The sequence below is a fragment of the Equus asinus genome, chromosome 12 (genome assembly GCF_041296235.1).
Source record: "Equus asinus isolate D_3611 breed Donkey chromosome 12, EquAss-T2T_v2, whole genome shotgun sequence".
In the NCBI taxonomy this organism is placed as follows: domain Eukaryota; kingdom Metazoa; phylum Chordata; class Mammalia; order Perissodactyla; family Equidae; genus Equus; species Equus asinus.
Genome location: NC_091801.1, coordinates 65038987 through 65157795, shown reverse-complemented (window position 1 = coordinate 65157795; position 118809 = coordinate 65038987). Strand labels below are relative to the sequence as shown.

General features: G+C 39.6%; 1 protein-coding gene across 19 annotated transcripts; it reads left to right on the top strand.

Moving 5' to 3' along the window:
- Positions 1 to 12547: 12547 nt before the first annotated feature.
- Positions 12548 to 116378, top strand: ENPP2 (ectonucleotide pyrophosphatase/phosphodiesterase 2). Of its 19 annotated transcripts, none has more exons than XM_070481515.1 (27): positions 12548 to 12696; positions 42877 to 42979; positions 52439 to 52594; positions 57128 to 57253; positions 59546 to 59606; positions 61439 to 61536; positions 61764 to 61843; positions 62619 to 62738; positions 69558 to 69613; positions 74862 to 74927; positions 75614 to 75686; positions 80159 to 80314; positions 82372 to 82480; positions 85295 to 85420; positions 88606 to 88637; positions 89318 to 89445; positions 91451 to 91538; positions 91703 to 91790; positions 92899 to 93083; positions 95623 to 95674; positions 102269 to 102343; positions 103677 to 103813; positions 104854 to 104989; positions 105915 to 105992; positions 109199 to 109331; positions 110779 to 110935; positions 115779 to 116378. In XM_070481515.1, the coding sequence occupies exons 1-27, from the start codon at positions 12643 to 12645 to the stop codon at positions 115947 to 115949; spliced, it is 2844 nt and encodes a 947-aa protein (XP_070337616.1). In that variant the 5' UTR covers positions 12548 to 12642; the 3' UTR covers positions 115950 to 116378. The 19 variants fall into 19 exon arrangements, with proteins under 19 accessions (XP_070337616.1, XP_070337619.1, XP_070337621.1 ...); XM_014867683.3 differs by lacking the exon at positions 12548 to 12696 and adding an exon at positions 13757 to 14041 and having other exon boundaries at positions 92899 to 93071; XM_014867682.3 differs by lacking the exon at positions 12548 to 12696 and adding an exon at positions 13757 to 14041.
- The last annotated feature ends 2431 nt before the right edge of the window (positions 116379 to 118809 follow it).

The following is a 118809-nucleotide window of genomic DNA, read 5'->3' as shown; positions in this document are numbered from 1 at the left end:
GAGACAGAATCCAAGGATGAGGTGATTCTCTCAGAAAGAATTATCATGTCAGCTCTCAGGTCAAGAAAGTTTATATATTCATCTCTCTACAGTATATTTAGAGATGAATATACAGAACTTGGGATGGAGAAATTTCTATTAAAGAATGCGAGGGAAAATATAAAGATATTTGCATTGTCGCCTTTCTTTTGCCACTAATTTTGTGACCTCTGTTAGTCCAGTTCCCATTTACCACTAGTAACCATTTAGCTCTGACTTACCATTGCCAGGAATGAAACCAATGCAGTCTGGCTGATTTATAAGAGAGAGGCTGATAAGCTAACAGTGTACCAACACAGTCCTGGGTACAATGATCATGTTTTATGTGACAGCCAGAATTTGTAAAAGGAATCCAGCAACAATTTTCTAATAGGAGTTGCTAGGAAACTATGATCTGAAATGTAGTACATTTTTTAGGTTCCTGGCGTTGTTAATTTGCTATAATCTGACTTGAAAGTTAACATGGTGGAAACGGGATGGTGCTTTGAATGCAGGACAGGCTTGTATGTAAATCCAGCTCCTCCTTGGTTTCTGTGTGATGGTACAAGGGTTACTTCACGTCTGTGAGCCTCTGCTTCCTCTTCTGGGGGATTTTTCAGAAGATTAACCGGGATGATATATGCAAAACAGTAGTGTATTGCCTGGTGTGTATTAGGTACTTGGTTTGTCATATTCATCATCTTCCCCTCCACTCTCCTTCCTTCCTCCCAAATTGCTCTTACCAATTGCCAAATTCAGCAATTTTCAGTGCTTGTTTTATAACCCTTTCAACACCTAACACTGCTGACTATACATCCTTTCTTTTACTCTCTCCTATTGTTTTTCACAATGCCACTGTCTCTTGTGTCCTTTCTATCTTTACAATTCTATCCTTCACAGGCTCAGCTTTCCCCACTGGCCCCTTAAAGACTGGTGTTCCTCAGGCTCCGTCTTCACTCTTTTAATTTATATTGCCTTTCTTGGCAAATTAAACTATTTCATGGCTCCAGCCACCACAAGTTTCGATCCGCTGGAGACTTCCAAATCTACACGTCCTGCTCTGACTCTTTCCTGAATCTCGGTTCTGTGTTTCCAACAGCCTGCTTTATATCTTCCCCCGAACGTCCCAGGAACTTCTCCACATTAAAAAAATGAAATTTTCCCTCTGCTATATTTCCTCTCTCAGCGAATGCATGGCCATCCACCAAGTTACCGCTTCCTTTTCTACTTATCCTATCCTTTCCTTTAAATCAGTTACAAAGTCCTGTCAGTTTGGCCTGCAGAATTTCTCCCAGACTTGCCTTCCTCTCCATTACTGCGACCATCACCCTAGTCCAGATTTGCTTCACCTCTCTTCTATATTCGATGACCACACCAGCTTCCTAATTGGTTTCTCTGTCTCCATTCTCTTTCCCCCTCCAGTCTGTTTGTCAAAATCATGGTTAGTTTTATATCAATATATTCTCTCCTGCTAAACTATCTTCAATGGAGAAATTCTGGCTAAAACAGGGGAATCAAGCCATTTCTACCCCAACTCTCTCTTTTAAATCCAACTGAAAAAAAGAAAAGAAAATTTTTATCTTCAAAATACTTAGAAAAGCCAGCCTGATGGTGTAGTGGTTAAGTTTGCATGCTCTGCTTCGGTGGCCCAGGGTTTGTGGGTTCGGCTCCTGGGTTTGGGCCTATGCACCACTCATCAAGCCATGCTGAGATGGCATCCCACATACAAAATAGAGGAAGATTGGCACAGATGTTAGCTCAGGGCCAGTCTTCCTCATCAAAAAGAGGAAGATTGGCAACAGATGTTAGTTCAGGGCCAATCTTCCTCATCAAAAAAAAAAAAAAATCCAAAACCCCCACAAACTTATAAAACAACTACAATCCCAAACTTTAAAGAATAATTGTTGAACACAGTAAGATCTGTATCTAATTAGGGGAAGACACTTAGAGTAAATCCACATTTCCATAGTGGTCTCCAAAAAGAGGCAGCGTATTGCTAAAGAGCCAGTTGTGCCTGAAACGGCAGTGTGTGGGGTTGTGGGTAGACTACGAAATTGTCCAAGTCCCTGTTCCACACCGTGAAGTGTCATGGGACATGGAGCCAAAAGAGAATCCTGCAGATGTGCCACTTCACAAGCAGTCTTGGAGTGAGAGGGTACAGTGGAGATGGAAGGTGGTGATCATATCAGAGTCAACTTATATATATAGGCAGATGCATACACAGAGAACACCTCTGACACATGAGGCTTCACTGAGTGCCAGGCAGACCTCTTTGTTCTTCCATCAAATAGTTCTCCGTAAAAAAAGAAAAAAAATCTGCATATATATCAAAGAAGATAAGAACAGATCATGTAGCAAAAAATGGAAAACAGAAGCAGCATTAAAAATAGAAAACACAGGGGTGGGTCCCATGGCCAAGTGGTTAAGTTTGTGCACTCCTCTTCAGTGGCCCAGGGTTTTGCCGGTTCGGATCCTGGGCATGGACACGGCACCGCTCATCAGGCCATGCTGAGGTGGCATCTCACATGCCACAACTAGAAGGACCTACAACTAGAATATACAACTATATACTAGGGGGCCTTGGGGAGAAGAAGCAGGAAAAAAAAAAAAAAGAAGATTGGCAACAGATGTTAGCTCAATCTTTAAAAAAAAAATAGAAAATATAACTAAGAGAAGGGAACTAAGAACAAACACATCTATCCTGTCAATAAATTTAAATGGGGGGAAATCATCTATTAAAAGAAAGACACAAAGAATGAGTAATAAAATAAAATCCATATCTGATACCTGATAGCAAAATAAACTCTTGATTAATCAAAAATGTAAACACAAAATAAGAAGTAATAGAAGTATAAAGAAAACATGGGTGGATTTTAAAATAATATTGGAGTGGAAGAGAGATTTCTAAGAACTGGATAGAGCCCAGAAGCCATAAATGACATCATGGTCAATTTGCCTATTTTCTTAATATATAAAGAGCTCTTATAAATCAGCAAGGAAAAACCACAAACTAATAGAAAAATTGGCAAGGAAAATAAAAAAGCTGTTCCCAGAGAAAGAAGTACAAATGGTTTATAAACATATGAGCAGTTGCTCATCTTCACTCAGTTAAAGAAATGTAAGTCCAAACAAGCCAATTAAAAAAGGTTAACTTATCAGATTGGCTGAGATTTAAAAGTTTGATAACAAAGTAATGTCAAGGGTGTGTGGATACGGATACTGTCATACTCTGGTGGTGGGAGTATAAATAGGTACTTTTTTAATGGGCAAGTTGAAAATAGCTCTCAGATTTTAAAAGCATTTACCCTTTGATCCAGCAATTCGGCTTTTAGTAGTTTTTTCTACAGGAATATGCTCATATATTTGCAAAGATTTAAGTACAAGGCTGGACTGCAGCATTGTTTGTAATGAACAATGGGGAACAACTTAAATATCTGTCAACTAAGAATTAGTTAAATAAAAGGTGGTGCAACAATCTCATGTGTGGAATACCACAGGGCTACTTAAAATAATGAGGTGAAATTGTGCATGCTGAAATGCAAAGATCTCCATGACACATTGTAAAGCAGGAAAGAAGCACGCACAGTCCACTGTATAAATATTCATTCACAGGAAGACTTATAAGAGTATTTATATGGAAAATTTCTGGAAGAAGAGAGAATGAAGATTTAATACTGAGGAGTAGACCCAGTAGTCTGGGATAAAGAGAGGGATTCATTTTTTATTACATCCTTTTGTGCTGTTTGAATATTTTTTAAATATGTGTATGGTTTTCATAACGAGAGTAGAAAACGCTAGAAACAAAATACAATAAAAAGCAAAAGAGAGATCTTCAAATCTCTTTAACGAGCCTGAGTTATTTATAGGATTATGCTCAGAAGCTCCCCCTAGTGGGGTAAATTACCCAGGTGACTTTGCCAACCTTGTCTCCGAGCACCTCTCTCCTTTACTTCTCCTCTAGCCATACCTAACCAGTTATTGTTTCTTGAGCATATCATGGCCTTAGTTTCCTTATTCATTTACCCCTTTTGCATGAAATGTCTCTGATTCCCTCCCAGAAAATGTTACTCATTCATTAAGGCCCAGTTTGAATGATGCCTCATGTATGAGGTCTAACCAGACTATTCTATGCAAAATTAGCTTTCCCATAGCTCCTTGCTTTTGTAGCACTTTAATCTGAGGGAGCCCAGATTTGTTGTCATCTCACCTGCTCTGTGAATCCCAGGAGGACCAGATGAAGTGAGCGCTCTACAGAGCACCCTGATCAGGTCTCCAGCTGCTGTGTAAATTGGACTCACTCCCTTGGGACTTCCATGAGTAGGGACTGTGCTCAGTGACACTTTGGGCTCCACACTTACTTGAGCAGGTTGCCATACAGAAGGAAGGGGGCAAGAAGGGTCCCAACATATTTGCTAACATCACACACGTATGTGTTTTACATAAATTAACCTCCTTTGGTCTTCACCCTTCAAAGTAGGTCTTATTATCCTTGTTTCGTAAATAAAGAAATCTGAGGCTCAAACAGGTTAAGTAAAGTACTCAGAGTAAATGGTGGAGTTTGGTTTCAAATTTGAGACTTTCTGTCTTGAAAGCCTGTGCCTGTTCCATTCTGGAATCTTTGTTCTAGGGAGGGAGGGAGGGAGGTTCAGGATGAAGCAACAATGTTCTCACTTGAGGGACTATCTCCCCAAACTCCCTCTTCTCTTATAATATGGAGGTGAGCATGGACTGAGCTGAGGGCAAGGGCATGGAAGATAACATAAGGAGTGGGGTTGGGGAAGATGGAGAAAGTTGGGTGTGGCAACCTCCCCTCTACATGGCATTTATTTGCTAATTCTCTGTCTATGGAAGTCCTGGATTTGTGGATGCTCTTCTGACCAGGTCCTGTCCTTCCAAGAGGCCAGCTGGGGTGATTCTGTTTTCTGGAATATCATAAGGAGGATGATGATTAATACTTGGCAAACTTCGGAGTAGGAAATGTGAAACACGTGCCTGTTTGGGTTTCCTTCGCATGTTTCTAATCAGCCAACCAGATTTCACTAGAATCTTTTATGGCTTCTCTGAAATCTGCAGTGAAATTGAAAGCCAAGTGTAGCCCTGGACCAATTTGTGGTTGCTATAATAACTATCCCCTTTCCTGACTCCTTCTACCACTTAGTGAAAATTATTATTGCTGTAAAATGTCTTAGTCATACTTTCCAGGGGGTTGAAATTTCTTAGCTTGTCATGTGGATGAATATTCTATTAATATTAGAGCAATACAGTTGGATGGGTCTTTGCATGGAATTTGACAAAAGACACAGTTGAAATTAGATATTGAAAATTCTATAAGTAGTATGTACTCCACCTTCAATTTAATTCAAGAAACATTTTGAGCACCTACCATGTATAAAGTATGTCAGAAACTGGGTACACAGAGATGGTTCCTACTTTGATTTCTTACAAAAGTCCGTACGTTAAACTGAACACATCTTAAAATGAGCTCACTATCTTCACAGTCCCGAGCTCAGATGATGGCACTACCAGTGACCCAGTTGTTAAAGCTAGAAACCCTGGAATCTTCCCTGATTCTTCTCCCCCCTTTACAACCATATTTAAGCAAGTCCAAGAGATTTTTCCTCCTAATTTTTCTTGATTTTGCATCCTCATCTTCACTGCCATGATACCTTTCCTGGTCTCGGCCTTCATCATCTCTTGCCTGGACTATTCCAGTGGCTTCCTCTCTCACTTCCCTACCCCAGGCTTTCATCTTCTTTACCCCTGCTAGAGCAATTACTAAAAACACAAATATGAATATGTCATTCCCCTGCTTAAAACCCTTCAGGAACTCCCTGTCACCCACAAGATGAATGCCAAACTCCTCAGCAAGATACTCAAGGCCTTCTACTCTGTTGCCTTGGGGTCCTGTTGGGGGAGCGTGGACAGATCCATGAGTGAAGACACCTTAGAAAGACCAGCATCTTTTCATTTGGAAACAAGACTAAAAAGAAAGAAGTCTGATATTTTTAGTCTATAAAATGGGAAAGCTATGGTTTTAGATGAGCTAAGATGAGTTCCCAATTCCTGGAACTCTACCCTTTCAAGTGCATTCTGTGAAGGCAGAAAAAACATACGTTTAAGACAAATACAGGACAGTAGTTAATAAGCTTTTGGAGCTCTTTTAGTCAAAATGTGATATTCATTGGAAACATGAGTTCAAGTTTTTTAACATATTTATACATCCATCCATTTATTCATTGCTTTCTTTATCAACAGATATCTATTGAATACCTAGGCAAGGAGGTTACAAAGTACCATGGTACAGTCTCTCCTCTCAGGAAAGACAGATAAACAGGCAATTAGAAAATTGTAGAATGAGCACTCTGTTATGAAAAACACATGGCGCTTTGAGAACACATATTAGGAGCACCTAACCCAGTCCAATAGGGTCAGGGAAGGTGATGTTTAAGTGGGGAATGGAAAGAAGAATGTGACTTACCCAGGAAAGAGAAGAATGAAGAGAAGTTCAATTGGAGAACATGGGCAAAGGATCAGATGCAAGACAGAGGGGAATTTTGAGATGTTGATATGGCAGAATTATAGTGCTGAAGTTTGGATGGAAGCAGGTGTAGAGGCGACTAGATATTAGCCTACAGCAGGAAGTAAGAGCCCCTCCAGAGGGCACCTCTAGCCCCTCCTGGGTCTTAAGCAGAAGTGGGCCAGTGCCAGAGCTCATGGCTTGATGTATGTGACATGGACTGGGTTTTAGCTCATTCAACTCCTTAGCTAGAGACCTTTGTCTATAGGCAACAACCTTGACCAGATTATTGCTAAACTATGTTAAGGAGTTGACCCTTTATCTTTAGGACAATGGGAAACCCTGCAGGTATTAAGCAGAGGAATTAGGTGGTCAGCTTAGAATTTTAGGAAGATCTCTCTGCCGCAGCATGGAAGGAATGTTAGAAGACTTCAAATTGGAGTCAATGAGAATGGTCAGAAGACTTTCTCAGTGGTCCAGATGAGAGATGATAGTGGCCTGGCCTAAAGTAGTGGCATTCATTGAAATTAGTACCATTATAAGTAATTAGGAGACGCTCAGCAGCAGCCTTCAAGGAGCTGGGCAGGAATTATAGTCTGGCTCTTTCTTACCAAAAGCCTGCCTTAGTGAGAGACACAGAACTGGGTTTGCTGGACCATGATTTCAGTTCAATGAGGAAATAAGTTCTTTTTTTAAAACAACTTTATTGAGGTATTGATATACAAAAACTGCACATATTTAATGTACATAATTTGATGAGTTTGGACGTACATGCATGCCAATCAAAGTAATAAACACATCCATTGCCTCCAAAAGGAAAATGGGTTCTTTACAATAGAAGTTCAACAAAGGAGTAGGAAGAGAAACAGAACAAGATTCTGTTTATCCCCTAAGCTGACCCAAATAGCGTACCCTACTTCCTTTAGTTGTATAATAACCTAACCTAAGCCTGTGGGGACATTTATGTTGTGACACTGTGTTCTGTCTTCCCTCCCACTGGAAACATTTTCATGAGGCTATTAAAGAATCTCATTCATTACCCCAAAAAGTGACTTGAGCTTTCATGGTTGTGCAATCGCACCAAGTTAAATTTTTACAGGCCCTTGGTTGGCCTGGTGTGGGTGAGATGTGAGCCACTAGGGCGGGCGTGTGAGAAGTACAGAGAGTCAGACAAGAGTGAAATTAGCCACACTGCAGATTTGGGTTGGTCTGTGTTAATATTCTCAGTCATCAACTCAGAGGTGCTTTGAGGACCTCTGCTTGAGCTGGAAAACCCATTAATGAACAAAATAATCATTCATATTTTCTCACTACATTGAAAATCTGTTATTTTAACCAGAAGAAAAATCCCTGTCATAAAAGAACGAGGTCTCAGGAGAGTCGAATTCTATGCCCAATATGTTCCCTACTCAGGCATTGGGACACTTGATAAGACACAGCCTTCTCTGGGCCTCATTTGCTTGTCTCAACATTCCTTTCAGAGTTGAAATCCCATGCTTCTATGAAATGTTTGCATTTTGAAGTATGAGCACACAGTAAGCTCTCAATATATATCTGTAAAATTGGAGGAATGAGCTCTGAGTGCTAGGCCCAGGGGTGTTAACGGGAGACACAGAGATAAATGAAAATGTCCTTGTGTTTTAGTTGTTCACAGTCACACATACAGGTGATAATGGACCCTATCTACACGCTATCCCATAGGCACGCACGGGGAACAGTGGAATCACAGAGCAGAGGAAGCAAGAAAAGAGAGACAGTCAAGCTGAGTCTGCACAGAGGTTTGCCAGATGTGCAGGAAAGACCATTCAAAGCAGTAGAAGTCAGATGAAGGTCCACCAATTACCCTCAGGAGCTCAAAATAGATGCTTGATGCTTACATGAAAGGACAGCTCCCCTGGAGCTGGCAGGATGATCGTCAGACCAGTTGGTACCAAAATCGGTGTATCCTGTGGCCACTTGCTGCACATGGTTGTGTCTGACCTCTGGATTCCTACCAAGGGTCAGCCACACAAGTGCTGATTTCGGATGGACTTAAGAGACACCCCAAGAAGGCTTAGCAGAGGCTACCACAGGCAAGTCTGGCACATGAGAATAATAGAAGGAAAATGAAGAAATTGCTGAAGAGGAGTGCAGATGAGCAGACAAGACCTAAGGTCCACGGAGCCAATATCCTCCGCCTGCTAGTGGCCATGATGGACATTTGGTGAAAGAACTAGGTTCTTTCCATCAGCTTTTTATGCCAGGAGTGCACCCAACCCTCCTCCTCCCGCCACTTTCCTTTGACAATCACTCTTCAGCTTCAGCTAGATCTTGCCACTCTCCCTATTCTTATCAAGCAGAACACAGATGACCATCTGGCAGTGGATGTCTGCGTGTATTTGTATTATTTTTAAAGCACCAGAACCCTCTTTCCATATTAAATTATACTTAGGAGAACAACATATAAACAGCCGTGGCCAAACTTCAACAACCACAGCAGCAGGAATATTTATCAGGCTCTGAGAATGTCCCAGGTGCTGTGCTGTGCACCTGATGTGCGTCTCCTCATTTCATCTTTATAACAATTCTATGATGTGGTCCTCATACGATAGGGTTTATTTTTGTCCTCTTTTCTGAGATGAGGAAGCAGGGAATGAACAGCTACAGCTAATACGTGGCAAAGCTAGAGTCTGACCTGGCGCTCTGCCCTCAATGTGGAGACCGTATGGTACAGAAGGTTCTGCCCAGTGGTGCAGTTCGGACAGGGCTGGTGAGGCATTGCCGAGCCGTCCTGGAATCCATCCCCTTTCCCTTTCTTCTGTGCTAGCAGCTGGAGCTAAGCTTCTCCATCCTCCTTCCCCTAGCTCAGGAATTTGGATAATTTACTAAGTTGCTGTGTGACATGGCCTAAGAAATGCTTGTTTGGTTTGTCCCCTAAGACCAGAGTCCGTATTCTGTCACATGGACTCAATGTGAAAGGGGTGCTTGTGGACAAATAGGTCTGCAAAAGAGGAAGTGGATGCTAATCACAAAAAACAGTTATTCTATGATTCCATTTATATGAAATGGCCAGAATAGGCAAATCTATAGAGACAGAAAGTAGATTAGTGGTTAGACAGGGGTTGGAAAGCTGGGGAGACATGGGAAGTAACTGTTAACCGATACAGGATTTCTTTTTGGAGTGATGAAAATGTCCTAGAATCGATTGTGGTGATGGTTATATAATTCTGTGAATATCCTAAAAAGTATTGAATTGTACACTTTAAATTGAAGAATTGTGTGTTATGTGATTTATAGCTCAATTAAGCTGTTAAAAAAACAAAAAATTGGGCTGGCCTGGTGGCGCAGTGGTTAAGTTCGCATCTTCCGATTCGGCGGCCCGGGGTTCACTGGTTCGGATCCTAGGTGTGGACATGGCATCGCTTGGCATGCCATGCTGTGGTAGGCATCCCACATATAAAGTAGAAGAAAACGGGCATGGATGTTAGCTCAGGGCCAGTCTTCCTCAGCAAAAAGAGGAGGATTAGCAGCAGATGTTAGCTCAGGGCTAATCTTCCTCAAATAAATAAATAAATAAATAAACAATAAACAGAGAGCATCTCTTCAAAAATACAGTCAATGTGTTAATCCATTAATTTATGAATTCATTCCGCAATGCCTGCGGAGTGCCATCTCTGACTGGGCAGTCTTCTACATGTGGGGATACAAGGAGAAAAGAGCTCCCGATCAAGGACAATCATGACACAACAGCAGTGACAGCATGACTGCTCTAACAGGGACAAGTGCAAGGTGAGAGGAGGGCCAGAGCCTTTTGGGGACATCGGGAAAGACCTATTAGAGGAGGTGGTATTGAGCCCAAACCCGGACGTTACCAGGGTGTCCAGCAGTCGGGAAACTCCTTAGGTAGCTAAGAGGGTGCATAGCTGGCAGCATGCAGAAGCTTGGAGAAATGAGAGCACAGGGCTTGCCTGGGGGTCTGTATGCCTGGATAACAGGTCACATGTGGAACGACCAAGGAGAAGAGGATTGAAAGATAAGCAGGAGCTAAATGACTTCCTTCCGTGAATCATTCATTCATCCATTCATTTCTTCCCTGAGCATCACCTGTGTGTCAAGCAGAGGTTAGGTCAGTGGTCTCAGGCCTGGCTTTTAGAATTGCCTAGAAAGCTTACAAAAACTGATCCTTGGGTCTCATCCCAAAGATAACTGGTTTGATGGTACTCTGGGCAACAGGATTTTTCAAAGATCCTCAGGGAATTCTGATTGTAGTCAATGTCGAAAAACAGTAGACTGTATGATGGAGATTAAAAAAAAATGAAGGCAAAGATGGTCCTGGCACTTGGGGATTTACAGTCAACAACTGTTTTCTGAGTGCCTACTAAGTATACCCGGGGTACTGGGGTACAGCAGGAGCAAAAGACAAGAGTCTCGACCCCATGAAGGTTCAGATTAGTGGAAGAAATACCCAAGGAAGCAAAGAGAGGGGTCTCTCATTACAACGTGGGATAAACGATGTCAAGGAAATAAAGAAGGTTAACAGAGAGCCAGTAAGGAGGGAGAGAATGGCTCCCTAGATTGGCTAGTCGGGGAAGGTCTCTTTGAGGTGGCTTTAAGCAAGGTTCTGAAGGGAGGAACCGGCCTTGGAAGACCCATGGGAAGCAGTTTCCAGGCAGTGGGCACATGTAGCAGTGGGGGTGGGGGGTGGGGGGGGGTGTTGTTATTGTTATTGTTGTTGTTGTTACAAGGAACAGGCATGTATTCAGGACACACTAGGAAAAATGGAGTTCATTTTATGGGAGAGACTTGAATGTGTTTATAGGTTGTGGTGTTTTGTTTATCCTCATATGCCCAGAATCAAGGATGCTGACTGTCATGTAATAGTTGTTTTATAAATATCTGCTGAATAAATGAACTGATGAAATCAGTAGAGAAAAAACTGAAAGGAAGGGGGATGGTTGATGAAAGAATATTCCAGAGGAAATGGGAAGAGAGGGATTCTAGAACACGCAGAAGGAGGGGGACCTCTGAAGTGGGAGGGAAGGAGTTGAGACTGGAGACAATTTTTCTGGTGCAGGGGTAGGAAGCAGATACCCCTCCTGATAGCCACTGTACTCTTTGCTAGGGGAGAGGAGGTCATTTGCTGAAAGCAAGCCAGCTGGGAGTGGGCTCAAGGTTCTAAAGAGGTGGGAATAGTGACTCTGTATAATGGGAGACCTGGGCTGACCAGGGACACTTGTAAGGAAGACAGTGGTGCTGGGTCCGCAGCTGAGGCTGCAGACCACACACAAATGGTGGTGTCAATGGACACGGTTGTGTGATGATGTGTACCTCTAGCAGATAACTCCATCTTGGGTGGGGGGTTTGCGGAGAGATGGGGGTGGCAGTGGTCGGACAAGGAAACGAAGAAACTGAGGTGGAAGGAGAGAAAGATGGAAACTGATATTAAAGTCTAGACTGGGACATAAAGGAAGGAGCTGAAAGATAACAAGCGGAAGGAATAAAGGACAATCCCTAATGAGTCAAAAGCCAGAAGTATGGTGGGAAGAAGGGAGTGAGGGACCTGGAAGGAAAGGGAGTTCCTTGTTACTCCACCGTAGGCACCGCACACATTAAAGTACTTTAAAATATAACAATAGCTACCTTTTATTGAGTACCACTGTAGGTCAGGAGAAAAGCAAAAGGTTTTACCTACATAATTTCATTTAATCCTCATAGCATAGACTATGATCCCCATTTTACTGATGAGAAAACTGAGGCTTAATGAGGTTAAATATACTGCTCACATTTTTGTAGCTAGGAACAAGAAGAAGAAATTGCATCTGTCTGACGAAGCTAATGCCCATTACTACCAAGCTAGGTTGATATATATTTTTTTCTTGTTATAAAACAACATATGACTCCTGCATCCTTTTCTTGTGAGCTGATCACCAGGGCTAGTTATATGAACCCATTCGGGACTGCAGGATGAAGTCCATATAAAGTGACACAGGAGGCTGGTCAGAGTCCAAACTCACACCTTCCTCTCGAGACACAGCCTCCTACACCCTCTGCTCCTGCCTGCAGGGACTATTTTCAGTTTGCCAAAGGCAACAGGACAGCTTTTGTACTTGGTGTTGTCTGGGTCAGCGATGTCCTCCCTCTCCTCCTCCTGGCTGACTCCTTCCAGTCCTTCCAAACTGAGCGTGAGTATCACCCGCTTTCCCCTTCTCTAAGCTGAAAAGATGAGAAGGATGCCACCTGACAGCCCAGGCGGCTCTGGAGCATCTCTGCAGACCTCCATCATAGCACGCCTCTTTGCACTAAGATTCTGGGACGCTGGCTCCTTGTTCCGGGCTCTCTTCACCATCCCACGGCCCCATCCCCTTTCATCACCTGGAAGGACCCAGAAAAATGAGGGAAAAAGGCTCTGATCATGGCTAGTGATGGAGCCTCAGGAATCCCTGGCTTGTACCCACCACCTCAGAGTGGCCAGTCTGGTTCCCATAGCATCCTCTTAGCAGCTGGTAGGGAGAGAAAATTAGACCAAAAAAAAAAAAAAGAAAAGAAAAGTAGTTGATAAATTCAAGTTATCTGTGGATATCATTACCAAAACAGCTATTCTATTAAAACAATTACTAACACTTTTATAATTCAAAATTAAAACAGTTATAGCTACTGTTACTTTATATGACTCGTTATCACTATGTGTTATAATGGGTTTATGTGTTATAATTTAGTTAGTGTGGTGGGTCAGCGGGCAGGGAGATGGGTGGTTTGTGGATGCGTACTGCATGCCGATTGCAAGGACCCAGATTTCACTTTCTGGTTGGGTGATTGGGCAAATATCTTATTTTTCTGGATCTTCTTTATGTGTAAAATGGCAGTAACAGGAGAGCCTCCAGGCTTTGTTCTGGAGGCCAAATGACAGCATGATTGTGAAAAGCCCTTTGTAAACTGCAGCATGCTGTAGGAAAAAAAAAATGGTGGTATTATTCCCCAGAGTGTCAGAGGAACTTAGACAATGTACCCTGCCCACGTTTAACCTGGAAATGCTAATTCAGGGAACTCATCAACAACACAGCAGGAAACTTCGGCACCAAATGCCTTTTGGAAACCGGGAAAGAATCCTACAGAATGAGGGAGAAATGGCAAATCAAACCTCACAGAGACTCTCCTTGAAAGATTACGGGATGAAAAATTAACTTGGCACTGTTGGGGGTGGGAATGTGGACGGCTGCCCCGGGTGCCCCGTCTTCAGCCTCCAGTCACTTTCCTTCCCCAAAGCCGTTTTAGTCAAAGGTCATGTGTGAGTCTTGTCAAAGGCCAGCTTCCAATGGAATCATTGTCCCCCGGGACAGCGGCCCCCTGACTACATCTGCATTGGAGAAATCCCAAAAGCAAACGGCCCAGAGCAAACAAGAGCAGCCGGGGCCGCCGTCCCGGGGCAGAGCTCACAGGTCCGCGGGCCCGCAGCAGAGGCCGTGTCTGCAGCGCCCGGCCCGGACCAGGCACCCAGACGCCCGCAGCATGACCCGCCGCGCCGATCGGGTACGGTAGGCGCCTCTCTCTTCCCGTCCTCCATTGCTTGGGCTCCCGGGTCCAAGCGGCTGTTCCGTCAGCCGAGAAACCTTGCAAAGGGCCTCCAGATTTGCCGGAAAACGGTCCTTGTTGGGCTGCGTTCCCGTGCACTCAGCTGGAGCAATTTCCAGGCGCGCAAGATGCAGAGCTTAACTCATTTCGAGTTTTCGTTGCCAGGGAATGTTTGGTTTGTAAATACGTATCTCGTTTCTGGAAAACGAGCCGGGAGAACTTGCAGAGAGGGGCCGTGGACGAGTCCACCACGGCTCGAAACTGTGCCAAGTGGGAGCCCGCTTGGGCACGGCCAGTAGTCGCAGGGTACTGTGAGCTGTGTCTTCCTGGGGCCGCGAGATGGCTCGGCGTTTTGTTTATTACCTGTTGGACAAGGGCTTTGCAAGAAGGATGGGGATTTTTAAAGCCATCTGTTTCCGTACTGCTCTCTGGGATCCTACACTTGTCTCCAAAGGAAATAGAATCATCAGGCAGATGGAGGGAGCCCCTTCCACACGGCCGGGTCACCCCTCGCCAACTCCACAAAGGAGAGATGTTGATTGGCGTGCACAGACCGGCGCAGCCAGTCTCTCGGCCCTTTGTACTTAACTATTTGAACAAGCCTTTCAAATGGATCTGGCTAATTTTGGATAAGCGTCGAGGGAACCTGGAGTCTCAGTTGAGTAGGAGTGCTTTGGATCTGGATTTAGAAAGCTCCCAGGGCAGGGTCAGAAGGGGCAGTGGGCACAGCCCGTGTTCAGGTGCGAGCGGTGGGTCAAAGGGTTCCCATTGCTGCGCTGCCACACTCTGGTTTCATTTTAACAGGTTAAGTCCAGAGCCGTTTCTCACTGATAAAGACCATGAAAACAAAAGCCTTGCTAGCGCTCAGCAGGACGGAGAGGGAAGCCGGTTCTGGCTTCTGGCGTTGTTTATGTGTTTATCACACACCCAGTTCCACAGAGGGTAGGAGGTTTTCCACACTTCAGTTCATTAGATGTTTGTAGAGCTTCTGTTCTTCTGCTCCAGCTCCCATCTTGATTTTCTCCTCCTCTTTCCCACCAAACTTCTTGAAAGAGTGGGTGACATTCGCTCTCTCCGTGTCCACACTACCCAGTTATCTTTCACACTCAGTCGATTGGCATCTGCCCTCACTTTTGAGGACACACCTTGGTCACGGCCACCAAAGACTTCTTGGTCCCTAACCCAGAGAGCATGTTCAACCTTTCCCACGGTCTTCTCTGTTTCATTTTGAACTGTTGGTCATTCCTGCTCTATTTTGTTTTACTCTGTCCTGGGTTCTGTGACACCACACTTCCCTGGTTCCCTCTGACCTTTGGAGTTACTATTTAATACCTTTAAAGGTCTCTCTTTTATCAGTGTCACTGTGTCCCTCTATTCCTTGACTCTCCTTTTCATCTTGTCGTCTCCCCAGAAAACCTCATCCACTCCCATGGCATCAACCATTACATACAAATCTGGAGCCTCTCCTGATCTTTCTCCTAAATACTAACCTTTTATATAGAATGTCTCCACTTTGATGTCCCATGGAGCAACTGAAAATTAACACATTTGAATTTGTCTTCTCTCAGGCCTGCTCCTCCTCGTCTATTCTCCACTGCTCAAATCGCATCCCAGTGGTCCAAGCCAGACACAACTGAACCATCCTAGGTGGTGACTTCCTCTCTTTCGTTCATGACACCTAGTCAGTCACCAAGTCCTATCTGCTCTACGTGCTTAATACAATTCATGCACATACCCGTTTCTCCATCTCACCTGACCCTGTTTTAGTTTTAGTCAGTACCATTCCAAATTCGATTCTGGTCACAATTTCCCGTTAGTCTCATTCGAGGCCAGTACTACCCATCCCCATTTCTTTCTAAAATGAAATATGATCATGCAGATCTTTTTTTGAAAAGTCTTCAATGGACTCCTATTTTTTTCCTTTTGAGAATAATGTTGATGTATACAGGTTCTCTGTGACTTCCCTTTTACCTTTGGCTTCAGTCTCATCTCTTATCACTCCCTCTCCATATTTTATGCACATTTTAATGCACACTTTATGCACATTGTGTGCAAATTTAGGCACAGTAAACTATTGATTGACTAAACATGACTTTCCTCCTCGTCCTTCTCTTAGCTCGGTGTCTAACTTCTAGTTTTCCTTAAAGACTAGCTGGGAGCCACTTTCTGTTGGAAATGACCTAGACTATCTGCCCCTCATCCTCCAGGATGAGTTAGGTGGTTCTTCCATTATCCCAGAGTTTCCTTTATTCCTTATATCAGAGCATTTACTGTCCTTTATTGCAAATATCTATTTACCTGTCTGTCCATCACTGGTCTGTAAACTCCTCAAGGACAGGGATCAACTCTTTTTGTCTTAGCATCCCTAGGGCCTTTAGCCTGGACCCAATTGGGATGCTCAATGAATTTGTTTGAACTCTCGTGCAGTTCTCTCTTTTTTTTTAATTTAATTTAATTTTTTTATTTTTATTTTTTTTTAAGATTTTAGTTTTTTCCTTTTTCTCCCCAAAGCCCTCCGGTACATAGTTGTATATTCTTCGTTGTGGGTCCTTCTAGTTGTGGCATGTGGGACGCTGCCTCAGCGTGGTTTGATGAGCAGTGCCATGTCCGCGACCAGGATTCGAACCAACGAAACACTGGGCCGCCTGCAGCGGAGCGCGCGAACTTAACCACTTGGCCACGGGGCCAGCCCCCATGTTCTTTTTTTATGATATCTTTTTTTAATGCTTTTTTTTTTTTTTTTGGTGAGGAAGATTGGCCCTGAGCTAATGTCTGTTGCCAGTCTTCCTCTTTTTTTCCTCTTTTGTTCTTCCTAAAGCCCCAGTACATAGTTGCATATTCTAGTTGTAAGTCATTGTAGTTCTTCTGTGTGGGATGCTGCTACAGCATGGCTTGATGAGTGGTGTGTAGGTCCACGCCCAGGATCTGAACCAGTGAACACCAGTCCACTGAAGTGGAGCATGCGAACTTAACCACTCAGCCACAGGGCTGACCCCTTGTGCAGTTCTTTATCAGTGACTATTATGTTCAGGGATTGAATAAGATGACAGAGAGACAATTGATAATACAATATGGTAAAGAATGAAGAATGAAAGTCAACCATGATTATCAGGAAAAGGCACAGTCTTTCACTTATTTAACAAAGGGAGGGTTTAGACTTTCTGGGTATTTGAGATAATCCCCCTGTCTCCAGATTTACCAGCTCCCTCTCCAATCCTCATCTCAACTAATGGGTTTCTCCTATTTCTACCCACATCCATCCTAACTTTGCCCAAGGCCAGGAAAAGCTGCATGAAAAGCTTTTTGCAAATTTGCCTTAACTTTGCGAAGGTGAAGGAATCCTTTTCAGGCTAGAACCTGGCATGAGAAAAGGGTACTGAAGGCCACAATAGGTGGACTTCTAAGAGAGCCTTTTGATAAGCTGGTATTAAAGGCACAAGCTGGTGTCTTTTGATACCAGAAAAGGTATGCAGGGCCTCAAAGGGACCAGGAGCTAAGATCTCTAAGGGCTGCTAAAAGTGACGGAGTCTTTGGGAGACTAGCAATGAGAAAATGCAGCTTTGATATTCTAAAGAGAGAAATATGTGCATCTGAAACTCTAGACAGAGAAGTGAACAATGAGAATGTTCTATAGGGAGTTATTTAAACCACAAGTCGCTCTTGTTTGGAGCTATGGTCCTTTTGAGATTCAGATGTACATTACTCTTCTCAGAATAAATGCACAACACATGGCGCTGTTCACAAGCTTCAGGACGTTTGTTCTAGTCTACTCTTGGACCTCCTTGAGTTGTCATGAAGCCCAGGTTAAGAATCTCTAATCAAAGGATTAATTCATTCAATACATATTTGGGAGAGTAGGTGGTGATTAGTAGGAGCCAGCATGAGTCCAATTATGCATATTTTCTCTTTTGAGAGGCTCCCAGAGTAGTGTGTGGGATTGACCATGAACTTGGAGTCACGGGACCAGGGCTCATGTCCCCGCTCTGGCACTCACCAGTTGTGTGACTTTCTCTCTGAGTGATAGTTTTATTATCTATTTAAAAAGGGTAACAGATGTTGGAAATTTTAACTAAAATAAAGTATGTGAAAGCACCTGGAACATGGTTATACTCAATTATCATTAATCAATTTGAAACCTTGATTTCAGGAAGGGCCCAGAACTTGTGATATTCTTCTAGATTAGAGGGGTCCATGTGGGCTGGATTAATGTCTGGTTGAATGCATTTATTAAAGGAGAGCTGATTAACAGATGGGTTAGCAGACGGATGTCTTTGGCGGTCTGCCGCTGGGCTCTGTCTTCATTCCTCTTTTAGTCAATATCATTGACATCCACAAAGGCATAACACACTGATCACATTTGCTAGAGAAAAGGCATAAGAATTAGGAGTCTGAAAGCTATCAATCAGTTGTAGTCTATTTTGACTTTTCATTTTTGGGAGGAGTGTACAAAGATAGATATAAAATATATCATGCATGGGTCCTAAAAGCCAATTGCAAATTATTGTGTATGTGTGTGTGAGAGGCAGAGAGAGAGAGAAAGTGGCAGGGGGAGTGAGAGGTAGAGGGAGGGCGAGGAAGAGGAAGAGAGGAGGAGGAGAGAGAAAGAGGGAGAGACAGAGAGGGAAAGTTAAAGATAGAAGTCGTGGCCTCATCTAGTTAAGGTTTAGGGATTTAGACTGACAGTAAAATCAGTAATGAGATGTTTCTTTTAGAATAATGTAGGTTTTATTAAAAGAGGTATAGAGTATGGAACATGGAAGGCAATAGTCATTCTACTCTGTATTGTGCAAACCACATTTAGAACAATTGTATCCAGTTCTGGGTGCTACACATTAACTCATTAGCATTTTTTGAGCATATGCAGTGTGCCATCACTGTGCTAGATGCTGATGATAACAGTGCTGAAAAAGACCTGCTTTCATGCAGTTCACAATATAGCTAAGGTGCTAGAGGAAAAAGCAGGTGATTTTAATTGAATGTTATACTTGCTTTAATAGGGGAAGCTTAGGTCTCTGTGGAACCACCTAAGAAGGGGTATTTAATCCATACTTAATGGGACTAGGGTAGACTTTCTAGGAGAAGTGATGTTTAAATTAAGAATCAGAGGCTGAGTAGGGGTTATCAAGGTGCAGGTGGCGGAGGGAAGAGGGTTCCAGTCATAGGTGACAATCCCTTCAATAGGCTGAGGGCAAGAGGCTTGTTCAAGGAACTGAAAGCAGGCACCTAGAGAGAGAAGTGAGGGGATGAGAGAGTTGAGACCAGGGTGGTGGCAGGGGCTGGAACTTCGTCTTGTGGAGCTGTAATTGATCCTTAGGAGAATAGGGAACCACTGGAGATTGTAAGCAGGGCATTGTCACACTCAGTTGTGTTTTGGAAAGGTCATCCTGGCTGCAGAATGGACAACTGGAGGGATGGTCAATGAGAGAGAACCACTTAGAAGGCATTGTGGTAATAGAAGCAAGAAAGGATAGTGGCCCCAACCAAGATGGTAGCAGGAAGTTAGAAAGAGTGGAACAATTCAAAAGCTAATTAGGAGATATAAAGCACATAGTGACAAACTGCAGGAAGGCTATAGGAAGGCTGGCTGCCGATCTCAAGGGCTATGATATCTGTCTACATCTTTCCCTCTCCTGCGGAAGGGAGATTAGCATGTGTTTGTCTCTGCAGATGGCAGAGCTGGGCCAAATGGGTGGGAGATGGAGGGAGGTAAATTTCAAGTCAACACAATGAAGAATTTTCTAACAGAGCTGTTCCAAGGCAATGAGTTCTTTGTCACAGAGATATTTAAACAAAAACAAAGGCTTGTTAACTGTTCTTGGAAAAGTTGAAAAGGCAGGGATAGGGGTGGCCAGACTGGAGGGCATTGACATTTCCTTTCAACCCCAAGATTCTAGGATTCTGTGTATGAAGTTCAAATATCAGCCTGGCATTTAAGGCCCACTGTGAGCCGGCCCTTTCTAGGGTGGCCATATGCCATAGTTTCCCTGTACAGTCCCAGTGCATGGCTATTGTCTCTTAGTAGCTCTTTTTTTTGTTTGTTTGTTTGAGGAAGATTAGCCCTGAGCTAACTGCTGCCAATCCTCCTCTTTTTGCTGAGGAAGACTGGCCCTGAGCTAACGTCCATGCCCATCTTCCTCTACTTTATATGTGGGACGCCTACCACAGCATGGCAGGCCAAGAGGTACCATGTCTGCACCTGGGATCTGAACTGGTGAACCCCGGGCCACTGAAGCAGAACATGTGCACTTAACCACTGTGCCACCGGGCCGGCCCCTCCTAGTAGCTCTTAAGAGCACCCGCTTTCACTCTCAAAAGGGCCTTAGTTGGGACAATAAATGTTATGATCATCTATCCACCTGACTTGATATTCCCACCTTGTCCCCTGGCATCTTGTTAGAAACCCTACGAACTACTCATACTGAACTATTTGTTGCTCTCAGAGCAGACCAGCATTTTGCTGCGTGTTTGTTTACTCATGTCACGTCCAATATCAGGAGTACCCTCCTCTGCACGTTCTATATACTTCATTGAGAATATACTTTTTCATCAAGGCCTAACTTAAATCAAATGCTGATATAAGCCTTTATCAAGCCTTCTTATAGCATCAGAGGTTACATCTTAGTGTTGAGTATACAATATTTTTATACTTATTTGATTTCCTTCTGTTATCTCTTAGAAGTCTAATGCTAAGATCTGTGAAAAATACAGTAACCCATATCAAACTCCTCTTGGTGGACATCAGGCTGTTTCCACTTTTTTGATATTACAAATCGTGCTATGATGACTCCCTGAGACGTATGTTGATGTACCCAAATATCCATTCTGTGTGGGACATTTATAGTTTTTTAAATGGCAAGACAGTTAATGACTAAAAAAGCATATTGAGTTGTTAAGAAGCATGAGTAACAAAAAAAGTCTAATTTTACTTTTAAAAACTTCATTCCTGTTCTACATTGGACAGTCTATTATATATAAGATTGTTTATTTACATGTGTGTTTATTCTTATTAGTCCTATAACTTAATGAAGTTATTTGACTTGGGAACGTGTTAACAATCTGTAGGCCCAATGCAGAAGTGAGAGAGAACCAATAAATACATTTCTTGAACAAAGAATTTAGTTTGAAATCTAAAAACTTCAGTCTCTGTGAGTATCAGTGTGAAAAGTGTTTATTCCTAAGCTAAATATAAGGAAAAGTGGTGTCACGTATGTTATAAGATAAAGATAATTCTCTGAAAAGAGGGACACTGCTTAATGTTTTGGCGTCTGGAGAAGATACATGACCATGGCCTTAGATCCTTATTCTAAAGTAAATAATTCATCATCTGCGACACTCAACAAGCATTGTAGAGTGAAATGTTTTCATCTGAGAAGCAGGTTGTTTTTGAGAAACACTGTGAATCGGTTGGTGATTTTTTAACAAAATAAATAAAAGATGTTGTCATGGGTTGAATTGCAACCCCCCCGCCCTCCAATTGAAGTTCTAACCCCTAGTACTTCAGAATGTGACCTTATCTGGAGATAAGATCTGTATTGACCAGGGTTCTCCAGAGAAACAGAATTGAGAGAGAGAGAGATTTATTATAGGAATTGGCTCAGGTGATTATGGACGCCGAGAAGTTCCATAGTCTGTTATCTGCAAGCTGGAGAACCGGGACAACTGGTGGCATAAGTCAGTTCAAGTCCAAAGAGTTGGGGCAACTCACCGCTGATGATGTAAGTCACGGTCTGAATCCACAGGCCTGGGAACTAGCAGCGCCGATGTATGAGGGCAGAAGTTGGATGTCCCGGCACAGGCAAAAAGAGCGGATTCTCCCTTCCTCCACCTTTGTGTTCGGTTCAGGCCCTCAGTGGATTGGATGATGCTCACTAGCATTGGTGAGGGTGGTCTTTACTCAACAGATTCAAATGCTAATCTCTTCCAGAAACACCCTCACAGACACAGTCAGAAATGTTTTACCAGCCGTTGGGGCATCCCTTAGCCCAATCAAATCGACACATAAAATTAACCATCACAGGGTCTTTACGAGGTATTCAAAACAAGGTGAGGTCATCAGGGTGGGCCCTAATCCAATATGACCTGTGTCCTTATGAAAAGGGGAAATTTGACACAGAGACACACACACGGAGGGAAGATGATGGGAAGGGACACAGGGAGAAGATGGCCATCTGTAAAGCCGAGAAGAGAGGCCTGGAACAAAGCCTTCTCTCACAGCCCTCAGGGAACCAACTCTGCTGACCCCTTGATTTTGGACTTCAAGCCTCCAGCACTGTGAGACAACAAATTTCTGTTTTTAAGCCATCCAGTCTGTGCTACTTTGTCATGGCTTAATGCAGATTGAAATTAACACAGATTTCATGAGAATGTAATTCCCTTAGCACGGTTTCACTCAATACAATATTATTTTGCTCCCAGTCACCAGAGATTCTGCTATTGTTCCTAGGAATGATAGATGGCAGTGTATTGCTGTTTCACAGTCAGCAAAGCATTTTTGTATGCATTGTCTCCTTTGACCCTGACCAAAGCATGAGATGGGATTTTTATATCTCTGTTTTAGGGATAGGAAACAGAGGTTTAGAGAGACAAAGTGAATTATACAAGATTGCACAGCTTGGAAATGGTAGAGCTGAAACTCAAGCCTGGGCCTTTTGATACTAAATACTGTATTACTTAAATTCATAAGAACATGATGCCTTTCACCTTCATGAACATGGCAAATATCGTCTTCCTTCTTTAAAGTTTGAAAAGACATGAGTTGTGGCGTGCTGAGCCAGACTTCTCTTTTTTCTCTAAATCCCCTGAGAATGATTTTATAATCCTACTTGTTGGAGGATATCTGATGCCTGAAGGCACCTAGTCCACCCACATCTTCATTATCAAATATTTATCAAGAATTTAGGCGCCTGTGTTTACGTGCACAGAATATTTCTTCTCCACTCAGAAGCTTTGTTTACTGGCAAAATGGGCTTTCTCAGTACACAGTTTGGATCCTGACAAATGCAACTGTAAAACTTTGGATGTGCTGGATATAATTGAGTTTTTCCATCATTAATACAACTCAGGTATTAATTCAACAGAGTGATGCGAGGGGTGCCTAACATTTTCCAGGAAGCTGCTTGACTTAAATCAGCAGGAACAAATGCAAGATTATTCCACGTTTTCCTTGGGTGACCTAAGCTTGTTCTTGGCACCAGTGAGCGCAGAGCACTGGTTGTCTCATAGCGTTTCAGTGGCTTCTACCCAGGGGACTTATTAGTTTTGAACCTTGGGGATAATTCCATAAGAATGCAATTTTGTTCCTCCCTGAAAGAACAAAATGTTGCTTGTGTTGGGTTATTCCTGTTATGCGATAAAACCAATGGTTCCCAAATTGTGGAATCGGGGGTCTACAGGTAGGGTTGTCAGATTTAGGAAAAAACAAATAAAACAAAACAAAACAGATGACAACAGCAACAACAAAAACCCAGGATGCCCCAGTTAAATTTCAATTTCAAATAAATAACTACTTTTTTAGTATAAATATGTCCCAAATATTGAAAATACTAAAAAAGTATTGTCTCTGGTAACCCTACCTATCAGGTAATATTGGGGGTAGAGTGTTGATAATTTTTCAATATTTCAAGTCTATGAAAATAATGCACTTACCCAAATAAGGCTTCAGAGATTCCTGACAATGTTAAATTTCCTTGGTTGTGGTTGCTATTTTTTTGACCCAACTTGAAAGCACTGGTCATCTCATGCTGAAACCATAATTATACTACCATTTTTGATGACTTGTATTCTAGGGAGCCTGCAGAGAACATACATTATCTCATGTAGTCCTCAAAACCAGGGGTTGGCAAACTACAGCCTCCAGGCCAAATCTGGTTGTCGTCTGTTCTTGTAAATAACATTTTATTGGAACACAGCTACCCCCATTTTTTTCCATATAGTCTGTGGCTGCTTTTACGCTACAACAGCAAGTTGAGTAGTTGTGGTGATGGGGATCATTGTGTGGCCTGTGAGACCTAAAATATTTATTTTCTGGTCCCTTACAGAAAAAGCTTGCCTATATCTGCTCAAAGCTACCCTTTGAAGGAGTTACTGTTATTCCCATTTTTAGGATGAAAAAATGAAGGCCTGAAGAGGTAAAGTAATTTGGGCAAGGTCTCGCAGCTCTTGGAATTCAAACCAAGGTCTGTTGAATTCCAGCTTCTGTTCCTATCACACCTGATCTGATGGCTGACTGTCAATTACATTTGTCCTAAATGGGTTTAACAATGACGAAAGTGATTTGTTAGTCCTTATTAAATATCATCCATCTCAAAGACAAGGCAGACGGGATGGTACAAGGGTTAAGCGCCCAGGCTCTGGAGCCACAGTTTAAGCCTTTACCTTAAGCCTTAAAGCTTTACCACTTAATTTCTCTGCACTTCTGTTTCTACCTCCATAAATTACAGATGACAACAGTACCTATATGCATGATTGTTACTGGGGTTAAGTGAGATGGTGTCTAAAAAGACATTAGAAGAACACCTGACGTGTGGTCCACAAGACATTTGTTATTTTTATTTCAAATAAGTATTATTTCTTAGCAGAGATAAGATAAAAGAGTTTGGAAAGGTTGGGAGCATCTCCCCTGGTTGATTGACAGGCCACCTAACTGGGAAGCTCACAGAGCACAGTGGCCCCTGCCTGTCAGAGAACAGGAGAGACACTTCTCCAGCTTCTTTATAAGAGATGTCTCTGGCTTCAGCACATCTTTTAGTCCTTCGCTGGACACGTTTACCTTCGGAAGGCATGTTGTGAGATGTTACAGATGTTCATCCAATGCTTGCTGAACCCTAAACCCTTATTACTATTACCCCTGATGTGTACAGTCCTAATATCCCCTCCCAGTGGCTCCAAATTGACTAAAAGTGTAGTCAGGCTGCCAGAGAATGACCTTCCTAAATAACACAAGACAAACAATTTTCCTCAGAAACACCTCAATCTATAATTTGATCTTTAGGCAAAAATGAGAAAAAAAAATCAGTTTTTACCAGTCCTCTTCATCCTCCAAAGCATATTTTGTGTATGGAATCACTAGGAATAAAATCTGTATGGAGAGCATATTAAGCATATTAGAATAGCCTTGGTCTTTTGAGGAGATCAAGAGATAAAGTCGTTCCCTGAGAGGGATGGGAGTGGAAGGCTTGAAAAGACTGGAAAAATTTTCGACATTGTATACAAACAATTCAATGGCTAGTCAACATAAAGTAATCAAGGACACAGCTGAGACTCCTGCTGGCTTTGCTAAAGTGAAGCAGGATGAATGTGTGTGGACATCATCAGCAGGGTTTTGTAATTTTCCCAGCATGCCTCAGGTGCATGGGAACAGAAACAAGAAAGTGACATTATTTTCCTAGGGTTGAGGCTTAGCCCTCCCCTAGGATCTAGAGAATTTTTGAGAACTCTGGCCTTGGGGGCCAGGCTGGGGAGGGATGGAGGGAGAAGGTCGCAGCAACCCTGCTGCCATTTTACAGAGTAAAGCTGCATGACAGTTGCTTGGTCCCTTTTCTCCTCTGTCTCAATCCACCACACTCTGCTTACGTTTTCCTTCCTCTGTCTTCACCACCCTCTTCCTTCATTAATTTATTCAACAACATTGAATGTCTCTGTGTGCCAGGCACTGTGCTGGGCTCTGGGGATCAAAGGGAAGGGCCATGGACTTGGTCTCTAACCCCATGGAGCTTTCAGTCCAGTGGGAGAGACATACATGCCAGGAGTTAGAGTAAGATTGCAAGGCGTAAAGGTGGGGGGAGAAGGAGAACAATGAGCTGGAGGGGGCAGTGTGGTCAGGGACGGCCTCTCTCTGAGCTGAGAACCAAAGGCTCAATGCCAGCAGAGAAGTCTGATGAGTTCGTTTCCAAACTCAGCCAGATAGTAAGTGGGAGCACTGAAATTTGAACCTAGGTTTGCCTGACTCTAAGAACTGTCTACTTTTCACTAAATCTTAAGCAAAAAAGAATTATACTTGCTCTCAGAATGTTTACATTTAGCTGTGTTGTACTCCCTGAAACAACTTGAACAACAATAAGGAGGAAAAAACCATTCGTTCATTCACCCATTTGAGTCATTTGCTAGGGGTTAGCTGCAATGTGCTCTAAGTGCGAAGCGCAGCTGTGAGCACCAGTGCTGAGGAAGGCTGAGAAAAGCATTGTTAGACTGGAGTCGGGGCAGTGAAGCAAGAGTCCGCACGCTCTTCCAGTCCGTCACAATGCCCCCTTTACTCCATAGGATTATGGCCCTCATTAAAATGCAGGGCGTGTGCATCTCACTTGTTTATTCCTTTCATTCCTAGACAAACACAAGTCTAATAAAGAGGCAAACAAATTTGTCCAGGTCACAAGTCCACTTGGGAATGTGGGTCTTTTGGGGAGGTTAGGCGGATGCTAGCAGGTTGCCACTGCATCACGAACTCTGAATGTCATTCGGCACTCTGGCGTTCAAGAGTAATATGGGCCGCAATGCTAATTACACACTGCAACCCACTGCCAAGGGAGGTTGGGAAGGTCTGAAAATTGGTAGTTTGGTAGCCATCGTTCTTGAGTGTTGAGATTTCTATCTGTCTGGGGAATGCAGCCGGTCCAGATGCAGAAAGTTCAACACTTTCTATGCCAGATGTTGTAAAACTCTCAGGAGATGGTGAACATGCAATTCCTGTCCCCAAGGAACTTTCAGTCTAGTAAGAAGAATCTCCAATGGAACAAACTCAACAGAGGAGGCAAAGTATGTTGGAAAGATCAGGGACTTTGAATCACTCACATGGATTTAAATCCTTTCCCCACTGCTTGCCGTGTAGCCTTGAGCAAATTATTTCATCTTTCTGAGTCTTGGTTTCTTCACTCATAAAATGGGATTATATAACTGCTTCATGCAATTATATAACTATCTTAATAGATGCTAACTATTATGATCATTGGTACTGTATTTATTATTGTTATTATCAGAATATGGAAAATTCCTGTTCTAACACTGATGGGTGACTTTGGGCAAATTACTCAAACTCATCATCTGTAAAATAGGCTATTCCTAACTGCCTTATTTGTGTTCAAGAGCTTGGTTCAAGAGCTAATTGCATTCTCTTATCACTCTCATCACCCTGTTTTATTCTTTACTTATAGTTCTTATCACTAATGATATATTTGTATATTTTATGTCTTTTTCTGTCCAATAAAATGTAAGCTCCACGAGCAGGCATTTGGATTCATTTGTTAGTTGCTGGTGTCTTTTGTGCCTAAAACAGTGCCTGAAACACAATGAGTTCTCAATAAAATATTTGCTACATAAATGGAGGAATGAGCAAGTGAATGAATGCTAAATCTTATGTTAAATGTTTAGCAAGTGGTAGGCTCCCAGCACACGCTAGCTGTTACTGTGCTTACTGTTGTTGTTATGTTGAAAATATGGTGCATGCTGTGAGAGGAACCAATATAGAAAGATTGCTCCTGGCTCCATCAGGCGGTGATCTTTGTTCTTAGCACTGACATCGCATCAACTATGTTAGAGTTGGATGAAACAACTGGGTCATTGTTAATAGTAAGGTCACATGAGATTAATTGCAAAAATGAGTTTCAGAATTTTTATCAATTCTCAGGCAGAAGTGGAAACAGCTGCAGAAAGGAAGGGAAGACTGGGAAAAGGAGAAAATAGCATCTTTTGCAAAATATTTTGTCACACGAGGCCATAGGCTACAAGTTTGTGACTGAGACTTACCTAGCCCCCAACCTAGAGGCATACAAATTGGCTGCATTGGTCAGATGACATAAAATAAGTACCTTGGTACAATGGCTCTAATTTCCAGTTGGTGCCAAAGTGAAAAACTGTCCTTTACAGAATCTGTTCTGTTTCTGGACTGTTAAAGGCACTAGGAAAAAAACCTCGACTGCCCTCGAAATGTGAGATTGGAGGAATTTCTTTCAAAAATAGTAACATTAAATGTACCATAGTATGGTGGACTATAGCAAGAAATACTTAGAAGATGGACTCTGGCTAGACAGATCTAGTTTGAATTTGTGTGAACTTGAGCAAGTTACTTAAACTTCCATAAGCCCCCGTCAAAAAGAGAAACAATATGTACTTTGCAAGATAGTGGAGAGAATTCAGTGAGATAGTTTCTATGCAATGTCTGGCATATTCGAAGTGATCAATACATGTTAGCTGTTGTTATTAACAATTAACACTGCATGAATTATTTTACTTAATCCCCACCACTCTTTGAGGAAGACAGTGGGATTATTCCCATTTTACATATGAGGAAATGGGAGTTTAGAGCAGTTTCCTGACTCAGTCAAGGCCACATAGCTGGTGAGCATCCGAGCTGTGACTCTAAGCCAAGCCCGAAAGCCCAGGATTTTTGCTAATTAACAAGTTGTATAACATCTCTCATAAGAGCAACAGAAGCTTAATGGGACAACATAAGGTCCAGAACTTCTGCATTCTCTTGCATAACACTCTACTGGCAAGCTGAAGTCATTAGTTTTCCACTTTGCAGTGGCCCTCTGTTTGCGAAGGATTACCGTTCTCTACCTATAGGGCTGAGAGAGGCCATATAAGGTCAGCTCGTCTTATGCCTGTCTTCTAGATCTGCCCAGAGGTATATTGCTTCCTCTCTAGGTTAAGTCCATCAAATGATTTTGTGGAAGGTGTTTCTTTCTCCTTTTCTTAGCCTAGCCCTGACAAGTATTCCCTTTCATTGGCATAAATTAAATCACACGTCCAATTATATCTCTATCTGTACCTATCTATATCTGTGTTTCCTTCAGGACATGAAATAGTAAGAAGAAGGTGTGTATAAGGTTCCTTACAATTCCTTTAGATTTATTTAGGAAAAAAAATTCTGGTTATTTAATTTAATCTGAGTAACTCTTTGCTGGTCATTACAGAGAGAGAACTCAGCTCTCTAAGAGAGTTTTAAGAAGAGAGAAAAACAATAAATACTTAGAGTTAGAAAGGACCTTAGACGTTGGATAGGCAATCTTCCTCTGAATTTAGATACTTTATAAGAATTTCTGACTAACATCACCCAGCCTTTTCTTGAATGGTGACTGTGAGTTCATTTTTTGTGAGAGAATTCTGGCAGCACTGATTGCTGGAAGTTCTTATGAGATGCAACATGCTTCTCTGTAATTTCTAGTTTGGCCGGAGGAAGTACACAAAATAAAACTCGTATGCCTCATATTGCCCTTTGAATATTTAAGGAAGACAACCCACATCCACTTTCTCCCATCACGCACGCAGAGCACCCAGGCTGCACACTCACAGCTTCCTTAACCATTGGCCATAAGGGAGCTCATTAAATATCCGTTCTCTAAACACCAGTCAGAGTGAGCCTTTTGAAACGTAAATTGGATCATGCCACTGCCTGGCTCAAATCCCTCCAGTAGCTTCTCATCACACCCAAAATGAAACACAGAGGCTGTACTATGATCTTGGAGGTCTTACATGAACCAGCGCCCAGTTGCCTCTTTGACATCATTTGCTGTTGTGCCCCTCCACCTCTCGCTCCACTCCAGCCACACTGGCCTTCCTGAGCACACCGGGCTAGTCCTACCTCAGGGCCTTCCCACTTGTTTTTCTTTCTGAGAAACACCTGGTTCTTCCCTCTTTCCATCCAGATTTTTGTTCAGATGTCGTCTCTCCTACAAGAACTTCATTGTCATCCAATCGAAAATAGCTCCTCCCATTGCTCTCTGTTCTCTTGCTCTCCTTTTGTTTTCCTTATCATTTCTCAACTACCAGACTTTATATTTCTTCTCCCACTAGAATGTAGGGTCCCTGGGGCAGAGGCTTTGTTCTGGTCATTTTGCATCTCCAATGCTTGCTACATATTAGATGCTCAGTAGAAGCTGGTTGAATAAATAAACAAATGACTGAGTGAATTAATGAATAGACTGGATAATATGGACTCCTCATTATCCTGGTCATGCCTCTCTCAATGGCATCTAGTATTATAGTGACCTCCTAAAGTGAGACATCCAGAAGTGAACACAGTCCAGATGGAGTCCAGGCAGTGCCAGGCTCAGGTGAACTTTTCTCTCCCAGACCTGGGCAGTAGTCATTTATTAAAGGAGCCCAAGATAAAATGAGGTCATTTAGAATTGTGGTCTAGCATGGGCTCCTATGAATTTGCAAGTAACAAAAACTCTCAGGTTTCTTTTTAAAAAATTGTCAATTCTGGTCTCTCCTAGTGTGAAATTGTATAAGTCAATTTTGTATTCTATTTAAAGAGTGTTATCCCAGATAGATTGATCTGGCTCTCTCTCTATTTTTTTAAAACTCTTGATTTCAACTTGTCAAGATATTTTTGAGTTTTGATTCAGGCCATGGTACATAGTACATGGCAGATGACTGTCACTAGAATGTTGGGTTCAAGAACATATCCCATATCTATGATTCAAGAATCAGGAAGCTACCATCTCTGTCACTCCCACAGATGTCTTCTAGTGCTTAAGATGTTGGAGAATGGACACTGAAATAATGTGCAGAAGACCTCCCATTTCCAAATTTGTTAGCACAGAGAAACAATGAAAAGGGACAGGAAGATGAATCCTGTCTCAATTTTGCTGTCCACATCTCATGTACATAATCTCAGGAGCATAATTGGCAGAGTCTATAAACTGTACCTATAACTCATCCCACAAAAAATCTGCAAGACAGGAGGGCTCCCTGGAAGTGGGGTGGAATAGAGATTGAGTGAGCCAATTCTCAGTATCCTCCACACATAGCCATTGTATATTTTTGTTCTAACTCATCACAGTGTGTTAATAAACTGTTGACTTCCACATCTCCCAATTAAAGCATGCTTGTTATCTCAATATCGCTGATATTAAGTAGGACTTGGCACAGAGTAAGCTTTCAACAAGCATTAGCTTATATTGTAGTTAATGCTTACTAAATCTGCATTGAACTAGTATTATATGAATTTGTAAAACTCTGGTGTTCCAAAGTTTAGGGTAATTGTCTCACAATGACCAGCATTCTCTTTGATCTCTTAGGAACTTTGAAATGACGTGGTAATGACGCCCACGGGTTCTGGTCACTTCCTCATTGCCAACCAATTCATCTTTTTTTGAGTTAGAACAAGGTCAGCCTAAAATAGAAGTTAATATGTGGCTTCTGATATGTTCTGGATTGGGAAACATTGTCAAGTATCAAGACTTATCAGATTCTCTGCTTTTAATAGACTCAGGTTTCTTCCAGCAAATAGTTGAAATTCTGATTCCTTTTAGATCCTGCCAGTTTTTTAACCCTCATTGGGAAATCATGGGGAAAAGAAGACTCCCACTTAACAAGTACTTGAACTTGGGCAAGTTGCCTGACATATTTGAGCTTGTTTTCTCATATATCGACAATGATAATACTGTAAAGCGTTTTATGAAGATTAAATAAGACAATACATGTAAATGTCTGTAGTATGTTACCTGGTGAAGAGCAGGCACTTACTAAATATTAGCTACCACTTATGTAATGTCTGCTGCGTGCCAGGTATGGCACCACTCACATATACTGGCTTTTCCCTTTCCTTTCACCCTGCCTGTCACATGAGCTGTCTGGATCTCCCAGTCAGAGGTACTTTAGCTCTGTGACCCTGCTTGTGAGCAGCCCTTAAGTGTTATTGATTGCAAAATGGGAAGAGTGAGCGAAACTTGATTCTTCTAATGCATAGGGCTGTTTTTTTTTTTTTTTTTAAGAAGTTTTCTTCAAATGTAAGGCATTGTTCTTTTTTTAAATTGAGGTATAATGGACATATAACATTATATTAGTCTCAGGTGTACAACAGTGATTCAATATTTGTGTATGTTGCGAAATGATCACCACAATAAGTCTTGTTAACATCTGTTACCATACATAGTTACAGAATTTTTTTTCTTGTGATGAGAACTTTTGAGATCTACTCTCCCAGCAACTTTCTGATGTGCAACACAGTATTATTAACTATAGTCACCATGCTGTACATTACATCCCCACGACTTATTTATTTTATATCTGGAAGTTTGTACCTTTTGACCACCTTCACCTATTTCATGCACCCCCCCCCCCCCACCCCCCGCCTCTGACAACCACCCATCTGTTCTCTGTATCTATGAGCTCAGGGATTTTTTCTTCTTTTAAATTCCATGGATAAGTGAGATCATAGGGTCTTTGTCTTTCTCTGTCTGACTTATTTCACTTAGCATAATGCCCTCAGGGGCCATCCTTGCTGTTCCAGGGTATTGTTCTTAAATTCCCACAACTGTCCCACAAACTCTGACTACAGTTTGTTGCCATTAAGATTCAAACCCCTTGTGATCTGTAGGCGAGAACTGGCTTCTCTTCTTAGGCTATTTGATTTGAAAGTAAAATGAAACAGGAAACCCGATGAAAGTGGTATGGCAGAGGGCCTGAAACGCTCTGAGAGAGTCCCAGGAAATCCTCCTATTTTTAGGAATGTGGAGGGCTTCATCACCCACAGGGGCTGGTTAAAATAGGTCCACACCACCGCTCAAACACTTCAGTCCTCCTGTTAATTATCAGGTTTGGAGGGTAACTGAGGTGACTCTGGAGACAGCTCTGAGGGCCCAGAACTGAGAGTTGAAGATGAAGGTTAATATTCCTTTTCTCTGGATCCAGATACTTTGGAATTTCTCCACAGCAGGGATAATCTCACTAGCTCTTTTTTTCAGCAGCGTTTTTTGATATATAATTCACAAACCGTAAAATCCACCCTGTACACTGTACCTTTCAGTGGTTTTGAATACATTCACAGAGACATGCAAACATCACCACTATGTAATTTTAGAACATTTTCGTTACCCCAGAACAAACTTCATAGCCAGAAGCAGTCACTCCCCCATCACCTGACAACCACTAATCTACTTCCTTTCTCAATGGATTTGCCTATTTCAGATGTTTCCTATAAATGGAATCACACAATATGTGGCCTTTGTGCCTGGCTTTTTTTCACTTAGCATGATGTTTTCAAGGTTCATTCAAGTTATAGCATTTATCAGGACTTCATTCCTTTTTATTGCTGAATAATATTTCATTGTATGAATATACTTCATTTTGTTTATCCATCCATCAGTTGATAATTTTGCTGTGAACATTTGTGTACAGGGTTTTGTGTGGATGTATGGTTTCAGTTCGCCTGGGTATATACCTAGAAGTGGAATTGCTGGGTCATATAGCAACTCTATGTTTAACACTTTGAGGAACTGCCAAACTGTTTTCCAAAGTAGTTGCAACATTTTACAATCCTACCAATAATATAAGAGGGTTCCAGTTTTTCCACGTCCTTTTCTAACACGCATTATTGTCTGTCTTTTTAATTTTAGCCATCCTAGTGGATGTGAAGTAGTATCTCATTGTAGTTTTGATTTGCATTTCCCTGATGACTAATGATGTTGAGCATCTTTTCATGTACTTATTGCCATTTATATATCTTCTTTCAAGAAATGTCTATTCCAATCCTTTGATCATCTAAAAAATTGGATTATATGTCTTTTTGTTGTTGAGTTGTAAGAGTTCTTTATATATTCTAGATACTAGACCCGTATCAGATATATGATTTGCAAATATTTTCTCCCATTCTATGCATCATCTTTTCACTTTCTTGCCATCTTAGCAATAATGTCTTCCAATCCATGAACATGAATGTCTTCTCACTTATTTTGGTCCTCTATAATATATTTCAATGATGCTGTTTAGTTTTCAGTGTACAAGTCTCACACTTCTTTTGTTAAATCTATTCCTAAGTATTTCAGACTTTTTGATACTATTGTAAATGCAACTGTTTTCCTAATTTCATTTTAGGTTGTCCTTGCTATTGTATAGAAATATAACTGATTTTTTATGTTTATCTTTTATCATGCAAACTTCTGGAACTCATTTATTAGTTCTAATAGTTTTTATAGATTCGTTAGGATTTTCTATATACAAGATCATGTCATCTGTGAATAGAGGTAGTTTTATTTGTTTCTTTATAATTTGAAGGCCTTTTATTTGTTTTTCTTGTCTAATTGCCCTGGCTAGAAGTGCAATGTTAAGTGGAAGTGGTAAGAGAAACATCTTTGTCTTGTTCCTGATCTTCGGAGGAAAGCATTCAATCTTCCAGCATTAAACATGATGTTAGCTGTTAGTTTTTTGTAGAAGTCTTTTATCAGGAAGAGGAAGTTCCCTCCTAGTCCTTATTTGTTGAGTGTCACTAGCTGTTGTTTGATCGCGAGGGGAACCACAGGGATAGCAGTTTTGCTTCCTCCCTGAGAGGGTGTGACAGTGCTGCAAAGCATGTGATAATGCCGTTCCAGTAGCAAGCATACACTTCCTTTTAGGTTTGAGTTCAAACAAATTTCTCAAGTTGAAGCTCAAATTCTTGGGGCTTTCCAATTCAAATAGAGGGTCTTTATTATGGTAGTTGAAACTTGTGCCTTCAAAGCTGTCTCCAGAGTCATCCCACCCTTCACCAAATCAGTACTGCTCGTTTTTGCTTGGGGTTAGAGAGAATGTGCAAAGGGTGGTTCATAACATTTCTACCTTCAATCTACATATAATCTCTCCATAAATAAAGAGAAATTTCCTAGAACCTATGTCACTACTAATCATCTATGATGGGCCCACGACATTGCTAAATGCTGAGAACATGATAGCAGATAATGCAGTTTTTATCCTTCTGTATATACTAATGGCTAATATTTGTTTTCTATGTCTCAGGCACTGAGCTACTTGCTTAACACATTGTATCATTTAGTCTTCATATCAACCCTCTGTGATAAGAACTGTTATTATTTTTCTTAAAAGATATCTGAGTTTTAGAGAATTTAAGTCATGTCTCACGCTTGAAAGTGGGAGACCCAGATTGGTTGGACTCCAGAATCCAGACTCTTAGTCTCTATATCATGTCGTTTATTTCTTCTGCTCTCTGGGAATTTATGCTCTTATTGCTGAGACAAGAGATTCTCAAATAAAACAGGGAACACTGGAGAGACAAGAGATAAATGTCTTGGGTAGAATTTATAGGTTCTTTTTTTTTTTTAAAGATTTTATTTTTTCCTTTTTTTCCCCAAAGCCCCCCAGTACATAGTTGTATATTCTTAGTTGTGGGTCCTTCTAGTTGTGGCATGTGAGACACCACCTCAGCGTGGCTTGATGAGTGGTGCCACGTCCACGTCCAGGATTCGAACCGACGAAACACTGGGCCGCCTGCAGCAGAGCACGCAAACTTAACCACTCAGCCACAGGGCCAGCCCGTATAGGTTCTTGAAATGAGGATGGTGCAGTGGGGCCTGTAGTTGTGATGGAGATTCCTATGATGATGCTGACCTTGGGGAAGGCCATGGATTAAAATTTGGAGCGCAATGGAAAGAGGAGGACTTCAGGGCTGAGAAACAGCATGAGGAGAAGTGTGGACATAGAGATGAGCTTGGACTCCTTTAAGAAGGAGTTTCTGTCATGCATCAGCAGCCCAGCCTGGGGGCATTTGAGTCAGAGTTTGGTGTGTGTGTAGGTATCTGAATACTACAATGAAGGGTCTGGATTTAGAACAGAATTTAAATAATGGAATTCATTTACTTATTGATTGTTTTTGTTTGTTTGTTTTCACAAATTGTACTCCTTGAATTTCCAGGTTTCTGAGAAGAGGCCGTAAGGAGAAGGGAGGTGGCTTGTTAGATAGGATCCCGGTTCCCCACCCCTGCTTAAAGTAGAGCAGCTCCAAACTTAGATATTGGTATTCATTTTGAGATAAGCTTTTTTTTTTTTTTTTAAAAAGGGTTACAAACCATAAAGTTAGCCCAATAATCCTGCTGTACAGAGAAAGAAACATGAGCTTGAAGTGACACAACTAGTTAGAGAGCAAGAATTCACATTCCATTTAAGCTCCAGTTCAAGTTTCTTGATGCCAAGTACTTCATTCAACAAACATTTGTGGTCTACCTATTATATCTCAGGAAAGATGCAGAGCTCTGTGGAGTGCAAGGATGACTGGGCGCTGCATTCGAAGAGATCACAAGAGATAGAGATGCCTCAAAAGAGATTACAGACGATGTGGGAGCAGAGCAGAGTTGCCCATCGCTCTGCACGAGAAGGGCAAAGTCGGGGGTCGGGGGAGGGCTTCATGGAAGAGTGAGCCCTCACCTGAATCTTCACAAATGCATTGGTGTTTGCAAGGGGAGATTAGGTGGAGAAGGGCATTCTAGGCCAAAGCAAAAACATACGTTAAAGAATGGAGGTGTGAGAGAGCACAAATTAATAAAAGGACAGCAGATATTTCTCTAATTAAGAAAACTTACTGTTTGTTAAGCATTCTTCCGTGCCAGTCATTGTGCTAGGCAAATTACATGGATTATTTCATGTAATACTCTTAAGAATCCTATGAGCTGGATACAGATGAGAAAACTGAGTCTTAGGATGGAATATTAATTCACCTAAGAGTCGTGTGAGGTCTCACAGTTAAACAGTGGCAGAACTGGGATCTGAATCCAGAAGCTTAATTTAGAATCCCATGTGTCTTGCTAAGCTGTTTGGATTGTATCCTCTAGGTCAGTGCTTCTGAAACTTGCAGCAGAATCATCTGGTGGGCTTGTTAAAACATAGATTCTGGGCTCTACCTCCTCAAGTTTCTGATTCAGTAGGTCTGAGGTAGGACCCAAGGATATGCATTTCTCACAAGCTTCCAGTGATTCTAACCTTGCTGGTCCAGGGATCACACTGTGAGACCTGCTGTGATAGGGATCCACTAGAAGGTTTTAAGTTTGGGAGAAAAAGAATCAGATTTGCATTTTGTGCAGGGTCCTCTGGGCAATGAATGAGAATGAATTACAGGTTGAATAAGAGAAGATTCAATGATACGGTGTTTGAAGGGGGCCGAGAGTGCAAACAGGAAGAGCAGTTAGGAGACAAACTTCTAATGTGTCCAGGAGAATGACGATGAAGGGATGAATCTAAAAGTGATCACATAGGAAGATAATTTAAGTACTAACCACACTCACCAAACTCTGATAAATGATGGTATTTGTTGTAATTAATAACTAGAATCTATAGACATGGTGTCTGATTAGAAGCAAGAGATGAAAAGATTGTAGAAGAGCAAAAACTGTTTTTCAGTTTTCCATAAAAAGAGATAAAGTTGGGAGGGTGAACTTGTTTCTGTAGCTGCGGTGTAGATGTGTTGAGTTGAGGCCCTCATGTGGTATAGTAGAGAGACATCATGCTGGAGTGGAAAGAAGACTAAGCCGGCTTAGGAGGCTTGGTTTCCAGTCCTGGCTCATCACTTATTTGACCATTTTGGAGATGTCACATACTCTTTGAACCTACATTTCTTCATCTATGAGTGGAGTTGACAATAACTTCTCAGCCTAGCCATGTGGGACTAGAAGGTAAAGGATGCGAGTCTTCAACCCTGTGATGAAACTTTTGGTAAAACAATTCTCTAGTCATATACCCACCCATTCGTGCTCAGATACCACACAGTCCACATTATAAAGCAGACTCAGTGATGAAAGCCTTGATGAGGCTCACACACATGCTGGTGAGCCATTTTACCAAACTGTTACACCCTTTCTCCATCCACCGAACGTTCAGCACGAAGGTTTCAGAGTAGCTGAAAAGCAATAGACTTAAATTGAGTTTTGAGTTTTAAAATGTTTCATTAGAAACAAGAGTTAGGAACAAAGTTGAGTTATTTCCTGGGAGTAATTCTTTTTAAACTTCAATTATGAATAAGTGTATTTTCAGTGTTTAAAGTCCACTATGACTTTACTTCAAATCAACTGCCTTACAGGATTTTTAAAATCACTGACGAATGTTTTAAAGCTATTACCCAAATCCCTTATTTTAACTATTTAATTCTAGAGTGTTAGCAAATGAATACGTATCTCTTTGTCTTTCTTATAATTCAATGAAAACTTAAGAATTGACTTTACTGCATATGTATTTGGCCATCATAAGTGTTAAGCAATTCATTAGCTCAGGAGTCGCACTTAACACCTTCCTGCCCTCAACCCCAAACCCAATTCATGAACAAGTCTTTTTCCTAACTCTCCAGTCTTCTCCTTCTCCACCACTACCATAACCTTTTTTGGTGCAAGGTGTCAGTATTTTTCGTCAGGTTTACTGCCGTAGTCTCCCAACTGATTTACAGTATCCCTTCTTGACTCCCTCCAATGCGTATCCACACTGTACAGAAATTAATACTTCAAAATCCGATTAGAATTCAACTTGCTTAACCCCTTTTAAGGCTTTCTATTGCTTTTGGGATAAAGACAATAGCACCTAACATGACCAGCGAGGCCTCACATGAACTGGCCTTTGCTAACCGCCTTCTCCACTCTCATCTCACTCCATGCTCACTTTTGTTCTTTCTGCACAAGTCAAACTGACTGTCTTTTCATCTCGTGGATGTGCTGTGCCTCCACCCCACACAGAACCTTTGTACATCCTGTTCTGTCTAGAATCGTTTCCTCCTCTCTTATCTAGCTACTCCCACCTACCTTTCACATCACAGCTCCACTGATACTCTATGAAGACTTCCATGACCCTTCTGCCTAGATCAATCCCGAATTATATGTTTTCATAGCACCATTAACCTCTACACTTACCACAGTTGCAATTTTATGTTTATTTCTAGGTCTATTTGACTAACATGGAGGGCAGGGGACTATGTTTGGTTCAGACACCCATATAGTACAAGTGCCCAGAACAGTGCTTGGTACACAGTAGGAGTTAATGAATGAATATTCTTAGACGGCAGAGATTGTTCTGGTGTAAGGGCTTATGCTTAGATTCCATTGGAAGTAAACATAATGCATAGAAGTTTACAATATAAACTGAAGTCATTGAAAGATGTGACAGTGTTGGTTTTAGCTTTGCATTGTGTAAAACTAATAGCACAAGTCCTGTTTGTATTTGAAGAGCATATGCTATTTCTCCACTGGAGAATGCCCTGGGACAAGAGGTTACCCATAAATCTTTGCTTCTGTGGTTTAGAATCTTAAGTGGTGTCTACTTTATACACATCTGCAGTCCTAGATTGTGGGAGCAATTGAGCCAGCTTGTTCCTCTATTAGCCGTCATAAATTTTTGCTCAATTTAGATTGGTAAATCCCTTTTGCAAAGAATGTTGTCCAGTATTTGTTCTGAATTTCCTATAGCCTGCAAGCATAGTAGAATTTAAAAATAAGACTTAGTTCAAAGAGTTGGAAAATAGAATAGGAAGAATATGTGTGGGAGCTCTTTTCTTACTTTCATAGTGCATGTGCTGTAGTTACTAGTAAGTGATGCCACCGAAAATCAGGTGGTTGGGAATTGTCTAACATTAAAGTCTTAGAAGTGTTCTGGGAATAGTGTTAAGTCAAGGCAGCCTTACCCAGTTAATTCTGCATAATGACAAACTGGATATAGGTAGTTTGAATCAGTTCATGAAAATTTCATACTTACTGCAGGAGGCAAGAATGACAACCCTCAATTACATATCTTTCAAATCTCAGTGTTAACCTCAAGCCCTCTTACCTTAATCAGAGCTTGGGAACAAGGATTCACAGAACCATTTCATGAAAAGATAGACTGTGCATTTGTATAAATGCAACTACTGTATTGCAATTAAGCAATACCCACAGTGCTGCTTTGTGCCATCAGCAAAGTAAATAAAATACTGTTCTGCTGCTTACAATTTGGAGATGATTCCCATGGAGGAACAGCCATGGTTTGTCATTAAGACATCTAAACTTTAATGTCCAATTAATAGTGATGTTATTAATAATATATTAAAATTATATTATGAATTAGTCCAAGCAATTCAACTTTCAGGGCGTGAACAGATTAACTCAGAGCAATTTATTCTAACGCTCTGTTTCTCTAACTGTGGTCCTTACATTGCTTGCATCAGAATACCCTATTGTGCCAGTTCTTCTCTGGCCCCTGAACTCCCCCTGTCTTCTCCCCATCCTCTACACCTAATGAGTCAGAATCTTGGGGAGTAGGCCATAAGCATCAGTACTTCAAAAAGGTCCCCATGGTGAGTCTTATGCCCGAGAAAGCTTTAGAACCACAGAGTGATTTCTAGGGCCTACGTCTGTCAAAAAATTTGTTTATAGTTGTGGGTTTTCTTCTGCCAGGGGGCAGTGTTCTCTGAAATATGGCTGGATTAATAAACCATGCTGGGAGTTAATTTTAGTCTTTCTCTTTACTTTCTTGTTTACCGACCCATCCACCGGTGACCTTATACCCAAATCTTAAACATGATAGCAGGTGAATTTTCTTAATTTGGTTTTGTTATAGAAGGTTTTGGACTACATTCCAGTCATTTTAGTTGAGTTTCTAGACCTGCATTATGCATTATCAGACGTTTTGGTTTTCTCAGTTCTAGATAATGAGTGGTAATTGTATTTTGTAGTTATTTGATGCCTGAGTTAGAGACTTTGGTTATCCTCCTGACAGTTAATTTATAGGCATGTCTTGTAGTAAAATTGACTTTAGCTATGATTAGATGGTGTCTCTGTGTGTGTATGTGTACGCATGTGTGCACTTGTGTGTGTGTGTGTGTTAATGAGCTCCTTATGCACAATGACCTGGTAGAAGATATAGTTCTTTGGCAGAATGGTTAACAGAAATAGTGGCTGGGCTCAATCCTCTTAGATAATTGGTAACAAGTGCTGTACAGAAGCCAATTATAGATCAACTTGGCTTTTACGCTTAAGGCTTTTCCCCCCTGCACAGCTACTCTGCATGTCAAAAAAATTAATGGATGATGTTCAGTTCTTGAGTCTAATTTTTTTTCAAGAGGAGCCTTCATTGTCCTCAAGCTGGGTTTCTAACAATCAAATGTCAGACAGAATCTAAAGTTGTTGGACTCCGGTAAGGGCTGGGGAGGTTGACGAGAAGGGGAGGCTGGTTTTCCAGAACATTTGGAACAGTGTGGCATTACAATGCAATCACAGGATTGCCTTGATATTTTCCTTTTTGGTTTATAGTTTTCCTCTTAAAAGCAAGTCTACATCTTGAAATTTAACATAAATAGTAGAAAAATCTGACATGGAGTTAACATCTTTCATAAGCCATGCTAAACACCCAACTCCAAATCATTTCACTATGGCACACAGACTAAAGCAAGAGACTCCTGTAGAAAAATTCATAAGCCTACTATGGCTGCAAGAGTGCAAAATTAGAAGGATTTTAGACAGGCGACATAAAGTTTGGCAGTGTGTTTTCTTTTCCTCAACTAGCTGTTCCTAAATTCTAGAATATATAATGAAACCCAGGCCTACTGTGCAATCCACCACAAACAAGATCTTGCTTTTGTGCTCTCAAGGTTTATTTGAGCCGAGCCACTGAGCCGTCAGTAATGTTGCGTGATAAGTGCCGTGTTTGTTTACGTACACACATATGCTCTGTGCCAGAATGATGGTCCCCGGGCCTGGAGAGAGAAAAATCAAAGACAAGCCTTCTTCCCTCATTTGAATCCTAAAAGTGCACAACCTTTAAATAACTTTCAGGTTTAGAGACTTGATTTCCTTGAGAAGTCGCCTGGTTGCCGTATAACCTGGTCAAGAGATTTTAACGCTCACAATAGCCTCACAGGACGCAGTGTTTGGTGGCTAGATGACAGTTGAAGTGAGAAATAACTAGGGAAACAATTCCTTAAAACTAAATTCTTGCTGCCATTGAGATTTCCTTCCTAAATTCAATCACTAATAAAGCTTCCCCATCCACCCCTTCCCCCCACCAAAAAACCCCAAGCTGTCAGTTTTTTCGGGAAGAAGAGGCAGAGACGGGAGTTATTTTGTCCCTCCTCAGAGGGCAGGACTTTTTGCTGCTTAGCTGGCATTTCCAGTATTTTGATAAAACTTACTTCTCTAAACTCTAACAACGACATGGGGAAATATAATGCTATCTCTTGTGTTAGTTACAATCTTGAGAGAGTTCATCGTGAGAAATATTTGAGAAGTCAGGAGTTGCTGAGAATGTGGCAATGGGGACAGGGTCGTTTAAACTGCCAGAAAAGTAAATAAATGGGAAAGACAGGGAAAGTTATTAGGTTTATAAATTATAAAACTTTCCTTGCTTAAAGAAAATAAAGTCGTGAGGTTGACTACATTGAATAACTACATTGTAAAGCTTAAAAACTTAAAGCTGGTGGAAACCCTTTTATGGCTCTGTTTCATTTTTATCGGATAAAATACATTTGGTTTCTTTTTTAAAAACCATGTTTTTGTGAGGGAAGGAAAATGAACATGCACTGTTATTGGCCACAGCAACATAAGAAACCCTCATGTTGCCATAGGAAACCACATGAAAGTGTCTGTGTGTAAGGGGAGGGACCGATAAGGGGGTGGGGAAAAGGAGGGTGATGTTTCCAGTCTCTTAAGCTCAGAGCTGCGATTTGTGAACAAACGGTGATGAAATCAAGCTTTGGACAAATCAGAGGAGCCTATCAACCTCCCAGGTGGGATTACTTGTAGTTAATAGACTGAACTCAGAGCCCCAAAAAGCAGTGCATTCAGTGTAGGCAAAAGAGAACACGCTGCAAAAGCCTTTCCAAGAACTTCTGCCATGGCTAGGAGAAGCTCGTTCCAGTCGTTTCAGGTAGGAGAAGGATGGGATGACAGGGGCAAGACTTGATCTGGAGCATCAGCTGCTGATTTTGAATTTTTCTTTTTAAAATTAAGACAGCATTTTATGGTGCATTCTGGAAGTTGTAGGATTGGGTGGTGATGTTGAAGTCATTTGAACTGGCTTCGTATAATTTGCTTTAGTCTTGTCTGGCTGTATTTGACAACGAGATCTCTTTATTCCCTTAGGTACTATCCCTGTTCACTTTTGCCGTTGGAGTCAATATCTGCTTAGGATTCACAGCAAATCGAATTAAGAGGGCAGAAGGATGGGATGAAGGCCCTCCCACAGGTAAGCGTGGCAGCTATTTGCATTTTCAATCCCTTTAAAATATTATACACTAGGTAATCAATATAAACTCATTAAGAAACTCATCTTTAAGAGATAATCTTACAGTAAAACTAATTTAGTCCTAGATTTCCCTGAAAAAAAAATCCGGCTCTGTGTATAATTCAGGTGAGAGAATGTGGTTTAATTAGTGAACATTTATGATTACTTCATGATAACTGGCTTTTAAAATCTTTGTACTCTGAAGTTTATAAATGTTAAGATAAAAATTAAAACCCTTGTTAACAGGTGAGGCTAAAATAGAAGTGGTGAGAACAGGTGTTGGTTTAACATTGGAGATACATGAATTTGATTTATTGTCATGTGATATAGGATGTAGTATTTGTCACCAGAAAGTTCTGACCTAGGAAAAAAGAGGAATAGAAGTAAAGAAGGCAGCGAGCTGTCTTTATGAAACTTGAGAAATTTAAGACTTTGAGATTATTTATCTAAAATAGGAAAAACGTAAAAGAGAAGAGGGGCTTAAAGAGGCTTACAGGATTGACGTGCACTCATTGTTTTTTCTTTTGGCATAAGGAAAGGTAAGTTCTAATAATGCTCCTTGACTTAACTAATAGAACCGAAGTGAAAGAGTTTCTTTCTACAATACACTGCACCATAAGCAGTGTGGGAATTCTTATAAAGGAGCTCCTTGTGCAAACGGAGGGGCTTAACTGACCAGGTCTTAAGTAATGAGTTGGTTAATTTCCTGGAAATTGGAGCTGCTGATGGTTTTATAAATAAAAATTACATATTAAGTAATGGGTACTCTAGGGGGCAATATTTTCTTGACTTTCCCTGACATCTCAGCATGTTTGTCTGCCTTCCTGTGAATTTTGCATCTCCCTGTGTTTCCTGACCTGGCTCCTCTAAAACGCTATCACCTGTCTCTGGTTAGCCAGCATGCGATTTTATTAACCACGTTATGATACATGTATTGATGGAATACTGAGTTTTCCTTACATCAAGTAAGCTACTTTTGAGTATGCCAGAAGGTTGAAAGAATTATATTAGAAGTAGTTTAGTGAGTCAAAGTGGGGTGTGGTTGGGGTGAAGAGAAAATAGATCATAAAAATTGTACCCCCAGGGAGCCAGATAGACAAAATGAGTTGTCTTCTGTTGGGGAGGGAGAGGAGAGATCACTGGGCTGGAGAATCCTGTTTTTATTGGTAACAAATGCTGTCTTCAAAGACCTCTTTTTTTTTGTTCCAGACAAATATAACTCATTAACAATGACTATAACCGCTCACACTGGAAGGGGGATCAGATGCTTAGCGTGGTGCAGTGGGCAAGATAGCAGCTTGAGAGCCCACTCCTGGTTCTTTCCAATGCACCCTTGAAGGAGTTTTATTCTGTTTTATATCACTTCGGCTAAAACTGATATTAAAAGTTGTTTTGCTAATGAATGTACAAAATCAAGTCACTCGTTATTTTCAAAGTTGACTTTTTTTGGAAACAGTCATGAAAATCCTGGACTGGCACCCTGGATCTATATAACTTGCTGTGTGGTCTTGGGTAAATCACTTGTGAAGGCTGTTTCCATAGCTGGACAATGAGGAGCAGGCCTAGATGATTTCTAATTTTCCTTCTGGATTAAAAAAAAGCCCATGATTCTATCCATTCTGTTTCATCGCCTCTTGAATTTGTGTGCTCTCTACTGGAGAACTTGAAAAGTATAGACCACATTTGTTAATCCTTGAATATATTTTATGTATAATAATTTATTTCCATACATTATAAGGAACAGCTATGAGAATTAACAAATCAATGCTACTTCTGGAAGAATGATATAACATATAATCTGTAAATCTACATAATCTTAAATAGACTACAAGATATTTGCTTGTTGAATTATTTAATTAAATCACTGATTATTTTAGCCTTTATAGTATCTTCTAAAATAATTTAATAGTGAAAATTCTACCTCTATGAAGCTTAGTCTTGGGCTACAATGCCATTTAAGTCTGAGTTTTAGGATTTTGGTGTGCCCGAACACTCGTTATTTTTAATTTTTCTGTTGATGTAGCTTACTGGTTGTTTAGACGCTGTGCTTGATTTCTCTTGAATAAAGACTAGAGATGTACTTTGGAAACTGGCTGAAAGCATCGTGCAGGGAGTTTACGCATTTTTATCTTTTTAAATGTTATATGTGCCTTAGATACCACATGTAGTTGGTGATTCTGTCAGCAAGTACTTCGCATCAGAAGACATTGGGTGAATTTTTATATACGTATTAGAACAGGATACTAGGAGGAAAGGCAGCCATCCATATTCTCAACAGTGCTTTCATGTTCCAACGAAATCCTGGGAGGCTCAGTGCTTCAAGGTTGTTTCACCAGATAGAAGGAACACAAAGGGTATTAACACATGGCCAGCTGCAGACTGACCAGAGCAAGGCCTCCCATTCAAAAGCATGCAGTTTCTTGTTTAGTACACGTGGTTCCTGAGTCTTCAACAATAGCTGAGAACATTCTACACAGATGCAGACCCTCTCTGCTGTACTGTGGGCTGGAGTGTTAGTTTCAAGGCTGTGGCAGTGCAAACAAACTGTTATAATTAATTAACTAGCAAACTTGTTAGCTGGATTTATTGTTAGGACCTAGTCGTCTATTGGAAATAATGGTGGAATAAGATTTCTTCTACCAGGTCATAGATAACATCTACAGATTTATTAGAAGACGTGAAATGAGCAGAGCTAACTATAACTCTGTTGGGTAAATGTAAGTAAGGTAAGTGAGATGCCTGGAATAAATTTTCAAAGAAAATGTAAATAATAAGTGCAATTCAGTTTGCCATCTTTGTGCCATACACCTGATGTAGCCAACTTGCTTTACCTTTAAGATGCAAGAGAATTTTGTGCGTATATAGGTGTGTGTGCACTCATGTACGTGTGCATATGTGTGTGTTTGTGGTGTTATGGGGGAGTCTAGTTTACTAAAGTTTGTGATAGATAGTCTTTCAGTCTCCAGGTGGAAATGGGATATCCTCTGAAACATAAGCCACTGAATACTTGAAAGACAAAGGGAAATTTGTGAGCTTGTGAATAACTGGCTAATAGAGGCTTGAAATCTTGATCCAATTCATCATCATTTCTAATGGCTTGAAAGTTTAAAAGTATGTGAATGAAATTCACGAGTAAATGTGAAATGAAGAGTGTCTCTAGCAACTTCATGAGTAAAGCTTTTCTTTGTGAGTCATGGAGAAAACAGACAATAGTGATAGGAGCGGGAAGGTTGGTGTTGATTTGATAACCTTAGGAATCTCATTCTACAATGAAAAGCTGTTTAAATGGTGGGATGGTTGCATGAAGAAAACTGCAAAGCTGATGGATATATCAGTCATTACTCTGAGAGGACAACTCTCTCATGAGGGCATATCATATCATCAGACTTTATGTTAGATCTAATGTAGAAATCAGGGGGAGTTTCAGTCAATGGAATGAAATTATCTGGATTAGAATCGAAAGAGGGTAGAGATTTTTCGCTTCTTTGTTAAATGGAGCTTTGGTTCAGTGATTCTTCATCTGTCTTTAAACTATACGGCATCCTCTATCTTGTTTGCATAACCAGAAATCTCAGTCTACAATAGAGTTCAACATAGATTCTTGAATCAACAAAAAAATCAACAAATCTTCCAAAATAATGTCTTAAAAAGAACATCTAAAATTTGGAGCCTATACACAAAATTTGTAAAATCTTTGTTAATGAAAACAGTACTGAAGTTAGATTCAGATGATCCAAAATTTTAGCCAGGCCTTTGCTAGCTCATATCAGGCCTAGAGTTCTGATTGTGCAGCCAGAAAAATGGGGATAATGTTGCCTCTTTATCTGAAAAGGTTTATGAAAACAAAATGCCATATTAAGGCTAATGACCATATAAGGTGTTAAATAGATGATGATACATTTAACTTATCTTCAATTTTGTTTGAAGGCCAGTGTCTAAATTCTCACCTTATTGAGTCAAAAATACCTGTGGTTTAAAATGACATATTTCATTGTTTGGCTGCAGATTTGCAAATCATTCAGACTTAGGCTACTGACTACCATCATGCATGCTATTTGAGTGGTTTAGAAGTTGAATTAAAGTTTTTAGTTTTTTTAAGTTTATAGAAATCTGTTTTGTTGTAGTTTATGATGTCGTTCCACATGAATATGTTGTATTTATAAAGCATTGAAAGTACAGGTGGTTGAAAACCTCCCAGGTGGACCTATTTATTAAGAAAATTGTCTATGGGGGCTGGCCCCGTGGCCGAGTGGTTAAGTCCGCGTGCTCCGCAGCAGGAGGCCCAGTGTTTCGTTGGTTCGAATCCTGGGCGCGGACATGACACTGCTCATCAAACCACACTGAGGCAGCGTCCCACATGCCACAACTAGAAGGACCCACAACGAAGAATATACAACTATGTACCGGGGGGATTTGAGGAGAAAAAGGAAAAAATAAAATCTTTCAAAAAAAAAAAAAGAAAAAAAAAAGAAAATTGTCTATGAAATCTGGCCCAGCAGCTGTGAAGAGGAGAGAACAGTGATGCCACGGTCATGGGTACTTATAGAAAGTGATGTATTTGGCAAGCAGAGATACTGATATGCAGGCCTGTATGTGAGGGCTGCTTCCTAAAGGACAAGGCTGTATATCAAGAAAAAAATGGCATCTTCAATACAAGAAAGTATGACCAGAAAGAGTGGATCATATACTCCAGAAGAGGCATAAGACAGTAGTAAATTCTAGCATTGGGTGGCATCTTGAGCATCATCCACATTGTCTGCCTCCTTTCCCTGCAATTTATACTTGAGAAAGAGCAGGCAGACACAGGAGAACCAGTTCTGTTTCAATGCTCTTGGAAGGCAGCATAACCACAGTCTGTGACCCGTTTCAAAGCTTTACTCCCCCTTTCAGGAAGCTCTCCGGCTGAGAACCACAGAGAATGGGAGGAACAGATAGGGTGCTGTATCTCAAACACTGACCAGAGAAAACAGAAGAAAGAATCTTCCAGCTTTAGGCTGAGCTAAATGTTTTCAAACTTAAATATTGCCTCCCTCATTGGCCATCTTCCAATTCTGAAAATTTCTTTTTGCAGAAGGATTTAGAGGGCAGTATGATTGGCAGTCCAGGATTTTTCCAATAGTCTAATCAAATTATCAATAGTTTTTCCTTATATAAATGGCACCAGAATTCTACAACACTACCTTCGTATATGTGTGGTAAGATGGAATGTTTTAGAAATAAATTTTTACTTAACTAGGTAAAAATAATTTTACTTGTTTCTATCAGAATTATGAATTTGAATGGAATAAATCATGTTTTACATTGGTATTTCTTTAAATATGAAATTATGCTTCTATGAAAATAAGGAATGTAGAGCATTGTTTTTGTGCTTGTCATATATATACGTATATATACATTTTAAAATTTGAAGTCCCTATTTAAAAAAAATGTCTGTATAGACCTGTAACATTTATTTTTCTAAGATTCTGGAACCGACTTGTATCTTTAAAGTAAAATAAGGTTATTTAAATATGTAATTAAAAAGGTAGCAATAGAATTTGGATCTCATAAAAGTATTGGCAAATGGCTCATATGAAATTCCACACTTCCATCATACTTATCACCCATTTCTGACTTGATCCTTTTGAGTTTTTTAAAAAAATTTTTTGTCGTCTTTGTTAATTCTGAGCTTTTATGGAAGTCTCAGTAATGATCTAAGATGAAAATTGCGGGATACCACAAGTTCATTTATCCTTTAGTTCTCATCATACTTTTCAAAAAATTATAGAACTGAAGTGCTCACCTTGATGTTCTCTTGATTTAGGTCGAGTAAAGGCAGGTTTTACAGATCTTAGAATTCAGACTTATAATAAGTCAGGGCATCTTTGCATATTTGACCATGACCATTGAATCAGGGGCTAGAGCTTGTTATGAAGGAAGGTGACAGGGGTGGAATAGGCCCTGGAGAGGCAAAGTGAATATTGTTCTAGTCTATCACTTTATTTTATTAAAACAGGTGCAGTAGTTCAAATTCTTGGGATCAGTGGATGCAAAGAAGTATATGGCTTAATTTATCTTCCCATTTCTCTTCCTGTCATTGTCAGCTGAATCCAGGTCAGTCAAGAATGAATTTTGGCATGTGTGTCCCTAATCCACACAGGCCCAGGAATTTACTGGTAGCTGAAAGCTGTTAGAACCCAGACTTGAGTACAATACTTTTATGAGATATATCTTTGCATTACGAGCGGCAGTGCAACTTTTTCTTAACAAAGCTGTCTTCAGTTTAAGGATTGGCAAGGAAGATTGTAATTGATAGGGTCAAGCTATTGAGTGAGATTCAGTTATTTAAAAAAAAATGTGAAGGATCAACTTAATAATTAATGTTGTAAGAAAATAGTAAAAATAACGTTGATAAAGTGGATGAAGGGAGGTTTAAAATGGCTAAAAATTCATACAGATATTTTGAGAGTAAAGAGAGAAATAGGGAAGAGATTATGATAAGGGCAAAGCAAAGGGCATGAATGGAGGAAAATTTCAAATGTGTGCTGGTACACCATAAAGAAGAGGAGACAGACAAGCCAACAACTGTCAACATTGTGCCTTTGGGTGTCTTCTCGTTATCTCAGCTATAAGCATGGCAAAGCACGTTCGTGTGGGCAGCTCATGGGAATGAATGCTACTCAGAATTTATTAGATGGCTATTGGGATGATTTTGTCTAAGCAGTAAAGGAATAATTCAATTATAAGCATTTTTCTTATCTTTATTTTTGGTATAGGACTTTCTCTATTTTTCTTTTTTTCACTTCTTAATCCCTCCACCGCCCACAGTTTCTCATGGTCCAGCATGCACTGTTGATAGGTTGGCCAAAGTCAGTAGAAAAATGTGGTTTATGAGCCGGAGGCAAGGCACTGCATTGGAAACCCTATTTCCTAAACTGAACTCGTGTGGTTTGCATGTATTTCAACATCCCAGAAGCAACCAGGCAAAAGCATTGCACATCTCATGGTCTAGTGAATCTGTTTGCTTTAGTTGAACAGATCCAATGCCATAAAGGTTAGGATTGGATGACTCTGACTTTAAAGTGAGCAAAGCATTAAGGGATGAACAGGATGTTCAGATAAATGGCTTTCGTGAACCTAGAAATGTCACTTAACATCTGTTCTCCCCTTGCTTCTTGTATTTTCTTGATTTTAAAAGTAATATGTACTCTTTATAAAAAAAGGAAAAGTTCATAAACATGTAAATAAGGAAATAAAAGTACAAACAGCATGTCATAGATAACATTTGTTAGGATATTTATCTGTAATATATGTTATATAATGTATACTTGATACACATATATAAACACGTATGTACGTATATATGAGAGAAAGAGAAGTAAGAAAGGAAACAAACAAAAAGACAGTTGTAAAATGTCTTTGAAATTTCAAACTGCAGAAAGGTAAAAAGTCTCTTTGCCTTTCTCTTTCTCAGTCATTTTCCCCAAAGGTAATTCCTGTAACGAGTTTCTTACAGGACAAAAAAAGGTTATTCACACCTGCACTTTAAAAAATTATGCTCACCTGTACAGTGTCTCAATCTTCCCGCCCCTACCCTCACTCTCTCATCTCTGTTTTTATTTTTATCTTTATCGTTATCCTTCTTGCTCTTTTAGTCTCTATTTTGAACACAAAATATAATATATACTATTTAATACCAAGGAACTGTTCTGTTCCTTGCTCTTTAAAAGAACTTGTTTATATATTTTGTAGATCTTTCCATATTAGCCTACGCAGATCTACTCATTCTTTTTAAGGGATGCGTAATATTCCGTTTATGGATAGAGTGATTCTTTCTTGATGGGGAAAACAACATGGGTTGACTTGAGGGTCCCTCCCTCTCCTTACAAAACATTGCAATGAACAAGACATTTTCTGTATATCTATCTTGGCAAACTTTTGCAAATACAAGTGAGAGATAAATTCCTAGTAATGGAATTTCTGGGTGAAAGATTCATATGCATTTAAAAATGTTGATAGATACTTTCAAATTGTGTTTTATCTTAGAAAAATTTTTATTCCTAGCAACAGGTATGACACTACTTATATTTTCCACTTTTCAGAAATTAATTATTTTGTAAGCTAGAATGAGGATCCAGCTTAATTTTTTCTAGTCAGCCAGTTATTCCAGCACTACTTACTAATTAATCATACTTTCACTTACTGATGAAGCCTTCTTTCTTCTGATTTAAAATGTTACTTTCATTTTAAAATAAATTCTCATATATTTGACCTTGTTTCTGGTCCTCACCCCTAACACTGATCTACTTATTTTCTAGTATCAAGCTGTTTTAATGATTTAAATTCAGAATATATTTTATTATTCAGTCTTCAACAAATTACTCTTCCTTTTCAGTTTTTTCTTTTTTATATATATATATTTTTTATGAACTTGTAATATCCTCTCAAGTTTCAAGAAATCCTCTTTATATTTTTATTGTGATTGCGTTGAATCTTTAGATTTGTTTAGGACAAATTGATATTTTTATAATGTTAATATTTTTACCTCCAGGATGGTATGTCTTTCCATTTAACCACATCTTTTAAAATGTCTTTTTGGAGCATTCTAATGTATTCTTCATGTAGGTTTTACAAATGTCCTATTCAATTTATACCTAGATATTTTATCTTTTAGGTACTATGATGAATGGAACTTCCATTTAGTTTTTGAACTTATATTGCCTATATATAACAAATTTGTGTTGTTTTCATCTCACCGAATTATTTTTTTTCCTTCAAATTTTTTGATTCTTGAGATTTCAAGATGTGCAATTATATCATATGAAAATAATGAAAGAGGATTTATTTTTGACAAGCCGAGACTGTGGAGTTTGTGTTTGTGTAACTCTAGTTACAGGTGTAGATTTTATGGCTGGAGAAGACCTATAAAGTCTTCTATTCCATCCCATACTTCCAGACCATTCTCAGCACATATGGGCTGAATTTTCCTTACAAAAAGCCATGGATTTTTAAATAGAGAAATGAACCCTTGTTTCTAAGTGTATAGATCAAAGTTATATTCTCTGTTGGCGACATCAGCAGCACTAACCATCACAGATTTGCAGTAATACTAATTGTAAACAGTAACAAAATCAGTAACCAACATTTGTCATACTATCTGTATGTCTGACACCCTGCTAAGTGTTTCGCATGGGTTGTTTCATTTAATTCTCATTACAACCTCAGGTTACTTTTACTAATCCCCCCATTCTACAGATGAGAAAACTGTGGCACAAGGAATTGCAGCAACTTGCTGAGGGTACATAGCTTGCAGGTGATGGAGCCAGGCTGCTTGGCTAGAGTCTGACTGTATCACCACACTGTACTGCTTCCCAGTGCCACCCCTACATGGTGACATGACCCACTCCCCAGTCCCATTGCCTTCTCCTCTTTGTCTTGCAGTGTTATCAGACTCTCCCTGGACCAACTCTTCTGGATCTTGCAAAGGCAGATGCTTTGAACTTCAAGAGGCTGCACCTCCTGAATGTCGGTGTGACAACTTGTGTAAGAGCTACAGCAGTTGCTGCCATGACTTTGACGAGCTTTGTTTGAAGACAGGTGTGTAACTTTTGAGTCCTCTCCAGCCTTGATTAGATGACTTAGAGTCCCCTGCTGTTGTACACCCTGGCATTGACACCCTGCCTTGGCCAAACCAAACTGTGGGTTCTAGTTTTGTTTCTTGAGTGGTTGTCAATTGCATGATGAGTCACCCTGTGTGACTGTTGTTTCCATAGAAGGCCCCCCCAAGGCATGTTCTTTGCAGCTGCAATCATTATTTGCTGGTTTCGGAAGTGCCTCTGCCCAGGCTTTTTTTCATCTTCATTATTTCTATCTCTTGCTATCAGTTCCCACATTCACTGCTAGGGCATATGGGCTGAAACTGTGCACATTCTTGAAGTGTTGGAGTTTTTTGTTTTTGTTTTTATTTTTTGCTTTCCTGCATAGTTTCTAGCGTTTGTGGGGTGTTTTTTTTCCGTCTTATCATATAGTGACTGTTGGTCCACACTGATGACATTCTCCATTCTCTATGCAAGTGGAACATTGTTATGGAATTCTGCTTGGGGCAGCATGCTTGGGGTAGGTCTAAAACCTTTCTCTACAGCCATCCTGAGCTTTCTTTACATGCCTTCTCTCCTGGAACAGTCAGTAGAATATACAAGATTGTGAATGAATGCACACGAGTTGTGAAGAACCACCTTTGGGGACTCCACTGGCTGTTTTCAAAGCCCAATATTCAGATAGGACTATGGAGATGCCTTGTAGGTTATTGACCATGCCAGTGGGCAAAATCATATTCAGACTCTCTGAGAGAGACCACGATCGACTCTGTTCTTAACACCACTAGATGCAGAGATTCCAAGCTCCCCCTCCAAGTTATTACTTGTTTTTCAACTGTTATGGTTAGATGATTCTTTTAAAAACCTAACCTATATTATCGTTGCTATTAGTCTGATCTCTCTACTGACATCATTTTCCTTACTAAAGAAATAGCCCTTGATTAATATAAAAACCGACCTCAACTCCCTGACTAGTTCTGATTTGTTTGTTTCTCCCTCAAAATAAGAAGCATTTCACTAGGCTGTTTTTTGCATAATACACTTTCCAAACATTCGGCCTTTTTGTTTGTTGTTGTTACTTTCCTTTGGAACTTCTCCCAGGTTCTTTAGTTGTCGGTCTGCAAACTTAAATGCTGAGAACCTTGTAAACCGAATATATGGATGGAACAGATGTTCCAGCAGAATTCTTTGGCTCTAAATCATTGTTTCAAACCAGCAGTCTGTGTTTGCTTGGCACTGAGGAACGGACGAACATTTTATGTTTCCTCGCTACCTTCAGCAGCTCCTCCCTGACATGTCATCCCAGCCTTCTGGATTCCTTGTCTTAGCACTCCTGGCTGAATTGAATGGCTCTCCTGACTCTCAGCCCTCTCTGATTGTAGCTCATGCTTTTCTTCCCAGGTTTAATGAATATGGACTATAATAACATTTTTAAAGTAGTATTTCCCTGTGTACAAAGATAACATATGCCAAATGTGGGAGAATCAAATATCAAGTAATAATAAAATGATAATAAATAGTTGAAGGGGAAAACAAAGTCTCTGAGATTCTACTCTGCTGACACAAACACTCTCTAGAGAAAGGCACAATCAATGTTTCAGTGTAAACTCTGACTATTTTGTGTGTGTGTGTGTGTGCATGTGTGTTTAGTAGGTATGTATGTGTGTATGTATATTTATACAAGTCTGCATATGTATGCCTGTGTGAGGGCATATCTGTATTTATATACCTTTATATGCATCATCCTCTTGAATGGCTATGTAGTGTTCCATAGAACAGATGCAGCCTACTTCATTGAGTAATTGATATTTACATTTTCCCAATTTTTGCTATTTATGAACAATGTATCAGTGAATACTGTTCATACATAGTCATACGGTTGTCTATTTTCCTTACGATAAATTCCTAGGTGTGGGATTTCAGGGTCAGAATATATATGCCTTATTTTTTTTTTTTTTTTGAGGAAGATTGACCCTGAGCTAACATCTGCTGCCAATCCTCCTCTTTTTGCTGAGGAATGCTGGCCCTGAGCTAACATCCACGCCCATCTTCCTCTACTTTATATGTGGGACACCTACCACAGCATGGCTTGCCAAGCGGTGCCATGTCTGCACCTGGGATCTGAACTGGCCAACCCTGGGCCGCCAAAGTGGAATGTGCACACTTTGCTGCGCCGGCCCAATATGCATTTTTAAAATTTCAGTATATATTATAAAATTATACTGCTGAAAGCTTCTATTTCTCTCGGAGGGCACGAGAGCCTTGCACCAGTTCTTTTTCAGCACTGGATATTCTCATTCTTAAACATTTTTTTTTTCTGATCTGATAGGTAAACTTCTTATTATCCAGTGAGATTAAATATTTTTTAATGTTTATTCCCATTTTGCTTTGAGAGATACACACCTGAGTGGCTCATACTTTGTAGTTCACTCTGAATCCTAATTTTTTTTTTATTCCATTCTTATATGAAGTCAACAGTTCCTCAACAAATGTAGCTTGTTAATAGGGATGCTCTTTTGTGAGCAAAGGGATTTTCTTATGAAACTAGGGAGGAGTAAAAGTATACTGGTTGGTAGAGTTATCTTTGAATTGGGAAAAACACTCACAATCTCTGTCAGTCAAAGTAACTTAGGAAAACTGCTGACCATTGGGAATAGCAGGTCCCGGACAAAGGGACTCCTAGTCTTTAATCTGCTTGGGAAGAGAAGGCAGTGGAAATAGGGGATATCAAAAAATAAGAGAATGAAATCAGGATGCAAAGGTAATTCTAAAAGAATAGAAATTCAACAATAATTGCATGGTTTTCCAGCATTGCAATTAATGTCCCTTTGTCCATTTATTCACTTAACAATAGCAACTCTTGGTAGAATATTACTAAGGAGCAGCACGGCTTTCTAAAATCATTGTCTTCTACTTATGACATATTTTGAGAGATGAAGACCTGAATCCTTTAGCTCAGAGAAAAGCACCCTCCCTGCTATACTGTCACTCTATCAATGCCATCTTGTTATTTCCTTCACAGCACTTAGCAAAAACTGAACCTGCCTATGGTCTGTCTATCCCAATTGGAATGTAAGCTCCGTGAAGACAAGACCTTGTCTTTCTTGTTCTTCACGACCTCCCCAGCACCTAGAACATAGAAAATGTAGTAGAAATATTTATTGAATAAATGAATTGACTATGAAGTTTCTCAACACAGCAATCCTGAATTTAAAGAGTCATATTTTATTTTCATGGCAATTTTCAGCTAGATTTAATAAATTCAAGGAACACTTAGCATGTACAGGCACAGTCTCAGGCACAGGAGATATAATGGTGAAAAGAGAGATGTGATTTCCCCTGCCTTGAAGCTTATAGTCTAGTGGAGGAACAGTCAAACAAAAAGCACACAGTGGTTAAGTTCACATGCTCCACTTCAGTAGCCCAGGATTAGTGGGTTTGGATCCTGGGAGTAGACCTACACATGGCTTGTCAAGCCATGCTGTGGCTGTCTCCTACATGCAAAATAGAGAAAGACTGTCACAAAGTTAGCTCAGGGACAGTCTTCCTCACCAAAAAAAAAAAAAAAGAAAGAAAGAAAAAAAGTACAGCACTCTCTTTAAAATGAAAATACAGGGCCAGCCCGGTGGCACAGCAGTTAAGTTCGCACGTTCCACTTCTCAGCGGCCCAGGGTTTTCTGGTTCAGATCCCGGGTGTGGACATGGCACTGCTTGGCACACCATGCTGTGGTAAGCGTCCCATGTATAAAGTAGAGAAAGATGGGCATGATGTTAGCTCAGGGCCAGGCTTCTTCAGCAAAAAAGAGGAGGACTGGCAGTAGTTAGCTCAGGGCTAATCTTCCTCAAAAAAAAAAAAAAAAATGAAAATACTACTTTTCTGAATGTACCCTCTTGTTGGGGTTGAGCCCAGAGCTCTCAATAAAGTATGCTCAGACAGTAATCTGTAACCTGTCTACCGGCCTCCTTGAAAGTAGGGACTCTGACCTCTTACTGTAGGTAGGGCCACATTTCGGTCAATGCTTGGAACTGCGAGTGTTTTTGATATCCCTTATACTCTTCATATCTGTTTAGGCCTTTAACCTCCAGGTCTGTCTTATAGCAGGTAGAGGCCATTTAGTTGCACTATCATTTGTATTTAAATTAAGCTGATTAAAGTGGAGTAACACTGCTTTGGAAAATAAAAGAGTCCAGCCATAGGGACTATGCCTACACAGTAGATACCCCTGTCACAAACCTTGGATGCTGTACATTTTATTGGGTCTTTTTGGACAGTTCGCAAGTGGAAAAAGGGTTCCATTTTCCCAAAGGAGCCCAATTGCGTTTCGCTTTGTAGTCTCGGTTTGAAAAATTGGGAATTTATCCTAGTTGTATGCCTTCCAAATACCATCTAGGCCTCAGGCCAACTCTAATTTCACTAGGAGATTAAATGACGTGGGATTTTAACTCTTTTTGTTGGCAACCCCTGTAAGAAATCATGGCCTCTCTCCTTTGGTTGGTGTGAAGCAGTGAAAGTGTTTTATTGTGCCGATTACAGCCGGTGGCTGGGAGTGTACTAAGGACAGATGTGGAGAAGTAAGAAACGAAGACAATGCTTGTCACTGCTCGGAGGACTGCCTGGCCAAGGGAGACTGCTGTACTAATTACCAAGTGGTTTGCAAAGGTATGTGTTTGCTCGTATCGGCTCGAGCTTTAAAGGAATGAAAACTGGGGATGCTCCAAGAGAGCCTAGCTGTTGTGGCTATAACACCTTGGCTATGGGTCTGGGAGGAAAGAATGAGTTATGCTTTTTAATTTCTCAGACTTCTTTCTTAGTTTTACTTCCCTGCATTTCACTGATCTGAAATAACCCTAAATTCCATAATTAGATAGACCAATAGTAATGAAGAGATTTCTAAAGTCAGCTTTCCTAGAAGCAGAGCCCAAGACAGGAATTCCATCCATGGAATTCACCGAGGGAACGCTCTGCAGGAAAACCATGTAAAGGAGAAGGGGCAGCGAGGGTAGGGGCGCAGCAATGGCGTGATCTCAGGTGAAGTCTCACCTCGACCTGCCCTACTGCGGGCTCTGGAGAGAACATCCCCATGTTCTTAGCCTTGAGACAAGACACATGGCTTTTGTAGCCACTGGATGTAAGCTGTGTGCCGAGGCACCAGCAGCAGGCTGAGGATGAGGATAAGCTTGTAAAAAGGATCAGGGTGCCAACAGCTCCTATTATACCCCAAAGCCACACATACATGTGTGCTGACTTTGTATGGTTGATTGTAGAATATGATGGTTTTATTCCAATAATAAATACTAGCCAATGGACCACCGAAAATATAAAAGATGCTATTTCTGCCTTCAAGGAATTTAAGTTGCCATGCACCCACTTACAGAAGTTAGTGGAAAGACCCAAGAATCTTCATGTAAAATTTGCAAGTCACTTTTTAGTGTCTAAATTAAGGCTTTCTTCCTAGCTGTGACCTGGAACATTTACGAAGAGTTTCTGTTAAAAGATTTCAGGAGGCTGACCCTGTGGCCACGTGGTTAAGTTTGCATACTCTGCTTCAGCAGCCCTGGGCTTCACCAGTTCAGATCCTGGGGGCAGACCTATACACCACTCATCAGGCCATGCTGAGGAGGTGTCCCACATAGCACAACCCGAAGGACCTACAACTAGAATATACAACCATGTACTGGGGGGCTTTGGGGAGAAGAAGAAGAAGCAAAAAAAGAAGATTAGCAACAGATGTTAGCTCAGGGGCCAATCTTTAAAAAAAAAAAAGATTTCAGGGAAAAAGCAAATCAGTTCTGAAACGTATATAGTGTTGAATTGTGGCAAGAGGGTATTACATTAATCCTGAATTTGGAAAATTTCCCCTACCCAAAGAATTATTGTAACTGTTGACAAAGCCTGAAATTGATTAGGAATTTATTTCCCTTTCCCTTTTATTTCCCAATGTAGTAAATGTACCAATAAGCCACAAAGGCTGTTAGAAGAGAAAAGAAAGAAAAAGTCCTAGGTATCATTGGTCATTGAATCATTATACATTGGCTGTTGCTGGCTTACGATTCTAGTTGCCGTACTTTTGTGAGGCCCCTGTGTGTGCTCTGGGTTATTACGTGTGTGGTGCAGCTTCCCCATTTTGAGGAGCACGGTACTTACTTACATAGTTGGCAATGGATTGATTATTGGCGTCCAGGGGGGATTTTCAGTGCTCTTTACATGCCAGCAATTTCTCCAAACTCTTGGTCACCAATTTTACTTATATTCAAGACACGTGATTTTTGTTTGTTTTAGGACAGTTAAAGGCAGATGCTTTTTGATAATTTTTGGTTTGTTGGAAGGAAACTTCATTTTTTATCTGAACTCTTTTCTGTTCTCTGTTCTTGATAGGGGTAACTCAGGAAAGATATAGGTTTATGTTCTCAGATCTTGGTGGAAGATAAAAGTGAAAGATAGCATTAGTTTTTATTCCTAAATTCAAGGGCTATACACGGGTCTATTGGCAAATAATCTCTCTATTGGAATCTTCCATCTATCATCCCTAAGTGTTCTAAACCTTTTCCCCCAACTAAAGGAAGTTGTGCCATGCTTTCTATGGCTTTGAGATGTTCAGTGGTGGAGAAAAGAATGTTCCATCTAATGACCAAACAGTTTATTTCTGGAGGGAAACAAACATGAAATTTTGCTCACTGACGCCACTGGTGTTTTTATCTACAAGACATTTAGACTCAGAAGGCTCGCATAAACACCATTTGGGGTTATTAAATCTTAGCTTTCCCATCATGGATGGGCCTACTTTAGTAAGCCAAACCAGACACTAGACTTTATTTCGGAATTTCCTTTTCAATGATGTCCTGTTAGCAACAAGTATCAAACAGCACACAGGTCCTGGAATTGTAGGCTTCAAGGCTCTAGATGGCATTTATAATTAGATTCACCAATACATTTACCTATTTTTCCCAATAGGAGAGTCACATTGGGTGGATGATGACTGTGAAGAAATAAAAGCCCCAGAATGCCCTGCAGGGTAAGTGTTTTTTATGAATATTATGAAGTTTTATATATTAGTGGATAAAATATCACAGGATATGGATGGGTGCACGGATAAAAACAATGTAAAACTGAAATCCACGTATACAGGCAAACTTATGAGTACTTATGAGTAATTTCCAAGTTAAAAACTAGACTATATATTTTGAAGTAGAAAATTCTTTTTTTAAATTTTTTGCTATTACCTCTGCACATATTGGAGACTTAGTATCCCCCTATATTTCGCCTTAGCTGATGATTTTACAAAGTGTATCTAAATATCACTGAAGAAGGAAAGAAACATTTCTGACAGTGACTTATTTTTTAACTGTTTTTCCTAAAGTGCTGCTTTTGCCTTTTTTCGGGTGGAAGAGGGGCGGTCTATAGAACTTCTTGAAAAATATCGTCCAAGATGGTAACTCCTACCAGATGCGCTAGAAACTTGACAAACCACTGAAGTTCTCTTTGCTGGGGTACAGCCAAACTTGAGTGACACCCCACAGCTCAAATGTGACCAGCATAAGGCACTTATTGCGCCTTCCAGGAAACTGTTGAAAATTCACAGACCCTTAAAATGTCTGGCAGAAAATAAATTTTCAGCAAATGTGTTTTCATTAATGTATTTGTTCAAGTGTTTTTTCGTTTTAAGCAGCACGGCCTGGGACACAACCACCAAGTATTTAGATATTGTTTTAATTTTTGCTTCCTTTTTAACTTTAATGAGCCACTTGAATGCCGTTGGACGTTTGGAATGGGACGGCAATAGTTTCTATTTAAAATGTGTTCAGTTATTTTTGAGGAAAAAGAAGTCTATGTGGTAGAAGCCCCATAAGATCATAGTGGTGATGATAATGAACTCTTGTGTAGCATTGTTCTAAGGGCTTTATATGTGATTCATTTAAAACATGCCTTATTTATTATGTGGCTCCAAATAAACTCAAGCCTATACTTGCCGAATTATCTCAAACTCTTAGAAACAATTTTGCACATTTTTTGTGTTCTCAAGTATTGAACAACTAGAATATAATAAAGGGCCTATTGCCTCATATCCTGCCCTAGTTAAAAGGACAGTCTTGTCCTTTATTGATAGACATTTTAGAGATCTTCAATAATTTTAATTATTTTTGAAATTATTTTATAATTAAACCTAAAATAATTTTTTATAAAAGCTTCGTTCTGGTGACAGGCGTGCTACTGCTATTAAATTTATATTTATTCATTCATCCATCCATTCATTCAGTCATGTGTTTAATGCATTTTAGTGAAGCCCTATTATGGTTCTGCAAGATAAAAAGATGAATAAGATACAAACTGTGCTTTAAAACTGGTGAGGAAGGGGAACATGTTAACAGATCATTACAATATAATGTAATATGATATATATTGAATGGTAAAAAAGGTGTTAATTACTATCTTCAAGGAATTAAGCATGAGCAACTAGCATTATAGAGGAGGAAATCTTGAGCTGTGTTTTAAAGGATGAATAGGATTTTTCCAGGTAACAAATGGGAGAATACATATTCTAGGCAGATGTAACCGCTTTTCACATTGTGGAAAACCTTGTTTGCAATGTGAGAGGCAGCAGTGGAGGAAGTACATTAGGGGAAATCTGGAGTCCAGTCTCCTCCCTGGCCATTTTATGACCTTAGTCATTTAACTTTGAACTTCAGTCCCCACAAATGTTACATGGCTGGAAGCCAGGGCTTGTACAGATATCCTCACTTGAAGTTTCATCTTGTAAATTCTTGGCCCCAATTATTGAGAATGACTAGGCATAATGGAAACTCTGTGGCAATAATTTTTCTAAAGCTTGATGTGTTACTGTTTAAGGTTTGTTCGCCCTCCATTAATCATCTTCTCTGTGGATGGTTTCCGTGCATCATACATGAAGAAAGGCAGCAAGGTCATGCCCAACATTGAAAAACTACGTAAGTCATTTTCATACTGCGTTCTCATCTGTGATCCATGAGCTGCACAGTAAATGCTCAGCTATGGGCTTTGGGACCTATGGACACATGGTTTTAAATATATTTTATTATTGGAAATGCAAAAGTGAAGGTTAACACATGTCTTTGATAGGTTATAAAATGGATTTCCGTGCATGAAGTGGTTCCTGTTGATTCTCTTGCTCTAATATCTGAAATTGCATTTCCAGGGTCTTGTGGCACACACTCTCCCTACATGAGGCCCGTGTACCCAACAAAAACTTTCCCGAACTTATACACTTTGGCTACTGTAAGTATTTCTTTAAATGGTGTAGATTCAAAAGGCTAATTTCATCCTGAAATAACTTAAAGGGAGATTTTTAAAACATGTTCCTTAGTGTTCAAAGAAAGTCTTTCTGTTTTCCGTCTTATCTGCATTAGTTGTTCACAGTAAATGCCTTTTACAACTTGTGGGTGACCGAACCCCATTGCAATGTTAAGACGGAAGCCATTTTTCAGGTGCAGTTCCGTCTGAACACGTGCATTAAACCTCTCTCAAATGCCACAGGGCCTATTGTTTACTTTCCGAATTTTCAAGTAAAAATGTTGACTTCAGGGCTGCTATGTTTTAATTTTCAGATACTGCCATTTCTACCTTGCTTCCTTCTTTAAAACCATAATTTATTTATTTTATTAATTTTTTTGTTGTTTGGAGGAGAAAACGAACTTAGGAAAAAGGAAAAGCATATGTAGAAATAGAAGCTCCTTTGGAGACACATAAGTAAATGTCAAACTAAAGGTTAATTTATTGCAACAAAAATTAATTTCATCTTATTAAATTATAACAATTAAGACACCCAAATACTTAGTTTCTTGTAATCATATTAAGTTTCTCAGATGGCCTATAATTAGTGCATAGATAATATTCATTTTTGCTCAGACACATATAAAGGTTATAAATATCTTATATAAATTTAGAAATTAAATATTGGTATAAAACCTTCTATGATAAGACAATATATGATAGATAATATATGTGGATTATTGTATTGCTATTTTAATAAGGAATTTGCTTTTACATAAAGGGGCTATATCCAGAATCACATGGAATTGTCGGCAATTCAATGTATGATCCTGTGTTTGATGCCACTTTCCATCTTCGAGGGCGAGAAAAATTTAATCACAGATGGTGGGGAGGTCAACCGGTAAGTCCTGAATTGTGTGTGTGTGTGTGTCTGTGTGTGTGCATTGAAACAGTTTATCCCCGAATTTATCTGTGAAAAAGATGCATATAATTTCTTCATATTTGGCAATGTTTCTATGTTCTGATATTATATATGTATGTGTGCATTATATATATGTATGTATATAATATATACATGCACATGTATCTGTATATATGTGTGTGTATGTACAAATGTGCATATATAATATACATATGCGTATATGTCTATGTGTGTATATATGTGTGTATGTGAGTTTATGATTACAAAAGTGTCGGATGATAAGTGTCTTGATTACAGTGATAGTGGTGGGAACAGTGAGAGATAAATTTCAGAAATATTTTGAAGAAGGAATAGATAGATCTTATTGATTTACTAGATTTTGGGGGGTACAGTGAAAAAGAGAAGTGAATGACAATGACTGCCCCAAAATTTTGGCCTAGGTGCCATATGAACTGAAAGAGGGAAACTTGCTGAAAAAAAGGAGCTCAGAGAAACCCACAGTAAATTCATGAATTCTCTCTTTTTTAATCCCTTTTTAAAAAATCTTGGAAGTTACATATAATAAGTAGAATCCTACCTTGATGCTGGACCAGAAAATTAATACTTTGAAAGAAATCATCCTGTTTACTTCAGATCAAATGGCTGGGCAGAAGGTAAAAAGGAATGTGAGTGGCTTTCTACGTAGTATTTTTCCTGTGACTGTGTGTATGGTTAGGCAACTTGCTTTGGTCAGACATGAGCAAAGCAACAACATAAAGCCGTGGTTGTGGAATTTGCAGAACTGAGCTAAGCACACATGACCCTTGGTAGAAGGATCAGAATCCCACAGGAACACATCCCAGTACACGCAGTCAGTCAGAAACATGTAGAAGAAGGATAGCACATGGTTCCACCTCATGTCAACTCTGATTGGAGGCCACGGATCCCTGCAACACTGGTTAGGAAAGAGGACTGGGAGACCTTTGTGCGATCTGCTGTGGCGTGAAGAGTGGGCAGTGTCTGCACACATCCGTGTGTTTACCACCCCTAAATGATCTCATACCTGGAACTATTTGCTGCAATCTATGGGCAAAATAGAGAATATGAAGCAAGAAAAAAATGGTAATGCTCTTTGAGAAAAGGTCATTTGTGATAAAAATATTTGTATTGCATAATAAATCTGGATGCAACGTTAAATACAAGCTTTTAATTTTTTTTTAAAATAAACATTGGAAGCCTTCTTGTATGTCTGTAGAAGTGTTTCTTTATAGTCAAGCTTCTGATTCTGCTGTCTTTATTCAGGCTGGACTCCCAGAAGTCGATGATGACCTAGGTTGTGAGCATAGTGAAATTTGTTTACTGGGTGGATTTCACAAATAAAGTTTATGATGGAGGAACATTTTATGATTTAAATAAAATGATTGAAATTAGAGCACTGTCAAGCTGTTGCAAGTTGGTCTTTTATAGTAATTTTATCGTGGAAGCAAACTTGCTTGAAGAACCACAAAGGATATAGAGATAAATAGTAATTTTATCAAATTGGAGCACCTTACACCGAGGGTTGACATTAGGTTTCCTTTGGGTTGGCGTGACTCAGAAGATGAGTCCACATATTCATTAACTTCTGCAGAAACAGAGCAGAGGGAATTCTGTTAACAGGTCCAATGAAGTGAAGTCTCTGTTTTGACTCTGTTTGCCTGTTTCCTCACTAACTCTCAAAGTTGACACATTTGACAAAGTTTAGTACTTTCCCAGTGCTGACCAAGATTTGCGGTGAAAATGATTTGTGTTTCTGTCTATCTTCTTGAACAAGAGGCCACCATAAGAATTCCGGTGAGCATAGTAGCTACAATTTAAAAACATATTTTATTGAAATTTGTCATATAGGAAGAACATATGGACAGAAACTATAAGAAACTACAGTATAAGAGTATAAGAAACTATCAATACTCTAAGAAAAAGATGGGCCTTAATAAATATTCCTCAGGCATTTATACCATCCTCTCAGAGGTTTGTACATTTCACAAAATCACCAGTGAAAAAATAATTGGAGTAGAGAAAATATTTATAAAAATCTTAGACAGGGAATTCGATTAAACTCAACTTATTTTTACTGAATGATTAAACCATGAAAGACATTTGGCTAAATAATATAGAGATCAGATTAAATGGTGGATAAGAATCACTCCTATTCTAGTTTAAAATCTAGTAGATGGGGTGAAGCATTTGTACAGTGTCCATCTCAAAATTTGAATCTTGCCATTAGGCTTCCAGAAATAATTTCTATAATTTAATTTCATCTTTTTTATTTTTGCCGTGATATAGCCGCATTAACAAAGTCAAGTCTGCTTTTAATTTGCTAATCTTCAGAATGCACTAATACAAGTTGTCATTCACTCTACAACCCTACATTTCTCATACATATTTTAATAGAGTTACTTTTGTTATTGTTGTTGTTTTAAAATTGTATTTATTTTTTTTCTCATTACAAAAGCATGTTCCATACTCTGAATGGAGTTCCTTAAGCGTGTTTGTTTCTTTGAAAATTCTTTCTGCTATAATCATGCAATCTAGTACTAACATGGCTCAGTGGGGAAATGCCCTGCTCCCTTTAGATCTGGACTCAGTGAAGTGAGGAATGAATGGAACTCCAAAGGGCCCACTAAATGTGGAGATTTGAGAAACAGTCCGACACCCCACCATGAGGCAGGTCCTGTAAAGCCATAGTTTCTGGAGTAAGAAGTTTCTAGGAAAGGCAGGTGCATTTTTATCCTTTCTTAAGTTGCTCAGCCTACAGTTGTTTTCTGCCAGTATTGGTGATGTAAGAAGTTGGTTCTGGGATCATCATCGTGAATTACCGTAGTGTAACAATGCAAGAAAGATGGCATGTTCAAGAAAGAGACAGCAGCGAGAAGAATGACATTAGAATAGGGGTGAACTTCCAGGCAAAGGCATTAGTTTGATGGAAAGCTCAGGTCATTTCTTACCTCTCTTTTATCTATTTTATTATCCTGCCAGTGGGAGTCTTTGCTTTCTTTTCAGGAAAAACTTACCTTTTCTTTATTCTGTTGTTCCTTTTCCATATACTGCTATAAACCTGTATTTTTTTTCTCTTTTTGTTGTATCTTCATGTACTTAGGATGGACTTTGCTCACTTGATCCCTTTGCTTCTTGACTCTTATCTTTCAAATTTCAGTTGAAGTGTCTGTCCCCAGGTAGGCTTCACTAAGCTCCCCCAACTTCTGGCCAAGCTCAGGGACCTTTCTTTGGGTTTTCATATAATTTCTATCATAAATTTGGCCATATCCTTTAGAAATTATTCACGCGTCTGCTATAGACTGTGGGATGCCTGAGAGAAGGGATTTGGTCTATTTACCTCTTTATTCTTGGGACCTAACCCACAGCATGACACATTTAGGTGTCCCGCTTCTGTGTTTTGGACTGACCTGTTCTGCACCCCCGTCCAAGGCATGTAAGCCTGTACTTCATCACTCACCATCTTCTGGCCCTAACCACCTGGAAGGAGCGACATTGGTCCACAGTCTATGCTGATGCATCCCGCAACCCTCCTATCCTTAGTTTGTTCTGACTCCTGGCTCTCAGTGATTGATTTACTCCTGCTGATACCCATCCCTCGGGTCTCCCAGAATTCTCTTTGTCCCAGCTCTGTGCTTTTGAATGGGAGTGAATAATTTCCCTGCAAATAACTGCTAGAAAGATGCCAATAGTTAGTTTATGTTTTTGAAAAATGTTTTTGCTTATTTTCTTTTTCAAAACTTCTCCCCTTCTCCCACAGCTGCATACTTTACTAAATTTGAGAAAGTGTTGCATTTCACATTGAAATCCTTCTGGTTCCAGTGGGAAAGCTTTTTTAAAAAAAATTCCTGATAACATATCAAGAAGGTACAATATTATTCCCGTTTGTCCTCTTTTCAAAATGTAGCAGCTAGGACATAATTGTTGAAAACTGTGTCTCTAGATAAAGCAGAGCAATGGAGGAAATATTGAGATTAAAGGCGGGAAGACCAAACTCAGTTTCTTCTCTTTATTTTTTATAGTCGAACTGTTTTACCAATCTCTGAGGAAATTCACATTACATTCAAATTCAGAGAAACCATACTTCCCATTTCTCTGAATTAACAAGGAACTAGGAACTTCTCTCTCTCTTTTTTTTATAGCCCCAGAGGCTCCTTTTTACTTTTCTTCTTTTGGACCAATGTTTTAATGTCTTTTTTTCTCTGTAATTACTATATTTAACTTCTGAGTTCTGAAATATAATATATACATATGACCTGCAAAGGAACTTTTATAGCTGCTTATGATTTGATGTAACTTAAGAACTTTCTTTTGCTTCAATCTCGTACCAATTGCTAAACCTTCACAGTTTGGCTTCATTACTGCCAGGATCCTTTTGTTGGAGATTTTTAGATGTGTTTTAAAATTTCAATTATTCTCTCTTATTTCTTCGCTTTTTCTTTTTTTTACTTTTCTCACTGTGCTTCCAATTTTCTTTTAGAAAATGTGGTCAACGTGACTTACCAAGAAGCAGGGAGAAATCTTTTGCTTCTTTTCTTGAGAAGAAATCAAACTTTTTACTTTTTATTCGTCTTTGTAGTTCACATTGTTTTTTTACAGTTGATTCACTTTTTTCTGATTACAAAGATGTTAATTGTCACTGTAAAAATTTGGGGAAGTACAGAAAGTCTAAAGAACAGATGATACTGATTTTGCCATCGGGATAATCTTGGCACACACACTTCCGCCGTCTTTGCCCCCGATGTCTTTCCTTCGCTCCCAATGTCCTTCTCATGCCACCACAAAGACCACGTCTGGTGATCTTTTCCCTTGAGTCTTACTGAGCCAGAAGTTACTCAGAGGGTTTCCTGTTTCCCAGATAATGCCAACATCAGCATGCATTCCACAAAATAACTTTTGAAAGTGCAGGGTCATCGTTTGACAAAATTGCATTTAAAAAAATATTCCATTAGAAAGCCCCAGATGGACCTTACATTTCATGTCTGCCAAATATTGCCTAGTACAACTTCCTTGGAAATATCCAGTCGTTAGATTTTCTAGGAAGTTGTTTGGATATGAATACACTAAGCTTGTGTCTCTGAAATCAATTTAAGTATAAAAATAGATCACTTCATACATTCGAGAAACTGGTCTCTATGGGGTCTGGTGTGGTTTTGAGGCACCTGTAGGATGTCCTGCACGTAGTTTGAGTACATCTTCATCCTAGTGGAGGTTCTGGAACAAAAAGAATAATAACACTTCAGGCCACGTTTTGAATCCTGGTTGGCCTGGGGACACCTGGGAGTGCCAGAGTTTGTCCTTAAAGCGGAAGGATACACTGGACAAAATTCCGGAAGGGCGCTCAAAGCGATCTGAGATCCTTATCTCTCTGTCCCATCGCCATGGGACGAGAACCCCACCTCTCCCATGCTTATGACATCCACTAGCAACTCAGACCTCTGTGGATGTAAGAGGGGGCTGTATACTCTCCCATCCTGTCTCTCACTTGCCAGCTGCAGCAGCTGTGATTTAGGGGGCTGGGGATTTTCAGTCCCTCCGAGGGACTTGGGAATCCTTGCTGAATTCTCCCAGGCCAGGAGTCTCAGACCGTGAAACCATGGCCAAGCTCCTGGATGTCCCATTTCTCCAAATTACCCCTTTCCTCAAAAAACAAAGGTTTTCAGTGGAGTGGATAAGACACTGTCAAAGATACTGGATACAGTGAAACCAGAAAAGGGGCTGATTGCAATTTCTAGACCATTTTTGCTTTGGTCTTTTAACAAACAAGCCACACTTCGTCCTATTTGCCTTCTAAAGCGAGAGCATTTCTTCTCACAGACTTCTGTTCAATGGACACTGGCTATCCTAAGCTGTTTTTAATGTTCCCAGAATAACTGGATTATATTTATTTCCATTATCGCGTAATAATTAAGATTAAAATTGATTGTTCACCAAATGCTGACACTATTTTAAGGACTTTAAATGTATTAACTCATTAAAGATTAGAATAATCCTCTGTGGTAGGTAATATTATCTACATTTTAAAGGAAACTGAAGCACAGAGAGCTTAAGTAACTTGCTGGAGGACCCCATGGCTGGTAAGTAACGGAGGCAAGACTTAAAATCCAGCTACCTGGTTGCAGAGCTCAGGTTCTTAACGGCTGCCTTTTCTGCCTCCCGACAACGTGAGCCACGAAGAATACTTAAAAAGCCTTAATGAAATGCTTGGTTCACCTAACTTATCCTAGGCACTGATTCCTAAAATTCCGTTTACTACAAGGCTAAGGAAAGGATGCAGGGAAAATCCAGAATAAAAAATAGGCTTTTTTCTTTGTCATTCACCCACTTGAAAATAAAACAAGACAAAGCTGGGTTCTAAGATCCTGGCATCTGTGTGCCAAATTGAGGTTCTCCTCTCTGGGCTTTCAATAGTAAAGGAAACATATGGTCCACTCCTAGGTCCTTTGATGAGCCAAATTCTGCCTTATAAGTGAAACATTCAAAACAATGATCAGAAAAGACAGGTACAGAAGAGACTTCTGAGATGAAATAAGAGTTTAAAAAAATGCCACTAGAATCATAGCAAAGCTTTTGAAAGCTTTCGCAGAGAACATGTTGAATAACGTTCATGGAAATAATGATTCTGACTTCCAGATGTGAAAAAAAATGGTTGCAAATAATGTGAAATTTATGGTGAGGTATGGGTAAAGTAAAAGATATCTGATCTAATGTATTTTTAAAAACTTTTTCTTCTTTGACCAAAACTCAGAACATGTTATAAGCCTCTTATATTTTCCTCATTAGCTGTGGATTACAGCCACCAAGCAAGGGGTGAAAGCTGGGACATTCTTCTGGTCTGTGTAAGTTAACTTTATTTTGTCAACATTCGTAAAATTACAATTAGGATTCAATTTATGAAACATTAATTCAATTTAATTTCAGTTAAATGTAAAAGTACTCGAACTTTTGAATACTTTTTGATTCAAAATAACCCTCCAACTATTTTACCCCAGAGGTCCTCTCTCCATCCCTCCCCCCCCCACTCTCTCTTCCTCTTCCATCTCTCTTTTTCCCCATCATTTCTTAATAGAATGTAAGGAAGATTTTCTTCTTCTAGTCATCCTTTAGATTTTTCTGTTCTTGTTTAAAGGTTTTTGGTAATTTGCCACCTAGAGAATGTATATTTCTCTTAGACTATTTATTGCTGTGGTTTGCATTATCATTTTCTATAAATATATTATGACATGTTAAATTTATTTAAAAATCTAGTGTGGTCACAGATAGCTGATGTAGTGGTCTAGAGATTGGAAATTCCAAACAGGAGACAAGGGAAATCCTCTGTTTCTAGGAAATCCGCTGTTTCTGCCGATTTTCCCACTGAACTCCAGGATTTCCCTAATAAGAAAAGTGGAACTACTTCTCTTCCCCGCAGAGATGATGGGCTATTCATAGTTAATGTTCATAAAATGGTCTTAAGATGAAACTTACCTAATAAAAGTGTCAACATGTTGATTATTTTTAAGACTCTCTAGTAAGAAAAGGAATCTGTTTCAACTTTCATGGGGATTTTGTTCCCACTGAGATGTTCTTTCCGTCTTTTTTTTTTTAACCACCTAAAGCTGTTTCCATATTTGCCTCTTATGCCTTAACAAAAATCTGACTATTCTATAATAGCAGTGTGCTGAGAGCAATCACAGGTTCAACTTAATCCAGAAGGGTACTGTCTATATTCTCCAAATTCAGGAATAAAAGTAGCTTTTTCAGATTTGAAGGGCTGAGTTGAAATTGGGTTTGGTGATTTGAAGCAAAGACAGAGTGTCCCTTTAAAAGTCTTTCTTCTCTTTTTAAAGAGGTTTTCTGAGTTGAGAAATAAGTGTGGGTATGGTAGAAATGACACATAAACAGCATGTTGATTTACCAGTTTAAACTTATGCATTACATTTTTTTAACCCTTGACTGTCATAGATGCTTATAGAAATGATTTCTTCTGCTCCACCACGCATTTGATTGGCAGAATGGAGAGGAGCCAACAACATAATTAATACTTAGCCCCACCCTTACCCCTAGAAACTGCTGCGAAGCTTCATTGAAAAGGCCCAGTGTTCTGGTTTTGAATGACAATTTTCTCCACCCATTTGAAACCACTTATGAGAAGTTGGCTTTTGTGTGCTCCAGAGATGGCATAGTTTTGCTTTGCTTTTTGGACCATTCTTCTTTTATCTCTATATCCTGGGAGGGACTTGGAGTTGGTTTTTTCCTTCTTTTAAGAAAATCTTTTTGTAACTTAAAAAAAAATTGGGCACGCTTCCAGTTATTTAATGGATATGTCAAGGAAATCTACACATAGTACCTTCTGAAAAATTTAAAATTTAAAGCCAGATTCAAGTCATAGACTTAGACGTTGAAGGCCACCTTTTTAACATGGTTATGTACTGCAACCTAGAATTATTCTTGCTTTTGTAATGATAATATTTCATTCCAAATTATCCTCAGCTGATGCTCCATTACATTCTTTTATGTCAATTCCTGGTCAAAGGCAGTAATTCCCTTTATGTATGAGTATTTAGATTGATTCTAATCCTAGCTCTACCACTTATTAGATTACTGACCTTGGACAAGTCATTTAATCTCTGAAGAAATCAATGTCCTCATCTTTCAATGGGAATGATAGTACCTTCATCATAGGGTGTGGTGAAGACAGAATGAGTTAGCTTATTTAAAGGGCTTAGTAGGGTACGTAGTACATAGAGAACAATCAATAAGTAGTATTTGTTTTCTTATTCACATTATCTCTTTCAACATTGACCAGACAATGACTATATATATCCTAAGGTAATTTGTTCCCCTTTACCGCTAAATACCTCATCTAGTCCATTTTCCATTCCTCCTTTTTTTCTTTTTCTTTCTCTGACCATGTCTAATGTACTTATTCTCAAGACAAATTCTCTATCAATCAGTAATGGTACAGACAGAAGCATGAACCCCATTTCCCTTTCTGTTGGACATGCACTGTTCCTTTGTCAGATTTGTTTGCACTGTCTCTGCGTTGTATTTTGAACACTAGTGGCTAAGAGCCATGTCTTTTTGGTCTCTGAGGTTATTTAGTAAAGATAATCTAGAACTCCTAGGAAACACGGAGACCACTTTGTCCAACTCCTCATTTTTGAGATCAGAACACCAAGGCTTACAGAGATAAAATGTTGTTCCCAAGGTGACACTTAGCATGGATGCTCAGACCTCCAAAGTTGTCATCTTATACTCTTACCACACTCAGCCCCTGCCAAGAAAATAATAATCACCTGCTCATCTTTCCAAGAAGAGAATGGTGACTCCTCCATAATAGTGTTTGTGGTAGGAGTATCTTGTATCTTTATTTATATTCACACCAAAGCCTTGAACATAATGTGCTTTTAACAAATATTTCGTGAATGAGTGTATTATCTCTGTGGACCTGTGAATCCAGTACATAATGATGAAAGCTAACTTTTTCTATGTGCCAGGCACTATTCTAAGTGCTTTACATGTATTCTCTCTTTTAATTTCTGTGACAGCCTTATCACATAGGTACTATTATTATCCTCATTTGATAGAGGCACCAAAAGGTTAAGTAACTTGCCAAAGTCTCATTACTGACACATGTCGGAGTCAGGATTCAAACCCAGGCCTTCTGACCTCAGGGCTGATGCTTTTATTCCCTGCCCGCTATGGTCAAGCACCCCATCCAATGAGGGTGTTGCAGGGTGAGCCTTCTGAGCTTGGCACAAATCCTATTAGCTTGTATTTTTCCATTATCATCAAGTGAGTCCATCAGACTCCATTTTTGTGACTTAACACCAATTATAAAATAAAACCGCTTGCAGGTAGGTAGTGAAGTAAGGTAAAATGAAAGGGCTAGGACATTTGCTATTTTTTTAAGTTAGGAAAGAATTCAAAATATGTAATTATTTTGTTCAGATACAGGGGATTTCTAAGTCTGAAGAATTAAATAGTTTAAGCGATTAACCTGGCTTTGCTATGCCTATTTCTAATTCAATTATAGGATCTAATAAACAGGATCCCATTTATTCAGTAGCCTTGAAATTTGTTTAAATTAGGACTCATTTTATGATAAGCACGATTTTTTTCTGGGCTCATAGGGTAGTTCTAGACAGAGAAGGGGCCAGAGGAAAGACAAATCCCTGATATGTCACAGAAGGCTGGAGCTGGTGGGAGTGAGGATGGCGTTGGGGATGCGAGGAGGCTGCTGTATGGGAGCTCCTGCCAACCCTAGCCTTCTACCATGGCTCTGAAGATATGTCTTTCTCCTAGCTTTCTCTTGCTCACATCCACCAAGAGTAAACGTTTAAATGACTCAGCCAATATCCCACGATACATTTCTAATAGAGTTTATTTTTTAGAGCAGTTTTAGGTTCACAGCAAAATCGAGCAGTAGGTACAGAGATTTCCCATATACCCCTTGCCCGCACACATATGTAGCCTCTGCCATTATCAACCTCCTCCACCAGAGCGGTACATTTGCTACAATTAATGAACTGACGTTGACACATCATTATCACCCAGAGACCAGAGTTTACACTAGGGTTCACTCTTGGCCACAATAATTTTTACTAAGCACAATCAAACTTGGGCTTTAGTTCGAATTCATTGTAAACATACATGCTTTAATCCTGCTCTCGGATGGGGGAGCAGAAAAGCTTGTTGTGCTTCTTGTTAGGAAAGAATAAGCGAATTTCCCCATAAATAAAGACATCACTCAACTTAAGAGCATCTTAATGTTACTCAGCCCACGATACAGTACTAATCATGTTAGCCAAGAGCTCTTAAAGCGAGTGCCAGATTTGGGGTAATTATATTTCAACAGAGGAATGAGACTTAAACACAAAAGTCATTGTGGATGAAGATTATACCCTTTTTGTCAGTCTCATAATTATATGTGCCTATTCTTGATAGATTTTCATAGAGCTAGAAGAGAATTTCGAGAATACCTTTCCTAACCCCTTATTTTATAGAGGAGGAACTTAAAGTTTCAGATTAAATACTAAAGTCATATAGCTATTTAGAAATAGAACGATAACTAATTATGATCATTAATAAAAATAAGGTTTTTAAGCGCTTACTATGTGCTAGGCATAGTGCACGCCCTTTGTCTGTCTTATCTCATTTCATCCTTCCAACCAAGCTGTGGAGTAAACTGAGGCTGAGAGAGTTCAAAGAGGCCTAGAGGTCAAGAGAGGTCACGCCACTGGCAAGAGGTATATTTGAGATGTAAGTCCTGATTCCTCTGTGGCCACAGCTAATGGCTTTACCCATTAAATGGCAATGATTTTGAGCCCAGGGTCCTTTCTGCCTGTAGCAGAGTCTCTGATCAGCAAGCCAGGTCCCTCATTTGACTGCAATCAGTTTCCAGTCTCATGTTCTGTGGCAGAAGTTGAGCAATGTAATATGTTGCAAATAGAAATGGAAGTTTAAAAACTACAGTAGTCCCCCTTATCCACTTGGGATATGGTCCAAGACCCTTGGTGGCTGCCTGAAATTGCAGATAGTACTGAGCCCTATATATATGCTACGTTTTTTCCTATACATAAATACCTATGAGAAAGTTTAATTTATAAACTAGGCACAGTAAGAGAATATCCGAATTACACTTGTGCTTTCGGGCCGTTATTAAGTAAAATAAAGATGACTTGAACCCAAACACTGCGAAACCGAGGTGGTTGATTTGATGACTGAGAAGGCTACTAAGTGACTAACGGGCAGGTGGTATATACAATCCGGATACACTGGACAAAGGGAGGACTCATGTCCTGGATGGGATGGAGTGGGATGGCGTGAGATTGTGAGCAATTTAAACTTATGAATTGTTTATTTCTGGAATTTTCCATTTAATACTTTGGACCACAGTTGACTTAGAGTAACTGAAACCATGGAAGCAAAACTGTGGATAAGTGGGGGACTATGTAATTCGGAAGAGACCTTTTACTGTAACGTAGTGAACACAGATGGTGGTAAATAGAAAGCCCTTGGCCTGGGTGCAAGAGCAAGCGCTCATCAGTCTGGAGTTTGTGGAAATGCAACCCACATCATTCTTTGCTTGTTATTTCCCTACAGGGTCATCCCTCACGAGCGGAGAATATTAACCATACTGCAGTGGCTCACCCTGCCAGATGAGGAAAGGTATTTGTTTCCCTGTCCCTGACTTTCCCTCTTCTTTCTTCAGTACATTTCCATCTTAGGTGAGAATTGGGTGAAAAACCAGATGGATTGTGCAATAGAAGCACAGTCAAGGTTTGGTATTATTAAAAGTCTTGTGGATCTTAGCCTTAAATGTTACTTCTCTAAGAAGGACTTAGGTTACAGTGGTGTAGGTTACTGGGGACCATTTAATTACATGGACTGCTAACAGCTCTGCGTCCTGGCCACCACAACAGAGCTTTTGGGAGTTCCTGGCTTTGATAAGTGAACCAGCAGCATCCCAAGGATTGGGGAAACATGAAGACTGACTTTTCACTTTAATGGAGTTGTTCTTTCAGGCTGCAGATTGCATGTCCCATGTGAATTATCACTGGGCTCTATTATCTTGAGGATCAAAGACCTGAGTATCTGTTCAGATTAGCCTTTGTGACTTTGATTCCTGAAGGTGGTACCAAGCAGTTACCACAGTGGGGATGTTGTAGGGGGTGGTGGATGTGGAACCAAAAAAAAAAAAACCAACAAGAAAGAGATATTTTCCATGGTAAGACTAACAATGATTGAGAGATTAACTTGATTTGAGAGGACTTTTTTTTAATGTGTAGAGATATTTGATATTCTTTGCTATGTGTGGTTTGGGGGAAATTCTGAACCTTCCAATTTTCCCGTAGGCCTTCAGTCTATGCCTTCTATTCCGAACAACCTGATTTCTCTGGACACAAATATGGCCCTTTTGGCCCTGAGGTTAGTAGCTTATCATCTGCCTGAGGAGAACCTGTGTCCCTGGGCTATCTGATCTACTGACCTTATTTCAGGATTTGTACAAAGTCTCTTGGGGTATTCATATCTGCAAGGTTTATATGTAGACAAAGAATTGCAAGACTAAGAGCATTTCTTAAAAGTCTTAAACATACCTGTTTCTCTTGCAGGAACTTCATTTCAGATTGATTTGATATTCAAAATATCCTAAACTTGGTGTTCATGGGAGGGGTATATTCCAGTCCTGCAGGCATCAGTCAAAAGGTGAAAGATTGAGAAGGGTTGGCGTTTGCCATCACTGGGACTGGAGTGGAAAGGAATCTGGAGGTGAAACTTGCAATACAAAACATTGCAACCGAAATTCAGCTCGCTTCAAATGATTGTACAGTTCAGAGAGGGTAGGTCAGCTACGTGGCTCTAATAGCTTTAGAAGGTACAATCAACCAGACATATGTTATAGCATTGAACGCTTTTTTAATTTGATAAATTTTGATGTAGTTATATACCTGTGAAACCATCACAACAATCAAGAGTATGAACATATCCATCACCCCCTAAAGTGAAACAGATTCTTAAGTGAGAGAAATACATTATTGAATGAACCTGTTTAGCATGGCAGCATGACACCCTTTTATCACTCAGAAATCTTTGTAGAAGATCATCTATTTGGAAGGTGGTATCCAGTATAACTTCGCATTCAGCAGGTGGGAAAGGGATGGTGATGTTTTGTTATGTTCCTCTTTCATCTAGAGATGGAAATCTTCCCAGTGTGGCAGCATAGATCATTTTAAAATATGATAGGATTTACAAATCTAAACCTTTTACTATTTTAAATGTTTTCCACCTGTCTTTCTTAAGGGTGGTGAGGTCTGCATCAACATAATAGAACTGGATTTTGGATGAGAAATTGTGACAAAAACTTTTTGTTGATGGAAACTGCCTCCCATTCTCTAATAGCCAACAATGTTGTCTAACAGACAACAACATTGGTGATAATTAAGTTTCTTGTGTTCAGCATAAATATAAGTAGGAAATACAGAAAAGTGTGTCTTGGTTTAAGGATTCTTGAGCGAAAAGCAGCTTGTCTAAAGAAAGGCAGTAAATACCACGAGCCATAAGTATTTCTGAATGCTTTAACATCAATTCAGTGGTGATTTTTTGTATGCACTGGAAACTAATGGCTATGTGAAACCATTCTTAGTTTGCCTTAAATCGCTGGAGTCATCTAAGTCTGATGCTCTTTTTCCTATCCCTTTGATGTTTAACCAGTGTTGCATGATTATGAAACACAAATAATAGAATGAGATAAACATCTGCATACATGAAAGACAAATCTTCTTCTTGCCAGAGCAAGCATGGCTGTTTTATCTTCTGGATGGCTTTCTTTGAGTTTAATCTAAAGTGAACAGAAGGAACCACATTTTATTAAAACGTTAAAAAAAATAAAAAAACCCCTAAGCAGTTCCATGTGCCCTATTTAAAGGTTCAACTTTGCTGGGATAATAATATCCCCTAAAGACCCTGCAGCTTAGGCAAGCCAGAGATTGAAATAGCCGTTCTTTTAAAAGCAGGAGGCTCGTCCTTAAAGAGGTTTGGTGCTGCTCAAGTCGCTTGGCAGGTAAGTGGAGGTAGAACCTCAGAGCATCCGACTCCCAGGGCTCTTCCCGTGAAACCCTTCAACCCTCCTTTGGTCCAAGAGACAAGCAAAGTGCCCAGTTAATAACTATGTTCTTCACACAGAACATTTTCTTTATGTCAAATGTTGACCTTTTACAATATAGATGAGATACAACTCTTATCATCCTCATTTCCTGAAAAGTTATCTGGCTAAGCAATAAATATTCTTTATCCAGGAACACCTATGGATTTCTAATATGTGTAGTTCAGTTATAATTACTTACTTGAAAGTGTATGTGTGTTTTAATCAAGAAGTAAACTAAAACATTTTTTTAAAGTACTGAGCAAGGATAAAAAGCGTAATATAGTTTGCTTTAATTTGCTGTAATGATGATTCTGTGCTCAGGGTTGCTCATAAGTATACAGAGATTTCTTTGTGCGTAATATTTTTGAATTAAAAGTTGGAAGTGTTCATACTATGTTCTTTTTAGTATTAATACTTCTTGGTACTGGAATGTTCTCAGGTATCTACGGGGTAAAACACTCCAGATTAGATATCTTGGAATGTACCTTCGATTATGACAACCTGATACCTGGTCACATTTTTCTGATAAGGCAAGGGATATTTTCAGATTTCAACTCTCTCTCATTTGGTTCTAGGAATCTTATTTTTACTGAAAGAAAAGCAAAACAGTTTACACTTCTAAAAATGGAACCAAAGCAAGCTGGCAAAACTTCTTTTCTATTGTAGACTAGTTGTGTATACTTATATAGCCATCATATACTTTTATTGTGCACGTAAAGATTATAGTCGCTGAAGTATTATTTTTAAAATGAGTAACATGTTATCTTTTACATCTAGTGAGAAAATGCATTGCATTTGAAGTTTAATTGAAGTGGTTCAACCTAGCAAAATGTGTGCTACAACACAGTTGAAGTTTGTGCCTCATTTGCTTAATATTTGAGTATACTTTTTTCAGGATGATTCTCAAAGGCTATTAAATAAGGTGACCAAACATTGGGGCAATAGCTTCAAGGAACGGTGTATTGCCTCTGGTTTCTTAGTGTAATGGTGAATGTTCAGAAATATGCTTGCTTTGATTATTGGCACAATCTTTTTCTCTTTGACCTTCTGTGCTTTCTCTATGACTCCTCGTTCGGCTGCTCTTCCAGGCCTAGAGGCAGAGCTTTGGCTGGCTAGTTACTACCCTCAGATGGCAAAGTATCCTTCTGAAAAGCAGGGAAATTTGCCCCCTACCTCCCATCCTCTTAATAACCTCAGGCTAAATCTTCTAAAGTCAGACTAAAGTATGGCTGGTCAGAGAAAACTTAGCTTTCGTCTACCTCTAACATTCGAAGAAGGAAAGACATGCAATATAATCATTGGATGACAACTCATTTTGACTAAATCCTCTTTCTCCCGCTGCTCCTCTAACCCGCTGCAATCGGAAGGGCTCGCCTTTGGAGTCTCCGGAATGTTGAGGTCTCTTGCAAATGCCCGAGTGTCTGATGGGCAGACTTGTGCGCTCGCTGAATGTCTTCGGTGACCTTGAAATGGGAAACCCTCTTTTTTCCTTTTGCTTCTCTTTTCATAAGAATTGCCTAAAACTAGAAGCCTTTAAAAAACAAAAGAAAACCAGAGTCTATGGGGCTGTGTCTTTCAATCGCTCTGCCTAAGAGAGAGGATGAAACAGAGATGGAAGTGCCCTTGCAGTTGCTTGCTCTGGAAACAGTGAAATCGCATGGCAGATGGCCTCCTTTTTGGATACACTAACCTTGTTCCTCTTCCTTCCCCTTCCTGCATCTGAATGATTCTCGAATAGTCCCCGCCAAGAGAAATCAGCTAGGTAGACAGCAGGGCTTGCAGCTTTAATTCACCTTTGCACCATCAGCAAATCAGGGGCCTATTTTTCTCTAGCATTTGGAAGCCCCAAAAGGTTATTTCCTAACTCAGTTTGTGGGTCAGCCTTTACTGCTTTCTAGATTTTCAAAACAAGATGCAGAGTACTGCCACTCCCCTCAAAAAGGGGGTTTCTGATAGAAAGAGTATAAGTAGAGTCTTTCTTGATATGTATACCAAGATGAAGAGATCTTGATGACTTTTTATCTTTTACCTAATTTTACAAGAGAATTTTTTAAAAGACTGTTCTATTTTTGATGATCTCTTGGCTTAGAGTTCCTCTGTGCTAGAAACCTAAATTATTCAGTGAGAAGTTCTCTCTCCTGCTGAAAGTTCTGATTTGTGGGAGTGTATTCATGACCAAGGAGGATTGTTTATGATTTGTTTCACTTCATCCTTGGTTTTAAAATTTTATCCTGTTCTTTGCCGATGAAGGTGACAGTTGCTTTGATATATTTGGTGGTGTGAACAGAAACCTGTCAGATCCTGAATTGGAACCACCTACATGAATTCCATTGTCACCTTGACCAAGTGGCTACTATTCTGTTTAACTTTCATCTAGTACTTTATAAATGAAGAGCTTCTCATAACCAAGGACCAGTTTCTCCCTAACGCATGAGTTATGGAATGCAGAACTCTATGTCACCTTCAAGTGTATCCACAAGTAGGCCCCTCAGCCAAAAGAAACCCGTGTGACTAGATTCTCTTAAATTATATTCTTGCTCTCAGTGAAGAAGCTGTGACAACAACATCAAGATGGATTTAGGAAGCTTCTCTGTATAGAGTACCCTGAATCATCCCTTATACCAACTTTTTCCCCACTTAAGGAGCCTTAGTTTTTCTAAGACTCTGCTGACCCAGAGGCAAAGTGTGAGCTTTATTATCAGACCCAGAGGGACAGACGACTTCTGAGTCCAGACATCTCTATCCGCCAGTACAGGAGAGTAGTTATGGCTCACCTCTTACTCCGGCTAAGAGACCTAAGAGGAAGGTTACCCCTAAGAGGAGACAGGAAAGACCAGTTGCTCCTCCAAAGAAAAGAAGAAGAAAATTACATAGGATGGATCATTATGCCGCGGAAACTCGTCAGGACAAAGTAAGTTTACCTATTGTTCCAAAGCTTTGTGGTGGGCAGGTATGAGTTGAAGGTTTCCTTCAGTGCCTTGGTTTGAAAATCAACTGAATAAGTTTCAGAAAAACTCTGGTGCGTCATTCTTGGCTTTGAGTCCAGAAGAATCAGGTACTTCAGAGGTTAACACTGACGTGAAGACCTCCTGAACTTTTAGCAACACAGGAAAAGAGAGCATTCTATTCTTTTTAGACTCGGTTGCTCTAAAACTAATATTAACATTTAGTCTTGAGTGAATGTTAAGAAGGCTATTGGCTTTGCTTGCACTTATTCACAAAATTAGTTGTGGTGGTTTGTAGTTTTGGTTCCTGAGAACAACCCAACAAGTTAGCTGGGGGCATCCTCAAAGACAATGTAGATTAGAACTCAATGGAAAATTGGCTTAGATTAGTGGACTGTGCCTTCAGAGTTCAGAAAACATCTTAGGTTATAAATAAGGGAATAGCTGAGAGAGAAAGAGAAAACAATGGGTAGATAGAGTTGTATGTGTCTTCTCATAGAGATATGAGTAGTGTCTACTCTTTTCAGTACATTCTAAACAGCCTATTGGTTCTTGTATAGGTTCTTACATTTCTAAACAGCCTATAGGTAATGTATAGGTTCTTACATTTCTCAAAACCTTCAGATACCTCTGAGGCACTATCTTATTTATAATTCTCTGAACTAATCATTAAGAAGTAGGTTCTGAATTTTATCTAAGTTGCCTTGTTGAGTAAAGGAAAATAAGTTGTTGCCAAGGATTGACATGTCTTATGCGTTTGGTGTTTCTTGTATAGGCAAAGGTCTTGGAGGAAAGTGTGGTTTTCTCAGAAACAAGTACTACTTAGTCCCACGTCTGTTAATCCCTTCAGATTATACAGCACAAATCATTCTGAAAGTTTCACTTGTGACTTACTCCTTGGGACAGAGTTTGAAATACTGACTTCTGTCAGGAAGAGAAACAACTTTACACCTGATTTTACTGATGACATGATATGAGGAAAGGTCTTGAGTCATCTGAGAAGATGCCAGTGGAAGATAATATATGTGTCTGAGTGAAAATGATATGCAGATTCCTTCTGTTCTTGTCTCAAGTCATCTTGGGTGCATGTGTATGATTGTAGCTAAGTTGTAAAATTCGTCTAAAGTACTGTCAAGTGCTTGTCTGATGAGGTGTTTCTTGAAAATCTTTCCATTGCACAAAGATGAGAGCGAGAGGGAAAGTCTCTAGTATGCGGGAACATCCATGCCATTAGAAACTTTCATTTGAAGCAAGAAAAGGAGAGCTGAATTGTGTTTCTTAGTCTTCGGAAACGTTCTACATAGAATTGAGCTTTCATTTTCGTGAGGCAAATAAGAAATCTTCTGGAACAAGCTCAGTGGTTCACTTCTGTTTAAGACTCTTATAGATTCTAATTTTACTCAAAATCAGCTTGAAAGGGACTAAGCTGAGAAGCAGTAGCTTGTTTCTTAGAGGAAGTTCTTCTGCTAAGAGTCTATTGCTCTCAGAAATCGACAGTTAAGTCCTTTGGAACATTTGATGGATCTCATTGTATTAATGATGTTCTCATTTAGCATCCAGTGGAAGGTTATCATTAATCTCACCACTGCTTTTGATTCACTTAGCTTCCATCTTCTTGCCTTGGTTCAAAACCTAATGTGATTTCACCTAGGGAGCAAGAGGCTTGGACTATCCATCTGACTTTCTGCTCACTCTCAAAATTCTTGGATTCAAAGAACATTGCTGCATTTAGAAAGGCCATTTTATCTCAAAAACGACAAAAAGAATTGCCCTTAATATTTCTGATATTTTTATATCAAAGAATCTTGAAAGAGATTGGATGAGGAGACGTTTTATGGTCCTGAAATAACACAAATAAAAGTGCTTAGACCAGATTTCCATTAAGAAAGGGAGGCAAATCTCCCTGGACAAAGCTCTGCCTCTGGGCCTGAAGTTTTCTTTCCAGAATGTTCTAGGGGTAGAAGATCTATGAGAAACTGAAAGGAAAAAAAAACTGCAGGGACTAATTTTCTCCTTTTTCCAGATGACAAATCCTCTGAGGGAAATTGACAAAACAGTGGGGCAATTAATGGACGGACTGAAACAACTAAAGCTGCATCGCTGTGTAAATGTCATCTTTGTTGGAGACCATGGTAAAGCTTTATTTCTTCTTTGCTAATAGGATAGATTCATAGATAATATTTCTGATGGTGTTGAAGAAAGGAACCCTTGCCCTCAGAATCCCAGGTTGTATTCTTCACCTTTTTCCCTCTTTCTTCAGGTTGGGGAAGGAAATCTGGCCATGATTCACAAATATGAACCAGCCTGAGAGGACCCTGGGTTCATTTTGATCAAAACCAGGGACTTTCTCTATCTTCCTATTCTTTGCAGGAAAAGCCTTTCTCCAAAAATCTGTCTCTTGTTAAAGTATTGCAGACTATTCTCTTATGATGTTAATAGCTACCTCTGTGAATGTGACATATCAGGTGATAATCCCCTATCCCTGCCAGCCACATCCCCAAAAGGAGCCCACAGAGTTTATGTGGCTAAAAAATAAATCTAAAGATGATAAGGAAGCAGAGACATAGGATTCTTGTCGAAGAAGTGACATATAAGTAAAATGATTTCTCGGCATTCACTGAGGAAATTCAAGACCAAAACCAGAGGACCCTGCTTCAATAGAGAAGGCTGTTAAAGAGAGGAAGAAGCAGCTTTTCTAAATCAGTGTATAAAGTAAGAAAATTCATAACCACTTTTTTGAGGTGATCAAGAGCATCATAAACATTACATGATTATAAAGCTGGAGAGGGCCCTCAAAGATCATTCTTATTTCACAGGTGTGCAGACTGAGTCCTAGAGAGTGCCTCCTGTATTCCAGAACTATCAGACTGAAGTAGTGACCCTGGAAGGTGTGGCTACTCCTTTCTAGGAGAGGGTTTAGAAGAAGAAAATTGGTTGACTTGGTAGTTCTGTTAAGAATGGCTGGAAAATCTTCCTAGTCAAAGCTCTGCTCTGGGCCTGAAGTTTTATTTCCAGAATGTTCTAGAAGATCTGTTAGAAAATAAATTTAAGAAAAGCTATGGGACTAACTTGCTCTTTACGGGAACTAAATGTGACTCTGCAAAATTATGCTCCACGAGTCTGACTTGGTGGAGAGCTGCAGATAGGAAAGTGAATTTGGAGCATGTGACACAGCTGGTTCAATTTAAGTTGCCTAGAGATGTCAAGAGCGTTTGGTCACATGCTGGAGCCAGATGTCTAACAAATAGTTGGGTCCTAATGAGTCACGTGCTGGAGCATTGGAAGGGTCTTGGGTTGATTAAAACCTTGTCTGCCGCTGTGCAGACATCTGAAGTGAGTAGATTGCTTTGGTTTTGGGGAGCCATGGCATCTCTTTCTTAAAAGGTAGTATGGTCTAGTGTTTCAGAGCCTGGACTTTGGAGTAAGAATGAGTTTCAGTGGAGTTCAAATTGCACTGTGCCACTTAAGAGCCATGGGACATGGTATATGTTATATGGCCTCTCCAAGTCTCAGCCTCCCCATCTGTGGAATGAGAACATTACCACCACCTACACAGTTAGTCTGGAGGGTCAAGGGTGATGATGCTTAAGAAGCACTTCTCATATGGTCTTTGAAAGCAAGGTATGTTTCACCATTGGGGTAGCATAAGTGACTTCCTAGAAATGTAACAAATGGAAGGTCCTTCCAGTCTTCCTTTAATAAGCATTTGGAGACTCCCCCTTCCTGAGTTAAGATTCTACTAGAACATAGTAGTTGTTTATTGCTTTTATTTTTCTTCCTGAGAGTTTAAATGTTATAAGGCAAGATCTATAACCCTTGTGCTATGTTGGGATCTGTTTTTCTCTCTCTTCATTCCAATTATGTATTAAAAAAAGGAGGAGTCTGGATCTGGGATCCTAGAAGGTGATAATTTGAATTTTCCTGGATCCTGGCCACTCTGGGTTATATTTCTTTATTCCAAAACCTTAGGACATCCTTTACAAGATCACTTGTTTTCCCCCTTTTAGAGAATATTCATATATTGAATTGTGCAAAACGATATATTAAACCTTTGTAGTTCCGTGTCGTCTCATAAATTCCGAAATCACAATAAAGGTCTCTACCAGCCTCTATAGTCTGTGATTCTAAGATTTGAGTTATTGTTTTTATTTTTAACATTGATCAAGAAATTTTCCTTGATGGGGTCAGGAAGCAAATCTTGGGTGGGGGAGGAATATTTGTAGGCCAAAAAATTTCCCACCTAGACCAGTGTTCCAGTTTTGTGTTCCAGTTGCCAGCTTTCAGTTTTGACTGATTGCATTGTTTATGACTTGTTTTCAGCGTTATTTTGTTTTTCAGTTTGGGTGGTCATTGGGGCTGACATTTTTCTTTCTCATCTCTTGTTGCCAGTATTGTTTGGTCAGTAACATCCAAGGCCACCAGTGGAGGCAGAGTGAGGACTGGTGATTATGTACTCAAGTCAGGAGATATATTAGAGAGCCAGAGTTGGAAAATGACATTTTGTAAAAGAGACACAGAACTATATATTCCAGTTATTTACACCACCCCCAGCTGGGAAGAGTTTGAAGCAATCTTGGATTTTTCTTTTAAAGAATAGATCTTTTTCATAATGACTGTGTAAATAGATTTTTTTTTTAAAGAAAGATCATAATTACTTCCTTTGTCTTGCTGCTCTTGCTGAATGGCTTAAAATGATAATTGAGATGATGCATTTTCAACCTTCTAGGACTTCAAGATAATAGGACTAAATCAAAGTCTGATGAAAAAATTATATAAAGAAGCATTAAATAATTTAAAGTCAAGTTGAGAGATCTTAAGAGAGTGGATCCCCACATTGGGTTGTTAAAAACAAATTAAGGAGATGCCTGGATGTTATCTTTAGTGTCTGTGTCAAGATTTTAATTTTAAGATTGCCTCAAAATACTTTTGTTTTCTCCTCCCTACAGGAATGGAAGATGTTACATGTGATAGAACAGAGTTCTTGAGCAATTACCTGACTAATGTGGATGACATTACTTTAGTGCCTGGAACTCTAGGAAGAATTCGACCCAAATTTAGCAATAATGCTAAATGTAAGTTGATTCTTAAAATACTAAGCTCCTAGAGTAGTAATACAGTGGAGGAGGTAAGGGCTTGTTCTCTGAAGCTGGAATACTTGGGTAAAAATCCTAGCTCTGCTACTTCTTAGCTGAATTACCCTAAATGAGTCATTTAAACTCTAAGCCTCAGCTTTTTTATCTGAAAAATGGGGACGATAGTAACAGTAGCTACCACATAGGCTTGTTGTGAGAATGAATCCATGTACATCACTTAGAGTGGTTCCTGGTGCATGGTAACAGTATATAAATATTTGTTCTTGTTTTTATCATGCAGAAAATACACTTAATTTAAGGCATGTGTATAACCATAAACTTCTGTTTACAAGAGAAGAACTTTTCAACAGGAGGCTCAGGCTTGCTCGTTAGCTGAAGCTGGGGAGTCCGTGACAAGGCTGGCAGAAGCACACTCAGACCCTAAACGTTCCTAGGACCCCGGTTGAAGGGGACTCATCGCTTTTATAAAAGTGATTGACAGGACCCAGGAAGAGAAGCTACTAAGCCGTTGGGAAGGGACAGCTGTTTTGAAAGATTAGAAATAAAATAAATAGGAATGATCATCACTGTGTTTTGCACATTCGGGCTATGATATGCCACTGACAAGAACTTTAATTTAGGGACTAGATGTTTTAGGTGCCGCCCACCCAGATTTTCAGAAGCCCATAGTGTTATTGGAGACATGCTGCATTTAAGGAAAAAAAAAAGCCTTTAGAGTTTTTAGCCTTGGGAATAAGAAACCATTGGCACCAAGAATAAAGCTTTGGAAAATTAAGTTTTTCCCAAACTACGTTCCTGAGTCAACACAAATGGGAACCATTCCAAGGTCAGCTCCAGGCAACGTTGTGAAATAAACAAAATGTCTGTGTCCTGCCTTCTCTTTTCCATGTCCTTTCTGTCCTCTGTGTCCTCCCTTCTCCTCTGCTCACTTGAGATAGGCAGGCCCTTGCCAGAGATGGGATGCAAGTCTCTACGGTACCTCTTGATTTAATGTTTGCATTTTAGGACTATGCAAGAAAGGTTTTGTCTATTTTGAAAGGTACTTCAGATGCCAGTAAATATAATGGGGAGGTTGTTTTAGGGGAAAAGAAAAGCTTTCCTGGGGCCAATGAAGTAATAACTATCAATAAGTAAATGTTTTGTATTTTACAAAGCATTTTCATAGACGTGATTTCATTTTGTGAGAGCCTGTAGAGTGAGATGGTTAAGAGCACAGACAACAGTGGCAGGATGTCTGGGTTCAAATCCCAGCTCTGCCAGGTGCTCACTCTGTGACCTTGGGTAAGCTACTTAAACACTTTGTGCCTCAGTTTCCTCATCCATAAAATAAGGATGGGTGGGAAGATTAAATGAGAGATTACCTACATATCACTTAGATTAGTGTTTAGCACACAGTCAAAGCTACATAAATCTTAGCTATGACAATGATGTCTTGGTCACATCACTCTTTCAGCCAGATATGTATACAATCTTCTTTAATCCTTCCAATAGCCCTATGTAATAAGTATTATTATCCCCTTTTACAGACAGTAGAAATCCAGGCTTAGAGAGAGGTGAAGTAACTGGTTCAGAGTATGACAGCTAGGAAGTGGCAGAGCTTGGATTTGAATCCAGATTCACTGATCTTAACTACCCACTCTGGGCTGGGAGCCTCTTCACCTCACACAAGGTGAGAGCTGTTAGCATGAGAGGATTGAGTACTTCAGAGTTGAAGGATCGGTGTCCAAAACATGGACTCAGGCATGTATTGTTTCCTAGCAGTTCTCTGGGGTTTATCTGAGCCCAAGATTGCTCCATGCTCTTAATTTTTCTTCATTATCGGAGAACATGAACTTGCTCTGTTTGGTCCTTTGAGGACTGTGGTTTATGAGGCCACAGAGGGTAGAGGCTCAGAGCATGGCTTGCTCAGTCAGAATGCTTGGTTCCCAGTGTGTAAGGCCCCCACCATTGGCTTAGTGAGGATTCTAATGCCACCTACCTCCCAGAGTTGTTGTCAATGACCAGAGAGAAGGTGCCTGCTAGACTCTCATGGAGAGACTGCATGTGGTATGGACACAATTTGGGTTAACCAGTCGTGCTCCCATTATTACTTATTTGCTCTTAGTTAAAAGATGCAACTAAAATTTAACCCCAGTGTCAAATGGAATTCACGTTTTAGCTTTGGATTGCATAGCTTTAGAACTAAGATTCTGAAAACTCTGTTTGAGGTATGTGTATTTATACCGTAGGTATAACAAATATTTGTTTCTATTTATTAACAAATGCTTATTGAGTGCCTACTATGTACCAGGCACATAGACCCGACCTGCTCCCCTGACGTTTATACTCCAGGGAGGGCTGTACCATGACAGTTGGTATCTCTTCTGAACGCTGCTTTCCTTTTCTGCTGATTTTATAATGACATACTGAAGCAAATTTTTTGAAAACAAAACAAAATCCAGCCAACCTACAATCTCCTCTTTCTCCCCCCAACCCGAAAGGGGGACCTTCAGATAATATAATCTTGTCCACAGTTTATACACAGCCATCATTTACATAGTTTTTCTTTTAGCTAGTTCAGGGTATTGACTAAAATATCCTTTGTTTGCTGGTAGTGAAAATAAAGGAGGTGCATACATGTGTGGCTGGAGAGGGGCAGCTACCTATGTAATTAGACCCATGATATTACTGAGAAAACAAAACTTTCTTTAAAAAACACAGCTCAGTGGATTAGAAGATTCCTCCCAAAGCAGATGATCACTTGTTTCAAAGATCTGCAGATAAATAGGAAGTTACATTAAAAACTCCCAAATGCCCAGTTTAGTTCCTGATGTTCAATTGCAAATAAACAAAGTCCAGGCTCCAGAGGGACCATATGGGGGAACGTAGAGAAACAATTTACCATGCATTATCTGAGTGCTCTGGAATTCCCTTCCAGAACAGAAGACCTGGATCTAGCGGGAAATTTACCATAGGAATTGTTCCATTGATTTAGCTGCATGTCACTTACTGAGATATTAAATACCCACACACAATTTTACATGTGTTTTAAACAAAACCTGAAGTGATAGCCCTTCTGAGAGGGGGGGAAAAAAGAAAGAACTGAGTCTCTTGCTGCAAAAATTATTTCTCTCAATGATTATTGTCATCCCTTTTGAAATCTTTCTCCTTCTCTCTTTGAACAGATGACCCTAAAGCCATTATTGCTAATCTCACGGTAAGCATTAGAAGTCCCCTGGGCTCTGCCCTTGGAGCAGCTTCCACTGCTCACCTCCTATGTTCACCTCCCCTGCCCTTCTGTCTATTTGTTTCCCTAAGAGCTTTCAAAATTTCTGGCCTCTGTACAGCTTCAGGTTCCCTAATAGTCTTGGCAACAATACAGGCTGAGAATATTTGATCTTTCCATTAGAACTGAAAAGTATTCATTCATAATTAAACAAATCCTTACTCTCTCTCAACCAGATATTCCCACCACCCTGTTCCATCGTTCTCCATCCATGATAGAGATCTTAAAAGCATATGAGAGTGTAATCACACATGTCTGAACATATGCCCTCCTCCCTTCCTACCCCACCTCCCATCTTTTGACTTGAAGCAGTTGGGAAAGGCCTTGAAGTTTTGGTTGCTCTCAGTGATGGTCTCACAAGTCAGGAATGTATCTTAAAAAGTCCTAACTCCTCTCCGATAACCTTCCATATCATCTTCAAAGTTATCTAATCTCCTTTGAACCTATTTGTTTTCAGCTTGTATTATTCGATAGAGGGATAACAAATTCCACTTATTCTCTAACCAACCTTCGTTTGGCTTAAAACCTCCATCAACTTTCTGGAGAAGGAATATCTAGGACTTTTTCTAGAAGACGCTCCATCTAAACTCCAATTTCCATTTATATTTCAGTGTAAAAAACCAGATCAGCACTTTAAGCCTTACATGAAACAGTACCTTCCCAAACGTTTGCACTATGCCAACAACAGAAGAATTGAGGACATCCATTTATTGGTGGAACGCAGATGGCATGTCGCAAGGTAACCTGGGGACTGGTTGTCCCTGAGTCTCATCTTCATAATCACCTCTTTGATAACTGGAGTGCTATAAGTGCCTGAGCAATCATAAAAAGAAATCTCAGTTGAAAATCTCATTGTTTCCAAAGATTTTGTACGCTAGATAAATAATTAGCCCTGAGACAATACATCTCTGTGTTCTAGGTCTCAGCATCTCAGTGTCTCCTTATAGTCTCTGAGTGCATCTCTGTGTCTGTCCCTTTTTCTCTGTTTCATTTTTTGGATTTACATTCTAGCCTGTATTCTTATTACTTAAGTAAGTCAAAAGTCTGACTGGGACATTGCCTTATCACACTAGACTGATAGGGTCTCAGTTGACAAAACTTAGCCTCCTGCAACGTTGATAGTGGAGATCAGAAAATGTTGTTAATCTTAAAACCTCTGTTATGGTGGGCGTGTTTTATATTGCCTTAAATATTTCAGATGTTTGCCTTCTTTTGAACTACAAAGGACTCTCCAATACTGAAGAGACTATTCCTTACTCTTGAATCGGGTGTAGAATGTGTCTGGAAGCTCTAACCACTTCCAAAGAATTCACCGTAAAAAGTTGATCCATTTTCACGCAGACCTGGGAGCAGCCCTTTCCACTCACTCTTCTTTTTTGTCCTTAAGAAAAGTGTTGTGAATCAGTCTGTAGTGATAATTGGACAACTACTTTATGTACCCTAGCTGGGTACTTTAATGAGTTTACGAGGGAGAGAAGATGATGAGAAAATGGTGGTCCTCTAGGAACTTCTATCCATATGGAACACCTGGGGAGACAAATACATATACATTCTACTATAGTTGTCAGGAGGGTATGTAGAGTTAAATATGTAGGAACATGAAGACCCAGAAATTATTGAATTCACTTAGAACAGACATGTGGAATCTTTATTAAAAAGTTGTAAAGATGTGACCAAAACAGCTTGGCTGACTACGGCCTCTGCAGGAACATTTGTGTACGGGGTGGCTTGGAAGAAAGAGCAAATTTAGTGCAGTTGATAGGTTTATACGAAGAAAATCTGGTTGAGTAGAAGTTAAGTGAAAGATGAAAACATTTGAGCAAATTAACATAGACCAAAGCTGGGCCTTTTAATTAGCAGAGAATCTTTTAAATTTAACCCTTGCATTGTTGAGTTATTATATGTACATATCCTAAGCTGAAAGTACTTTCCTTAAGAGTGGGGACTCAAATATTTAATTTTTTTATATTCTCCCAAGCACTTTACTTCAGTGCAACGTACCCCATAGGTCTTAGGAAATATTTGTATTAATAAACCTGAAAGTTTTTTGGAAAAGTGCTACATCACACTTAAGCAAAAAATATCTTCCTGTCACAACAAAGAAGGTCAAATGGTTTTGATGTCCGGAGAGTTATGTTTCCATTTTCTATTTCTAAATAGAGATATTGTCTAGGTGAGGCTGGGCTTTTATTAGATATGTCACTATTACATCTGTTAAGTTTACCACTCAGTTATACTCTCTAGTTGCATTATACTGATAGGTAAAGTTGTATGTAAACATTTTTATAGAATACAAATCTCCATTCATTGATTAGACATCACATATTTAAAAAGTGCCTACTATGTGCTTGGCTTTGAGCCTAGTGATGAGTATATAGAAGTGAAGCAGACAAACATGGTCCCAACATGGGCAATCTTGGGGTGTCGGAACTAGTGAAGTACATAGACAGACAGAATATTACCTGTGTCAAGTGCATTGCTCAGTACAAGCACGAGGTGCCAGGAGGGTACCATGACTTCTGTTCAGAGGTCCCCATTTGTCCTGGGCTGATTGTCAAAGCAAAGACCCTTGGGGGAAATGAACAGCATCATCTTTTTATCATCACAGGAATGATGCAATTAAAATAGAGGCAAATATGCTTGTAAAATCCACTTCTTAGAGATGTTTTGTGCACTGAAATTGACTTTTTATCAGAGTGATTTCATGAGAAATCTCGACTGATTATACAATTGTTTCGATGCAGGAAACCTTTGGATGTTTATAAGAAGCCATCGGGAAAATGTTTTTTCCAGGGAGACCATGGATTTGATAATAAGGTCAACAGCATGCAGGTACGATCCCAGAACTGTGAATTGGTTGTTTTTTAGCGACTTTCAGCAGGGATGGCGAATGGTGGTGTGAGTGAAGTTGCACAGTGTTCATAAATAGAGGAAGCGTTGCTACGGGATATTAGCAATGTCTGATTGTTTTTGTTTGTTTTCTTTTCTTTTGGAAGACTGTTTTTGTAGGTTATGGCCCAACATTTAAGTACAAGACTAAAGTGCCTGCATTTGAAAACATTGAACTTTACAATGTTATGTGTGGTAAGTCACTTTTTAAATCAAAACCAATGAGACGATCTTGAGTTAACAGGCGAACTTCCTCAATGTGAGAGAAAGAAATGAGGTGTCTGTTTTCCAGGACCACCTCATCTCCCTGCAAAAAAATGTTGTAACTTGCCCATTGGTTCGAAGGACAGAATGTCATCCCCTTCTAAGGCTTCTTTGTCTTCCTTCAAAGGTTGACTAATGGGGAGTTTTCATAGTGTTGCTGTTGGCAGCCCCTGGCTGATCCAACATAGCATTACAGTTTGACACACTGGTCAGAGACCTGGTAAAGCAGAAGTTCTGCACAGAGCTTGCTCCCACCTCCATCTCTCACGTTGCAGCCCAGTTAAAGTTTTGCCAGCTTGCATCCTGGCCAGCTATTTATGTGCTCCTAATTATTTTTCTTCCTTGAGCTTCTACTTGCTGAATGAGGACAACTTTTCCTATTTAGTAAGGGAGTGCCAGTCTGGTGGTTAGAGGGGGAGTCTGAAAGTCGGGTCTCCTGGGTTCTTTTCCCATCTTGGCTGCTAGCTTCCCCTGCCCTGCCTCTCAGCTTAGGCAAGTCACTGTGTGCCCACTTGGCAACCATTCACTTGCTATGAAATCAGTCCGTTCATTTCACAGAGGCACTTCAAGGCACAAGGCCAAAGCCTCCTCTTGTCCCCGTACTCCTGTGGAGTGCATTAGAGGGCAGACCAGAGGTTATTTATTGATTATAAGTCTCATTTCAAAATTTGGGATAAAAAGTCTCATAGAGATGGAGAAAGGCAGTGATACTGACACTGATAGTCCTTGGGTTGTATCTATCATAGACATAGGCAATAGCTAAGTGAGGACCTATTCCTTCACTCTTTGTTTTTGGGAGTGTCTCTCTCTATGGTCAAGTAATGAACATGGCTATTTCAGAAAGCTGTGGTAAGACATGGGCAGTCTAGAATGGTTTAGGAAGTAAGAAGGCATTGCCTACCGTTTCAATTTGGTTTTACCCAATTCTTATTTGTGTTCAGAGTTTTCAGACCCTTGGAAGGTGAATGGTTTTGACTTCACCATGTCTCATAAAAAAATATTTATAAAGCACCTGGCTTCTTTTCTTTCTTCTTACCAGATCTCCTGGGCTTGAAGCCAGCTCCTAATAACGGGACACACGGAAGTTTGAATCATCTCCTGCGCACTAACACCTTCAGACCAACCATGCCAGAGGAAGTTACCAGACCCAATTATCCAGGGATTATGTACCTTCAGTCTGATTTTGACCTGGGCTGCACCTGTGATGATAAGGTAGAGCCAAAGGTAGAAATCTTTATGTTTATTATGGAGAAGCTTGTTGGGTATAGAGCAGTGCTGTCCAATAGAACTTTCTGTGATGATGTAAATGGACTATATATTTGCTGTCCAAAATGGTAGCCACTGGCCAAATGTGACTTTTGAGAGCTTGGAACTAAATTTTTAATTTTGTTTAATTTAATTATTTTAAATTGAAAGAGCTGAATGTGGCTTCTGGCTACCAAATGGGACAGCACAGGTACAGAGAATGAAGGACAAAGAGTAGAATTCACGATGCTATTGTACGGAGTCACAATTCTCAACCAAAGGCTTTTTCCTTTTTCAACCTGGATCATGTGTCTATCAGTCATGGTCCCAATAGGAAACAGATGGCCCATGCAGAAGAGGTTTTTAAAGAGAGTTTAAAGGGATTGTTTCAATCATGTTTAATGAGAGGACTATTTACAAAGACTGGGCAGAGCAAAGGGAAGTCAATGAGGGATGGTGAATCACCCTGGGGCTATCAGGGTACCAATCCTAGGTCTGAACAATAAAGGAACCAGAGCATGGAGAGAGAGAGCGAGAGAGCTGTATAGGAAGGGAATATGGGATTTGGCAGATGGGTGCAGCAAATACACTGCAACTTGGTAGCGAGGAAGCTGGGGGAGTAAATACCCCCAGTTGTCTTTCTCCTCTAATCTGCTGCTGGTGCTTCCCATTGGTGGAGCCCAACAGGAAGCAAGAGGGCAAGCTTGCTCTTTGATGTGATGCTAGAGGTCAGTCCCCCAGGGCACAGAGCAGGGTAGGGAAGGGTGCAACATGGATGCAAATAGAGACTACCCAGCACGTTGTGATTGGACAGTTTGAAAACCAAACAAACTGCAAGTGTTAAGCAATAATTTGCTTATTGAATTTTATATTGATCAAAGACCTTTATAATTGCCAGTCAGTGCTTCTGACAGCAAGAAATAACCAATGTTAGCATACTGAGTTGATGTGATTCCAACACAGGGCAAAGAAATCTGTTATTTTTGCAAGTCTGATTTTATTATGGGTAAATGTGTCTTTCAATTAGAGCTACTGTCCTATCCCCTTCCCCTACCATTTGCTACCTTCTAGGATTCCTAGGGGCCTAGGAGCCAGATATGAGAGGCTCCCCATGGGAGGAATTCAGTTTCCTCTTCTTCTTTACCTCCCTTTTTTGCTCCTTCCTACTTTTTGTCCTGGCAAGAACCAAGGAGGCTAATGACTATAAAGGAGGTAATCCTCAGACCTCGGCTGGAGGAGTTGAGTTGCCAGAGTCAACAGGAAGTGGCTTTTGAAGTGGATTCCAAATATAATTTTAGGGGAATCTATTAATTGTATCTTGTTTTCTGAATTACCTTTCTTCTGGAGAACAAGAAATAGTTTGGATATGTTATCTTAGACCATTTTAGAGGAATTCTGGGTTGTCTTTGTTTTGTCTATGGGTTTCTCCAAAAGATTACCTTCCTTTTCTTAAAAAACAAAAATACAGACATATTGAAAAGGTATAGAGATTAATAAAGTGAATGCCTCAACACACACATTGTGAGAAAGAAAACATTACAGATTGAGTGGAAGTTCCATGTGTGCCCTACTCCCCTAATCCCACTTCCTTTCTACCCCATAGATAACTAGTATCCTGAATATAGTGTGTATAATTTTACTATGCAGGTCTCTATATGTTTACTGCATACATATGTATCTCTTAAATAATATAATAAGTAATCGTCAGTATAGTTCCCTAAAATAAACTGTGGTATAGTTTTGCATATACCATATATAAATGGTATTTTTATGTAAATGCTGTTATGCTCTATGTATTCTGCAATTATTTTGTTCATCATTATGTTTTTGACATTGATGCATATTAATATGTGAAGCTTTACCTCATTCATTTTTACTGCTAATAGTTAATATTTAATTGCATATATATGCCATAATGATTTTATTCATTTTCCTATTTGAGAACATTTGGTAATTTCCAATTGTTAGCGCTTCCAAACAATGCTGCAATAGACATTATGGCAAATGTCTTCTTGTACACATATGCTGGAGTGTCTCCAGGATGTACAGTGAAGGATAGCGTTGCTGAGCCATAAGTTGTCAGAATCGCTGAGTCATTACTTTGCAGCTTTGGAAAAAACAATTTCATAAATTAGTTTGGGAATCACCTTAGTGTACCTAGGAATTAATCTGAAATATTCAGGGGATATTCTAATTAATTTACAAATATGTGCCCAAATAGTCATCATTACCAACATGGGAGGTTTCTACCATGACTATCCACAGTTTTAAAGAAAGGAAACAAAGTTATAGAGAGATTGAATAAGGTGCTCACAACCATAGAGTTACTAGGAAGTGGTCTAAAATGTCAATTTAAGATAAAATAGGAATTCCTCTGCAGAGCTTATAATATTGATGAAGATTAGGATCCTGTTTTGGATTTAGCAGGGTATTAAATAGAGAGAACAGTGCAGGAAAGAAAGAATGTTTCTGATTTGCTTTCTTTTCTCTTTTCCTCTTCTGGTTTTCTCACATGAAGAACAAATTGGATGAACTCAACAAACGCCTTCATATAAAAGGGTCTACAGAAGGTAAGGAGTTGATGGAAAAAACAATCAGATAAGTTTTTTCTAGTTTTCAAAAAGTGAAGAGACTTCTTATTTGCTTCATAGTGTAAGCACAATATTTTTTAAAATTCAAATTTGGGTTGCAAAGTGATTTTAATATCCATCTGGCAAAGGATATTGGTTTATCTATGCACACAAGATGCCAGCTGTATAGTAGTCAGAAAAGTTCCATTACCATTTTTTTCTCAATAATTTTTAAGTCCTCTGAAAAACAGACATACCATTGTGTATACGATGTCATAATTTAAGGTGCTGATGGGGACTTCTATGAAGGGAATGGAAGTCACAATTATAAATAATGGCAGCTGGTTCCTATACTGAAGCTCACGTACCTGGAGAGGCAGTGTGCATGTTGTGGGGAGAGATACACAGAAGGAATCAAATCAGAATTCCCTCTCTACTTAAGCATCACCTCGAGACCTAACTCAATCTCCTCTTATTTTACATACAATGATAACATACATATATTAGCCAACTTTTGCAAGCTTGTGTCTAAAAAAAGAATCTCAATGATTTGCACCAAATGTGAGCAAGAGCGTTTCTTGCTTACACTTGAGTGTTGTGACTTTAGGTCAAGTGTGGCTCTGCCCCATGTGTACTCTTTTTTCTGGAATCCACGCTAAAGGAGTAGCCCCTAGCTAGGATATGTCCTTCTTGTGCCAGAGGGAAAAGAGTAATGGCGGACCATGCAATGGGTCTCAATACTTCTGCATTTGTGAGGCATTTGTCACTACCGTTCACAGTTCACAGGCGAAAACCCAGCATACGAAACCAATGGAGTAAGGAAGTATATTCTTTCTACAGGGATGCTGCCCTGCAAGTCACATGGCAATGGGTGGCAGTATATAATTCTTTACAAAAGTGCAGTAAATAATTAGGAACAATAATGCATTCTACCACACAAGCTCTTCCTTCTGGTTTTGAAATTCCAGAAAATTAGGAGAAAATAGAAGAGGAGGGAAAGACTCCTATGCAGGTTACTACAGTAGGTGGGAGAGCATCTTGTAACAGCAAGGGAATGGCTAAAAGTACATGAAAAAGCAGATAGAAATCAAACACAGCATCCCCAAGTCATGCAGTAAAGACCCACATAGTCAAATTCTCCTGAGAGCATTATATGAGTTATTAGCTTACATATGGTTCTGTTTATCATATGTGCTGTTTCCAATCTGATTAAGTGAAGCTTGAGGAAACCAGTAGAAGCTTTTATTTACTTGACTTATTTTCCCTCTTTATAAAGATTTTCATCTTCTTCCTTTTTCCCTTTCTGCATCACCACCCTTCCTCTTCTCTCTTTGATCATAGAACACACAGACTCTTTGGCATGTAATTGGATGAACACAGCTTTGAAGACAGAACTTAGTGGTGGAAGGTACACAAATCCTTCACAAACTCTAGAATTGATCTGAAATGTTTGACCTCTAACCTCTAGCGGACTACAGTGTCCTTATAATTAGAAAAATTGAAACATTGCCAGGGTCAAAGAGTACAGAGTCTCATGATTTGAGTTTTTCAAATATTCAATCACCAAGGCAGGGAAATAATACTGAGATGTTTCTCTTCGAAAAGTCACTAACAAAATAGTTAACTATGATAACTTTTAATGGGCTCTCATGTTTTTGCTGATTCAAGCTCTGGCTATTCATGGTACTAAAATACTTCCGTCTGGGAAAAAAATTCTGCATTTAGTTTGTTGGTGGCAGTGTGACAACACCATTTCCACAACTCAGCATAAACAGTAGCCTCAAACTTCTGAGCCTGAAAATAAGAGGCATCTTATAGGTGAATCACTGACTTTCAAGACTGGAAGGAGAGATAGTTAGTGACCTCACCTCTCCATTGCTCTGCTCAGAGGTGACCCTAAGTGTCTTATTTTAAGATGATTTTACCTCACTGAGGCTTAAAGTTTGTATACTCTTATGGACATGGACTGTAATGGGTAGTTGTTGAGTGTGCCTACGCTGTGCTGGGAACTGATTTCTCTGAGACATTTGGTTCTGTCAGCTATGTCACCAATAGTTTTAAACATGTGACTTCACAGTGGTGACATAAAATATTAAGGGAGGATCATGTTAGCGCATCTCCTTGGTCTGTTCATGACCTAGTGAGACAGGCTTTAATGATACAAGAGAAACTTTAAAGCTATTACATGAAATAAAAGTAATTATATATCATTGTCTAATGTTCAAAGCATTTCCTTGTTTAGATTCTAGAGTGCGTGTAAGCCTTGATATGCTTTCTCCTGTCTCTCTCTCTCTCTTTCTGTCTCTTGGTCTTCGTCTCCTTAAGGGTCCTATCTCAGGGTCCTATCTTAGTCATTTCTTCAGCCAGAGAGCGACATTTTCTTAGTCTGAGTTCTTTCAGGTCTTTATGGTGTTTCTTGGGTCATAAATCTAGTCTGCCACTTGAAATATTCAGTGTCTGCTTCACTAGTGAAGAACCGCATGAATTCGAGTCACTGTGTGTGTGACTGTATGTGCGTGTTATATTCAGAGTAATTACTTCTTTCTGGATATCTTTGAATATATACTGAGGCTTTTAAACAATTTTGTGGACCTAAAGTTCTATACAAATGTAAAGTTGTGTTACTTTTATTCCTAGTTTTTTTAAACACACCCATAGGTAGCCAGTTTTTTCAGAATAGACTACGTGCTGTGCACATTCCATTTGTAACATGCATATGTGGCTGTTTTAGTGTCATATGCCATAAAACCACTCATACATCTGTATAAATCGTACGTGTAAAAGCTGTACATTCTGGTAGTGAAACAACCCAGGGGATGTTTTAGGTAAAAAAAAAAGAGAGGTATAGTAAATTAATCTTAGGCAATATTTCACTATAAATACTTAAACTCTTATAGAATGAAGTCTTTTACTAAAATGAAAAGAAAATATATCGTCTTCAAAAACAGTGATCTAAACTGCTTGCTAAAGCCTTAATGTTCTAGATATGTGGTGAATTCTGGATCTAATTACATGACTGTTGTTGTTTTGAATTACATGTACATAACGTCTTGGTAAAATTACTGTTCAGTGAAAACTCTTTTTTTGTAAGGCCTTGAATCAATAGATGAATGAATGAACAAAATGAAAAATTTTAAGTCTCTCATAGCAAGCAATTCTAGTACTCTAGCCAGGTATAATTTTCATTGTAAGAATAATTGCACGGTTTATGCTCACCTTAGTCTTTTCTCTATTTACATTGCTATAGAAATGTTTTATATTTTCTTAGTCAGGTTAGCATTCACTATAATCTTTGTGAGAAAAAGAATGAAATATTATTTTAACATCCATATATATTTGTGCCTTTATCATACACAATGAGAAGTTAGTTTGGATAGAAAAATGACTTAAACACTAGTAATTCTTGTTAACTTTAAAGCAAAATTCTAAATATGACTAGATAGGGAATCTCCTTTGTAGCTCTTTTCTGAAGTGTTTCTCAATTTTGTTATTTATGGAGATGTTAGTTGTGCTATAGAAAGAAGGGGATAAATGTGTGTTTCTCTATGCATGTATCCTTGTGTGTCTTCTGGGGAGGACTTGGAAGAAATCAATACATAGGATAATTGTTTATGACTTATAGTAGGATTCAAGATGAATTCGATGGAGTGGACATAATTTTAATAACCTTTAACCACCAATATTCCTTGTGGATATTAAAGTAGAGCATATGCCCTTTACTAAATCACTTCAACTACAACTACTTTCAGTCAAGATTGATTCAGGTGTTTTACATATTTTGCCTCTAAACAGGGCAACATCTCAGTGAGATATGAAGCTTTGGGAGATCAAGCTACGGAATCACAGAGCTGTAAAGCTGAGATGGGATTTGACTCTGGTTCTATTTGACACTAAAGCCCTTGTGCTGTCCTCTGTCAGTGCTTCTTCTGAGAGTTGGAACAAAGAGAATATGTCAGGAGAGAATCTCAGTGCATGTCAGGGTTTGGAAGTTGTTTCTGAAGTACTGGATGCTTTGACACAAATTGCTGTCCTCATTAGCTTCTCAGCATGCATGTCTCAGGAAGAACTCATGTCTGGGAGTAGCTGGATTTTCATTCCAATATGCCCTCCACTAGAATAACCCAGCAGTCAGCATCCAGCTGGAGACTTTGCAAAAAGCTGAGGAGAAGAATAATGGACCAGGAGTATGGAGGCCTAGATTCTGGGTACTGCTGTGTAGCTGAATTATCTTCTACAGATCATGAACCTTCAGTTCCTTCCTCAGTAAAATGGAGATGATATTGATCTGCCCAGTCTATCTCTCAGGATTATATTGGGCAGGTCAGGTTTAGAAAGCCTGTTCTTGACAGTCATAAAGAACAGTATTTTTTAAAAATAAGACAAGCATTTATTTATTCAACAAGTATTTACTAAGTAGATGTTATGTGCTTATCATTATTGGAGGTAGAGATACAATGGTGAACAAAACAGAAAAATCCCTGTCCTCATTAAGTTCTTATTTTATTGTGAGATTTAGCCAGTTGATGAATTACAACATAGTTTTAAAGGTTGAGGTAAGAAAGGCCAGGTCACTGATCAAGGCATTGAATCTAATTCCAGAGGAGGTTGACATGGTGGTAAATGATAGTAGGCACTTATAAGGCAAAGGAGGAGAAAGGTTACAGGAAAAGAAGAGACCTTGGGTAGAGATTTTGTGGTAAAATGTAAGAACATATTATTGTGGGAGTGAATGTTTTAAAAAAACAAGAAAGAGGAGAGATTTTCATGTGGCTCTCAAGTCAGCCAGCTAATCTGTGGGAATATGAATCAGGAAGCTGAGGAGGGAAAAGAAACACAAACTCAAATCTGGATGACCGGATCTTTGAAGATGAAAAGAATGAGCGCTGGGGAAGTCCTCACCACTTGAAAAGATGTGCCTCACAGTATTTTGCCAAATGTGGTATCTGGGGGAGACCCCTGGCCTGTACCAAAAATGCCAGAGACTATTGTAAACAGGGAAATGGGATGTGGAAGAAAGGCTCTGTCTAGAATTCCATGGAGTAGGAACTCAGCCTGGTTCCTACTGGGAAGACATGGGATATACTAGATCCGTATGAAGAAATCACGAGGAACATATTTCAAATATTTCAAAAGCACAGGGTCATCTCCAGGGTGGCTGGTCTCTGGATGAAGAGCTTATGTGTCCAAAGACTAACATTTGAGTACACTCTTGTGGCCTGAGCAGGGACTTTCTGCTCAAAAGAAATGCACTAGATGGCTTGCCCAAGATGTCATAAGGAGTAGCAGAGTCAGACTGTGACCAAGAACCTGTGGTTCTTTGATACTCTTCTCTGAAAAAGGGAAATCTAAATTTTGATTCTGGATGTTAAAGTTTGTGTTTCTTACTGCAAAGATTAGACGAAACTACTATGCTTCGGAAAGACCCAAGTAGATTCTTTGGGTCAGTTGGGGAACTTGGTTAGATTTTAGAAGACTGTCAAAACCACTACATTTTTTTTTTTCTTTCATGTTATGTATAGCCAGTTAACAATCGGGAAAAAGTTAGTCAAGTGATGATATATTTGTGCTCCAACTATGTGCCAAAACTGCAGTTGTGCATAATAGCTTAGAAGCTATGAAACCCACATTTCAGAAGAAAATTGAGCCTCTACACGAAGAGCAGAAGAATGGGTAGAGGAGAAGCTTATGTGTGGAAATCTTTCAGGAAAAAGTGAATCTTAAGATATCTCTTCCTGTCTTGTGCCCCCACTCCCTGTCCTCCTCGTGTCTCTTCCATGAGGGCTGAACTATGTGACCATATTATTTGTCACCCACTTTTGAGTGTGAAAAGAGGCACTGTTAACAATTATGCCAGGGAACAGGCATAAATCAGGACATGGATTCTCCCTGGCTTAACTTCACATGCTTTGTCAGGACTGTAGCGATGCCACCTCAGCCCCAACTGTGGCATTCCTCATGCTGTGTTCCCAGCACACTCTATAAATATCTCTAATACAGTGCATACCATGTTGCATTTTAGTTATTTGTGCCATGTTTGTCTCTCTCATTGAACTATGAGCTTTTTGACGATAAGAGTTCTATCTTAATTGTCTTTGTCCAGTATCACTATTCTATAGCCCAAGGCCTGGCACAAAGAAGGTACTCAGCAAATGTCTGACGAGGGGGAGTACAATTAACGAAAAATTTGAAGGGAGAGAGGTGACAGGACTGGTGGAGAAGATATGCTGGGTAGAGAGAAAGAAAGGGAATCTCATGTAAGATAGCAGAGAGCTGCCAACAACAATCATGCGCAGAGCCTGCAAATAAATCAGCCTTCATGGAATGGAGATGTATGCTGAGGAATGCCAAGAACTAAGGAGGACTGGAAGGGGGACCAGAGTTGGTGGAGTCTATAGATTGTTCCAGATTATTGTTTGGTGGCTGCTCTCAGGAGGGGTGCTGCATAGAGAAACATGGCTGCTGTTTTGTTGTCCTTTTAATGGATTGGATGCTAGGTTTGCATTTGAGTTTGGAGGAATGTGTTTGGTAAGCATTAAAACTTGAATGATAAAAAAAGAATAGCTTCTCAAAGAATTTTGATACTTCTGCTTCCAGCTGAAACCAGGAAATTCAGAGGCAGCAAAAATGAAAACAAGGAAAACATTATTGGAAATTTTGAACCTAGAAAAGGTTTGGTTTGAGTTTTGAAGGAAAGTCTGACTTGGTTAACTGCCCCCAAGTACTACTATTATGATTTGCTGGCTTTTTATTTGTTCGTTATATTTCATTTATATAATATTATCATATTATGTTCTAATTCTTAGGAGTGGGTCCCAAATTTGGCAGCTTAACCAAGGCTTCTATATTTCCTGCAATGCTGACAAAGCCCAATTACCCAGAACAGGCTTGTGCTCTAACAGTGCGGGCTGCTTTGCCTCAAATCAGCAGTTCTACTTGGGAGGGTCTTGCAAAGTATTCTACAAAGAGTTTTCTCTGTTACTTGCCTACAATGGTAATACTTTAATTAAAGCAACATGTATACATAATTTAATAAGTGATTTCAAGAACTGATTTTCTCTATTAGAAATAACAGTAAAAACTTTTTTGGTTATCACTTAGGGAGTTGTGGATTGCCTAAGCCTCAGTCTCTAAATATTTTGGTCTGTAGGACCCCAATTTCCAAGAATCTATGAAAGTTCTGACTTTAGCCTATCCAAAACGGGCAGATCAAGCTCGAGGCATTTATTGTGGGTGTGGAATGAAGGTTTGCATACTCAACACCCATGTCTTCTTTCTATAAGAGTAAGATTTCAGACCTTTTTTTGTTTTTTGTTTTCTAAGAGGCGAGCTTTCTGTTGAGGGTCTGCATCTACATTCTGGGGTCCTAACTGAGTTCCTTGGTGACTGACGACCACCCCTCTTCTGTATTTAAAGGACCCTCTTGAATGCCCACTTATTTTATCTATACATGTTCCTTTAAGTTCTTACCTAAAGAGTTTTCCTCCATGTGACAAACCTGCTTACTTTAAATGCTCATTACTACTCACTTTTTATGCTGAAATAATGCATATCTGAGTTGCAGTTTGCAAATGATGATCAAAGAGTGCCTTCCTCTTAATTAAATCATTGGTTAATTTGATGAGCCTTTTCAGGGGTCAAATGAATTCATTCTACAAAAAATCCAATCCTATTGACTTCTCATTCAGCCGGATCATTTCAAAATTTACTACGTATTGTTTCCTTCCTCTACAGATTAAAATTCTTTGTAACTAAAAAAAGCATTAAAATAAGTGTGGCATTTGCATTATAGTTTTGATAACTGTAAGCCTTGACCCGTGCTAAGGTGATCAAATAAACCACAGTACTGTTAGGAAAACTAACTTGATTAAATTAAGGAGAAGGAGCTACCTTATTAATAAATAAGCAACCAAATTGTGGACAACTTGACTCTCTTCCAATATTTCTTTAACATTTGATATAAAGTTTAATATGTGTTTAACCCAGTTAATTTTTTCTTTCCTAGAGAGACACCTCCTCTATGGACGACCTGCTGTGCTTTATCGGACTAGATATGACATCTTATATCATACTGACTTTGAAAGTGGTTATAGTGAAATATTCCTAATGCCACTCTGGACATCGTATACTGTTTCCAAACAGGTCATTGAGAAAATTGGGTTATATATTCTTCATGTGATTATATTCCTTGCCTTAATATAATGATTGTTTGCTTAACAGAATTTTGTCTTAGAAAAGATTTTAATTTTTCCTGATGAAAGAAATCCTATGCTGGATCTATTGCAAGCTATTTTGAACCAGACTTTATTCATGTTCACTATGATTCACTATGTTCTGATAACTTCATGGTAATATGTTAAATATCAAAGGGAGCATACTAATCCTTTTAGTTTCTTTTACTCTGTCATTGCCGGCAGTTACAGAAGCCAACAACGTTTGGCTGTTTGTTTTAATAGACTTCATTTTTCAGAGCAGTTTTAGGGTCACAGCAAAATTGAATGGAAAGGACAGAGAGTTCCCATATGCCCATGGCCCTCACAGGCACATCCTCCCCCACTATAACATCCTGTTTTTTAATAAAGGTTTTATGTTGGGGTTTCAGTTTTGGTGAAGATGAAATTGGTAAGTTTGTATCAGGAATTAGAAAAATTTATCTGGCAGTTGTTTTTTAATTTCTGAATACAAATGACTACTTACACTGCCCCAAACACAGCTTCATGTTAATTTGTCCTGTGTGCACAAACGTATGCTCAGGCATATACTATATATGTGTGTGTGTGTGTGTGTGTGTATATGTATATATATATATACAGTCTTTCTTTCTTTAGGGGATATATCTATATTATTTTTCAGAGTGTTATTTTTTAAGCTGTCTTCTATGGAGTCCTATTTGTTATTTCAACAGGGGGATTTCTGCTTTATATATTGTTATTTTACTTAAGACTTTGATAAGAGAGTTCTGCTGCTAACAAAATAAGAGTTTGAAAATTACTGGCTTACTCTATTTAAAATTGAGACCTTTTTATTTTAAGGTCTCAGTTATTTAAGAATATCAGAATGTGAGCTATAGTGAAAGCTGGAGGGGTTTTGATTCTGGCTGTTGATAGCTGAGCAGTTCCGGCTTCAGTATGTCTCTGTGGGTTTGCGATGGCATTCCTGAACACCTCTGACTCCCCGTGCAGGCTGAGGTCTCTGGCATCCCGGATCACCTGACCAATTGCGTCCGGCCTGATGTCCGCGTTTCTCCGAGTTTCAGTCAGAGCTGTTTGGCCTACAGAAATGATAAACAGATGTCCTATGGATTCCTCTTCCCTCCTTGTGAGTTGTAGAGTATCAGGATCTGACCATTCTAGAGGGGCATTATTTTGTGGAGTCTGGAGGTGAAACTTGGTATTCAGGATTTCAGCGGTTTTCAGGTTTTCTTCAAGAGGGGTACTCAACAGATCGAAGAGATGAACATCTATGGACTCCTTCCAAAATCATCCAGAAAAGAGAGCAGCTTTCACAAATCCTGTTTTCAGGAGAATTCTAAAGTGTAACAGAATATTCTGTGTGCCCCTTCACATCATTAAATGAGAATCTGAAAGTGAAATAGTAAATCATTGACACTAACCTTTTAAATAATTCTATAGAGATGATCTCTTAAGAATATGTGAAACCCTTTAATCATCTCTCATTCCCTTGATGACACTTTTTTTTTGAAGAAGAAGATTAGTCCTGAGCTAACATCTCCTGCCAATCCTCCTCTTTTTGCTTTGGAAGACTGGCCTTGAGCTAACATCTGTGCCCACCTTCCTCTACTTTATATGTGGGACGCCTGCCACAGCATGGCTTGACAAGCGGTGTGTAGGTCCACACCTGGGATCTGAATTGGTGAACCCTGGGCCGCCAAAGCAGAACATGTGAACTTAACCGCTGTGCCCCTGGGCCAGTCCCTTGATGACACTTTTTTTAAAGTCCAAATTACACTAGTGAAATCAAGGAATTCTTTTACATAATACTTAGTAGACCCAAGACTAGGTAGGAAGGAAAAGCATTGTAAAAGTTTTTGAGAGGGAGCTATGGAGTGAAGTAAAGAGACTGAGTGGGAAAGAAGGTAGGAAATGCTATATAAAGGAGAGAATGAGTAGGAATAAGAGTAGATCCATTCACTTCAGGCTGTTTGGACCATTTCAGAAGATTACTTCTTGATTGATGTAGATGTTGATAAGTAATGGACACTGTTTGTTTTCCTAATGTTTAGATCTGAGCTCTTCACCAGAAGCTAAATATGACACATTCCTGGTAACCAATATGGTTCCAATGTATCCTGCTTTCAAACGTAAGTCCAATATTTACCTAGTAAATTATTATTTGTGAAAAGAAATATTTCTAAATTTACCACTTACCTTTTCTACCTCCATATTAATTTTAATAATAAAAATGCCTTTCATGTGTTTAACATTTATAATTTTTGAACACCTTTATGTAAATTCTCTACTGTTAATCCAAAATATGAATCTGTGAGGGAAGTTGGCAGGTTGTTTATCCCTTGTTTATAATTAAGAAATTGAAGTCACAAAAAGTGAGGCAGGTCGTGAATGGTAGAAGCTGAACTTAACCAAGTTTTCCTTCTAATCTGGAGTTCTTTCTATTTCAGTGCTCGTTATATTGGTGATTAAAAAGAGTCTTCTCTGTATTTTGGAGGCCTCTTGACATTTTATAGCATCTATATTTATTTATTGAATGTTACAGTGAAAGCTACCAGCACCGTTCTTGTTTAGCGTGATGGTGATGATATCTTCTGAATGTTGACCCTGAAATCCAGCAAAGCCTAATTGTCTTCTGCATCATTACAGTATTAAATTCAGATAGTTTTAGGGCTGTGAAAATTATCTTAGCTTCTTTGAACACTCGTACTTTCTGTGCACATGACATAAATATTTGTGGATGATAGTGATGCTATCCATGGTATAGGCACAATAAGCCTTGGCCCAAAACAGAGTTCTAGTCCTTGGAGTTGGGATCATTAGCTGTGTGATCACAGAAATGCCATTTAACCTCTCATTTGTGAAATTACAAGATTTGATTGCACGACATCTATGGCTTATATGAATTTATCACTTAATTTGTTCAATGGCCAAAACAATCATTTTCTATTTCTGATAACAAAGAATTCATTCATTCATCCACCCACCCATCTGTCCATCCATCCATCCATCCATCAATTCATCCATCCATCTATCCATGTATTCAAAGATAGAGAAAGCATTCTGGTGTAGCTTTTACCTCCCTTTAGTTCATTTACAGTGAGCACACCTATATGCTTATAGGAAAGGTAGGAAAGGGAATCACCTTTACCTAATTCTACTTGGTAAAGGAGCATTGGGCTGTGTTACAAGACTCTTAGGGCTGAAACAAAGTCTCAAAATAGGAACAAGTGATTGTGAAGTGTCATTTGCAGTGACAGAACTGCCCAACTTGACATTGGTGAAATGGCCAATATGGTTTAAAGAAAAAAAACTATTTATTTGATATTGTAGGTAGTAAATGAAGGTTTATTCAAAGGTAGAATCCATTGCTTATGAGTGGAAAATTAAAGTATGCTTTTGAAAGGAGGTTTGCTCTCAGGCTTAATTGAGAAATGTTTCAGAAACCCACATAGATACATTTGTCATAATATTACATGGAATGCAGCTTCATTTAATTTCCACAAGTCAGGGTTTCCAGGATTCCTTTATTCTTTACTGATGCCTTTTTGACCGAGCAGTAATAAAGGAAACACACGGTACCACCCTGAGGCTGGCATGGCAGAAGGCCTGTCACAGAGGGCTCGCTGTTCTTTACTAGGGGAATGGTTTTTTCACATGCCACATTTCTGCGGGTTTGGCCTTTTGACTGTTCTCATTGTTGTTTCTTTTTCTCTCTGCCTGTCCAATTTTTATGCTTAAGTTAACATTTGAACTCTCCCACTGTCCTCCTTTTTTTGTTACGAACAATTATCTACGGTATTTTGGCTCTGGTGGGCTGCTCTGTCCTTTTTATTCAGAGTAGAGTATCAGAAGGGATAAAGAGCAGTTGAAGCACTATGGGAAAAGTGGTCAATAACTTCTTAATAAGAGACATAGGAAGTGATAACAGCCTGAACCTCACAACCCCCACGTAGACTAGTGTGTGGTAAGTTAAATCTAACATTTCAGAACCAACTCGTTGTGTGCCTTTCCTGTCCTCTTCTGTCATTCCCCTCTTTTGCCTTCCCCTTTTTCCTTTCTGCTTTTCTCATGCCCCTCTGATTGTCCATAAAATAAATTGGAGCTAGGGTGGACAAAGAAGCCTTCTCCAGGGGGTGACCTTGAAAATGAGACATGAATAATGGAGGAGAAACCAGATATGCACAGATCACAGAATGAATTTTCCAGGCAAAAGAAAGAGCAAATGCAAAATCTTAGTCTGAACTGTTTGGCAAGGTTGGGGACAGGTAGGAAGCCATGTGCCTGAGGGGGACAGAGGTAGGGAGTAAAGTTATAGAGGTGGACAGGGGCATCATGGTAGAAAGTTGGGATTTTATCCTAATTACTGTGAGAAATCATCTGAGGTGTTAGACATGGGTGTTGGGGGGAGTGTGATACAATCTGATTCGTGGTGTAGAAAGATCCATCTATGTACTCTACTACTTAGAGAGTGGGCTACAGGGAAGTAAGAGTTTCTTACCAAGAGCCCAGAGAGTAGTCCTTTGTAGTAGTTCATTGCAGAGTGGATAGTAATCTAGACCAGGGTGGACAGAGTGAAAACGGTGAGAAGTGGTCAGATTTGGATGACTGAGATGTATTTTGGAGGTAGTGTTGACAGGACTTGTTCACATGTGTGTGAAGTAAGGAGAAAAGTCAGGAATGACTCCTAGGATTTTGACTTGAACATCTGGGCAAGTGCCAGTGCCATTAACTATGATGGAGAAGCCAAGAGTTGGAGCAGGATTGGGAAGGAAAATCAAGAATTCTGATTGGATAATTTTTTGCTCTACGTGATTATTAGGTATTCAAGTGGACCATGAGGCGGGTGGTTAGATGACATGTCTGGAGCTCCGTGGAGAGGTCAGGGCTAGAGACATAAACTTGGCAACTAGCATATCTGTGAGATCATGAAGGAAGAGAAAGTAGATTAAGGCCTTTTTTCAATTTCTCACAAACACCATACTTCCTCTTTTGTACGTATTGTTCCCCCTACCTAGAATGTTCTGTCTCTACATCTTGGCCTAGGGAATGCCCATTTATCCTTCAGATTTCAGCTCAGTAACCACTTCATCTGCAAATCCTTCCCTGACTTATTGGGCTAGGTTAAACTCCCCTACCAATGTCTCCACATCTTCCTCTTTGCTGGTTCATAAATGACACACACACAGCTAGTGCTTTAGGAGGGTTCTTCTCAAGAATCACGACAGCTCTAGTGTCTCTTGACTTGTGACATTTGGCTAGTAGAATGCATCCGAGAGAGAATTTGGCCAAAGCAAGGAGTTTTCTTCATGAAGAACTGATTTTTATCTTTGTACAGGAGTCTGGAATTATTTCCAAAGGGTGTTGGTGAAGAAATATGCTTCAGAAAGGAATGGAGTTAATGTGATAAGTGGACCAATTTTTGACTATGACTATGATGGCTTACACGACACACAGGACAAAATCAAACAGTAAGCGTTTCATTTCCACTCAGTGTGTGTTTGTAAATTCCAAGATCTCACTTAAGGCTATTTTTGAAATATTCACATACTAGGGAAGTGCTGATCCTCCTTAAATCTTTTGCTCTTTGAATCTCCTTGTGGTTTCTTCAGTTCTTTTGGACCTTTGAGTAAACATGGCATCGGTGGTTAGAATGGAATTGGGTTTTGTGGCAAATAAATGCACTTTTCCCTTCCATGAAAGAAATGTATCAAAAGATTAAAATTTTTTTTTCTCAATTATTCTTCAACAACTCTTCAGCAGGAAGATGATAATTTTCACTTGTCTGCATTATTTGGGGGAACTTTTGCAATCCCTTAGATTTTCTGAGTCAGTATATCTCAATAGAAAATTGCATATAGACTTTGGTCAAATCGAGTTTCTACCTCTCTGTGGTGCTTGAGGATATGAAAGAATAAGACATACTCTGTTCCACAAGGAACTTACAGTCTGGTGGAGAAGGTAAGAACATGCAGATACAAAAAGTTCATAATAAGTCATCATTTAATTTTGTACATGCATGAAACAATCAGGGAAGCACAAAATATGAGGGTTTAGTTGTGATTTATAGATAGAGAACAAAATGCATATAGGTAACTAATAAAATAGAATTTATCTTACTCCTTTCCAGTCCTTCATAAGAGAATTTTCATCTTAATTGTACATTTATTTTATTGTTTATCATTGCTATAGTTTTTAGCCCAAATTACAATATCAGTTCAATCATGGTTTTGGTATTTGGAAAATGATTAAAATTAAGATACTAGAAGACCAGGTATGGAATTGCAATTTCTATACTTCACTCTACTGGAAAAGATATTTTATACCTCTAGGCTCATCACTAGCACTCAGTCCTTAGTATTTTCTTTAGTTAGTGAGTTCCCTGTACCCAGCTCAGGATCTCATTTTGTCTTGAAAGGGCTATTATTCCCCTAGCTCCAGTGTCACCTGTCTCGGGTCCATTTTATACAACTCTGTGAAAGTGATCCCCCTGAAACATGGATCTCATAGTGACACTCCCTAGCACAGAACCCTTCAATGGAACGCTACTGCCTAAACAATAACGCCCAACTCCACAACTTGGCCCTCAGAACCCTCCATAATTTGGCTTTTATTGACTCTTCCAGCCTTACATTTCTCCTACACTGATATATTCATCATGTCCAGCATCCAAGTCTTGGTTCAAGCTGTTTTCTTTGCCTGGATTATCTTTTTCACTGTGCCAGGTTGAGAGAAAAATGAGGATGCAAGGCAGCAAAAACATTATGTTCAAAGATAGAGAAGTGGGCTAGTGCCTAGAAGTGAAAATGATTCAGTTGAGTGGGAATTAATTTCTGTGACTTAGGCAAGAGCCCTTGATCACCATTTAGAAAAGGAAGAGACTACATCAGTTGGAATTTTATTTCACCTTCCTTTCAGGTACGTGGAAGGCAGTTCCATTCCTGTTCCAACTCACTACTACAGCATCATCACCAGCTGCCTGGATTTCACTCAGCCTGCTGACAAGTGTGATGGCCCCCTCTCTGTCTCCTCGTTCATCCTGCCTCACAGACCGGACAATGATGAGAGCTGCAATGTGAGTTCAGAGACAGAGTCCTTTTGGATTTGCTTACATAATTCATCTTTGTTTCTTAAGCAGAACACACTTATAAAACATTTGCACTATACAACCAAGTGGAAAGAAGAAAGGACCCAAACAAGACTTTGCTTAACACTTGGGAACTTTGTGTTCTAATGGCATTTGATTTTTCAGTATAAGGATGTGTGTGTGAGAGTGTGGGTGTGCATTTAACATAATTTTATTTATTTGTTCGATTTTGACGAAAGATAAGAGTGCCCACATGGCCTTAGTTTTGCAAAAGCCATATATATTTTGTAAAAAGAAAGAGGAAAATAGCAAAATTTTGATGATTATTGAAACTAGGTAAGAGTTCACGGGGGCTCATTATATTCTCTATGCTTTTGTGGATCTTCAAAAGTTTCTATAATAAAAATTTTTCAAAAGACACACACACACCCTCACACAAATCAGATTTTCATTAGTTACTTGTTATGAGGGCAGTTGTAACAGGTCACCCCAGTCTCAAGTAGCACAGATGACTCCTGACTTACTTGTTCTTACGTGGAGCCAGGATGGCGTGATGAGAAAGCCCCAGGCAGGAAGAAAGGAGCTATACTCTGTGATCCTGGCCCTGTGCTAACTACACTCAAGGATGAATCACAGAGCTTCTCCCCATCTCCTTAATGTGATGGAAAGTCTGTGCTCCGAGGTTGATTTCAGAGGTGATGGTCTCTAGGATTTTGTTTTATAGAGTAGAAGGCACAAGGCTATAATCTTCAAAAGAGGGTTTCCAGTGAATAAGCATACTCAAATTCCTAATTGTACATGGTGCTCTGAGAGGAACAATAGTGTGAGTTGAACATAGTTACTTCTCTAGGCAGACTTCTGTGGGAAAAGCACATAAAACAGGAACAGAAATGGCTACATTAAAAAGCAAAGAGCGAAAGAATGGCTTCAAGAGAGATTGTGAGCTTCAAGGACAAGGTAGATTTGGGGCTATGGCTTCAATTATAGGTGAAGATTGAGGCTATGAATATCCAAAGCGGATAATGGATGCAAGAAAAAAGAGATTTGAAATATGACCAAGAAAGCTGATAAAGTTTAGCCGGATATTGGAAATGAGGATAATAGTTGGAGATAAGGTTTTCCAAGTTGTGTGCAATCAATTTAAAATACCAGTAATAGTAATAGTGGTCATGGCAGCAGCAATGGGACTTGTTACCTTTTGCTAAGTGCATATTACCATCCAACTGCTGTGTGGGTTCTCTAGATATATTATTTATAGTCATCCAATTACCCTATGAGGCAGGGATCTGTGATCTCCCCACCTCCCCTTTCACTCACTGTTGAGAAACCTTTAGCTAATAAAGGAAAGGTATGTTACATGGTTACCTGCTTAGTTAGTAGGAGAGCAGGATGTTAGATTCAAGGCCTCTGACTCCAAAAGCCCATCCTCTTTCTTTTTTTTTTTTAATGTTTTTTTTTTTTAAAGGTATCCTTTTTGTGTGCGTGTGTGAGGAAGATTGGCCATGAGTTAACATCTGTTGCCAATCTTCCTCTTTTCCTTCCCTCCCCAAAGCCCCAGTGCATAGGTGTATATCCTAGTTGTAAGTCATCCAGTTCTTCTATGTGGGATGCCGCCACAGCGTGGCTTGATGAAGAATATGTAGGTCCAGGCTGAGGATCCGAACCAGTGAACCCCGGGCCACTGAAGTGGAGTGCGTGAACTTAACCCCTCAGCCAAGGAGCTGACCCCACCCATCCTCTTTCAAATTTACCAGCTTTCAATAGTGGTATATTGAGACCTTAGGAATTTTTTGTGTTGCTTAGGCATTAGGTAGCCACGGAAAATATTTACGCTTAAGTGCGACACTTTAGGCTGTGCTTTAGGGAGATAAATTTGAATTGGAGGGGATCAAGGCTGATGCTCAAAGGGCTTTGACAAGTCTCACAAGATTGAGGTAGCAGAACTTGAATTGGGGTTGTGGTCTTAGAAATTTAAAGAGGAGGGTGGAAGACAGTAATATTATACTGGAAGGATCAATAAGATCATATAAATAATAGGAAGGGAGGTAGAGAGGCAAGGGAACTGCAAGCGAGAGATGAGCTTATTGGCTTGACCTTCTCAGTTTTGACTGTTCATAACCATGAGATAGATAATGGTGTGCCAGGGAGATGGAATGCTTCTGTATAACATGATATACATTCTTTGAACTTCAGTATTACTAAAAACTTGTTGTGGGGAGGTAAAACTTTTACAAAAAAGTAAACACATGTATTATGGAGTGAAATTCAAAATTGCCATGCATTTTTAAGATAAAACAGAGACTACAAAGAACATTTCAGATTTAAAGTAGGCCATTTAGGGTACACCTAGATTCTTAAGGAGTGTATGTTCAAGTTTCTCTGTCATTAGGGGAAATTGATGATGGGAGAGTTTGAAAAATGTTGTTCCAAACTCAGTTAAAAGGCCATTCTTTAGTCACCCCATATTTCACATGTGACAAATGAGATCCACCGATGTCCTCACAGGTCTTCCTGTCCATCCTGGTTCCTGACTCTGCACAGAGCTTAGAGGTATTTCTGGTAGCGTTCATGGCCAGCACACTTCTCATTGAAGAACCCTCTGCCCATGTAGAAACCTGTCCTTGTTTTGAAGTTCACCTTAAAGCTGCTGGAGCTTGAATTCACAAACTCACTTGGGAGAAAGTCAGGGAGGAAAGGCCGATGAAGAATAAATGTCCACAGCAAGAAAGACAATAAGCAAATTCATGGATTGTGCTTTTGTTTGCATTAATGTTCTAGGTTATTTATTTTTAAAGTTTTTCCTTTCCTTACTTCCTTGGTACATAGGAACTTTTATTTGAATTTTATTCATTTTGCATTTTGCAATAGAGTCTCTCTCAGCAAATACTTCTGTGGATTGCCAGCTAACATCAGGCAGAAGTCATTTTCATTGCATGTAGCATAGCCCGACATTTCCTAATGAATAACTGGAGGCTAGATATTAGCATGTGAGGACCAGAAGAGAATGCCTCTCAAATGAAACTGGTAAATCACTTCCCAAGGAAAGATATAGCAAAAGGCAGATTTTTCCCTGAATTCTTATAATCCCAGCTGGCTATTATTTAAAATAGGAAAAACCTTTTCACCCCTTGTCCACACATTCAAATGACTGCATTTACAAAGGAAAAATTAGACTTACTGACTATTGAAAAATCAAATAAATGACTTGAATATGAAAATTCTCCCAAAATATAGCTTCATGCTTACTCTGCTTACTCTGAGGGGGTCCTGACCCATTTGGAGACCTCCTACTTCGTTAATTATATGGTCGCACTGAGGATTGGTCAGTACCGTTGTGGGTAGAGTTATATTTAGGTCTGTCCTTTCCTGTGACTCGCAGAGATCTTGGTTAGCTTGGGTTAGGAGGGTGGGGCATGGAGGGTTAAAATCCTTACTTCCCCAGCCTGCAAAGCAATTTCTTCCTATTTCTTCATTTTGCCTTGGATGGCCAGGCATCAGTTTCCTGAACCAACACCCTCATGGTACATATTTAGCACTGGCACAAACTTCTGTAGCTCCCTGTCCAGGTCTGTGTGGGTTGGAGCTTTCCGAGAAAACCCATTGGTTCTTGGGCTTTGGTGGGTAGTTCATTGAGACCACTAGCAGTAAGAGAGTTGGATGAGGGCATGCCTGAACATTCTCAGTCCTGAGACATGCAGCCACCCTTCAACTTGTAGAAAGACTCTTGGAAGCCATTGCATTTCCGGGGGCATTTGGGAGTGAAATTATTTTTAAAGACCCTTCTGCTCCATGTCTACTAATGAGGGTAGCATTTCCCCATAATTCTCAAGGCTCTCAGATCTCATTCTTTCTCTCAGCTTCCTTCAAAAGTGAAAGAAGATTTTTTTTTTAAAAGTAAAAGACTGCTTTGTCTGAATTACTCTTTAGTTTCAGCTTAGACATGAAATAAATTGTTTGGTGTGGGACGTCTGAATGTCTTTCATCTGGAATTTGTGCCAACAAGGGAGTTCTTGGCTAGTAGTGAAGATGGAAAGAGATTTCCTTCATTTCTGTCATGATGTTGTTTTCTTATTTCACTTTCTCTCCCCTTGTTCCTCCTTGTCCTTCTTCCTCCCTCCCAGGGAGCTGCTGAAGTAAGCATTATTATCCTTGTGAACCAATGAAGAAACTGAGGCCTAGAGAGCTTGACCAAGCAGCTTGACCAAGGTCTCATAGCCAGGAAGTGGAAGAGCCACAATTCAAACCCAGACCTCTTGGGTCCCAAAGTGCCAGGTGTATCAACTGAGCTGCTTTGAATCAAGCTTATTATTCAAATATCAACTCATTGCAATCTAATAGATGATGTAGCTGACGTAGTGGGTTCTTCTGAAAGGCTAAGAATGCACATAGAAATTATGTGCACTGAGCACAAGCTCTTTGTTTTCCTCGGGAAGCAGAAGAGCGTTCTAAATTACCCTTGCTCTGTGCTCAACGTTGCAGTTTGACGGCAGGGAAAAGAAACAAATGATTGAATTCTCCAGGGCCTTTGGTTTTCCTGATTTTGATTTATGTTCTGAGAACCCATTGAGTCAAATGCCCTTTCACACCACATCTCTCGTTTATTTGGTACAGCTAATTGCTGTTGAAAATATTTACAGCCCAGGGCAGGTATTTGTGGCCCATTACTGAAAGGAATCTGGTAGAGTGGCGGGGAGGCCAGGGAGGAATAACATGCATTGGCTCTGGGTGCAGGAGTATCATAGAGGTCATTTGTGGACTTGGGGCAAACTGACCATTTGGAGAACCTCCTCTGGAAAATTCTGACTCTGATTGTATTCTGTTTCCATGGCAGAGCTCAGAGGATGAATCGAAATGGGTAGAAGAACTTATAAAGATGCACACAGCTCGGGTGCGGGACATTGAACATCTCACCAGTCTGGATTTCTTCCGAAAGACCAGCCGCAGCTATCCAGAAATTCTGACACTGAAGACATACATGCATACATATGAGAGCGAGATTTAACTTTCTGATCATTTGCAGTGGTCTTATCAACTGGTGTATATTTTTATATTGTTTTTGTATTTATTAATTTGAAACCAGGACATTAAAAAAATGTTAGTATTTTAATCCTGTGCCAGATCTGACATATTACGCCTGAATGACTCCACTGTTTTTCTCTAATACTTGATTTAGGTAGTCTTGTGTTCTGAGTAGAGCTTGTAATAAATACTGCAGCTTGCATTTTTAGTGGAAGCTTCTAAATGGTGCTGCGTATTTGAGATTTGCATTGAGGAAATATTAATTTTCCAGTGCACAGTTGCCACGTGTAGTTCTGTACTGTACCAAAATACTGATTTTTGTAAAGTTGCATTCATTTACTGTTAATTATGACAGACATATTTAAGCCCTTATAGACCAATCTTAAATATAATAAATCACACATTCAGTTTTTTTCTGCTTTTATTTGACATTTATTTCACTTATAAATGAGAGTGTTTGCTTTTGATATAGTCATGCATGAAAGGTGTACATTTCCTGTATCAGGCCCTCTTCCTAGTTGAATGTAGTTCACGTGGTCAAAGGGGCATCCTTGATATTCAGCCACAGTGGCCTGGATGGTTTAGGTGCATATCTATGGGAAATCAGAAGGACAAAGGGAAATGGAAACCAGAACTTCTGAATACCCTCTCTCACCCATCTCTTTTAAAAATATCTTGAAGTTTAGAAGGATTGGATCAAAGCTGTAAGAATTAGACTCAACTGAGATTGTATTAGGCATATATTCTGTATAAGTTATCAACCTAAGAACTATGGCAGATATAAAGAGAAATAAGACAGTGGGATGAGATATAGACATAAAAGTGTAATTAACCAATCAAGATAGAGAATAATAAATGCCAAGTGAAAAGTGTTGGTAATAATACCATATGACAGAATAATACAATATCACAGTTATGGCTTTAAGTAACAATAAAGCATGGAGTGAGGAAGTCATTCAGAGATTTTCAATCTTTCTGATGGTGTCATGGAGAAAGGCTCATATTAGTGTCGCTTAATCTCTCACAGTTACTAATGTCTCTTTTTTAAAAAAGAAAAGAGAACAGCATATTGTTTTGTTTTTATGTTAATTTTTATAGTTGCTCCCTTTTATGGTCAGTGAAATGGGTTTTTAATTTCTATAAATTTTTCTTTAAAAATAAATTTGTTTAAGGGGCTGGCCCGGTGGCGCAGCTGTTAAGTTTGCACGTTCCACTTTGTCAGCCCAGGGTTCGCCGGTTCCGATCCCGGGTGTGGACCTATGCACCACTTGTCAAGCCATGCTGTGGCAGGCATCCCACATATAAAGTAGAGGAAGATGGGCATGGATATTAGCTCAGGGCTAGTCTTCCTTAGCAAAAAAAGAAGAGGATTGGCAGCAGATGTTAGCTCAGGGCTAATCTTCCTAAAAAAAAATTAAAATAATAAATTTGTTTGAGAAGGAAGACAGTGTGTCAAATAAAAAATATATTACAAAAAAAGTAAGACAGATGGTACTGGGAAATGGGAAAAATCATGAAAGTGGTAAGAGGAAAACTGATGTTTGGGGAACACAGCTATAGGAATGCATTGGAAGAAGCGAACTTGCTAACATTAATGACAGCCATATTTACCAGGCATCCACTATGTCCAGGCATTTCTCTGGCACTTCATATGCTTTGCCTGTAAACACTGAAAAATGAGGAGCTCAGGGAAGATTTTATGGCAGGAAGAAGAACAAGGATGGGAATGGGGAGGAATGCTTGAATTGGGCTTTGTAGTTTGGGGTAGGGTGAAAGTATAGGAGAAAGGAATGGGAATATGACTATTCATTTAATATTCGATCATGATTTATTGATCATCGACTACATGCCAATTCCTATACTTGCTTTTGGGGATAAAACTGAGTAAGATAAGCATGGTTTCTGATGTTGTAGATCTTAAACTTTAATGGGAGAAAGAGACCCCTTAAAGAACCCCAAAGTTTAGTTGCAGTATGTTCTGTGAAAGAATTAAACAGGTACAGAGTGGAAAGAGAAGCTCCCTGTAGATAACATTACAGCCAAGACTTGGGGGATGGGAAGACCTGGCCTCAAGAAGAATAGGGACAAGAAGGAGCAGCATGGCCAAGGATTGGGGTGGGAAAGATTTTGGGATGTGTGAGGGTCTGAAAGAAAACAGGGGCTACTTATAGGCCCCATGGAGGCATTTGGATTCTATTCTAAATGCAATGGAAAATCATTGAGAATTCTCAAGCAGAGGTGTGAGAGGATCTGTTTTAAGATTGACATAAATAGGCAATAACTGCATAGCATACTCTAAATATAATTCCACATAAAATTCATCTGATAAGAGAGGTCCACCTATTAGGTGCTGTAATTCTGGATCTCTCAATGGTAGCATTACAAGGGAGGAGGGCCAGTTCTATTTTTTTTCAGTAGTTGCAATCTTCATGCTTAGCCAGGTTTCTATATCACCTCAGATTGAACTCTTCTCAAAATAGGTTATACCTGAGGCTTTTGGGGAGAGCAGTTGCAAATTTAGTTGAGTACTGCTGCTCTATTTTTATCCTTAGGTCAAGTCTTTCTTTCTCATAAATAAACTTCATACCCAGAGAGAACATCAACCACTGTGTATTTCAGGTGAGTGGCTTTGCCGATAAACACATGTCATTAATTGTGGAGTTATTTATGAAAGTCCCTGAATGGACAGGGACTCTGTTAAAATGAGGTCTGGAAGACTATTTTAAGTTGGGGTATTGGGTTTTTTTTTTTCACATTGAGACCTTGGTTCATTCATGCTTTCATTGAGCAAGTTGCCAACAGCTTGCTAGCATGGTGGTCCTGTCCTAGTGGATGGATGCAGA

Excerpts from the sequence above, each read along its gene's own strand:
- ENPP2 (XM_014867682.3), top strand. The coding sequence starts at position 13,796 with ATGTGTGAGTCTTGTCAAAGGCCAGCTTCCAATGGAATCATTGTCCCC. Across the intron at positions 75,687-80,158 it reads ATGGCCCTTTTGGCCCTGAG|GAGAGTAGTTATGGCTCACC; the intron begins GTTAGTAGCTTA and ends CCGCCAGTACAG. Across the intron at positions 109,332-110,778 it reads ACACAGGACAAAATCAAACA|GTACGTGGAAGGCAGTTCCA; the intron begins GTAAGCGTTTCA and ends CCTTCCTTTCAG.